The sequence below is a fragment of the Paramisgurnus dabryanus genome, chromosome 22 (assembly GCF_030506205.2).
Source record: "Paramisgurnus dabryanus chromosome 22, PD_genome_1.1, whole genome shotgun sequence".
In the NCBI taxonomy this organism is placed as follows: domain Eukaryota; kingdom Metazoa; phylum Chordata; class Actinopteri; order Cypriniformes; family Cobitidae; genus Paramisgurnus; species Paramisgurnus dabryanus.
In genome coordinates this window covers 19626940-19771118 of record NC_133358.1, presented here as the reverse complement: position 1 = coordinate 19771118, position 144179 = coordinate 19626940, and the positions used below count along the sequence as shown (strand labels likewise).

The 144179-nt window shown below is 38.2% G+C and overlaps 3 protein-coding genes across 6 annotated transcripts; 1 reads left to right on the top strand and 2 right to left on the bottom strand.

The window, feature by feature from the left end:
• Window positions 1-44407: 44407 nt before the first annotated feature.
• On the top strand, window positions 44408-56732 carry csrnp1b (cysteine-serine-rich nuclear protein 1b). Its single transcript, XM_065258105.2, has 5 exons — window positions 44408-44594; window positions 50735-50930; window positions 52864-53123; window positions 53208-53504; window positions 53608-56732. The coding sequence occupies exons 2-5, from the start codon at window positions 50753-50755 to the stop codon at window positions 54571-54573; spliced, it is 1701 nt and encodes a 566-aa protein (XP_065114177.1). The 5' UTR covers window positions 44408-44594; window positions 50735-50752; the 3' UTR covers window positions 54574-56732.
• Window positions 56733-59983: 3251 nt separating this feature from the next.
• Window positions 59984-101472, bottom strand: slco5a1 (solute carrier organic anion transporter family member 5A1). Its single transcript, XM_065258104.2, has 10 exons — window positions 101434-101472; window positions 99677-100979; window positions 74919-75051; window positions 74421-74629; window positions 71241-71405; window positions 66395-66593; window positions 63730-63889; window positions 62992-63233; window positions 62042-62106; window positions 59984-61449 (listed from the first exon to the last, which is right to left on the bottom strand). Exons 2-10 carry the CDS (start codon window positions 100611-100613, stop codon window positions 61001-61003), a joined length of 2559 nt encoding a protein of 852 aa, XP_065114176.1. The 5' UTR covers window positions 100614-100979; window positions 101434-101472; the 3' UTR covers window positions 59984-61000.
• A 2370-nt stretch (window positions 101473-103842) lies between these two features.
• Window positions 103843-142210, bottom strand: sulf1 (sulfatase 1). Of its 4 annotated transcripts, XM_065258102.2 has the most exons (21): window positions 141950-142210; window positions 128001-128229; window positions 126622-126861; window positions 125610-125761; window positions 123820-123989; window positions 121669-121819; window positions 121407-121582; window positions 121027-121155; window positions 120664-120720; window positions 119326-119461; window positions 115578-115788; window positions 114749-115004; window positions 114010-114106; window positions 113807-113901; window positions 113172-113249; window positions 110705-110877; window positions 110482-110624; window positions 110163-110286; window positions 106803-106836; window positions 106286-106339; window positions 105494-105665 (listed from the first exon to the last, which is right to left on the bottom strand). In XM_065258102.2, the coding sequence occupies exons 2-21, from the start codon at window positions 128164-128166 to the stop codon at window positions 105632-105634; spliced, it is 2676 nt and encodes an 891-aa protein (XP_065114174.1). In that variant the 5' UTR covers window positions 128167-128229; window positions 141950-142210; the 3' UTR covers window positions 105494-105631. The 4 variants fall into 4 exon arrangements, with proteins under 4 accessions (XP_065114172.1, XP_065114173.1, XP_065114174.1 ...); XM_065258103.2 differs by lacking the exon at window positions 106286-106339 and having other exon boundaries at window positions 141950-142206; XM_065258100.2 differs by lacking the exons at window positions 106286-106339; window positions 106803-106836 and having other exon boundaries at window positions 103843-105665; window positions 141950-142205.
• Window positions 142211-144179: the final 1969 nt, after the last annotated feature.

Here is a 144179-nt window from a genome sequence, read left to right as displayed (position 1 = left end):
GAGTTTCCTCCTCCCTGTTAATAACAATAAAACAGACTCCAAAAGAGCCTCCCTATCTACTCCTCACCTCCACGGGGATGGATGTGGCTTCCCGTTACACATGTCCTGATGTGACTCCTGCAGAGTCTCTGAAGTTTGGATGCCTATTCATTTATTAAGCTGAATAGTGACCACTATCATTAAGTTTTAAAAAGTCCTTATATGGAAAGATTTTTTTAATTAATAGATCCTGTAATGTTTCATGAACATATCCACCCCATCTCAAATTATCCATTTTGTTAGCATTCTGTGGTGGAAATTATATTTTGAAGGATTTTTGGAGTAAAATTACAAATTCTTATGTGTAATTTAATAGTCAGTTGGCATTATATCCTGAATATATAATATACAAATATATATTTAAAAAAAAGGCTGGGTTATTTTCCCAAAAGGGAAAATGTTTATAAATAACCCAACAATGGGTTGAAACAACCCAACATGTGTTAAATTACAACCCATGGGTTTGGGTTTGTCCCTTTTTGATCCAAAGCTGGGTTAAAAATAACCCAGCATTTTTTTGAGTATATGTAAGGCTAAGGATTTGTAAAGGTTTTCTCACTTTATTCTCCCCACAAGCAATTAAATATTCAAACATTTATATTATGTAAATATTTTGTGAATGTAATGAACATTTTCAGTGGCTCCCAGTAATCCCCCAGGGATGCTTTTGGGGAAACATCACACGTTTCCTAATGAAGCTATTTAACACAAACGGTGAATTTGGCAGCCTGTGATCTCGTAAAACTGCAACAAACACACTCTTCTCAGTCTTGTTTTAGGTTTTCATGGAGGAACAAGAGCGTATGGATGCTTTTGTTTCCTGGTCCCTTTTAACACCTGATAAGATCTATGGTTTAAAGCGTTTGATGGACTCTTCGAACCTCTCAGAACAAATGATGGCGATTCTGCTCATTTGCACAACACTTAATTCATTGTCCGACTTTTATGTGCTCCTTTTCTAAGACCTTTAAGCAGCTTTCTTTCTTTGATTGTTTCACTGTGGACATCAACTCTTTCAACAACATTATAGAGAAAGATTTCACCACAGTACATTGATTCTGTCAAATGATTTAGTTTGCAGGGATTTTTTTCTAATGGTGTATTATATTGTAAGATTAAAACCGGCTGAATTCTTTTTATATGATGTTTATATGTTGTAAAATGTGCTGTTTAAACCATGCATGAAACAGTTATTAGTGTTGTTAGTATGTAAGGAAGTGACTGTAGCACTGACCTGTTAGTAAAGATCAAAGACAGGAAGCAAAGAACAGGAAGAAAAAATATACCAATATAGAGAAAGAAAGTGTGTGTACGTTAAGAAAAGAAAATACAAGAAAAGAAGACATGCCTGTGTACTCGTATCCCTGGAAGTTGCTTTAGTCATTCAATCAGATTAAATCTTGCCAGATTAGTAAAGTACTTTCTAGTATTGTGAGAAACATACATAAGATGGTTGAAGGATGAATTGAGTGGTCCATCCATGTGCTGATTTAGGCTGAGACTAGTTCAGGTTTGGTCCTGATCTTTCTCTACTCTCTTAATGCCTCTGGCACTGAGGTCAATACTCAGATCTGTTTTGCTTTAATGGGCTCTTCCTGGATTTGTAACTACGCTTTGTTTTAAGAAGCTTAATTTCTCTTGCTAATCTGGAAACCCATGACCATGACTTAACCCCTGGCTTTGCTAGTAAGCCAAAGACTTACTCCTAGTCTAACTTACAATGTGAGCTTACCCTTCAGTAAGAGTTCATTTATATATAAAGAGTTTGATACCAAAACGCAATAAATCCATTTTGACAAATTTCGGTAAAAACTTGTTTTCTATAACAAGAAAGTGACAAGATGAAAACCACAATTTTCTGTTACAAACGGTCACGTAGTATAAAAACATAAAAAATTTAAATCCGTAATTAGATTTCCAAAGATTTATTATATAAACAGATTATTTTTTACGCAAAAATAATTTTTGAAGTGTTATTTTAAAAGTACGGATCCCCTAAGGCAGGGGTGTCCAAAGTTGGTCCTGGAGGGCCTGTGTCCTGCAGAGTTTAACTAAAACTTCCCTCAACACACATGCCTTAAAGTATCTAGTCTGCCTAGTAAGACCTTGATTAGCTGGATCAGATGTGTTTGATTAGGGTTGGAATAAAACTCTGCAGAGACACCGGCCCTCCAGGAGCAGGAGTGCCCTAAGGGGACATGGAGCAAAAATGAAATGAAGTTTAGTTTCGCATGGAGCCCCTAGGGGACATGGAGCAAAAATTAAATAAAGTTAAGTTTCGCTTGCGCACGTGAAACTATCGCGTGCAAACGTAAACAATCACGTGCTCCCGTGAAACTATTGCGTGCTCATGTGAAACTTTCACGTGCTTACGTGAAACTTTTGCGTGCGCCCATGAAATACCATGACTAAACTTTTAAAAAAAATCTGCACATGAAGGTTTCGCGTGAGCACATGAAAGTTTCACGGGAGCACATGAAACTAAACTTAAGGGGTTTTTTTCTCGAATGTCACCTTAGGGTCTCTGTAGTACGGTGCTATAAATCTATTGAAACAATATATCAAAACCAATTTTGTTGTTTTTTCCACATTTAAGGGGAAAATTTTCATTTCAAATTTTCAAAAATTTCAAAAATGTTCGCAACATGTCCATTTATTTGGGTTCTTTGACATGGAAATATTTATAATTAAAAAATCTAAAAAATAAAAAGCTTCAGTGCATGTTATACTATAAACATTTACAGTAAAAAAAACTTGGTATTTGGTTAACATTGGTAAATGTAGAGACAATAATAAGGAATACAAATGTGTCCAAGACCAATTTTCTTTGTTTAACCCCTCAATGAACTAACATTAAAAAAAAATTAGTTGGAAGGGACATAATTGACTGTGACACTCAAGATGGCTACCAGGTAAGCAGTTCTTATTTTTTTTAAATCTCCAGATAAAAGTAAAAATTTTGTTTGTCATAGTACCTAGACAACTTTTTAGTTGTAAAAATGAGTTTGTAAATGGGTGATTCTTACAAAATCCAGACTTAGAAAGTGTCCAGCATCAGATTTTTTTTTTTGCACACATATATGATTAAGGTCTAAACTAACTATAACCATTATTTTTAGAGGATTTAAAAATATTTCCTATAGAATTATTTAAATTTTTTAGATTATCATTATCAAAAATTACCATTACCGCAACATGATATTAAATTAAATATATGGATTTACGAAGTCATGTTTCGGTAATGAGAATCTTTGCCATGTTATATTTATTTAGTTGACTAGTGGTATACACTGATTAAAAACAAAACATTAATGACCTTAATCAAAATATTTACTTTGTCATATTAAGAACACTGTCATTGCTGCTGTTATACTTGGGATGTCGTTGCTGACCTTTTTTGACAGCGATCAGCTTGAAAAAAAATTGTCATGCTCAATTTTCGTTTAGATTTTTCATAAGATCCCCTGGGGTCAATGTGTTAGCATGAGAGAAGCTTGATGCTGTCGGGACTTTTGCGTAAAATTAAGAATTAACTTTTTAATACTGACCTGATACAAAACTGATTTTGGCGTAACTATTTTTTTAAATGGCGTTGGAACCAAAATCTTCATTTTGACTTAATTTTGGTAGCACAGAAAACTGAATGTTATATATCCAGCCAGCCAGATTAATACAGTAGGTATATAAATCTTTTTTTACTCACAGGAGAAATGTTTTCTTTGTGTTATCCTGGTAAGGCATGATGGGGGCTGGGCAAAAGGGAAGGAGAGAGCTTTTTTATCGGTGTAGGCAGACAGCCACACATAATCAGAGAAGATTTAGCTCAGTGGAGTTTGCTTGTGATTCCCAAAATCTGTTTCAAATGGATGCAACAGATCAGCAGTGTGCATCCGACAGCTGCATGGGTGGCATGAAAATTGGAATTTGTAATGGACATGAGGAATTTTGGATAAAGTTTATTAATAAAGTATTACTACTGGAGTGTTTCTCTGCACAGCAAATGTATGGATACATTTGTGGACACATTTGTGATTGTTTTAGCCTTAGGATCAGTGCATTACAGAGATTATAAAATCACCATCGCTCAGATCTAAAGACCCACAGTGTAACACCAAAAGCAGATCTGTACGTCCTGTACTTTGCATAGCAAGTCCATACCATTTGTCCTGCTGTCTGTTTCAATGAACACCACTCACTCCAATTCAAAGCCAATGATCAAAGCCGGAAGGAAAGATCAAAAAGGGATACATACCTTATCTGACTAGAGTACATAACTGTCTTAAACAGCTCCATGTACCTCTGTGCTGATATGAGCTGAGGTTCTTTGGGCCTCAAATGGCCCCTTTCTGACCTGATTACTGTCCTTTTCCTGGCTCTTTGAACCTTTGAAGAAGTGCTCTAAAAATGGCATATAATTCAGCAGCGCTTTCAGGGGTTCACCTTTGACCACAGCTGGGAATGAAACTGTGCTCCCTTTTTTCATTTTTAACATTGAGTGGTTTTATGTGTTGCTAAGAGATGATGATTGCTTTGTGTAATATGGCTGGCTTTATCTTGCCCTTTGTTATTTTTTGTCTTGTCTTGAAACACAGATGCACATGGAAGTGCTTATTATACAGATGGAATCATCAATGTCTCTTCCTTTTTCTAATGCATTTTAAATTGAGATGACATCATATTATATTTTAAATATGGAGTAATTCATAAAAGAGGATTTGTAAATTTTTTCTTTAATATACTGCAGACAGTAATGTTATCTATCCATCTGTAAACAACTAAAGTAATTGTATGCTGTTCTTTTATGTTGATCTTTCATAGCTCAAAGCAGGAGTTTTCAGCTGTGTTTCATTAAGTGTACTAACTGTAGTCTTACATAGTGATAGACTGGTTTATTGCAGTGGATGATTTCTTGGCCGATATTTGGCAATTTTATTGTCTGCATCAGACGATAAATTATTTGAATAGGCTAGTACATTTTTCTGTTACCTAAATTTGTTGTTTGTAATATATATACAGTCTTGTTCAAAATAATAGCAGTACAATGTGACTAACCAGAATAATCAAGGTTTTTAGTATATTTTTTTATTGCTACGTGGCAAACAAGTTATCAGTAGGTTCAGTAGATTCTCAGAAAACAAACAAGACCCAGCATTCATGATATGCACGCTCTTAAGGCTGTGCAATTGGGCAATTAGTTGAAAGGGGTGTGTTCAAAAAAATAGCAGTGTCTACCTTTGACTGTACAAACTCAAAACTATTTTGTACAAACATTTTTTTTCTGGGATTTAGCAATCTTGTGAATCACTAAACTAATATTTAGTTGTATGACCACAGTTTTTTAAAACTGCTTGACATCTGTGTGGCATGGAGTCAACCAACTTGTGGCACCTCTCAGTTGTTATTCCACTCCATGATTCTTTAACAACATTCCACAATTCATTCACATTTCTTGGTTTTGCTTCAAAAACAGCATTTTTGATATCACCCCACAAGTTCTCAATTGGATTAAGGTCTGGAGATTGGGCTGGCCACTCCATAACATTAATTTTGTTGGTTTGGAACCAAGACTTTGCCCGTTTACTAGTGTGTTTTGGGTCATTGTCTTGTTGAAACAACCATTTCAAGGGCATGTCCTCTTCAGCATAGGGCAACATGACCTCTTCAAGTATTTTAACATATGCAGACTGATCCATGATCCCTGGTATGCGATAAATAGGCCCAACACCATAGTAAGAGAAACATGCCCATATCATGCTCCATGCTTCACTGTCTTCACTGTGTACTGTGGCTTGAATTCAGAGTTTGGGGGTCGTCTCACAAACTGCCTGTGGCCCTTGGACCCAAAAAGAACAATTTTACTCTCATCAGTCCACAAAATGTTCCTCCATTTCTCTTTAGGCCAGTTGATGTGTTCTTTGGCAAATTGTAACCTCTTCTGCACATGCCTTTTTTTTAACAGAGGGACTTTGCGGGGGATTCTTGAAAATAGATTAGCTTCACACAGACGTCTTCTAACTGTCACAGTACTTACAGGTAACTCCAGACTGTCTTTGATCATCCTGGAGGTGATCATTGGCTGAGCCTTTGCCATTCTGGTTATTCTTCTATCCATTTTTATGGTTGTCTTCCGTTTTCTTCCACGTCTCTCTGGTTTTGCTCTCCATTTTAAGGCATTGGAGATTATTTTAGCTGAACAGCCTATAATTTTTTGCACCTCTTTATAGGTTTTCCCCTCTCCAATCAACTTTTTAATCAAAGTACGCTGTTCTTCTGAACAATGTCTTGAACGACCCATTTTCCTCAGCTTTCAAATGCATGTTCAACAAGTGTTGGCTTCATCCTTAAATAGGGGCCACCTGATTCACACCTGTTTCTTCACAAAATTGATGACCTCAGTGATTGAATGCCACACTGCTATTTTTTTTAACACACCCCTTTCAACTAATTCAACTAATTGCCCAATTGCACAGCCTTAAGAGCATGCATATCATGAATGCTGGGTCTCATTTGTTTTCGGAGAATCTACTGAACCTACTGGTAACTTGTTTGCCACGTAGCAATAAAAAAATATACTAAAAACCTTGATTATTCTGGTTAGTCACATTGTACTGCTATTATTTTAAACAAGACTGTATATAAGGATGGTATTTGACTCCAAGAAAAAAACCTTGTACACTCCTGCCAAAATGAGCAATCCAATGTAGGCTTGCAAGTCAGTCACATGCAAGTGTTCCCATACACCCTCCTCCCCTCTAAGTTTGTCATTTCAAGTATGTCCTTTTCAATTGATGGTGTAATGAAAAGCTTAAATGCTGATTTTCTCAACTTTATAAGCGAAGTCTCAGCGTAACACAAACTCAACAGGAGAGTATATCAGGCTCAACCTTTTTGTTATGATATGCGCAGAAGGCACAACGACTAAAACAACGGCAAGCCCTCAGGGACAATCTTAATGCACATTTTAATAGTATTAAATACACCACACTTTTTAACCTAAATTAATTTGTTAAAGACTACATTTTTTTTACTAAAATTGACTTAAACTTGACTAAAACCTTTTTGCGTTTTCATCGACTAAAACTGTCAAGTTTATAAGTGACTAAAATCTGACTAAAACTAAAAAGCAGTTTTGTCCAAAAGACTAAGACTAAAACTTAAAGGGCTGCCAAAAACAACACTGATATGAACCGCCCCTAAATGGCAGTAAAGTCTGTTTTTTACATGTACACAAACATACATCGAAAGCACAGCCTTGCAAAGTATAGCCTATTTAACTTACATATGTACATATAGACATTCATTGCATCTCTTGGGCTACATACTACATTCTTCTGTAGGCGCATGCGCGACCTACTCATACAATGTATGTAGAGTTTCAAACATCTCGTGGTGGATGTTCAGTACGTGCACACTCTTCTGATGACAAAAATTTTACCACCGGCACTGTACACGGACCCTCAAGTACATGTAAAAAAATGTTTTACCATATTTTGGCCTTCACTCTAAAAAAACAAACGGTGCTATATAGCACCAAAACTGTTGATTTGAATCGTAACCATAGAAGAACCGTTTTTAGTGCCATATAGCACCGGTGAAGAACCGGTGAAGCACCTGTGTAGAACCATATAGGGGCCATATAGCACCACATTTGGTTCTACATAGCACTATATGGTTCTACACAGGTGCTTCACCGGTGCTATATGGCACTAAAAACGGTTCTTCTATGATTACGAGCAAAGAACCACTTTTGGTGCTATATAGCACCGTTTGTTTTTAGAGTGTATCCTGTTGTTCAAGTAGGGTGTGGGACCATAATAACTTTCCATTTTTGGGAGGTAATGTGTCTGCTGGTGGTAAAGAAACAACAAGAAGGTCAACACTAGGAGTCTCATTCTCATTGCAGGAGAATTCCTCAAAATCAGGGCCCGTCTCAACATTATCATCTGTCTCAGACATTCTCCTCTTTGTCAGTTTTACTGTAAAAAAAATGTAATTGCTTAGAGGCCATTTTCAATTGAGAATGAACATATAGAGAGAACCCACAGAGCACAAAGAGAAATGGTGTGGTAGGCTTCTGTGCAGGCTTTTATATGTTTGCTCTGCCCATGTAAACCACAAGAATTATGTTTTCCCCTCCACAAGTTCTCATGAGAATAAGGATCATGTGAACTATCAGTGGTTCTTGCAGTATGGTTGTTAGGTTAGATCTCTAAACAGAGGGAAGACTTTTTTATATATTTACATATTGAATGTATACAATTTGTGAATATTATAAAATGATAGCATTTTATAGTGATCTCAACATCACACTAAAACAACCAAAACAAATGTATGTAAAATTTTGATATTTCATGTGTTTTATACAGCTTAAAGAGCCTGGGGTCAAATTGACCCTAAAGAACACTGATGCTACAAAATGTGTAGTGGACATTGAAAAAATGTCATCATGTTCATTTTTGGTTTACACAACTTGTCCTCATTAAATTAGGGAAAATTCATGAAAACTGAAGCAAAAATAAATAAATTTGATGTCAATCATGTCAAATTGAACCCAAAGGTAACAAGAGGGTTAAGTGCTTTTGAAAGAGCAAAATCTCATTGGTTCAAATTCCTGCTCCACATACCTTAAATTAATAAGAAAATCAAACTTTCTTATGTGTATGTATCCTGATAACCTGCTGGATGTAAAAGTGAAGAATGGTCATGGCATATTTGCATTATTAGTGCTTGAGTGCTTTGCAGATTCCTTATCCACATCAGTGTTGTGTAAAAAAGGGAGTATAATCCTATATCAACCCCAGAAATCCTCCTCTGAGACCTCATCTCCCAGGAATCAAGCAGCACAACACACAGGGGCCTGGTTCACGGTTTACTCTGCCAAGTACCGTCCTGGCGGCTGGCCAGCCCCGGTCTGGTTGCAGGTGAGAACTGCGGTTCACAGGAAACAAAGATGGCATTTGTCTTCGAAGCCAACTTGACTTGTGACATCAGCGTGATGCATCATAAAAAATCCACCGGGAGATGTATTGGAGAGATAAAACAGAAAACACGATTGTGTATGCACCCATGCAATGCGACCGTGAACAAGCACAACTATAAATGTCACTCATACCATATGTTGCACGGTGAGGAGCTCGTGCATGGTTAAGAAACTGCCTGATATGGACACCCGAACCCGTTGTCCTTATTTAAACTCCAGCTTTGGATTAACGCGCAGCTCTCGAAACAATGATATAACAGTGCTGATGCCAAACAAATGTGGTGAAATAAAATTGAATTCAACTCATTTCAGTCCAAAGACATAACGGATGGGCTGAACGGATGCAGACGGTTCATTCTTTGCTTTTAAAACTGGCTCCTATCGCATACTAACACCGTCTTAAATTACAGACTGTACATGTGTTATTTTAAGAGATCTCTGCACTGTCTCAGCCAAACTGACTCTAAATAAACAGAACTTAGGCAGACAGTTTGGCTCACAAATCATGTTCCAGAAATATTCGTAGTGGCAATGAATGAGTTATGCGGTTATGTGCCGAGACTAATGATCCGGCCTGCTTTATTTCTGGAATACTGAGTGTGGAGGAGTTTGTGTGCATTGAGAAAAGAACAGTCTGACCATACAGATGAATTCTCTACTGTCTTATTGTGTTGGATGTTGTCACCTATGGTTGCAAGTAATGGGATAATGTTTCTAGTGAATGCACAGGTGAGATTAAGGATTCCTCAGGTTGAAACGGGAAACCCGTGCCAAGTGTGACATGCTGAAGTTAATTTTAGCCAATGCACCTCTTTCTGGTAATTGTGTTTCCGTTTCTGAGTTTTGCTCCTCGCACAAGATGACAAAAGTCCAAGTTTGAGAGATTCAGAGTTAAAAGTCACACTGAATCCAAAACGTGATGAAATAGTTTCTCCACACAGCAGGATTTCTTAAGGTGCTCACATATATCATGAGGGAAAAGTCATTGTTTTAGATCACTTACAACACACTTGCTGGCCTAATTCCCATTTGTGCATTTATTAAGTATGATCCAATATTTTGTACTGTGTTAATAGTTTTTAAGTGGAATTGGAAAGCAAAAAAAAAAAAAACTAATATGATCTTTTTGAAAATTTCGATGTACTTACAGTAGGGGTGCGCGGGGAAAAAATTAACGCTGGGTTAATTGTAACATGGACTGTTTACATTGTTGCACAAGGTTGAGAGTTTAGTATTTCATTTTTTTTTCACGCTGCCAAAAGACGATCTCCAGCAAATTAATGTAAATGTGTAATGTTTTTCCAGAGAGTTATTGATGAACAAGTGTTTTGGTGGCATGTAAGTACATTTTTTCATCATATGTTTTTTTTCCGGTTTTTACGTTGGGTGTGTAAGATACCAAATCCAATGCTATGTCATATTAATCAGTGTCTTGTTGACTAAAACATAGCATTGTTTTGAAATATGTCTGCAGCTCTTAGCTACTTTTTTGGTGGGCTTGAAAATATTTTGACCTAGCGGCGTTAATTGTAACGCTGTGTTACAACTAACCCCTCAACACTTACGATGACAAAATAAATGTGCCTGTATTATCAAAAATCGTGTGTCAAATGTATTGTTGTTCATATCTTTAATAATGATTGAATAAGTTTACGTCAAATCATAATGAAATTAATGGCTAAAATCAGATTTTGATGTTCATGATCTCAGAATTTGATTTTGAAACTGTTGTTAGAAAAGGGCTGGATGAATGAATACAGTGTGGATATCTATTATAGACAGATATATAAACAATATCCACTTCATGTATATAGACAAAATAGTATTGAAATATTTCCCTGCAAACTTAATTTTTTAGCAAGTGTTACAACTTACCCCCTGCCTGTCACAATTAACCCCACCTATGGGGTAAGTTGTAACGTTTGCAATTCTGTCACGTTTGGTGTAATTGTCCAAGAATGGTAAGTAATAGAAACGAACTTCAAATGTTCATTTGTAGCAGAGATGTGTGTTGCTTGTGTAAAAATATAATTAATCAAACTCAAATATTTTTTGAATGATTGAGCCAAAACCAAAAAGCATTAGGTTGTGTCCCGCTCTCCCCTACCGTGCAAATAATATAAGTAAATATTTAATAATTTTTTGTAAAACATCTAAGACTTTTGCACAATACTTTACATGCAAAAGGCTTCACAGTATATCTCTGGTTTACCTGGCATCATGTGAAGTATGCATCCAAGGTTCAGACACACACGGCCGGTGACTTCTTTTCTGAGGGGCACGTATTAAAAAAAGTTTGGGGTGTTGTGTGAACCTGATCTAACCTGCTGCACACACATCGAAAGGGTTTATAATAAAAACGTTTACAAAAAACTTGCAAGACACTCACTTTTAACACTAAACTCTGATTACACATGAGATTAAAGGCGGGGTGCATGATCTCTGAAAGCCAATATTGACTTGTGTAATCACCTAAACAAACACGCCCCAACCCCAATTGAATCTGGACCTTCTTTTGATAGACCCCCACACATACGCAACCCAGGTAGCGGAAAACAAATTTATTGTTAAATGTTTGACTTAAGTACTCAAGAAAACATACTTAGGAGGAAACGTAAAAAATTTAATGTTATTAGTTATTTTAAACCCATCCACCCTCCCCGCCAGTAAATTTCTAACATTTCCAGCCATGGGCATAAACCATCTCCTATAATATTTAAAATATCTTTAATATGTTTGGGACGATTACAGTTGCTTGCCATAAACCACCCACACACAGACCCACAAAACCGGATCCAGTGTCTTTCTTTTTAATAGAGTTGAGAGCAAGCATACCATGAGCTGCTCTTTTCCATTTCTATATGAATTAGCATTTTTATTAATCCAGAATCACTCACATGAATGGGAATTATCATTCACAGATTAGTGTCGTGTTCTCAGAGGCTTTTTTCTGGCAATCTATCTTTGTGGCACAGAACATATAAATTCTCACTAAAGAGGGAACACAAACACATGCAGGAGGGGAATGTGGTTAGAGAGTCAGGCGTTTAATCCGCCATCATTATCTGGCTGCCCTGCAAACAGCCATCTGCCAGAGCTTGTAGCTTGTACAGAACTTGCTGGGCTATACGGTTATGAAGGGTGGGGACACACCCAACCCTCTGCTTTGACCACATTGCCTAAATTAGCACCTCTCGTATGTTCAGTGGAAAACTGCCCGTTGTTCTAATTTATTACCCCATGCTCATATCTCATCGTTTTGCGGCCTGAGAGAGAGAGAGAGAGAGAGAGAGAGAGAGAGAGAGAGAGAGAGAGAGAGAGAGAGAGAGAGAGAGAGAGAGAGAGAGAGAGAGAGAGGTCAAATAGAGCTCCGCTTCAGTGGAAAAATAAAACACCCCCTTCGTACAGCTGTGAGGTGCCAGTAAAAACACACAAGTCAGGGTTGTGCAACAAATACAAAAACCATGAGTCATCTTTTGAGATCAAACGTGTGGTTAAGGGAGAATAAAATGGCAGGTTTCCGTGTCTGCTGGAATGCAGCCAGCGTAACAATAATCAATGTGTCTCATTACTGAGATGAAAATACAGCATCAGCATTCACGCTGAGAGTGGGTCTGATGTGTACACTGCAACAAAATCATTTTCTTAAGAGTATTTTGTCTTGTTTCTCAGTGAAAATTTATAAACGTCTCTAAGATAATAAAATTGTTTAAAATATAGATAATACCTTTTATCTTTACAGTTTTATTTACAGTTTTTCTCAGTCGCTTCTCGAATCATTTTTAAAATGTGTAAAATAATAATTGCATTTCTCAGAATAATTCGTACAAATGCACAAAAAGTCTTTTTCAAAATCCTTAGTTGATCTCTCAAAAGTAAATTTTGAAAGCAGTGAACATGTCAATGCCAAGTCCATTGTCCATAAATGTTTATAAGTGTCAGTATTTTCTGATGCAAACTCTGGACCAGTGGTGGCTTGTGACTGCTCATCCGAGGGGCGCACATTCAAAATATGTGTTCGGAGTGTTATGTGTGTTGCTCATGGTTTCAGAATATGTGTTTGTTGCATCATGTGAACCATGTGCATCACGTGTTTTGTCAAAACAAGTCCCTGCTGCACACATGAGATTATGCGAGTACCTGGCAAACGTGAGCCTCTTTTTTTGTCATAAACCCTTTAGACGTGTCTGCAGCAGGCAATTATTTTGACAAGACACGTGATGCACACAGGTTCACTCGACACGCCGAACACATATTTTGAAATATAAACCACACACGACGAGCTACATACATGTTGTGACGAACTTAGCATCATGCGCCCTATAAAAAAGAAGTCACCGGCCACCACTGCTATGAACGAATTCACATGTTCACCTTTCTTTCTGTAAACAAATTACACACATTGTGATTTTGAAAAAAAGAAAAATTATATTTTACAGTACAAATAAAGATTACAAAATTAGAAAGGTTCACTGTACACTGAAATGTTGCATTTTCTGAAACTCAAAATTTCAAGATTCACCTGACAGCAATTTATCAATTCAGTTCACATGTACAAAAGATAAAAAAACGATTGAAAACATGCTTACAGTAAGAGATTAGACACAAGGGTCAACAATATTTCATGTCATGATTTATGTGATGAACGAATTTCTAAATGTTTTGAGGTGTAAGACCATTCAACAGAATTCAAATTAAAAATGTAGTAAACAGCAGACAATTGTTCGTAATCATCTGCATGAGTGTATCAAAGCATTTGCAGTTTGTCCAAAACAATTAGAAATTGCTTATTTGTTGTGCAAGGCTGACTTGATTATGTGCAGTTTGAACAAAGTGTTTTGAAAAATTAATTTCTGATCTGAGAAATGCTCCACACAAAGCAACTGAGAAAAGCTGTAATATACTCTATGGTTTATAATGGCACAAACCAGGATAGCATAAATACACTGTAAAAATATTTTTTTGCTTGATTAACTCAGATTTAGAAGTCATTTTAATTAACTATTATTTATCTTAACTAGTTGTTATAATTTATATAATATAGTTGAAAGAAGTCAACTTCATTTTAGAAGTTGTAGCAACAAACCATCTCTTGTCAAGATGAATAATAGTACAATAATACATTGTATGGGTCAAAATTATCACCCAAAATTATTAAGGTATTAAGTAAGTGAAGATCATGTTCCATGAAGATATTTTGTAAAAAAAATAATCAATAGTAATATGTCTTGTTATTGACTTCATTTGGACAACTTCAAAGGCAATTTTCTCAGTATTTTGATTTTTTTCACCCACAGATTCCAGATTTTTTAATGGTGTATATCTCAGACAAATATTGTCATAACAAACCATATTAACTCACCTATACGTTTATAAGCAACATTGATCTGGATGGATGGATGGATAGATGATAGATAGTTATTTGTGTTCTTGGACAAATTCTCAAACCATTTTGCTTAAGATCATGTATTTTTATTCTTAAGGATGTTTTGATATTTTTACTGAAAATTTTTGTGTAATTGTGTAAGACCAAACCTTTTATCTGAATATATGAAGAACTCAGATACAAGAGCCGCTAAACTTCATGAGATAATGATATTAACCAAATGCTTTCAACACACATTATACTTTTATCATCTACCTTTGCTTAATCCATTCAGAAATACTTGTTTGTTGGCAAAATCTGCAAAACACCACAAAATTTACCCTGCTGAAGGGGGGCTTATTGAATGTATTAGGATATTGACTGAATTTTTGTCCCTTTTACCTCTTTTCTGTAAAGATTTCAGTAAGGAAGAAATTTGAAATTTTAGCATGTACTTAGAGGGTTTTGCAGTGAAAGAAGTCACATTTGTTAAATGCTGAAAAAATATCTAATGTGATGTTTGTTAAAATAAGGCATTTTATTTACTGACTAATAACATTTACATTGACATTAAAGTGAAGTTATGAGCTGAAACATAAGAGCTAAATACTTATTCACAAGAAAATATGTCAGACGCACTTAGAGGGTTTTGCATCTGAGCTCTTTATCCTAACAGGGCGTCCTGTTGTGCTTCTGGTTAAGTGTATAAAAGAGGCAAGTCTGCTATAGATTTACATGCAAAACAGCAAATGGAGAAAAACAGACACAGAGGAACAGACTAATCGAGATAATCCGCTCTACATCTGCTGAGGATACATAATAAGATGAAAGCGAAGATTTGCTTACAACTTCAGGGAGATACATCATTTCTGCTAAAGAGCACAAAGCTTTTATTTTTATTGTCAAATGAAGCTTACTTACACTTGTGATGTTAATCATCTTAACATTTATACACAAATTAAGTATGTGAATACATCAATAAAAAGAACTTGATTAAACACTTCATGGAATGGATCATGTGATCTTGTTAACTCAGTGATTTGCACCTCTTTGGTTACACATTCTATCACTGAATATTAAATCACTTACCAATGAATGAACTTTTGAGTTTTATAAACCTGCGTAAAACAGTTTGTACATAGCGTTTGATTTTATATACCAAATAGTAGTTAATACCTAGCACTTTTCTGAACCCATGCAATGATATATAATACCCGATACGTAATTTGATTTACCATGAAAAATATATAAATACTGTAGTCTCAAAAACGATTTAAAAAGTATTTCCAACAAACAAACCAAACAAACACAAAGCTAATTATATGTTTTGATGATTTATTTTTGTAAAACTGAAAACAAATCACTGTCTGTTTGATGTTTTTATTGCTTGTTTATAAGATGTTATAGATGCATGTCTCTGTCTGTGATCCGTCTATTGTTTGCATGATGAACAGCCTCTGATGGCTTGATTAATCACCGCAGATGGATGGGAAGCTTGCAGAGGCTGTTTCATCAAGCTGACACAGCAATATATCCTCACACCCATTAGTGACCTCACATAGACACCCAGAATGCACACACGAAACCCACAGGCCTGCTTACAAAGTTATTCTCTACCAAAATCAAAACGCCCATATTTCATTGTCTATTATGTTTCTGATAGGACTAAGCAGACTATGATCGCTCCAAAGGAGTCGTTACAATGCAACAGCGACATAAAGCAGCATATATGCAAAGGTAAAAGGGCATGATTGTGTCAAACTGCAGAAAGGGGGCATACATGCAGTTGCACAGGAATTAAAAAGTAATGTAATGGATTTTAATAAATATAATGAAATGGATTTGCTAACATGCCATGTTTTTAAAACATAGTGTTCAAGGCTGAAAATATTAATATTACTAATGGATTATCATTCCAGTTCACATAATCTGGGTTTGCATGATGACTTCACTGATAAACATGTTTTTATACGCAGGAACAACAGAGCGGCATTAGCCTCTGCGTCTTGTTTATGTCATGTTTGTTTGTCTGAAAAGGATTTATTTCTTGACTACGTCACTGTGCTGAAGAAAGGGCGCAATTATAACAACTCTATGAATGCTTTACAATGTCTTTCTTTAGATTAGATTTCATTCAATACATCCAATAAAGTGTAACGATTTTATGGAATGTATATTAAATCAAAATAAATAATTTATGCAAACTGTGCTTCCAGTTTTTATTTTTATTTTGTCATTTTTAATCAAAGCACAAAACAGCCAACACAATCTCATGGCAATTCAAACATATTTTACGAGGTGGCTAATTCACATTAATTTGCATTACCACATTTTTGGACACAATTTACTTTCGACTCTGTGACATTGGGGTTAGGGACCGGTTTGGCCGGCGGCGGCTCATGACTGCTCATCCGAGGGGGCGCTAATTGAAAATATGTGTTCGAAGTGTCGTGGGTTGCTTGCGTTTTCAAAATATGTGTTTGTTGCGTCATGTGAAGCATGTGCATCAGGTGTTTTGTCAAAATAAGTGCCTGCTGCATACGCGTCAAAACCGTTTATGATAAAAGAGACGCTCACATTCACAAAATACATGCAAGACACTCCCTTAACACTAAACTCTGATTACGCATGAGATTATGCGAGTATCTGGCAAACACAAGTGTCTCTTTTATCATAAACCCTTTAGACGCATCTGCAGCAGGCACTTATTTTGGCATGACACGTGATGCACACACGATATCTCGATACGCAGAACACATATTTTGATAAAACCACACACATGACGGGCTACATACATGTTGTGACGAACTTCGCATCGAGCGCCCTCGAAAAAAGAAGTCACCGGCCACCACTGGGTTTGGGGTTGGATTTTATTGTTTTTTTTTTATTTTTTTATAAAAAATGTATGTTTTTGTACGATTAACTTCGTACAAATGCAAATGAATTAGCATAAGATACATACAAATCCTCGTGAAATTAGGCTGAAAAAGCTCAAACTATAATAATATAAAACAAAAGAATATGTCTGCTTATGTCTGATATATATGTGTCTTAAAGTCGCAATGAAATTGAAATGAAAAACTATATATGTATTTTTAATATTGTGGTATTATTAACAAATGACTTATCTGTGAGCTTCATTATTTTTTAAAAATTCGTGTGTGCTCATAATCTTTAATCAAAAATGCAAATCTCCTCCCCTCCTCAAAACGATCTCTCTTCATTTCCGGTCAAAAGTATGGCAGGTGGGCGGGGTCCGGGAGAAGATCGCAGTGATTAGCAATTAGCAACACGACCCAACTTCAAACGATCCAATCAGATCTCGATGGACAAATTCAAATCCAGCCCTGCCTTATTTCATCTCAAAAGCCGTTTCATTCGGATATACGTCACCACGGAGAAAATAAGGCAATCGCTACTTCCGTTTCATGGCGACTTTAAGTCATCTAATGTTTGCCCGTAGAAATAGCTGTTTGTAGAAAGCGACTGCAATACGAGATATGTACATACACGTTTACTCTCATAAAGTTTTGTTTTGTGTGCAGTGTAAGCACTGCAGGAATGTAAGAAGAGTAACTGTATAGACATTTGACACTGGACTAGAAAGAGACACCGTCACCTTGATACTTAACAAATATTGCTCATTACAGGAGGGTTATGTGCTGAAGAAAGCCATTGACCTAATTCCTTTCTCTCTCTCTCTCTCTCTCTCTCTCTCTCTCTCTCTCTCTCTCTCTCTCTCTCTCTCTCTCTCTCTCTCTCTCTCTCTCTCTCTCTGCTAGACATTGGTCTATAAATTCTCATTACAGAGCTGGATGAGATGGTGGTGTGGGGAGGTGAGTGACAGGAAGCTGGTTCCTCATCACGAGTTAATGCGTAATTGCTAAAACAAGATTTAATAGAAAATAGTAGGATCTTTGACATTTTATAGTAGTCTTACTGTTTTATAGGTGTTGTTATATAGTTTACTTTTTAAAATAATAAAAAAAATGATCTAAGCTGTGTCTGTGTACACAGATGGGTTGGCTTCCACAAAAGGAAACACCACAAATTTCTCCACCAAATGAGCCGGAAAACATTGGCAAAACTGCTGGTGATGTGATGCTGCGGTGCTTAAAGTCATGTTGCCTGTCTGTGTGCAGGTCTTACTGGCATCTAAAGAGCAGAAACATTTAACCTTCTGCAATATTCCACATTATAAATGACAATTTGACATGAAATACTTTTGGAAATATGGCACGCCCTGAGGTTATACATGTTATACTTCATCTAAAACTATTTTAAACTATTAATTCAGAGTCTATTAATTCAGAAACTTCATGCAATATTTATACTTTTAACAGATGTATTTGTCACCACAGGACCATTTAAAGTGACTAGACTAGGGAAGGCAAAAGCTAATTAAAATTAGTAAAATATATAGTGACAAAATCTGTGTAACACACTTTATAATATACATAATATAATATTATATATGATAAAAGCTCATGGGGGTGTATTACTGTAACAACCCAAATGATACAGTAAAATATGTATTAAATATAAAGGTTGTACTAACTATACAGTGATCTTAGCAGTGATGCCGTATAAAACCATTTTATGTTCCCTAAAGAACAATGTATGGCCATAAGATTTAACTATCCCCTAAAAATGCTTACAGTAAAAACAGCAAAAGTGTTTAGAAAATATACTGATGTAAATTGGTGTGAATTAGCTAACATTCAGTTGCTCTGAGACTGGGAGTCTGGATCTAGCTATAGCAGTTAAAAGTAAACAATCCTCATATGAAGTGGCCAACAATTCCAGTGCTCTCATCAGGTTGGCTTGCCAGCTATTTGACATTCTCCACCTCATTGCAAGAGGATTAAAAGAACATTGCAGCTTTTCTAAATAGTGATATTTACAGTACGTTTTTACTGCATTTGTGAAATGCTTTTACAAGCTGTTTACCCGCTCGGTAAATAAATGATATGTATGAATGATGATCTTTATGTTTGTGTTTTGTTAAAGTGTTTAAAGTGTATTTATGAATGAGAGGTATTCTGTGGAGGGAATAAACAAAAACTGAATTGCACCCGCTGGATTTTCAATTAATTTTTTGCACTGTCTGTAATGTTTTATTGCCGAATCACTAAAAGATTTTTCACAACAATGTTTATAACCCTGGGTTATTTTATTTCTAAACATTGCTTTTAAACCCTGGGTTTACTTCCATAGTATTATTTTTTCCTACTATGAAAGTGAATGGGGTCCACGAATGGTTCAGTTACAAACATTTCTCAAAATATCTTCCTTTGTGTTCATCAGAACAAATACATTTATGCGGGTTTGTAACAACATGAGAGTGAGTAAATGATGACAGAATTTTCATTTTTGGGTGAACTATCCCTTTAAGGTTAACCCAGGATATGGGAATGCAGTCAAATTATAAATACCTATAGGGTTATCCCTTGAGTTAGAGCAGTGTGAAACGGAAAACAGATAGGATTTTAGAATAACCTGGGTTTAATTATTTCATGTGTAAAGATTAAAGAAATTATGCAAATACACTGAAAAAAATTATTCATTAAATGTACTCAATTTTTTAAGGTAAGTGGTTGCAATCAATTTATTTAAGCTACATTTAAACAAAGAAGATTAGTAAAATAAAATAAAATAAAAAACTTTTGTTTAAATGTTCCTTAAATAAATTAATTGCAACCACTTACCTTAAAAATCAAGTACATTTAATGATTTTTTTTTCAGTGTAAGATAATTGTGCAAGCACCTCTACAAAATCTGAACAGGCGCAAATCCTGAAGAAAACTGGGATTGTAGTGCCTTCCTCCATCGTTGCCAACCATGTACGGAAATTACACTGAAAAAAAATTATTCATTCAATGTACTCATTTTTTGTAAGGTAAGTGGTTGCAATCAATTAATTTAGCTACATTTAAACAAAAGTTTGATTTTTTTTATGTAGCTTAAAAAAATGAGTAAATTAAATGAAATATTATTTTCAGTGAGGTATTTAAAGTGTTAAAAGAACACTAACCATGCCACAAGGATTTAATAATTATCAGGATTTGATAAACAACTAATGCCACGATTGCCGTTGATCGTTTTTAAAAGAAGTTTATTTAATTAAGTTCGGGAGGAGCATGGTCAATCCAACCAATCAGCGTGAAGTTTTTTGGAACATCCCTTCTCGCCTCACTCACTGCTGGTACATCTATCCCAGTTAAAGAGGGGGGAGTATTCTGGGTTTGTGCTAATATGCTTTATCTCATTACCCTATTGATTACATGTTAATGCGAACTTGTGAAAAGACAATCAAACATTTCAAAAAATGTAAACACAAATAATGCAACAGTAATTATGCTGGGCAAAAGAGAGGTTTAATATCAACATAGAATGATTAATTGGCCTAATTTTATATATAAAAAAAATGTGTTTAAAAATATAACTAGCTATTTAAAAAGTATTTATTGTACATATTCAGAGCACATCGCTATTTCAACAATGCAAAAATGGTGGAACTGTTTGGCAAATATGCTACTGTGTGTTAGCATTTTTTAAGTGTGCTAAATGTTAGCACACATGCCTCTACAGTGTGTGGGGTCCTGGATGTAGGTAGTAGCTTGCATAAGGGAGAGAGATAGAGAGAGAGAGAGAGAGAGAGAGAGAGAGAGAGAGAGAGAGAGAGAGAGACCTGCTCCAGTGATTAATGGAGGTCTTCTGTGAAACGCAACCAGGCGCCGAACACAATCAGGGCCCCAGACTGACGCTCAAACAGACTTGTCCTTCACATGGGAAAGAAAGGGGGCCGCTCCTCCCTCCTGCTCACCACCCAGCCTGGCTACTTCCTCTCTTGCACCTCCCTTCATATTGTTCACCAGGAAGGGAGAGAGAGAAAAAGAAAGTGTCAGCACAACAGCCAGTGTGTGTGTTGAGGCTGGCAGTGAAGCGGGCAGTGTGAAGCCTGCTGCTTCTAGTCTTAGTCAGGGCTATGCCTCCTTTTTGTGCTTTTACACAGGGTTCTTAAACAGACTTTAACCTGGGTGCACTCTCAATGGGTTCTTTGTGGAAACGGATGTGTGGACACTGGCCCTCTGCAAACAGGACAACTTGGTTCCTTTCTCAGGCTCCGAGGGCAAAGCTAGGTTTAGCTGTTTAGTGCGAGGATTAGTGGTTTTCTTTATTCACTTATTACACTTAAAAATTTATGTCTTCTTCCCCCTGGATGTATTTAATCTCATTGTGGTGTCAGTGTCCCGTTGAAAACTGTTAACCATCAGTGATAGATTTGCCACGTAGGGGGGCGACGTTATTTTCAATCGGCCCCCCTGAATTAAACCACGTCCTTTACTATGCAATATAAATGAGAGTGAGACATGGAGACAGGGGTGGGCGAGCACTTCTTTCGCAGGCCATTCAATGGCCTCCCGAGTCAGCCTTTTGTTAACTTTAAACGACTGTGGATTCATTTAGTTAACCCAGTGCAGCCCAGGGGCACTTTTCATTATTGGGCCTCTTTCAGGGTCCCTAATTGGGAAACACTGTTGTTGCCACCGCACCTGCGGTTGGCTTGCACGTTGTTGTAGCCTTGGTAACAACAGAGTGCTGAGGTCCTGCCAGTCGCAGCCCTCTTTTACTCTCTCTCTCTTTCACACACATTCCCCAGAGTCCCAGTGTAAAAGGTAGACGATTAGAGAATGAGGCAATTTAAAATAGCATGTAGAAGTCACAGTCTCGTGCTGAGGTCAGGTGTGTATGGTGTGAAATAGTGTTCCTGTAGCTTGAGAGCATTGCGTTAACAGCGCAAAAGGTCAAAGGTTCAATTCCCAGGGAACACACATACTAATAAAACGTATAGCTTGTAATGCACCGTAAGGCACTTTGATTTAAAGTGTCTGCCAAAGGCATAATGCATAATATGTTTCAGATAGTAATATTTGGGGAGGCACTGTGGGTAGCACTGATCACTCACACCAAGAAAGTCCCCGGTGGGTCGGACTCGGGAGTTCTTTCTTGTGATTGCATGTTTTCCCTGTGTCAACGTGGGTTTACTCCGGGTAGTTCGGTTTCCTTCTAAAGACATGCAGGTTTGGGGAATTGAGATGGCTTATTGTCCTATACAAGCTTGTGTAGATCAACATGTGTCTAGTTTAACTTGTGTGTAGATTAACAAATAAATAATAAATAAAAGAGAGTAATATTTGCAATTAAATCTTAATGTACTGAGCTAAATGCCCAATGTGATCTCATGAGAATACATATGTATATACGTTTCATTGTGGTTGTACCATACGTACATTTACTTACGTTTAAAACACACTGAAACGTATAATATTGCAGTTTTGACAGGACTAATATGTAAATTATTTACGTATTTATAGCTTTACAAACATACTAATTTGTACGTAAGTTATTCCTATTTATAAATATTAAAATCGCGGGCATTGGTGTTTCTTACTCATAATAATGTCATGTTTGATGTCTGATTTATTTATTTAAGACAATTTACCTATTTACCTAATGAAATTATATGATATTCAAAGAATTTCACAATATTGAACATTTTAAAACCTTAAAATGAATAGCATTTTTGTATTTATTTAACTTTTTTATATTTAGTTTTTTTGCCATGACACACAAAAACCCGTTTTCTCCTATATATATATATATATATATTCTATATTACTACTTAGCAATAATTACAGCAAACTACAACAAAAATTCACAAAAGACGTTACTTTTATTAATTTGCGTTAATCCACATCTTTAAAATTCATATGATTGCGATTAACAGATCCAAATTCAGCCCTTTATCCAGCGATCTTGATCCGAGTTTTCATCAGCAAGATATGAAGATCTCAAGCTTTACAACACATTGCTTTACGATAGTGATATCAAAAAATCATTGGCTCTTTGCGTGCCACGTGACACATTTGCGTCATTTCCGTTGGTGCACGTTTGAAATAAAAAAAAAAAAATGCGTTGTGACACAGAGAAGCCGGATCAACCTTCTCTTGGATTAATAACTTAATACTCTTTTTTACTACTTCATATACTCCAGAGAGAGTACCTTGGCTGCAGCACATCTTCATTTTAAGTACTTTTGGTACCGATTTTAATATTTGCAATAAATAAGTTGTTGTGATTACACTTGTCTGTCTGTTATGCTTTTTGTAACAGTAACGTTAAATGATTTTAATAAACTGTTTTGCGAAGGACTGTGTCTTTGAATATCTTTTGAATGCTATATTGTTACTATTGTTACTAAAATGTTCCTAAACATATCTGTCCATTACATTGCATAATATTAAAAGAATACATTGCGTATTTAAACATTTTGTATTAAAAGGGTTTGGGTTTAGGGTAAGGTAGGTTTGGGATTAGGGTAAGGTTTGGGGTAAGGTGGTAACACATCGCTAAAATGGAAGAAAGATACGTAAATGTTTAACGTTTTTTAGCTGTAAAAACAAAATAATGCTACGTTTAAATGCTGTAGATACGTCTACATTTAGCATCTATTTAAACATACAAAAAACATGTTTTTTTTTTGTTTTTAAAAGTTACCTGTAAATACTACGTATTAACAGTGAGACCAGGCTGAAATGCCTCATACTTCGGGTTCTTAGCTAGTAAAAAGGTGCTGGACAATACTGCTTTTTAAAAATAAATATTGATAAAGTTTGTGACAACATGCCCCAAAGGCATAATGCATTTTCATTAACATTCATGCATTTCGCTTATTTTATAGCACATTAAAGATATTAGATTATGTATTTTACTTGGGGATCGAACCCATAACTTTTGTGCTGATAAAGCAGTGATTTAGCTGCTTTTTTATTACTTTTTACTTGATATTGCTTGTTACCTAAGTTATATCTGTCTATTAAGATACAGGGAAACTTTAGTGTGTGACAGATAGTCCAGATATCCTCTACTTGCAAGATGTTTACTGGTAAGATGTATCCGTTTCTCATAAGCGATGGTAAGTGTGAAAGATTTCTGCACATTCAGTCAAACGTTTGAATGGTTTGATCTTATCAGCCTTACCTCAGTGCTTCACTGTATCTATAAAGAAGATCTACAGTATTTACAGTGTAGTACGGCTGGTAAATAATCAACTTTAAGTTTATTTATGAAGAGACACTATAAAACAATTAAACCTCAGGTGGTGTTGCTAACCCAAATTTGACTCTTAGGTGAAACTCTTTACAGACATGCAACTCTCTGTTCTCCTAATCTCTTCATCACAAAGGCTTTGGCACTGTTAGCCTTAAGGCTCACATCACTGAGTATCTGCTGAAATATATGATGTAATGTATACATATTATGTGGTTCTAAGTTGGTATTTAATATTAATGTTTAATATTATTTTAAAGGTCATGGTGCGATGAGTAAAAAGGTCTAATTTCTATAAATCTAAGATATGATGGATTAAGGTTTAAGAACTTTGGATAGAAGATGCATTTCTTGTAGAGGTGGGGTTTTGCCTTGATATTTCTGGCTAGTTTGACCAGTTGCCAAGATACTCCTGGCTAGTTTGACCAGGTGCTCTTTAGTATCACTTGGCACAGGTCAAACTGGATTTTGACCAGGTGTTCTTTAGTATCAATTGGTACAGGTCAAACCAGATTTTGGTAGTTTTCTCAAGCTGTGTATAAAAGGTGGCCTGGCAAAACATTCGGGGAGCCATTCTGTACTCAGAAGCTCCCACACTCTGTGTTTATTCAAACCTTATGGAGACATCCTGTAACCAGGAGCTCCCACACTTTGTGTGTAGCCTATACAAACCTTATGGAGGCATCCTGTAACCAGGAGCTCCCACACTTTGTGTGTGTACTAAAACATCATGGAAGAAATCTTTAACAAGAATCTTCCTACACCATTTTAGGTGTATTATATTCATGATAGAAGTACTCTGTAGCCAGAGTGTCTATTACCAGGTATGACTTTGTAACTTTTGCAACTGTTGATCATTTTAATTGAAATTGAATCATATTCTGTATTATGTGATATTCTTTAAGCTGGAACCTGCCTGGTATAATAAATTGTTATTCATTTTAATTCTTCATAAATTGTATTGATTTATTTTAATTCTTTCAGAAATTATTATGACTAGTAGATTAGAAGGAGTCTGGTATTACCGCAAGATTATTCTGTCAGGATATGATCACACTGGTGTTTTGATGTTCGAATGGAGCATGGGGCACATTCATTAAAACTCTAAGATTTATGTCTATCACCTGCCTTAGCAAGTTGCATGAGCGCTAAACTAAATTAATTATTTTTATGATCGGAGCAAGCATGGAGCGGCCCGACATAAAAATATTAGTTTTCCCGGCAACCTCTGACTAAGATCAGACTGACAATCTTGTGTCCGTGAGATATACACAACGGCCGGCGTATACTCTGTGCGATACCGGGTCCCTAATGAACGAATAACTAAGACTATGGGAATTTATAAATAATCAAACATATAAATTATGATCAACAGATAATTGGAATAATGCACTAAATTCTTACTATATTAAATTGGAGTCAGATTATAATTTAACCACAGAGGTCAAAGAAACAAATTAAATAAATGGAATTATTCTTCTAGAAGCGCTAAAGGAAAACGAGAACACGAGACCCCTTCACCACGCATTGGATACCTTCGTTGGGCCAAATGGGTGGCGTCTTACAGCTTGGTGACCCCGACGTGATGACGTATACCACAGGTGACGTAATTCTGGTGACGTAGTACACCCGAAAAAGTGACGTGGTACTCCAGGAAGCTTTCCAGCGCGACATTTCAACCATAACAAAGGATTCCATTCATCGCAAAATAGGAGGTTTAAACGTCTACTTTCTGTCTGCAGCTGTGTTGGTAAGTTGATTTTATTTGCCTTTTAGAAATGTTGAGGGTGAGCATAAACGCACCCGTATGTTGTAGAATGGGCGGTAATGGTAAACTCAGTGAAAGTCCGGAGAGATCCGGTTATGCATGTTTTTATCGCGGTACGTTACGAAAAGTCGTAAATTTGAGTCTAAAAGTGGAAACATTGCCGTGGCGATTATCTATTTGCTCGTCGAAATGATCTCGCAATTATATTGGAAACCCATAAAGTATTAGCGAATATCCGTGAATAAAAAAATTCCAGTCGGATGAGATGAGAAAACTCCGTGCCCAAGTCGATGCGTCCATGTATGTAAACAAACCTGCGCAAAACAGGCGATAATAACTCTGTTAATGGAAATACACAGCATGACAACAGCAGTGTAGATGAGGATAAATTCCCTTTGTTAGCAAATCAAATTTCTTTTGTTTGGTAAAGCAACAAAAGATAAACTTAAAATGGATTAACATCTTCCAAATTTTATGCTGGTTCTCAAATAAGGGTAAACATTGAATTACAGTAATTACTAAATGTATAGTTGTTTATGTTGTTCACAGCAAATGTGCAACATTTAAAAGAACAATCTTCTGAACAAGAATTAACTTAAATAAAGGGATGTTATATACATTTAAACTGCAGTGTAAGTTAATGTGTTTGCATATGATAAGTGAATTTTGGGTTTACATGATTGATATGACAAGAGCAAATGTTCATATTAGTCTTTTTAAGATCATTAAGTGCAGCAAACATCAGTGTATTAACTATACTTGATGAGTTAAGGAGGTAAGTATAATTATGGTGAATGAAAGATAGATGAAGGTTTATAAATGATTGAAGGCAGCATTGTTGATGTTAGAGGTTCAGTGCATGCAGAGTGGAGCTAAATGTTGGATATTAAGCAAGTAAGGATTTACTAATGATTGTGAGTGAATCTCCTAAAGAACACTCAGGATTGGATAAGTGTAGAATGGGAAAAGTAAATCTTAAAACTCTAATTAATGCAGAATTCTCATTGTGAAATAAGGTAAATTGAGCTAAAGCTTTAACTGATGCACAGAAAAATAATGATGAAACTGTTCTTACAATTGTCAATAAATCACATGTGATCTTTTCTCACTGAGAAAGATTCATCACTAAGATCAAAGGGCTTAACCCCCCTCTCAGAAAGTATGTGCTGTTTCTCCTTGTTTCAAGGGAAATATGTTTAGCTTTGTTGTAACAAATAAAATACATAATTATTTTCTGTGAATCAATCAAAGTGATTTAAGGCTATGATTAACATCATGATATACAGTACAGTGTATTCAGCACTGTTAAAAGTTCTAGGCTTAGTCCTTTCTTTAAGAGATTATGAGAATTGTCAAATAAACAATTTAGTCCAGTTGTCTAGAGATTGTTGAAGCTAAGTCTTTGTTTCTCTATGAGATTGTGGAAATTGTTAATGAGCAATTTGTTGTCTAATTGTCTAAAGATTGTGAAAGTCATAAAAATAGAGCTTATAGCTGAGTCCTGAAATCACAGCAGAAATACAGAATTCCTGTTTAAATTGAATCAGTCAGAGCTTAAAAGTTTGTGTTTTACACCCTATTCCTTGATTACGTTTTATATTCACAACAGGTAGCTGTTGTTGTTAGTGGAAATGTTAATGCACAGGAACATGTTCTCAATTTTGCAAATTTACTATCATCCTTGAAGCCCTTGAGACCAGTAATAAAATTATTTTAATGAATATTATTTTTAATTTAATGTAATTTATATTATAATCATATTATAATATACATTATATTATAATGGCCAGACAGGCCTAATATGGTGAAAAAATTATGCATTAGATGCATTTCAAACTTACACGATTAAGACTCAGCAAAAGGCCCGGGGAATATTTAGATTCAGATTTATTTGGTCCACTATCTCGTGCCAAAACGGGGGTATGTGTATGCTTTTGCTTGCTTGTTGCTTTTGTTTTTTGGCTTTGTTTTTTGCTTTGCAGGAACACAGAGAATACTATGGCACAAGATAGCAAACCAAACAACTCTTTTATAAGTTTAAAACATCAACTTAAATTGAATCTGATCAGTCAATGTACTTTTATTGTTGGTTAAAAATGTGGGAAATGTTAAATCATCAGAAATTACAGTCCTACAGGTCACAGAGATGTGAAAAGTTTAAAAGTATGTACCTTAAACAGACATCACAGCAGTTAAACATGTGAGCTGATGGTACTGAGAGCAACTCAGAGTAAAGTCATTTAAATTTAAGATTAATTTAAAGTTAATCCAGAAATTTTCCCAGCAAAACTGGGACTTCTTATGCTCACAGTTTAAATGCAAGTGCAGTTTATGGTGCTATACACTCAGACTGTACTGAAACAACATAGTCAAATATAACAGAAAATTCCCAATTTAATCTGGCCTCTGAAATTAATTTGTAAAAAGTAATGATAAAAATCTTCTTAACAGGAAGAATTTACAAACTAATGCTGTGTGATAGTGACATCAGTAGACACTAAAGATAATGCCATGTCTTAATGCTAATTGTCCAATGTTTAGAAATGTATGTTTCTTTGTCTGTTATCTTAACATCTTCCTTTTCAGGTGGATCTCTATGACTCCTTAAGAGTCCAGATACTAGAGATGTATCTGAGCCTAAATACAGGCATAAACCTGAAATGCAGGAGATGGGTGTGATAATTCTTTAAGGGGTCATACACATCTCACAGAAATAAACTATATTCATTATATGACCTCCCGATGTAGCATCGGAACTAAAATTGTGCAACACAGATTGTTTTAGGTTAGAATCCACCCACTCTCAGGCATGAACTTATAATGCACATATTTTCACCATTGAAACAACATAACACTGTTACCTGGTATAAGTTTTAAAACTATCCAGGCTGAAAACACCACACATATGTATGAGTAATGACTAAGAATCCAAACTAGAGTTTGTCATACATGCAAAACCATTTAGCATCTCACACATAGGAAATCAAAGAACTACTCATGATGCTAATTTTATTTTAATATAACTATGTTTGCATTTTTCTTTTGAACTACGTGACATTTTACAGTGTACGTACTAGGACATATGCATGGTTATAGTCACAAATTAAGGTTTTTGTCTCTGATTGTATAAATAAAAGGTAGAAACTCTACCTGAAACTCTAAATAAGACCTATTTGAGAATAAGATAAATGAAGAATTAAGCCATTTGATGTGGTTGCAAACATGTCTAATGACATTCCAAACTTTAGAAAATGGTTAGATCTGAAGTGCACTTCTATTGATCAACCAAATGATTCTCAATCAGACTTCTAACCATTGAATGTGACTTTGACAACGTATATGTATAGAATTTGTGAACAATGGTTAAATAAGAAATTCAGAATCTGTTTGTTTAAGTTTTTCTAGGTAAGTTTTAATTTGCTTTACTGAAGTTTTAGATCTACATGGTTAACTTGCATTTCAGTGTTCTGAACTAGTAATATGGTTATTAAAATATAGTCATATATCATATAGATATATCATATTATATATATACCTTAGTATAAATATCTGTATTTTATATACATATAATTACATGTATTTGTATTTTATTTGAATAGTATTGTTATTATATGCTTTAATGATGTATACCACTGGTAAATATGCCAGTTAAAAACTTTTGCCACTCTTCCTTTGAAATACACAGATTATATCAAAATTCCACTCTATACAAGAGATGCAGAATAGAGAAGAAATTGGTATTTAAATGGGATCAATTTATTTGTCACTTTATGGGATAAAATACTTTGAAAAAAGAAATAAGACCTTTTACAATTCGCACCTACTATTATGAAACTTTTAATAATGTCATTTGTTGGTGTCATCTTTCACAACCATTTTCGTCCAATGAAAGTCAAGTTCTTCAGTGTTCAGCCATTGCATGATCATGTGTTTGATGTTCTTCAGATGTCCCACATACAGTGGTGCATTGTCAGTATGAGGAATTCCTTCACCTATGGAGGTCTGACTATTCTACAAAAAATACCTTCTGCCAATAGGTAACAGAGGACTGTTCAAAAGGTCAGATAAATATCCTGGGGAGGACCCCGTTAGACACACGTCTCTCCGTGGTGGGGAGACACTTTCAACGAACACAGCACACAGTCATTGACTGACACCATGGATTTGATGATTCTACAGACTGAGTATCATCTCAACCAGGCTCAGGTAGAAACAAACCTGGCCAAAGGAACAGCAAAGATTTTGTCAAGTTAATCTATTCGCTCTGCACATTATGTGTACATGACTGGATTTTTCGTAGGTGTGATTGGCAGTGGACTTGTGTTTATGTTCTCTTTGCTTCAAAGCTGGTATTTCAGATCCACAATTCACTCCTTACGGACATCTGCCAACACTGCTTTCACCCTAAGTCCCCTACAAGTGCCCGCCATACAGAGACTGTTGCAATAACAAAAAACACACGAGGATTTGAATATGACCAGCAATGGCCCTTATGGACTATTTTTCAATTGCCCCAAAAGGGCCAGGGGAGGAATTGTAGTACGGCTGGTAAATAATCAACTTTAAGTTTATTTATGAAGAGACACTATAAAACAATTAAACCTCAGGTGGTGTTGCTAACCCAAATTTGACTCTTAGGTGAAACTCTTTACAGACATGCAACTCTCTGTTCTCCTAATCTCTTCATCACAAAGGCTTTGGCACTGTTAGCCTTAAGGCTCACATCACTGAGTATCTGCTGAAATATATGATGTAATGTATACATATTATGTGGTTCTAAGTTGGTATTTAATATTAATGTTTAATATTATTTTAAAGGTCATGGTGCGATGAGTAAAAAGGTCTAATTTCTATAAATCTAAGATATGATGGATTAAGGTTTAAGAACTTTGGATAGAAGATGCATTTCTTGTAGAGGTGGGGTTTTGCCTTGATATTTCTGGCTAGTTTGACCAGTTGCCAAGATACTCCTGGCTAGTTTGACCAGGTGCTCTTTAGTATCACTTGGCACAGGTCAAACTGGATTTTGACCAGGTGTTCTTTAGTATCAATTGGTACAGGTCAAACCAGATTTTGGTAGTTTTCTCAAGCTGTGTATAAAAGGTGGCCTGGCAAAACATTCGGGGAGCCATTCTGTACTCAGAAGCTCCCACACTCTGTGTTTATTCAAACCTTATGGAGACATCCTGTAACCAGGAGCTCCCACACTTTGTGTGTAGCCTATACAAACCTTATGGAGGCATCCTGTAACCAGGAGCTCCCACACTTTGTGTGTGTACTAAAACATCATGGAAGAAATCTTTAACAAGAATCTTCCTACACCATTTTAGGTGTATTATATTCATGATAGAAGTACTCTGTAGCCAGAGTGTCTATTACCAGGTATGACTTTGTAACTTTTGCAACTGTTGATCATTTTAATTGAAATTGAATCATATTCTGTATTATGTGATATTCTTTAAGCTGGAACCTGCCTGGTATAATAAATTGGTATTCATTTTAATTCTTCATAAATTGTATTGATTTATTTTAATTCTTTCAGAAATTATTATGACTAGTAGATTAGAAGGAGTCTGGTATTACCGCAAGATTATTCTGTCAGGATATGATCACACTGGTGTTTTGATGTTCGAATGGAGCATGGGGCACATTCATTAAAACTCTAAGATTTATGTCTATCACCTGCCTTAGCAAGTTGCATGAGCGCTAAACTAAATTAATTATTTTTATGATCGGAGCAAGCATGGAGCGGCCCGACATAAAAATATTAGTTTTCCCGGCAACCTCTGACTAAGATCAGACTGACAATCTTGTGTCCGTGAGATATACACAACGGCCGGCGTATACTCTGTGCGATACCGGGTCCCTAATGAACGAATAACTAAGACTATGGGAATTTATAAATAATCAAACATATAAATTATGATCAACAGATAATTGGAATAATGCACTAAATTCTTACTATATTAAATTGGAGTCAGATTATAATTTAACCACAGAGGTCAAAGAAACAAATTAAATAAATGGAATTATTCTTCTAGAAGCGCTAAAGGAAAACGAGAACACGAGACCCCTTCACCACGCATTGGATACCTTCGTTGGGCCAAATGGGTGGCGTCTTACAACAGTATGAAAAACTATGTCCTGGGACAATTTCTTCAGTTTATAGCATCTATGATACCCGTAATCTCATAAATTGTATGATAAACACACACGGGAACACATTTTATAAGAGTTTATATAAAATGTAGGTTCCAGATACTATAAAGAATAAGATGTTTTGTGTTACAAAAATCCGGGCTCATTTTTCTTAAAAGTGTGATTCATATAGTTTCAGTTAGTCACCCAGAGCTAGAAATATGTCTATCAGTGAGAAAATGAAACTAATAATCCTGTTCAACAGCTACTGTGTTGGATAGAATGGAGGCCACACTGTAAAAATGCAACCAAGAAACCAAGTCAATTAAGTTTTGACTTGTAATAAGATGACAACTTAATAGTTTAACTTAATTTGTTAAGTTAAATTAACATAAAATATATATTGATTTGACATCATTTTTTACAGTTCAGATGATCCAGCTATAATAAGTAGTTCAAACATAGCTTGTTATTCCAGTGTCTATTTAAAGGGACAAACATGCTGTGCAAGTGTGTCAGTAATAAGGAAGTACCCTGGTTTAAGGGAAACTTTACAGCGTGTTTGGTTTCCTTTTCTCAGAGCTAGAGTGTGACGTCTCAAACGGGTTTCCGTCACTGTCTGTTTTCTCTCCGCCTATTTAGGTGGAAACTGATATTTAGCCTTGGGAAAGTTACTTGGAAAAAACCTCTTGCTTATACTGAGGAAGCACAAATGTCCAGTTTTTGAGAAAGAGGAAAAAGAAAGCTAAGTAATACTTAAATAAAAGAGGATTTAAAGTAGGAGCTACATCAATATAACAGCTTTCGTAGGGTGTATACAAATTGAAAAAACTAATCACAGATGACAGTTGTATATAAAACAGATTATAAACAATATTTCGTTTTTAGATGTAAAGCCACAAAATGCACACTTATTACTTATGCGACGTGAGCACTTCCTTATTACTGACACAAAACAATGCCCAGCATTCTCCACTTGTTATTTTAAGAGCATTCATACACAAGTGTGCAACGCATAGTTATCAGCCTTGCAAAAAAACACGTCTGTCTAACTGACAAAAGACTTCTGCAGCAGCTCTCGGAAGAGACTGGGAAAGCACGTGTGCAGCATGTAAACACTGCAATGAGGAAGTTCTGCAGTCCTGCTGACTTGACCTGACAAACAAACACTCGACGGTGTATTGACTTCTGAGGGCTTATCTGAGTTGCGCTTGCAGCAGAGATGTTGTTTACACCTGGTGGGTATTCTAGAAAGCAGGGTTAACTTACCATCAGATAAACCCAGAGCTCTGGGTTGATTAACCCAAAGCTTGCTTACTCAGGGTATGTTGGTTCCATTACACAGTTTAAGAATTAGTTCAATCAACCTGCTTAAAGTAACCTGCTAAGACTTAACGCACGCTCATGGTTATAACATAAAGACATTGTCAATGGATCGCCGATTTCATGAGTCACCATGGAAACAAATTTTTCTGACGTTGGATCAACGTTGTATTCCTGATGTGGGATCAATGTCTGATTTCGACATCAGGCCAACGTTGGATTTTGATGTCAATTCCCAATTTTGAGCAGATGTCAAGGTGAATTAAGACTATTTAAGACCTGCAGAAACCCTTTAGGTTGCAAGCTAATATTTCATAATAAATGTCCACAGATTTAAACTAAAAAAGCATTTATGTTGTCAGATTGCTGTATCCACTTGTGTTGGATTTTGACGTCAGATCGACATTGGGTCTTGACATCGGACCAACGTCTGATTTTGACAGTGGCCAAATCAGGTCAACCTTTGATTTTCACGTCATTTTGAAAGGCGGTGGTTAACATGGTTTTAATAAAATATGATTATTATTATAGATTACTAGTAGCAACTAAGACAAGTGATTATAATATACTTAATAACAAGAATTAAAATGTGACAAACTGCTAAATATTCTTTATGATTTACCTGCAGGCTTTCTGGAGCATACCAGCAAGACCAGCATATGTTTTGTTTTGGTGTTGGTTTTCTGGTGACCACCACACTGTAAAAACTTTGCTGCCATAAAAATTGTTTGTTAAATCAACTCAGATTTACAAGTCATGTCAACAGACATGAGTTGTCACAACTTATAAAATTAAATTGACTTTTCTCAACTATATTTTATAAGTTATAACAACTCAAATGTAGTTATAACAACTCATCTCTACACTGTAAGCCCATACAGGTTGATTGAACCTAAAAAATTTATGGAAACTCGTTGCCCTAAAAAAGTTGATTTTGCCTGGTTGAAATAACAATTAATTTTAAGTTTAATGTACTTAATGTTTTAATTTCTTCCAATGCACTCTTAACCCAGATTAGATGACATTACTAGAAATGTGTGAGGAAACCTGTTGCATATAACTTTAGTTTTTATCACTTTATATTACTTTTGATGTTATAAATGGTATTATAACAAAAATTAATGACTGACTTTAAGTCAATCATTGAATAAACGTGATTCTCCACAGAAACACACAAAAAATGTGTTTTGACATACATTGTAAGTACAGTGGAGAGAAATACAATAAAATGTTTTGAACAGGGTTCATGTACGGAAACACTGATCACCTGAACGGTGACTTCACAAAATTATCATTTACAACAAAACAACATCAATAATATAAGAGCTTGAACCTATATGACATTTTATTAACAAATATTTGAATAGAGAAAGGTCTTATCAGTTTTTAATTTGTGAAAAAGCAAAAATAATCTAAATAGTCAGGCGCAAAGGATTATGGGTATTCCTCATAACGTGAACTAATAATTTTAAGTTCATTTTACTTGAATGTTTTAGTTTAATAGATTTTGTAAGGTTAACAGTTAAATCAACTAAAATTTTTAAGCTTTGGCTTCAAAACAGAAAATATTAATGATTTTGCTTTGATTGTTTGAGTAAAGACAATTTCTGGGTTAACAGTGTAGTCAAGATAAATAATAGTAAGTTGAAATGACTTCTAAATCCGAGTTGATTCAACAAAAAGTTTTTTTTACAGTGCAGCTAAACCAGCACCAAACCAGCACCAGCTCTCCCACCAGCTAAACCAGCACCGAACCAGCACCAGCATCCCATGCTGGTCATACCAGCAAGACCAGCATATGTTGTGTTTTGGTGTTGGTTTTCTGGTACGAAGTCTGCCAACTATCAAAAATTTGTTGATATTTATTGGGTATTTTAATTTGATAAGACAAGCATTGAAATTCTAAGAATGTGAATATTTTGTTTTTACTGATAGCACACATACATCTCAGAAATGTCTATTTGATGTCTGCATTTACATCTGCAAGATGTTGTTTTTTGATTGTTTGCTCATCTGCAATACGTCTCTGAGACGTTTCCTAAAAGATGTCATATAGACATATTGAAGAAGTCTTTGACTAGGAATGTATGTAAACCAGCTCTTTAGTAGACATCTTACAGACGTACATGTTTGCTTGCTAAGTAGTTAGCAATTATAGAAGACAGGGAGAAAATCATTACCGACCGAATACAAAAACAAACCACCAAATGACTAATTCACCTGATCAACAACTGAGGTAATGTAATGAATCTACCTGTGAATGCAACAAACTTAGGAAACTGTCGTCTCTAAAGACCAGACACAGATTGTGAGAGATGCACTGGAGCGGCCGGGAAAAGACGAAGTGGATTATCGGAATCAGTGGATCTTTAGCAGAGTAGTAACAGAACACTTTAAGGGTGGGTTGGGAAGGCAGAAAGGCAGTGGCCCCCTGTGCACGGCCCTGAGATCAGACTCCGTTGTGCAACTACAAAGATCTTTAACACGGGTTGGGTTGGGGGGGTCGGCCAGTCGCTGTCTGGCTCTACGGCCATTTTAATCCACTTGTCACTCATCATTAACCTTTGCAGCTCTAACTTCATGACCCTCCGTTCACTTTCTTCCGTGTTCCTGTGCGGAGGCGGGCGACTTTCATGTGGAAGATAGGAATATGCTTAAGAAATTAACTTGCTATTTGATCTTTAATCATTGAAATAGTTTTGATCTACTGTGTTTTTGTATGGCCAAACGTGTTACGCCTCAAATCTCAATATAATTTGGTAATGTGTTAAACAGAAATTCCTTTTTATAATATAATCTGACATCTTTTAGACTCTAATCAATAAATCAATATTGATATACTTAATCTATATCATCAACTGTAAAGCAATATTGAATAAATCCCTCAGGGACAGACCAACAAATGCATTAGCCTGACAGCCCTGCAATGTTTGCTGCATAAACAAAACCAGTTGTGTCTTTTCTCTTGCTTTCTTCTCTCTCAGCTGCCAAAGACATGCACAGAAACTCTGAGAGGAAAAACGCACATACACATGAGGGCAGGGTCAGCATAATGAGTGTTTGATGGGACTGAAAGGGACTATTGGAGACAATGAGTGTCTAGTCTTGTTGCAGATGTGACCGTGAAAATACCAGCACAGAAACTGTAAACACCTAATACAATATATTTAGAAGTTTACATCATCCCTGAACATGTAATCAAATACATTTTGTATGTTATATATAGCTTAGTTTAGAGGGGGAGTAATGGAGTGCATAGGTCAAATTGTAACAATGTACAACTTAAGACACTCAAAGTGCATTTAGGAACGAAACAGTTTCACATCATCAAATGTCAGAATCGAATAAAAATCTTTCGACTTTTCTCATACTGTAAGTGGTGTGAAGAAAGTTCCCATGTGAAAAAACAAAACAAACAGGTCTTTGTCTTTTAACCAATGACAAAGTTCTGGAGGGAAAATAGGCTTCACGTTTTTTTAGCTCTTCTTGAGAGCGAGTGAAACAGAAGTAAACTCCTTTAATGGGCATCTGATGATGTCATATATATATGGCTGGATCCGTCTGTCTGTTGTTCTGTGTGGTAATTGGTCGGGAGTCAGTCAGGGGGAAGGGTGTCTCTGCGCTGCCTGCAGATTAACCCCTGTATTGAACTCAGCTCTAGTTTCTCAAAGTATGCTGTCTTTTAACCCCGCCGTATGAGTTTAATTATAAAAACGACATGGTTTTTATGTGGGGACCTGTATCGTTGTATACATTTTGTGTTGTGTTCTTTAGGTGAGGCTACGTGTTTACAGACATGTGCTACCGCTGTGCAAACCCGTTTAATTACAGATCAGAGGTGAAACGTTTGCGACTGGAATTTTCAGTTTAGAAAATTCTGCAAAAAAGAGGCTATAAACTCTTAGGAGTAATATTCTGCTGACAGCATTTTTCATCCTTAAAAGTTATAGGTAGTTTATTGTACTTTATAATAAGTTGCAGTGAGAATACAATAATTAGCCTCATACAGAAGATCTGCAGGATCAGCACTTGTTTCAGCTACAGGTGACCAGCTGCCCAGCTTTGTTTCCCCCCCTTAGGGACAGCTGGGTCCATCAATCTGCTTCCAAAAACCTGCACTTCACCGTGACTCCGGTGACCACCGCTTTATTTCTCAACATTTACTGAGCAAGTCTTTGTTGTGGTTAGGACTTATCACTTATTCTGAGCCTTAAAAACAACTTTTGTTCAAACTTCAATGTAAACTTTTTTTAATGTATCCAGCTGCCTGGCTTAGTAATGTGTAATATGTTAGTTAATGTGAGGTGCAGCTATGAACATGTGCATGTTTTTTTTCTTCTTGCAGATGGTAAGCATTGAGGGCCATTATTGTTCTCGTAGTAGGACGTCCACCGCAGTAAAGTCTCTGGCACACTTTTAAAGACATAGCGGGTAATATATGCAGGACAGAGCAGTGGCCCTGGCTAAAGAATTCCCATCCCCCATTGAAACTTCTTTTCTTGGAAGAGAAGACAAACATTTGTGAGTAAGTGTTCCCTCTGCTTTATTAGAAGAGGCAATTCCCTCCCCCAGCCAGGAATTTGAGTAGGTCTTTTAGTGTGGCTTTATCAATATTATTGTTGTTTACAATATACAGTACTGTGCAAAAGTCTTAGGCCACCATGCCATGATTAGATTTGTTGTTTTTCATAGTGATCATATATTATTATTTTTCAGGTTCTTTATTAGAATACATTCAGAAAATACAGGAAACTTGTATTTAGTATTAAAAACAGTATAAAAGTATAAGCTGAAGTGTCAAGTATTTAGGATAAACTTCCCTTCCACTTGAGCACTGGCAGGCAACTGCAGGATCTCCTTAACCTACAGTACGGTGCAAAAGTCTTACTGTGGGTTCACACCACATGCGAGTTCAACGATTTGTGCGAGTAGATTACATACAAAGTCAATGCAAAGACGTGATCAGATGCGTCCTCACGTGGGGCATTGCCAATGATGTGATATGGATTTTCGCGATTGCCCCGAAAACACGCGCTATAGGCCTCAAATGCTTTTTCTCCCAAGTTTAAAATATTCAACTCGAGCAAAAAATGTGCATCACACAAAGTTAAATCCCGCGAGTAATCTAGAGCGAGTAACGTGATGCCCCGCGTTTGGTGTGTACGTAGCATTACTGTGCGGTCACACCAGATGAGAGTTCAACGATTTGCGCGAGTAGATTACATACAAAGTCAATGCAAAGATGCGATCAGACGCGTCCTCGTGTGGGGTGATGTGAATGATGCAATATGGACGGCGCGATTGCCGCGAAAACACACGCTATTTGTCTCAAACGCTTTTTCGCCCAAGTTTAAAATATTCAACTCGAGCGAAAAATTAGCATGTCACGAAGTTAAATCCTGTGAGTAATCTAGAGCGAGTAATGCGATGCCCCGCGTTTGGTATGTACGTAGCATTACTGTGGGGTCACACCAGATGCGAGTTCAACGATTTGCGCGAGTAGATTACATACAAAGTCAATGCAAAGATGCGATCAGATGCGTCCTCACATGGGACGATGCGAATGATACGATATGGACGGCGCTAATGCCGCGAAAACACGCGCTATTCGCCTCAAACGCTTTTTCGCCCAAGTTTAAAATATTCAACTCAAGCAAAAAATTCGCATGACACGAAGTTAAATCCCGTGAGTAATCTAGAGCGAGTAACGCGATGCCCCGCGTTTGGTGTGTACATAGCATTACTGTGGGGTCACACCAGATGCGAGTTTAACGATTTGCGCGAGTAGATTACATACAAAGTCAATGCAAAGACGCGATCAGATGCATCCTCACATGGGACGATGCAAATGATGCGATATGGACGGGGCAATTGCCGCGAAAACACGCGCTATTAGTCTCAAACGCTTTTTCGCCGAAGTTTAAAATATTCAACCTGAGTGAAAAATTAGCATGACACAAAGTTAAATCCCGCGAGTAATCTAGAGCAAGTAATCCGATGCCCCGCGTTTGGTGTGTACGTAGCATTACTGTGGGGTCACACCAGATATGAGTTCAACGATTTGCGCGAGTAGATTACATACAAAGTCAATGCAAAGACGCGATCAGACGCTTCATTGCATGGGCCGATGTGAATGATGCGATATGGACGCTGCGATTGCCGCGAAAACACGTACTATTCGCCTCAAACACTTTTTCGTCCAAGTTTAAAATATTCAACTTGAGCGAAAAATTTGCATGTCACGAAGTTAAATCCTGTGAGTAATCTAGAGCGAGTAACGCGATGCCCCGCGTTTGGTGTGTACATAGCATTACTGTGGGGTCACACCAGATGCGAGTTCAATGATTTGCGCGAGTAGATTACATACAAAGTCAATGCAAAGACGCGATCAGATGCGTCCTCACGTGGGACGATGCAAATGATGCGATATGGACGGCGCGATTGCCGCGAAAACACGCGCTATTCGCCTCAAGCGCTTTTTCGCCCAAGTTTAAAATATTCAACTTGAGCGAAAAATTAGCATGTCACGAAGTTAAATCCTGTGAGTAATCTAGAGCGAGTAATGCGATGCCCCGCGTTTGGTATGTATGTAGCATTACTGTGGGGTCACACCAGATGCGAGTTCAACGATTTGCGCGAGTAGATTACATACAAAGTCAATGCAAAGATGCGATCAGATGCGTCCTCACATGGGACGATGCGAATGATACGATATGGACGGCGCTAATGCCGCGAAAACACGCGCTATTCGCCTCAAACGCTTTTTCGCCCAAGTTTAAAATATTCAACTCAAGCAAAAAATTCGCATGACACGAAGTTAAATCCCGTGAGTAATCTAGAGCGAGTAACGCGATGCCCCGCGTTTGGTGTGTACATAGCATTACTGTGGGGTCACACCAGATGCGAGTTTAACGATTTGCGCGAGTAGATTACATACAAAGTCAATGCAAAGACGCGATCAGATGCGTCCTCACATGGGACGATGCAAATGATGCGATATGGACGGGGCAATTGCCGCGAAAACACGCGCTATTAGTCTCAAACGCTTTTTCGCCGAAGTTTAAAATATTCAACCTGAGCGAAAAATTAGCATGACACAAAGTTAAATCCCGCGAGTAATCTAGAGCAAGTAATCCGATGCCCCGCGTTTGGTGTGTACGTAGCATTACTGTGGGGTCACACCAGATATGAGTTCAACGATTTGCGCGAGTAGATTACATACAAAGTCAATGCAAAGATGCGATCAGACGCGTCCTCGTGTGGGGTGATGTGAATGATGCGATATGGACGGCGCGATTGCCGCGAAAACACACGCTATTTGCCTCAAACGCTTTTTCGCCCAAGTTTAAAATATTCAACTCGAGCGAAAAATTAGCATGTCACGAAGTTAAATCCTGTGAGTAATCTAGAGCGAGTAATGCGATGCCCCACGTTTGCTATGTACGTAGCATTACTGTGGGGTCACACCAGATGCGAGTTCAACGATTTGCGCGAGTAGATTACATACAAAGTCAATGCAAAGATGCGATCAGATGCGTCCTCACATGGGACGATGCAAATGATACGATATGAACGGCGCTAATGCCGCGAAAACACGCGCTATTCGCATCAAACGCTTTTTCGCCCAAGTTTAAAATATTCAACTCAAGCAAAAAATTCGCATGACACGAAGTTAAATCCCGTGAGTAATCTAGAGCGAGTAACGCGATGCCCCGTGTTTGGTGTGTACATAGCATTACTGTGGGGTCACACCAGATGCGAGTTTAACGATTTGCACGAGTAGATTACATACAAAGTCAATGCAAAGACGCGATCAGACGCTTCATTGCATGGGCCGATGCGAATGATGCGATATGGACGCCGCGATTGCCGCGAAAACACGTACTATTTGCCTCAAACACTTTTTCGCCCAAGTTTAAAATATTCAACTCGTGTGAAAAATTAGCATGTCACGAAGTTAAATCCTGTGAGTAATCTAGAGCGAGTAACGCGATGCCCCGTGTTTGGTGTGTACGTAGCATTACTGTGGGGTCACACCAGATGCGATTTGCGCGAGTAGATTACATACAAAGTCAATGCAAAGACGCGATCAGACACGTCATTGCAGCGAAAACATGCGCTATTCGCCTAAAAGTCGAGCGAAAAATTAGCATAAAACGAAGTTAAATCCCGCAAGTAACGCGATGCCCCACTTTTGGTGTGTACGTAGCATTAGGCCACCACCACCAGACTTGTTGTTATAGAAGATTTAATGTCCATGCATATTTTTTCAATCTATTTAAGATACAAACAAAAAATACAGGAAAAATTTACACATAATAAAAAAAACAATTTTAGAATCTAAATGTCTTCTTCAGGCATCAGTCGGTATTTAGTGTGACCTCTCTTGGTACGAAACACATCTTGAGTTTTTTTGAGGAGACTGAAGTCCTGAAGTCATTTGATTAGAATGAGAAATTTAATGAGGATTTAATTTCATAAGGAGATCCTGCCGTTGCCTGGAAGGGGAGTTTACCCAAAATACTTGACACTTCAGCTTATACTTTTATACTGTTATACTTTACATACAAGTTTTCTGTATTTTCTGGTTGTATTCTAATAAAGAACCCGAGAAATAATTATATATGATCACTATAACATTGCAAAAACACAACAAATCTAATTATTGCATGGTGGCCTAAGACTTTTGCACAGGACTGTATATGAAATTAAAGCTCAAGATGTGTTTTGTGTCAAGGGAGGTCACACTAAATACTTACCTGAAGAAGACATATAGTTTTGAAAATAGTTTTTATTTTGTGTACATATTTCCCATATTATCTGTTTGTATCTTAATAAAATAGATTGAAAAATAAATATGGATGGACATTAAAACTTCTAAAACTACAAATCTGGTTGTGTTGGCCTAAAAGTTGTGCACAGTACTGTACCTATACAATATATTACAATAATTCTGTTTCTCTTCTCAACAGATTGTTCAAAGTCATTCATTTGGCCAAGACCACAATAACATTAACTCAACCACTATGTTCTTCACAAAGACACCAGCTATCCTAAACAGATATTAGTGGTTTTGCTGGCAAGAGGTGAGTGAGGAAGTGCTCCTTTACTGTGGAGAAAACTACACGGTGAAGTATTGTGACTTCCAGACAGCGACAAAAAGCATGACATCAAAGTTCTCAGATACTTCATAACATGCTTTTTGTCTCAATAGATATACTTAATCTCTCACAAACATTGATGAATCACACTGACAATTACATTAAAACTGTAAACATCCCTGGGCAGTATCAACATAATAGCTGACGTAATTCCAGCATTTTGATTGGTGCACGGCTTTACCTATTATACGGCTCTGACTTGTTGCTAACAGTTTGGTTTGTGAATTACAACAACAGCAGAACTGTATAGTTCTCAGCATGACACTATACTTAGCAGACTGTAATTAGTTTGTGGATAAAGAAAGATAATTCCCTTTTTGAGTCCTCAAGAACCTAAGACTCTTAAAATGAGGAACATCTATGATCCTGTATTCAACTACTGTAAAACACTATGTACACAAACAAAACCAATCTTTTGGAGGCGCCGCCCAAACACCTTAGCTGTATTTTACACCTATGTTTACTTTAGCAGCACACCCTTTGTTGAAAAAATGACATTTTGATCTTTTAATACTGTAATAGTGGAATTATGTGTCATGCTGCTGGCTGTTAATGATGATACTGATGACGCCAGGGATGGTTTAGGTATGAGGAAACTTGATGTATATGCTATCTTATCTGTTTATAAATCATGCCTGAATTTGTAAATCAGTCACAGTAAGTGTGAAACCAAAGCTTAACTTTCATTTTAGCCCCAAGTCTAACTGTCTTATTAAATCTAAAAATTGCTATAATTTTTTTATTTATGTTTGATGGTTAAAGTCGATTCAAAATAGTTGCATCAGCTTAACCAGTAAATTATGCAACCGTTTTACAAGATTTACTACTAAATGATGCAGTAGATGTACAAGGTTTTTGACGCTTTAGTTCAGTGAATTTAGCATTTAAATGTTTTTGGCAAATTTGTTAACATTTGTATTATCAAAAAAAGTTGTGCTACAAATATCATTGTTAAATTTTATTGTTAAGCTATAGAGAATGGTTAATTTGTGGTTGTTATGTTTTTATTATGAAACTATGGTCACTGTAGTGAAACCATGATAAAGTGTTTATTTATGACAAGTAAAAGATTTAAGTTAAAATGGATATAAAAATAATTGTACTTTTTCTTTCTTTTTTTTCTTTGTTGTAAATGTATTGTATTAGGCACCACGGTCATAAAAAAAACAATGAAACGCAATAGCAGAAAGATTACTAAAACTGTTTTAAAAAATATACCATAATATTTACTGTGGTGACAATGATAACGGTTGTATATGTGGTATTTGGGCGGAAACTCTGGTTACCAGCGCGCTTTTTTCAATGTATTGAAAGACTCACGATTCCCATAACCTGCGTTTATTGTGTTCCGGCGCTTTCTCGATTATGTTACTATAGTGATTTTCTGTCAGGATACACGCGCGCCAGGAGGAGTGTCGCTCCGCGCGGAAGGCAGGAAGCGGCGCGTGGGCAGTCTCTCCCTCCGTGTCACCGCCTGCGTCACGCGCTAGGAGGGAGTTTTCCACTGACGAAAAGACTGCGCTGCTCCGCCGTCTGCTTCAGACAAGAGGAACAGCTTCAGCTGCTGTACAGCGAGCGCACAATAGACACACAAACAGCACACAGGGATCTCTGTACGGATACGATCGCGAACGTATCACTTGGATTATTACTGGTTTGGACTCATCGATACCGCGATATCACTAATGCTGATCGGAGCCGCTATTGGTGAGTAGCGGAGGTCGTTATTGTTTAACGCCGCACTTGTAATTTGTCTAATAGCCAAACCTGGGTGCTGGAGTCCAGCCAAATAGTTTGAATGTTCATTTCTGGTGTCAGTGTAAACAGATAAAATATGTCGATTTAAAGTAGTTAAGTTAAATGACATTGTTGTTATTGGCGTGAAATGAAAAACTAAAGTTTACGTTATGTGGCATTGTCTGGCTGTTGTGTTTAACGGTAGTGAATGTAACGTTATAGACATGCATTTTGTGATTTTAATTTCAGTAACAAGCTCTGTTTTTGATTTGAATTATATTTGGGTGAGTTAATTCTTGAAACCAGAATCATTAGTGAAGGCTATTATAAGTAACAATTAAAGGCGCGTGCGTTCTGATTCATTATAACGTTAACGCATCACAATCATAGATTATTTATATGTCAGTGGTGACAGAGTTTGTGTCGCTATAGACTTAATTAAAAGATCGTTCCCAATCCCAAAACAGCTGTTGATGGTTTTGCGTTGGACCCATTCGCGGAATTCCAGCATAGTGGACCTTATGTGTAGGCTATCCAATAAACCGTAATTGCTGGTTTGGATGCGCGCGTATATGTTGAGCTCGTTCACGTTTACAGTGCTGGTGGTGTGTCTTCTGAAGCGAGAGCGACTCCTTAAGGTTCCACGCCGTATCAGTTCATAGAGTTGACTGCAGACCTGTGCTTAGCCACATTTGCACTTTCAGTCCTGTGTGATGTCACGACTTGAATGCATGTGAGGTTGCGCGCACGTCCCTATCTATCATTTGATTGACATCAGTCAATCACGAGGAGAGATGATGATCAATCGCTAACACGCTGCGCGAGGCGTGATTGAAATAATTGGAGTGATAATGTAAACTAATGTTCGCATTTCACATTGGTTTGTCAGTTTGTCATTGTTTCATTGGACGCTGCTTAATAGGTCCCTTTTCTTTTTTTTGGAAATATGACGACAGTGTTTGAGACACTATTGAAGGGAATACTTCATAACAGTAAGCTGTGGTTAGAAACAAATGAAATGTTTAATGGGAAAGTTATTGCGTTTACTAATGAGCTTGTTTGTAAACTTTAGCTCAAATGGCCGAGTATGTTGTGAAGAAACGGCGTTTGTTATGATTCGTGCTGATGCCTCGCGCGCGACCTCACGAGGACTGTTTGCGAGAAAGATATCAGTTCAAACCAACACATCTGAATAAATAATGCGTTTTAAATGGCTTTTTATCTTGAATCAGTATCTAATTAGTTTGTAATTGCCATTTCATGTTGGTAGCACCACATACATTTACATAATTATGCTGCCTATGTAAATAGTAAATTGTTTGAATTGTAGTAATAAAGTTAAAGCGACCCATACAAAACAGACACGTGATATATATTTATACCCTTGATCGGGAATGTGTAAACCTGCACGTGTGTTGTGGGCAGTGCTGTCAGCTGCTTAAGCATTAACTAGTGAGTCAGTTAACTGATGTGAGTGTTTGATGTTGATGTCTAGAGAGTTTTCTTTGTTCCCTCTTCTTGTAATCTTTAAGATGATGCTTTGTATGTCTCATCTAAACCCGTCATACCTCTAATTGTGAGATCTGTATCATTGGTTGACCCATCAGGTTATCTTTTGTGTTAACCACCCAATAGACCAAGTAGGGATGCACCGATACCGATACGGGTATCGGCCTCGATACCACATTTTCTAAAGTACTCGTACTCGTTAAAAGTCCCCCGATACCTGGAATCGATACCATGGTCTGAGAAATGTCTATGTTTGAGCGGCGTGTAAGGGGTTAATGCCTCTTGTGTTGTCCAAAGAGGCAGAGTTTACAACAAACTGGAAAACTAGTCCTTTGTTTTTTTGTTAAATTATATGACTAAAGCTGTTACCTGTAAATTTAAATCATGTTTTTTATTAAGTACTCGGTATCGGTATCGGCAAGTACTGAAATGCAAGTACTCGTACTCGTATTCCAAAAAAGTGGTATCGGTGCATCCCTAAGACCAAGTGTCCTTATTCGAGGTATTTCAGTATAGTGCAGTCTGATTGGGGGAGGTGGTGGTCTTGATGTCTTTAAAACAGAGGGACCCCATCTGTTTTGTCACTCTAGCATTCTTCTAGCTTGTGAGGTACCAGCGAGTGCCCCAGACACGAGTTGACCCCTGAGCTCCCCCACCCTAGACACCCTCTCTTGGGAGTCTCTTAAGGGAGCTTCTATTTGTTTTGCCACTATTAGGTTAGTACAAAACCACCAGGCTGATGGCTTCTCAGGAAAGCTTCACTTTACGCACACTGCTGGAAGTTTGCATTTCGGATATTGATGCAAATTGTTCTTTCAGTTTGGGTATTTTCCTCAGTTGTCATGTTTTCCAGTCATTAACGACTTGTTTAAAACATCTGTCAGCTTACTTTAAGAGAGAGTCTGCTTTAAAGCATACTTAATAGTTATTCAATTGAACTGAAGCATTGGCACGTGATTGTAATTTTACACATTTGGGTGTGTTATTTTGTTTGTGCTGTCCAAACTCCCTTATATGGTTAACTGTAAATATGCACACTTGGAAATAGAGTAAGGAAAGTGACGCATCATTCACCTCCACCCTTATAACGTAATCTTTGATGATGCATGTTTTAAATATCATACACCCCATCAGGTGTTTTTATGGGCATTCCTGTCTGAGATAGGGGAATAGTGGTTTGGACCGTACAGACACATCTGGGATAGACAGACCATTTTCCTCCGTTACAGAATGTGTCACGGTGCCAGAGGAGAATTCCTGTGGGCTGGAGACATCACATTATTTATTTGTTTAAAGTTCTCGCCGGCTGCCCTCCTCCCACATCAGTACGCGTTCCTGTTTGGGATGGATGTGTACTCTGCACTGGTTGCAGCTCAAGAACAGAATGTCTCTGGCATAGTTGAGCATCCAGAGTTGTGAGGAAAAACACGACACGTTTCCCGCTCCTCCCCGTGGCTGCAGTTCTGTAGGCTTGTCCAGCAGGGGGAGTTCTCTTAATATTCCTTATCTAGTGGCTGTGTTTTGGCAGTGGTTCATTGCTGTATTATCAAGACATTTGATTTCAGCTATCTTTCAGATCTTTAACTAAGCCAATACAGAAGCTATACTATTAGGAGTAAGCAGGGTGCATGCTTTTTGTTTGAATATTTTCCTATGCTTAATAGGGACAATATATATACCTTCTGTTTTATAGGGCTAAAAAGTCTTTAGGATTGCAGGGTTTGGTTTTGGCATGACAGTAGCCCTCCAGAACCAAAGTTGTACACCCCTGAGCTTCATATGCTGCTTGCTTATTTATCTTCTTTGGTTGTGAGCTGAAGGGTCCAAAGTCAACCCGATCTTGCATAAGATCAGGTCAGGATTCCACTGCTTGGCTTGTTTTGCACTGCACTGCTTTACTAGTTCACACAGGTTGCTAGATGGTGTGGGCTGTTTATAAATCATGCATACAGACTTGGAGTCAGACTAGAGCTGGTGACTCAAACAACTGTTTGTAAAGTTTGTGGTTTCTGTGGATAAATGTGTGTGTGTGTTTAATACTAGCATGCATGGATGTATGCTACATTAAACTATGCATTGAGCATCACATACCTTTATTAACAAGGTTTAAAATCCAGCCTATTGCATTGCAGACGTTCTTCCTGTTTTGGACGGTACTAGATTTATACCATAGTGACAATAGCATTGAGAATACCTGCTGCAATTGGAATGGCAGCACTGCATAATTTATGGTCCAGGGCAAATATCTCACCTGCTCTGTCTCATCCGATTGTCTGGGATACTTAGCCGGCTGCACATATGCACCGTTGTGGATTTATATGTTGACTCAACTCACGTTATTTCTGAATTTTCACTAATATTTTCTAGTGTTTCTAGACACGCTTTGGATTGAGTTTTGTATGAGCTACCCACCCCCCTTGTATACCCCCCTTCCTGTTCCTGGGATTAGCTTGTCGCCATTGTTTCTGCCTGTTAAGCAAGATTAACAAATCAATGTGTCAGGTAGACTACAGTAAAGAGACACCCAGGTCCTGCTCTCTCCCCCGCTATCTCTCATCTGTCCCGTGCGGTTTCCCCCCTCTCCTTAATTAAAACTCTGCTGTGCATGAGTTCCTTAGGGAAGTGAGTTTTTTTTATCTAAATAAGAAATGATGGGAAATGTTAAGGTAAACCCACACCAGTCAAGCACTTTTGCAGGTGCTCCCGTCTCTTGAGCCACGCGAACGTCATGCTAGCAAAAGGCGAAAGGCAATTTCACAGTCAAATGAGTAGATTAGGATGAACTCTTTGTCGTCTTCACATGTGTGGTGAAAGTCTCCTCATTATTGAAAGCCTTGCCGTTTATATGAAAAGATTCCTTTCATGAAGAAATCTGATGGCCCAAAGGCTTGTCTGTGCAAATAGCCTGCTTGTTTTCAAGCAAGATGTAGCATGAAAAGGATTCGTGCTTTGCGCTGGCTCTGTTTACATGCAAATAAGGACTGATCTGGACACATACGGTTCGCAGTAAAAATAGATTATGTCTTCAGTCGCCAGTACTTTTTTTTCAGCTGTTTGCTGTCCTGTTTGTCAGCTGCATGTCCGAGTATTACGCGTGGCATCCATTGCATAATTTTTGTACAGTTCAAATGCGTTTGCAAGGTGCTTTTGGCAAGAGTTGCACGAGCAGATAAGTTTTATGCCTGTCATGGTTGGTCTCCTGTCAGGTTTAGAGACAGATAAGACCCACCTCGTGAGTTTTGGCAGTGACATTTGGCGGAGGAGACGCGGCTAAATGTGCAGACGGTACAGCCCTCATCGTCTGGCACGTTTACGATGACAGCACTAATGTGTGAAATGCAGAAACCTGTGCGAAAGGAAGGCTTTCTGTGCAATCTAGCCATTACAATATTGTATAATCCTGTGTATTAATAAGGGTGGTCAATATAAACGTATTAATGTACTTAAAAATGCACATTAAATACCAAATAGACAAATCGCAGACATGTTGTGAGTCATTATGTTAGTCACACTCTATACAGAAGAAATTAAGCTGTCATTGGTTCATAATATCTTTCGGATGACACATCCGAGTCTAAGATTGTGAGCTCTGTAATGTGCCATTTACAGCCGTCTGCCACCTTTTCAGAAGTGACTGTACTGTTTGTTATCACTTACCATCTAACTTCTGGGTGGAAATAACATGCTTGAGAGCTTGACACTGGTAGTATACGATTTAATTCTAGCAATGACTAAGTTCAGTTTTTCGTCAGTTTCCCCATACGGTGGTGAAACTCTTTTTATCTTTAAATCAAACCCTTTCCTTCCTTTCTTCCATTCTGCCTGTTTCAGCATGAGTATCTCTAGTGAAGTGCGGTGAGAGACCGAGCAGCCTGAGGTGAACAAACTGATGGGGGTTTATCTCAAAACAAGGAAACAACAGAGACCGCTGGTATCAAATGATGGTGTGAGTGATGCTCTGTTGTGCTGGTTCTGACAGATAAAGCAGGTGTGCACCGGGTAGACAATGCATTGAGATGCATTCTGGGCTTACAACAAATATGTTTACTCTGACACATTTATCAAATAAAATGCATTTAGCCGTTGTGCAATAGGCCCATGTGTGCATTTTTTTTTTTTTTTTAAGTTTGTGTGTTACAGAAATCCCCCACCTTTTGGTAAGGTGGCTATGTATTTAATCAATATACTTGTCTAGCTGATTGGATTGTGAAGTGGGTGAAGGGCTTGGTAATTGTTGACCGCACCGGAGAGGTCTGATTGATTGCTTCCTGTTTGTTTGCTGGTAATAGACGACATAAAGCGGTCAGCTGGTTGTTGAGGCCTGTATTAAAAACATCATGGATGTTTGGTTGCTATTAGGATCGAAGAGAGCGCTGCAGATATCATCTGCTCATGTGGATAAGCTCTGCTCGCAATATAGATACAATAATTTCCATAGCAAAACAAATTAGCTTCGCCGAAGGCTGGATCGCATGCACGTGTGTGTATTGCTTAGCCTATACAATGAACTTTCAAGATATCTCTTTGTGTACATGTAAATGATCTGAAAATCTGTTGATGGCCTGTAGTAATGCTTTTTCGTTTTTTCTTGTGTCTCGCAGATCATCGACAGTAGCGCCATGAGCGGGGTTCTCAAGAGGAAGTATGAGGAGGTGGAGGAGGACCCATGCTACTCTTCCTCCCCCTCCTCTCTTTCCTCATCCGCCTATTCCGAGTGGGATTCGGATGGGGAGAGCTGCTACTCGGACACTCTGGATTCAACACCCAGCAACCCCAGCTCTCCAAAACTCTTTAACAGTGAGTTTTACAACTATTTAATACAGTGGAGTCTGGGATGTGTGAACTTTTTTGAACTTGGAAGTTACTGTAAAAAAAGTTGGTTCAACTTACAATTTTAAGGCAACCAGGTATCTTTTGAGTTCATTCAACTTAAAAATATTAGTTTAGAATCAACTAATACTTTTTTATTTTAGTTAAACTAACTCAAAACTTTAAGGCAACCAGGTAACTTGCTATTTTATGTTGAACCAACAATTCTTTTTTTACAGTATATAAATTTAAATCAAGAAAAATTGTCAGATTTGTGATAATGCTGACCAGCTACATGCATTTTCATAAATGTTCCCAGACTTTTAAGTCCACTTTTTTCATAGCACACAATCTCTCCATGACTTTCTCTGCATGACTTATCTTAGTCCAATGCCACCCAATGTTCGTCCTACCTGATAAGACAGTATTGAGATACGGGAAAACGATTATTGCCTGGCAATCTGGATTCTGGATGAAACCAGTTACACAGATACATATGTTTTGATGCACAGCACATTTAGCCGGTCTGTCCAGGAGGCTGAAGGTACTTTGTGGTGTGTTAGGCAGCGGAGAAGAAGGGAAGGCAAACAGTTGTGAGTTTCCCAGGATGGCAGGGCAATGAGCCAGCGAGCGTGAACACCGCTTTGTCTGAGTACTGGGCATGAACCCAGCACAGGTGCTGAGAGAAAGACAAAGAGGGGGCACAGGAAGAGAAGAGGAAGTGAAATGATGCGCCTGTCTGGTTATGTTTACGAAACAGAGAAAGTGGCGGAAAAAGATCGTAGACATCCTATTAAATATGGCATGTTCAACAGGTTGTACGAGAATGGAAAGATTCCTCAAAAGCTTATTTTTATTATCGAAACATATGATGTGTACCCTGACACATCTCAAGGACTTTTGCACATAAACTCATACTTAGTGAAGATCTCCGAAGTTTAGGGCTGGTTGTTGTGTTTTCTTTTGTTTCTCTCTTTCAAAAGTCCTGTTAGATGAGCAAAGCATATTTGCACAAGCTTCTGATAGGGAAAATGTTCAGGGTTGGATTCCCTCCAAAATGCACATCTAATGTAAGCCAGCTGTGGGGACAGTAGGATCCATCTCGTTTGATAACAATCGGTGAGCTGGCGGCCCTGAGGGAGAAACTGCTCTGTGCTTACACAGAGGTTAGCAATTCGACTTGAAGTATAAAAAAATAGACAAACTGCTTGTTTCCACATGTGGTCTGTCCATATGGTTTTCCTGTATACTGTAGGAAAATTCCTCCTTTGGGCAGCGAAACTCTGACCTGTGACCGTTCACTAAAGTGTCTCTTAGATGTTCTAGGGCCATTTGCAGGGGTGATGGGAGCTGTTTTATATAAAGATGTGGGGAAAAGCAACTCCCTTTGCCACTTGTGAAAACCTTTTACAGACCATCTAGCCGATGGGTCGCGATTTGGAGGATAGACTTGCACACTTCAGCACCAAGGGGAAATTCCTGGCTGGATTGTTTGTCAGACACGAACGCTATGAGGAATGCAGTTGTCTTCACAACAGATACAGAAAAGTATGAAATGGTCCACAAATCAAACACACTAACGTCTAGGGTGATTTGCTATGTGTGGTCTACCATCTAGTGGCGATTTGGTGCTACGGCACACAACGTGTGATCTTGATGTTTACACAAGAGACTCAACCACTCTGTTTTTCCCATTAGGCCTGGCACACTTCCTACTCAAATACTTCCCATTGAGATGCTAGGAAAAGAATGCAGTTTTCCTCTCTCTTTCGGCACACTCTTTTTATTTTCCATTATGAAATTGTGAGCGGGAATGTCTGGCTGCTGTTTTCCACTTAATGTTTTCCCTTAGAGGATTTAAGCTTAGCTATACAGGAGTCATGTAATGAAAAACCACCTTACATTGATCCTCTTTCCTCAGCCACATCCATCCTGAAGAAAGTCAAGCGCGCGCGCCGAGGGAACGTGCAGTTCGACCAGGTCACGGTTTACTTCTTCCCGCGCTGCCAGGGCTTCACCAGCGTGCCCAGTCGTGGAGGCTGCACCCTCGGCATGTTGCAGAGACACAGCGCGCAGCGATGCTACACGCTAGCTGAATTTGCCATAGAACAGCGGCACCAACGGAAAGAAAAACTTAAAAACAGAATGAAGGAGGAGAAACTGGAAGCGCTCAAACTGAAGGTATCAAGTCAAAATTTACTTTAAATTAGATTCCATATTTTCAGTGTTCAATAAAACGCTAACCATTCTTCTTTTTCCTGACAGCTTACTAAAAACGGTACCCAGGAATCAGAAGAGGCCGACAAGTTGACTGTGGACGACATCCCCGAGGATGAAATCGACCTCAGCGGCGTTAACCTGGAGGACGGGTCCTTCCTGCACCCCTATCCCTCGAAGAGAAGGCACGCTATACTCAAAGCAGCCGGTGTGAAGAAAATCGATAAGGAAGAGAAGCGCCAATTGCACGAGTTGCGTACGTCAAGGGAGGACTGCGGTTGTGACTGCCAGGGCTTCTGTGAGCCAGAAACATGTAGCTGTAGTTTAGCCGGGATCAAGTGTCAGGTAAGGGCTTAACAGAAACATCCAATCCCAATTGAGGTTACGGCTAATATTTACAGGTATCGCTTACCGAAATGCTAACGTAATCTAATTATTGGTTTTACAGATGGACCACTCATCCTTCCCATGTGGCTGCACTAAAGACGGGTGCGGGAATACGGAGGGCCGTATCGAGTTCAACTCTAGCCGAGTTCAAACCCACTACATCCACACCATCATGAAGCTAGAGCTGGAGAAACGCCTGGAGGAGCACACGACCGAGGCTTCGGAAGAACAGCCTGACTGCACTTCCTCGGTTCGTCCAGTAGAGGGCAGCACCGTACCCGAGAGACCCTCATTTCATTTCAGCTCCGAGCTGGTGGCTGTGAACGAGAACAGCTGTAGCAGCGACATGACTGATTCATCCAGCTCGTCGGGTCAGAGCGAGGACACGGAAGTGGTCCGCGAGCAGTCGCCGCTGGATGTGGATGAAAACGGACTTGCGCGAATTCTAAGCTTTAGCGACACAGACAATGAGGATTGTTCGGGGAAGGACGGAGATGTCGAACGTAGCAACCAGCAGCAAAAAAACGAGTCTGCATCTATGGGTTACGGCATCTTTAGCGCAGCGGATGACAACAAACTCTGCACGTCCCAAACAGACTCTAACGTGAACAACAGTCGTACGGCCATATCCGAATTTTTGGACGAGAACGCTAATCAAGGAAACGGTTTATTCCACAGTGGGTCCGTACCCCACACCCCGTCACCCTCCATAGGTGATCATTCAGCCAGCTATATGGACCTAAGCCTGTCTTCGGAGTCAGACCTGGAGTTCTTCGATGAGTTTCCTTGTCTGGGACCAAGCTCGCTCTACAACTCCCTGAAGGAGTACGAGCACATGGACAACTTCTTTCAGTTCCAGTTGCCTAGTTACCCCAGCCTTCCTCAAGCTGCCGACCCAGGCACCTGTCTCCTGGAGTCCCTTATTGGCTTGTCCGATTCGGTCCCAGAACCTCCCGCCACCTTCACAGACAATCAGATGCTTGAGGACGCTATGAAACTTTCAGTGATGGAATCTGTCAAAGTTTAGAGGGATGTCGGTTATAAATGAACGCCATCCTCCGATGCTATCGATATTTGCATTATCTGCCTTTAAGATGTTAGCAAAGCATTAAGTTATTATAACAATCTTTATTATTATTATTATTATCATTATTTGTATTGCCATGCCAGTGGCAGCTAACATTTCAGTTCGGGAAAAAAAGTCTGGCCAACTGATTTTTGAATATTTTTGTACATATGGCCCGGAAGGTGAAGAATTTCTCACCCACTTTGTTGGTATTATCATCATTTACCATTATTATTATTATTGTTATTATTATTATTACTATTATTATTTTTATTGCTGAGGTTATTTATATGAATTCAAAAGGGGCACAGATAGGAGTCTTGAAATGATGCTGATTATGTATCTCAGGGACTTTTTCTAGCTTTTGGAAGCAATGCATTTCGACCATCGCTGTTATGGATCTTATTTGGCTTTTTCTGAGAATTTCCACCAAAACACAAACAGCATTTAATGGCCCCTTTGGAGGGCTTCAGTCTCTGTTGCTTTTGGACTTGAGATGTATGGTGGTCTGTACTTTATTGCAAAGCTAGAGGAATCTCCTGTTCTATAAACGGCTCCTTGGGATTTTTAATGGTACGCGAATCCCCCAGAGGCTCCTCAGTTAGCACTTTATCTGTGAACGAAAACGAAACCGATCAGACAGCAAATGGGTGATCAGTATGTTGTCTATGAGATGCTTTTCATACAAGCGTGTGGTGTTTAGTGTTTATCATCAGCACAAAAAGCGAGCATTTTTCTCTAATTTATTATACACACCGCGGATATCTCAGTTGTAAATCGTATTCATTTTGGAAAGCATAATATAACTGTGATATCTGTTGACCATTGCTTTTATTTATTCTTACCGAGTTATTTATTTTTGGTTTTTCTTTGAATATATCTGAGCCACACTGTGCTCCGGAGAAGTAGAAACAATGCAGCTTTTAAAAAACAAACAAACATTTTTTTGGGAGGGTTTTCACCTTAAATACATTAACCTGTGTGAAGCACATCTTTGTCCTGTAATAATGTTTCATTTGTAGCTGTGGAGGAAGGGGCACCAACAGCAAAGTATTTATCTATTCTATTACTATGAAGAAACACTTTGGTTAAATTATTTCACAGTTAGCATTTCAGTGGGACTTAATTTATTCATTGTTTGGGCAATAAAAGAAAATGGTGTGTGTTTAAAGAAAGAAAAGGTTTACTCTTTGTGCCTGTTAACACAAGGAGCCATGAACAAGATTGTTTTATAGCTGATGATGCTGTATAACCTACCTATTGATTAAATTGCCTATGATATAGAGAATTAACATTTTGTAACTATGTAGATTTGAGAGAATTCTAATCTGTATTATTGACAAATTATTTTATTAAGAAATGAAATCCACAATGGTCTTCAAATATGGAAATGTTTGTAATATATTAATATAGCTACGCAGGTATTTGCATATTTCTAATTTCTGTAACTACCTAAATGAATTAACCAAGTGAAATGACTCCGAATGGTTGGGCAGACACGACTTTGTGGGTATAAATTAGTAGTTTCAAAAACGTTAAAGCTGCATATATTATGCAAGATCTAAAATTATGCAAAGAAAATTCCCACTTCAAAATGAAGATGTTTAAAGGTTTACGTTTCTGAATCAATGTACATATCCGACCATCCAGAATTCAGCTGTTGGATCAGCCTAGAAGAATTTGCATGCAAGATTTGTTTATACATTCGTCTCCATATATGTTAATAGAGCAAAAATGCACAATCAGAAATGTATTTGCTTTTTTCGCCTTCATGTGCTGATCTTGAAATCGATTCATTTCCATGGCCGAGTGGACGTGGTTTCATTCGTTCAAGTCCAGTTGATTCCATTGTAAAGATGCATCACCTCATCACAATGGAAGTTATGGTATTTATTAGTCATGGCCGGTGTATGTTTTGATCTCTGATGCTTTGCAAAGTGTTTCTTACTTCTGCCTTTTGTTGTATATATTTTCTGCGTCAATGAAACTAAAGACAAAAACCATGCAGTTCTTTTATATTATATATATTTTCATGCTTAACAGTTTAAAGCTGTTCATTTCATTCAAGTCTTTTGACGGTAGTGTGTCCCTTCAAAATAAAAGTTCAGCTTTTTTCTTAAGTTTGTTGTTTGGCTTGTTTTTTTAAGCTTGATGTTATCATTTAAGTATGGAAGACAATTTCCGCCACATAAAAAAACCAAGCTCTGATAAATCATAATTATGAGATAAGAAGTCAAAATTATGACTTTTAAAGTCATTTTGACTTTTTATCTCGTAATTTTGACTTTTTATAACTTTTAAAGTCATAATTATGATTTATCAGAGCATGTTTTTTTCTTATGTGGCGGAAATGGGCTTCCATAGTATGGTGAGAGTTACTCATTTATATAAAAAAAAACACATTTTAACTTTTTTCACATTTTTAGAGTTTACACTGCAAAAATGACTTTCATAATTTTCACTTTTAAAGTCTTAATTTCGACTTTTTATCTCATAATTTCAACTTTTAAAGTTGTAATTTTTAATTTTTATCTCGTAATTCTGACTTTTTATCTCGTAATTTTGACTTTTAATGTCATAATTATGATTTATTAGACCATTATTTTTTTCTTATGTGGCAGAAATGGGCTTCCATAGTATATGAGAGTTACTCATTTATAAATTTATATAATATATTTATATAATATATTTTTTTTACACTGCAAAAAATGACTTTCTCTCATAATTTTCACTTTTAAAGTCATAATTTCGAATTTTTATCTCGTAATTATGACTTTTTATCTCGTAATTCTGACTTTTTATCTCGTAATTTTGACTTTTAATGTCATAATTATGATTTATTAGACCATTATTTTTTTCTTATGTGGCAGAAACGGGCTTCCATAGTATATGAGAGTTACTCATTTATAAATTTATATAATATATTTATATAATATATTTTTTTTACACTGCAAAAAATGACTTTCTCTCATAATGTTCACTTTTTAAGTCGTAATTTCGACTTTTAATGTCATTATTATGATTTATCAGAGCATGATTTTTTTCTAATGTGGCGGATATGGGCTTCCATAGTATGTGAGAGTTACTCATTTATAAAAAATAAAAAACACATTTTAACTTTTTTTTCAAATTTTTAGAGTTTACAAAAAATTTTCACTTTTAAAGTCGTAATTTAGACTTTTATCTCGTAATTTTGACTTTTAATGTCATAATTATGATTTATAATAATTCACTTATTGTATATTTTTTGTCTAAAAACTAGACTTATTTTCATAGGTCATTTTGCTCATCAAGAAAAAGCATCCTAATTTAAGAATTTGTTGATATTTCTACCAAAGAAAGACAAGACAAAAATACTAAGAACGTCATTTTTTTTTATAGTGTACTCTGTAAATAAAAGTATTCACAAATGTCACCTTTCCAAAAAAACAAGCTTAAAATCTCCACTGCTGCTTCTTAATTCTTTTATTTCAATAAATACATGTCAATAAAATATTGAAGAACCAAAAGGACAGTTTAGGACATTTCGTGCCTCATACCTGATCCCATGATTGATTGCACTGACAAACAGAGTTACAGCTGACCTTTACACTGATCTGAAATCAGTATTGACCCCAAAACGAATTTATCTTAACATGTGAGCATTCATTCAGCTTATAGATTCAGGCGCAACAGATATATCAGATTAATCAAATGTATAAACATACACCTTCAATAAACACCTACCAATCCAGTGATCACAGTTGTTGTAATTTTGCAAACGTATAAGTGTTGTGTAGGTCCTGCGTTTTGCCTTTGCATGGCAGTACAGTAACTTTCTCTCCTTTATAATCAGGCGTTATTAGATCCTCTTTATATGGCTCACACTGTTTAGACCGAAGTGATATTTCTATTTTACAGACTTTCACCACTGTGTATTTCACAAACACTTAAATGCTGAAAAGTTTCACATTTTTTCCTTAAATTTCGCTTTTTACACCCCAAGTTTAAATTTCACATTCAAATACTAGACTCAGCATTTTAAATACATATATTCAAGAAAAACATTTTGACAGTAAACAAATTCCATTGGTCTGAAAAATGAACTCAATGCGTTTCTTATAGTGTACAATTTTCTTTTTTTAAACATATATATGCACTCTTAGAAAACAGGCAGAAAAGCTGGAACGGCACCCTTTAAAAAGGTTCTTATGTACCATTGACATTTGGCATACATATGTACCTTTGAAGTACCAAAATGTTCCCGTGACGTACTAATATGCACTCTTTAGGTACAACATTGTATTTTTGGAAAGGGTAGCACCGCAGTGACAGCTTATGTACCTTTTCTCTAAGAGTGTGGAATTATTACAGCAGGGTCTCAAAAGATTTAGGATTTGTCGTTGGTATGTTAAGCAGTTATCTAAGTACAGTATTAACCCTGCATACATTTGGTGAATATATAAACGAACCAGACACTGATATAAATCAGCAGTGTTGATGGATATGTGTAATAATCTGTGGCTATTAAAATACTGAGTGTGTAACGATCGAAACTGATTCGAGTACATCTAATAACATACCCATCAAAAGCCCATGACATGGGTACTTTAAAATGTTGAGGTTTGCATATTAAGTAGAGGTTTAATTACATTACAGATGTGAATTATTACGCTGTAGCCAGCCAAAGCACATGCTTTTGCTGATAATAACCTCAGCTGATATACATTAATATCAAACTACTCAGATTTTGCTGTGGCATTGTGAATGTTATCATCAAAGCTGCTTAGACATGCTCAGGTACATAGAGGATGCTATGAGGGTTTGACTGAATCCTTTGTTCACATTGTGCACCTGCCTGACTTGGTTTCCAATGGAAATCTGATATTTGGGTCATTTTGCATTTCAGAGAGTTTGGTCAATGCAGTAGTAATGATGTCATGATTGTACCCTTTTCATACAACAATACAACATGTTGCATCCACGTTTGTTTCTCAAATTGCGAATCATCTACTTAAAACCTGATCTGATACACCAAGCTGGAACGCATTTCTAAAGATCGGCTAATTTGGATTTCTAACTTTTCCTAACTCCAGTGTTTTTTGCTGTTTTCTAATGTCGGCCTGACGTCGATCCGATGTCAGGTCCTGTTTTTTGCGGTTTTCTGACGTCGGGTTTTGACGTCGCTCAGATGTCGTTTTCTGACGTCGGAGCAACGTCAAAACCCGACGTCCGAAAAAGGACATCGGAGTGACGTCAAAACCCGATGTCAGAAAACAGCAAAAAAACACTGGAGTTTGGAAGAGTTAGAAATCGGATCAACGTCAGAACCCAACGTCCAGTTGACATCAAAACCCAACGTCGGCCTGACGTCAGAACCCAACGTTCAATCTTTGCTGAACAAATCTCAAGCATTTAGACCTGATGTTGGATCATCAAACTAGGTTGTGGCTAGAAGGGATACAGCTACAGCCAAAATCTTGTGAAATCTTGCAGAGTAAGCGCTGTTTTCATCCTAATCCTACCCTCCACAAACCTAACCTTAAACCCAACATTTCATGAAATTTAGGATGTGCTGTATCCCATTTAGCAAGAACCGCTATTTCCATCCTAATCCTACACCCAAACCTAATCCTAAACCCAACACCACATAGGATTTAGCTGTATTCCATCTAACCAGAACCATAAAACTACATACCATAAAAGTATGCATTGTTTGGCCTGTATTACAAACCAAACGAGAATGAGTCGATCGCTGCAGTTAACTTTGAATACAGCATTGATAACACTGCAGACAGACACAATTACTATAAAGATGATGAATAGGAACTTGAGGTCTGGGCCAGGTCTCCAAATCCAATGTTAGTCAGCAGACCTTACTGCTCACAAGGAGGCACTGTATATAAAGTATAGCACTATGTGATTAGTATAGAGACGGGGGCAGAAGTGCCAAAATAGCTCATTGAGTATCATTAAGTCGCATATTCGCAATGCTCAGCACCTCCAAACCAGCCAGAAGCGAGTCCAGTTTTACGTCCAGTGTAGATGGTTTTTCACAGATCTTGCAGCAACATTCAGAGAATGGTGGCATGAATAGCGTTTTGAATGTAGATAATACAGCTTTGCATAGAACTGATTTTCGTTTGTGCTTGTTGGAACGTCTTTGATATAATCATCAAGACTAAATAGAGAAAACATCATCCACCCAAATTAGCACCATAATTGTCATCCACACATCTCTACAGCATGTATGTTATTTTTACGAGATGCGTGTTTGCTGCGATGGTGTGTTTGCACAAGCGCAGCGAGCCCCTGAAGCTACGCGGGGACGAGCGGAGAAACAGGTGGAGGTTCGGTCGCATCGTGTCTTTGGGAAGGCACACAGAGGCAGATGAATCAGGGCGTGTCCTTAAATGTACAAGTGCATTTTCTGCAAGGAGCGAGCGGGCGGGGTTATTGCTTTCAGCGCGTTTCCGGGACAGCTCTGACTGCAGTGTCCGCGGTTGAGTGGGGGCTGGTCCGCGTGCTCGGGACGGGGTGTGAAAACGGGGCAGGAGCGGGTGCGAGCGTGGCTCTTTTGGCCTCCTGCGTGGCAGATGAGATCGCTTACTGTGCCCAGTGGGGGCAAATGCTGCTGCCAGCGCTTCAAGCGATCTTCTTTGTATTTAATCGAGTACCAGGTGAGGAAGATGAAAATGAAGCCCACAAACTTAAGGCTGGCTGACAGTCCAAAGTAGACAAAGCGGAAGGAAGTGACATCATACTCCCAGCATGAACCGTGGACGCCACAGTCTTGCTGCCAGAGCATGCAGGTGGTGTCAATCACGGCTCCGAAGTAGATGGGTGTGGGAATGTAAGCTGCAGATGAAAGGTGGAGAAATCATTAACTTAATTGTTTTTGTGTCTTGTGTTATGACTATACGGCTTCGTCTAACAATAAGGTTTATTTATTACATTATTCCGTCCCGTATTACGACTACTTTAAGTTTGTAATGCTTGAAGGGGCAGTTCACCCAAAAAGTAAAAAAATTTGTCACACCTGTACATTTCTTTGTTCTGATGAGCATAAAGGAAGATATTTTGAGCAATGTTTGTAACCAAACCGATCAGATCCCCCATTGACTTGCAATGTAAGTCAATGGTGCTTTCTTTTTCTGCTTTATTAAAAATCTTTCCTTGTGTTTAGTGCAATAAAGCAGTATACGGGTTTGTAATAACTTGAATGCGAGTAAATTTTATAATTTTCCTTTTTGGGTGAACTATCCCTTTAATTCCAGACGTAAGAGTGTAATTTATCAAGATGAACACCAGGTGGTGCTGTTTACAAAGATTTGTGATAAGCTGGCTGAAGATGTGCAGTTTGTCATCAGATTACAAATATTGATTTATCTTCAGTAGAGACATATTTGAGAATCACAAACTCCCTTTAATGTAAATTTCTCAAACTTACCCAGAGTTCTTAGCAGCACAAACTGCATTCCTAAAGCAAATGGTCGTTCTTGCTCCTCCACTGACCTACAAAAGAACAAAAGACTATTAGTTATATCCTTTTGAATATAATATATCCGATTACAAACCTGCAAATTTTCCAGTTAGTGCTGCTAATATACATTTAATAAAACTGGGTATGCATATTGCGCAATAGCACTATGAATTCAACGTTCATATTACAATCCCACAGAATATTATTTTCACAGTTCACAGTATTATTAATGTATATCTTATGAAAAAAGTTGTAATAAAACTAGAGCTGTCATAAAATTAAATCACGATTAATGGCATACAAAATAAAGGTATATATGTTTGTGTATTCTGTGTAATTGTTATGTGTAAATGTATATACACATACATGTATACATTTAAGATTTTTTTAAATATATTTTTAATTTATATATATATATATATATATATATAATATAAATGAAAGTTTCTAAAATACATACATGCATGTGTGTGTATTTATAAATACAAAATAATTACACACAGTGCACACACATATTTTTGCAAAAACAAACTTTTATTTTGTATGTGATTAATCGTGATTTGTCTTTTGACAGCCTTAAATAAAACCATGTATTCTACATATTTTCATTTTTAAAACTACTGTCTGAAATAATGTGTATTTACTGTAAACAGCTTTGCTGTTACAATGAAAATTGTAAAAGCAATACAGAAAAAAAAAAAACTTACTGATAAATGCTAACTCAAAATTAAAAAGTACTTTCGAAATGATATCTTCAACGCAATTAAATATAAAAAAAGAATAAAATAATATGACTAATTATTACTATTATATGTTTTATACAATATATTTCTATTACCGATTCTTCATGACATGCTATCTTACATGTAAAAGTGCTTAAATTAGATAAGCTTGGCTAGTCAGTGTGTTTGAGTTACCTGAGAGTGACAATAATGGCGGAGGGCTGCGCACAAGCAGTGATGAGCGTGACGATGAAGAGGAAGATGAGGAAGGGGATGAGTGTGTTGCATGTGCGGTCACACTTTCCTGACACAGCGAATCCGTTCTCGTTCAGGTAGGTTTTTACGATGACAAGCTGAAGCTGGTTGCCTTGGCCACTGGTGGGTGGAGTTATAACCTGTCTGCTTTGCACACATGCACAGTCGGTGTAGTTTCTGATCTGGAGAGAAACAATGAAAATACCATAATTACTGTATTACAAAAAAAAACGGGTAAAAGTGAAACATAATCACATTTAAAATTCTATATATTTGCATTCAATTTAATGATGCTGGAATTAAACGACAGATTTAAACCCAAATTAAATATTTCTTTAGACGTGATGCAAAATGCCAGCAAGGCATTTACAACAGTATTAATTGTGACACTGTCTTTGAAAACCAGACTAAAAAATCTCAAAATCAAATACTGAAATTAGGAGCACAAATTTTTATTTCAACCATTAATTTCACTATGTTTTCAATCTTTGACATGACCTTACTCAGTCAATATTAAAGATATCATGGTTTATTTCACAAAATATTTTTTATATAGGATGACTTGCAGTGAATCTAAAAAAAAAAAGACTTTAGTTGGGTTTTCATAGGCATGGTCACAATTAAAATGATTTGTGATTATGAAACTTGAATATGGATCAGAAAGGCATCCAGTCTCACCCCGGTGCTGTCATTGCCAACTGTGCTGCATCCCGCCAGACAGGGATTGAAATATGTGATTCCATCGGAGCCACAAACAGGAGCGTACTCGTTGATCCGGCAGCCGCAGTTCACATTACAGCCTCCTGTTAAGTTTCTGTGAGTCAGCGTCAGTGTCGGCCTAAACAAACCAGAGACACAAAACGACAGTTAAACAATAAAATATATTACATTAAAGCTGCTACACCGTAAAAACTGTTGTGTAAAAAAACAACACAATCAATGTTATTTTAGGGACAACACACTAACATTTTTGGAAAGACCACATATTGGACTGTATGCATCTTAAAGAGATATATAAGCCTGTGGTGTCAAATTGAACATCTGTAATTGTAAATCTTATATAAAACGGTAATAAAGTTTTGCTGTTTGGAAAAAAAACTATTATTTCATAATATTTACATTCTTCCTTCTACTGAGGCACACATCTGGGATAGCATGAAGTATGATTTTTCTTCCAATTATATTTGCACTCAAAGTCTGTAAATGAATATAGATGTTTGTACCTCACTGTATATGAAAAATGCTAAACCAAATTAATATAAACATTACTGTATACTTTTTTCTACAGTGGTCGCTTATAAACTAGATTACTTTTATATGCACAGTCAACCTCTAGTCTCATCTCTGGGAACAAGAGAGAGACAAAAGAGATAGACAGTGAAAGAAAAAAGAGAGAGAGACACTGAATAAACAGTTATGTTAAGGTTGTGGGAACCTCTGACAAATTCAAACAGGACTCTTTTCCAAATTCAACATACAGCTACCAGCAACCGTTCAGCCTGACTTTGCGTTATCCTCACAGATGTACAGCAGGAAGAGAAGATAAATCACAAAATAACACAGCCAGCAGAATAGACAGACACAACGATCTGAATTTGAGCTCCTCTCTGTGTGTCCTTTATACAGAATGAAACAAAACTCACAGATCTTGAAAAGATGTGTATATATAATGTATTTATATAAACAAAATCATTTCATACAGTGCACACACATATATTATGCAAAAACAAACTTTTATTTTGTATGCGATTAATCGTGATTAATCTTTTGACAGCACTAATTATTACCTGTTATTGGACCTTCATCTAGTAATTTTTTCTTAATCTTCTTAATCGATTAATCATGAACCCCCGCCAGTTCCCCTGTAAACCACTAGGGGTTCGTGGACCTTAAGTTTTCAAAAAAACATTTTTTGCGTCATGTGAACCATGTGCATCACGTGTTTGTCAAAATAAGTGCTTGCTACACACGCGTCAAACCGTTTATGATAAAAGAGACGCTCACAAAATACACGCAAGACACTCCCTTATAGGGCTGTGCCGATACATCGCGTTCCCCATTAAAAAGACCTGCTTGAAATCGATACTGAATCGCAAGGGTCCGATTCTGTGTTTCATGCACAGCTTGTACGTGTACTACGGCTCTGTGATCAGTAGGAAGTCCTTATCAATCTAAAATCACTATGAGTTTGAGTCGTTTATAACGTGCATTTAAAAAAGCAACACTCGTCAAACACAATCATTCAAAATATTTTTATTATCATGAAAATACCTGAAACAATCTGAAAAACAGCGATATAAATATTCCTTTAGACATTTCCTGGAATAGTGTTTTGTATACTACTTCTTCTGTGGCACAAATGGCGTTTCTACACGAGAGCGCCCCTTGGCTTTTGGATGTGGCGGCATTTCACCGTAATTCATTCAAATTAATTCATTGAGAAAACGCGCATTTTCACGATTAATCAGCACAGCCCTACTCCCTTAACAATAAACTGTGATTACGCAAGAGATTATGCGAGTTTCTGGCAAACGCGAGCGTCTCTTTTATCATAAAACCTTTAGATGCATCTGCAGCAGGCACTTATTTTGACAAGACACGTGATGCACATAGGTTCACTCGAAACGCCGAACACATATTTTGAAATTACGAACAACACACGACGGCTTACATACTGGCCTACATACCCTCGAAAAAAGAAGTCACCGGCCGTCATTGCTTGTACCTAAAGGGTGCATATAGGAAGGCTACCTCAATGGTACATATTACCAAGTGACATCTATGTAGACTTTTTTGAAAGGAAGTAAAACGGCACAATATACAATGGCCACTACTGCACATTAAATCCAGTATACAGGAAAATAAATGCTTATAACTTTTCTTTGCATAGGACGTGAAATGTCATCGTTGACTCATTACTCGTAGCAAACACTTTTAATGCCACGTCTTTGTTTTGCAGGGCAACTCTGTCTGTACAGACCTCACACCTCTCTGCCATGTCTTCCACAAACACGCCGTATCGCTGGTCAGACCATGAGACTCAATGGTCGCCTTGTAAGGTGCAAGACAGGAAACAGACACTGGTGCCCATAGAGCTAAAACAGGGGAGGGGGATTTGGGTGGTTATGATGCAGAGTCATCATAAACTTTAGGCAGATTTTCAAACCATACGTGTACGTGTATGTGTATGTACAGACGTTAAAATGTGCCAAGACACATCATCACCATTTGCTGAAGAACATATGCTTACTATATTGAGTTTGGTGTTTCATATAACCATACAACATAAACAGGATCCCTGTAGCAGACAATGAAAGGTTTAATGGATAAGTAATTTACTCACCCTGTGGTATAAGGGATATTGATGCCGCCAAGGTTTATGCTCTCACAGCCCACAATGAAGAGAGTAGAGAAACATAACAGAGACACGCCGCTGCAGATCATGGCCAGCTTGGCGGATTCACGAGCTCCCAGCTTTAGCTTCTTTATGATGTAGCCACCCAGTACGATGCCGACCCCTGCACTGGGCACGATAATAACCCCTAAAGACAACAGAGAAAGAATAGATAAACATCACATATGTGCAAGTCAACATGGATTGGCATTTACAGACCATTTTTAAAAATCCAGTGAAAGTTTTTTTTTTACATAAATCATCCTACATAATGTAAAGAACATAACCTTGATATCTTTAATATTTACTCAAGTTATAAAACATTATTATAAGCAAACTGTTGTGAATTTGAGTAAGGCAAGAAATGCACATTGTTATGTACAAGTAACGATTATTGTTCATTTGAACCAAAAATAAAGTTACGAACTCGAGCTTTAACTTCTTGTTGACTTTAAACTTGACACCGCCAGGAATGTCCACAAATTTCTATAGCTGGAAGTCAGCACAAAGACTTAAAAGAATGTGAACATCCTGAAATGGGTTCAAAGGATCATCTTAGACAAATCTTCACAGGATAAAACCGTGACTGCAGACACACAGGCTGGCAGTACAACAGTGAGACTAAATAAATGTGATTTGTAAGGACATCAGTGCAGAGCCGCCTCCATCAGGGATGCACATGTGCTGGCAACACAGCCTGGGATTTGAAAGTCAAAGCTGACCGCTGGCATTCATAGGTCAAATAAATCCATCGAGGGGGGCAAGGAAAACACATGCCTGCCCTCAACATGGTCAAAACAAGCATACATTTTAACTTGTAGGAAAAATAAAGGATATAATTTTAATTTGAGTTTTGAATAAAATAAATCAAACAGAGTAAACACCAGTAGCAACATCAGTCTAAAGGAGGTCGCACTCCGGACGAAAAGCGCGCGTCGTGCCATGTATCTAAAAATCAAACTCATTATTTTCTATGAATGTACACACACTGGCGGCGTCTGACGACGGCTGTCCGCTGCGCAAATCCCTGCCATGTCACAGAGCTCCACACACATAGTTAACATTAAACAACATCATATTTGTCCAAAATAGTTAACGATTAACATGGGCTGCTAACGCATATTTTGCATCTTGAAGTAGACTCTTGCTTGCGCTATTGTGTGTGATACCTATGAGTTGTCCTACACGCGACATGGCGTTTTTCGCCGGGGTGCGACCCGCCTTAAGATAGCACTGATCTGTGAATGAATGCATGTTTTGTTTAAGAGCAACTATCGTCCGATTCATGATTTTACATTTTCTTTGGTGTGTATGTATGTATTAGTACATGTTAATGATATGCAAAAGGTTCAAATTCCAAGGTAAACGATGACGCAAGTGATCGTTTCCAATGTAAATCTCTTTTCTTGGACTACAACAAGCACACGGATTGTAGGCAACAGTTTACTTCCTGAGTCTGTTGACATGGACAAGACCGACATTATCATAAATCCTCCCACTTGTAAGTTAACTCCTGTTAGCATCGCATTGTGAGCGAATCTTTCAAACATGGTAAGGAGCTTCAAATTTCTGGCTGACATTGGTATTCAGGCCAGTCACAATGTACAGATTAGCTGGCCAATCAGGGACACAGAGCTTTCCAAATCCGTGCGTTTTAGGAAGAAATCTGGGGCTACAAAAATGTACGGTATGGGGAAAATAATGTGTTTTTAAACATAAACCACACAAACACATTGTATTACAACAAATACACAAAATAACAATGTTTTTTTTAGCAATGAATTAGGTGCTCTTTAATGATCATGGTTATTGGTTAAACTCAGTCAAACTGTCCAAATGGTGCTAAAATGAATCAGACTTCAGAAAGTGGAAAACAAAAAGTTTGTGGAGACAGCCTGCTTCACTAACCTCAACTACGCCTCGACAAATGTTAATTCACCCACACACAGATAAACACACACAGCCTTCCGACCTGACAAGGTGATATGAACGCCCATTTATGAGACAACCAAAAACAGTATGAAGCCAATAGTGAATTTCTCCTGGCTATATTTAGCCACTGGTGCGTCAGGAACACCTCCCCGCCATGGGACGAGAAGGAGAAAGAAGAAATATTCAAAAAGCCCCTCTGTGTATCTAAGACAGGAGGGGAGTTATTTAATGAAAGTCTCCCCATGAGGTCGCCCTGAGAGATTCAGTGTGCACAGCTGGCTTATAACTGTAGCTGTGTGTGTGTGTGTGTGTGTGTATTTGCTAGGGAAGTGCGGGTCTCCAAGAGGCAAAGTACAAAGATTCCTCAAGGCCACCAGACAAAGCAGAGCAGGGTGTTAATGACCATAACGCACCACTGCACGCTCTGTCTCATAACACTGTCAGGGGTGTACTTGAAAACACAGTGTGATGCAAAAATAAGAAAACCCTGAAATGATAAAAAATATTTGGTGACGTAACCCAGCCACTCTTTAAACATATTAGATGTACAGCACAAACTTTGTTATTATAAAACAAGAAGACTCTCAGCTCCTATTGGATGAGCCACATTCAAAGTTCTTATCAGTAAACTACCAACTATAAAATGTAAAACCTACTGATATAAGAACATTTAAATTGGTAACCCTTTACAATACGGTTGTATTTGTTTAAGGAAAACACCACAGTTTTTCAATATTTTACTATGTTCTTACCTCAACTTAGACTAATTAATACATCCCTATCTTTTTTCAATGCGTACACTTATTCTTTGTACAGCGCGTCCTGAATGTGTTAGCATTTAGCCTAGCCCCATTCATTCCTTAAGCCACCAAACACTTCCACGTTTTTCCTATTTAAAGACTGTTACATGAGTAGTTACACGAGTAAGTATGGTGGCACAAAAAAAAAACATGGCAATTTTTAGGCAGATAAAAAAAGAGAACTATATTGTATGTCGGAAGAGCACTTAAGTTTGCAGCACTTCGACCTTGGCGCACAGTAACATCATCACTCCTGACTCCTCCTCTCGCTCAAACTTCAATATTACTGCGCCCGAGGACGACTTGGTGGCCCTTCCGCAACTTTTTAAACCCAGAAGTATTGATCTATGGCAAGCGGGTGCATGTCCGTGTCTGTTTTAAAGATCGCTCTGAATGGGATCTCTATGAAAAGTCCGTCACAAAAATTGAATTATCTCTGCTTTTTGCTCAAAATGTGGTGTTTTTGCAGAAACCTACCCATATTCAAAAGCTGATTATAAAAGAACCACTGAAGGTAGGATGAAACGTTTTTTTTTTGTTTGAAAGCAGAGGGTCTGTTCTTTCATTTGATGAATGAATCTAAGGCACTATTATGAACTCTTTAGATACAAATGTGTACTTTTTGAAAGGGTAAAGCCCCAGTGATATCTAGGAAACATATCATGCCTAATAAAGTCAATGGTACAAATACATGCAGTGCAAGCCCTGCTATTGCAAACATTTTATTTCATATTCACATTTATATAGGTGATCTGTAAACATTGCATACTTATAAATTCAAGTATAGTAAATGAAGCAAGGGTGTAAAGTTACATTCAAGCTGTTAAACTGATAAAATTCTTGACTACATTGAGACTACTATTCCTACAGTGCTGATTTGTGTTGTGATTTCGAGCACCCTCAATTCCTCAGATTCATTTGTATAAAAGCTGCGGAGGAAATGCAAATCTGGCTTTAGTTCAGTGTTTTATGGTCCACGATCAGTCTTCTGTAGCTCTCTAGTTTAATGCAGCTGCACATCTTACAACTCGACTTTTGGCAGCCGTAACTGAGGAAACAGCACAAAAACGACCAAGTGCATCTGCATCTATTGATGTGTAAAGCATTCAGGCCTGTTTGTGTGAATGCACTGACTTCAGCAGGGATATCAATCTGCTGTTATCACAGCAGCGTACAACGTGTTTTATGCGCTCGGGCTTGGAAGCGGAGACTTCGTGTACGAGGAACGAGATGTGCTATGAGGATACATTCTGAAGGCTTTAGTTAAGAAGTTGTTTTTCTGTAAGAGAACAGATGAGCATAGTTAAGAGTCGACCATACGGCTAATTTTCTCTCTTCCTGTATCCTGGCAACAAGCTTAGGGGCAAGAATAATGACTCTGAACCAAAACCCGGCTGATATAGACGGAAAGTAGATAATATTGGTGTTTGTCAAGATATGCATCACTGGTATTTTAAATAACACCTACAATCTCATATTGTTTGTGCTTCGTACACTCTTGGAAAAAAGATACAAAAGCTGTACCCATTTAAAACTTTAGCCAGGATTTCACAGACAAGCTCGCATTTATATACTGGATTAAACTCAGTGCTCTCAGTTCTACCGGACAGAAGTGGATCGGCCTCTCTCTACAAAAATCTGGCCAGCCTCCCATTACCTTATGAGAGAGCATCTGTGCTGAAAATGAGACATATTGGACTTAAGCATGGCTTTATAACAACCCACAGTATGAGACTGGGGAACGGTGTTTTAGATGTTATTCAGATCATCAGCAAAGGCATAAACAAGCAACAGAGCATCTTTATGCTTTCCTGACATATGCTCTCAAGAGGGTATATTTCACTATATAGGCAATATTTTCAGCATAGCAACTTTATATAACAGCAATCAAATATGCCTCCAGAAATAGAAGAGAGCGCAGATGTAAGAAAAAAAAAAAACTATATTGTGCGTGTCTTCGCACATCTTTTCTAACACATGTTCATAAGGCGATGAATATAAGTGTGAATGTGTGATTTGACAGGCGTGTCAAGATTTAATTATTAAACATTATGTTTGTGTACCTGTGTAAATGCTGGCGCTAGAGGCGGGGATACCAAACTGCGACTCGATGAATTTGGGAATGAAGGTGATGAAGGCTGTGACGATGGCGCTCTCGGCCGTGTAAGACAGACTCACGAACAGGAACGTCATGTTGCTGAGGATCCGTATGGCTGCCTTTGGGAGATCTGCTCACAAAAGCACAAAAACAACATGTTGACAATGAATGTCAAACAGAAAAAGCCAATTTCATGCTAATATCCGTAACGAACTTGAATTTTTTTCATTAACTGTTTCATTACCAATGTGACCTGCTTGTTCCCCTATTACCTTTCAAAACATAATCCATATAATCCACACTAACAGATGTTTCCAACTAAACCTCTACATGGTGTCTCCATGGTTCCTCTTGGTTTAGCGGATAATCTGTTTAAACCCCAGAGCTTTCGGGTGAATGCTTCATCACGACCAATGCAGGCAATTTTAAATTAGCTGGTTAGTGACATTGCAGGTTTCTATGGTAACCAGCTATTTCATTTGCTCCTGCATGTTGACCTCTGACCCCTCGCAGCATCCAACACTCTTAAAAATAAAGGTGCATTGCCATAGAAGAACAATATTTGGTTACCAATTCAGTAAAAAGTCATTTTTTTTCCCCATTTGTGCAACATAAAGGCTCTGTGGATGTAAAAAAAAATACAGCCTGACAAAGAAACTTTAAGAACCTTTATTTTGGAAGTATAGGGGAGAATGGAAGTAGGTTATAGTGGGTTTATAAAAGAAGGACTTCTCCATTCTAGTCACTCGTGTAAATTTGTCAAAGCAGGACAAACGCCTCTCCAGGCTAATAATAATAATAATTAGTATTAATCTAGTTGCAAAATCAGTGAGAAGATAAAATAAATTAATTACTTAGTTTGATCTAGTTAAAAATGTGTCAAAGCCATGATTTCTGATTTCACTATTGTGAAACTGAGCTATATTGTGTGACAGTGATGGTATCCATCAATACAAATATTAAGTGTACATAGAATACTAATACCAGTTCTGCTAACTACAGAAAACACTACTTTATAAATGTATAATTTAGAGAAATAATAAACCAGTTCATTACTGCTTTAGTCTTTACTTCTTTTTCAGTTGTTAAAGGGATAGTTCACCCAAAAATGAAAATTATGTCATCATTTAATCTCATGTTGTTACAAACCCACATAAATTTCATTGTTCTGATAAACACAAAGGAAGATATTTGAGAAATGTTCATAATCAAACCGTTCGTGGACCCCATTCACTTCCATAGTAGGAAAAACAAATACTATGGATGTAAATGGGGTCCACGAATGGTTTTATTACGAATATTTCTCAAAATATCTTCCTTTGTGTTTATCAGAACAAAGAAATGTATACGGGTTTGTAACAACATGAGGGTAAGTAAATGATGACAAAATTTTCATTTTTGGGTGAACTATCCCTTTAAGAAAGCAATCTCACCTATATCTCTATTTTCTTTAAAATGTCAAATGGTTCAAACCTAAAATTCCCAGCAGAATATAAAACTAAATTATATTAGTGATCAGAATTGTTTATAATGCTTATCTCATGTGATTTGCTTATGCAGTCTTTAAGATAATAAATCTATTACATTGCATAAGCACCATTCAAAAATCTACTGACACTATACATATGAAGAGTTTGGTTCCAAAACACGATAAACACCATTAAAAAAAAAAAGAGTTACCACCAAAATCGGTATTGTATCAGGTCAGTATTAAAAAGTAAATTCTTAATTTTATGGAAAATCCGATATTCATCGTGTTATTTTGAAATCTTTTCTCCCTTTTTTCCCAAAACGCGATAAACGCCAGTCCTCCTTCTCTGCAGAATGCAATAAATCCGCTCAACCAATCACAACGCACCATTCCACGCATTGTAAACAATAATTGCGGCGGCGCGAATCACACCGAATCCTAGTTTTTCTCATCTACTTTGTACTTCGTGATCAACAAACACACAAATACAAAAAAAAAATACTTTTGATGGCACTGATAAACCTGTGGTGTTTTTCTGTGGCGACTGGCGAGGAAAAAATGTAAGTCACTCGGGCGACGGAAAAATGCTGGCTGTTGCTTGTTTTCACACGATAGCATCAAGCTTCTGTCATTTTAACACATTGACCCCAGGGAATCTTATGAAAAACGTTCTATTATTTTACTCAAATTCACGAAAAAAATCGAGCAGGACCAAAACATTTTACAGCTGATCGCTGTCAAAAAAGTTCAGTGATGACGTCCCAAGTAAGTGTTTTGAATAATGACATATTAATGTTTATTTTTTTAATCAGTATATACCACTAGTCAACTAAATGAATATAACATGGCAAAGATGAATGTACATTTATATTTTATTTCAATAGATTTATAGCATTTTGAAAAAAAAAACTTGTCATGGATTTATTGCATTTTGTGGAAAAAATGATCAGTTTTTATAATAAATATTTGGATCAAGTTATGGATTTGAATTTTTTATGTTATTATAACCTAAAGATGCTATGTGAAAGTTTGTAACAGAAAATAGTGGTTTTCATTTTGTCCCTTTTTTTTGTATAGAAAAAATATTTTTACCGAAATTTGTCAAAATGGATTTATTGCGTTTTGGAACCAAACTCTTCATATATTCAGAAGAGTGAGGGAAGACTATAGGATGTTCATATATCAAAAAATGTAATCCTATACTAACAAATCTTACCCACATACTGTATGTAGAGCTAGTAAGTTGGTAAAGTATTTTTTTATAAGTTTGCTACAAAATAAATAGCTGCTGCGCATTCCTGTCCCTTAGTCATTGAGCATTGCATTAGCAGCGCAAAAATAATTTATTTGAATCCCAGGCAACACACAAACTGAAATAAATAAGTTACTATTGGAAAATTTTAATGCATAAAATAAACAAACAATCACCCCTAAATTAAAGGGTGTCTTTATATCAACTACTTTAAGGTACATTAGCTGAATGCATCGCTTTATAATGACTAAATAGCATTATTTCCTCATGCTCATAAATAATCATTGATTACAGCGACAAATGATTTGGTTTAGTTGTATTTAGTTGTGTATAGTAAATGTATTATGTTTATACACTATTGCTTCCCGTAGTGTTAATTACCAGATGACCTTTAGAGTATCCATTCTTTACAAGAGACGCACCTTTGATGTCTTTTCCAAAGCCCATGGAGGATGCGACCGTCTGGCCTTTGCTGTTGGATTTCTCTTTCAGGACGTCGTCGTCATTAGAGACATTGTCCACTCCATGTTTTTTCTTCTTTTTGTGGCGAGGGGGCAGTTTCTTTGGGAAGGTGAACATGGGAAAGATGACCAACAGCATGGCAAAGGCACAGAGCAGGAAACCACTCCACCTGAAAACATAACAATATGGATGAATGGCTCAACTGGTAGAGCATTGCATGAGTAGCACCAAGCTCATATGTTTGATTCCTATGGGAACACGCATAGTGATATAAAATAGTTTTTATTTATTAAAAACGATATAAACGCATATAAAGACCATAAGCCATAAGCACTGGATCAAAGTTTCTCTGTTAAAATGGAGGACTACCATTGCTAAAGTGTGACAGGTCAGTAACATTACTAAAACAGGTCATAGCCAAGGATCGAAAGACCACACATGTATTCAACAGATCTTACCAGTTGCCTACAAAGCGTGGGTCACTTTGCTCAATGTTGATGATGGTTGTGGGATCCACATAGAAACCGATCAGAACTCCTCCCAGTAGATATCCTGCAGCTGGTCCCAGTGCCCCCATCACATACATAATAGCTGTGAAACACAAACAATCACACATTACAAAACAAGCTGTGCGTCGCCCACATTATACCTGATGTTCATAACACAGAGAGAGTATGATTAAGGCTGCTAATGTTCTTTCCACTTAAAGTGCCCAACAAGCTCTTGACTCATTGGTTGACTGAGTCATCCACATTGAAATTATGAAAAATATGCAGGACTACACATTCAGTGCGTCATGATTTGATTCAATTGGGAAACAGCATGAACTAATGGCAATGAACTTCAAGTACTGCTTATACCACAGGTCACAATAGAAAAAAATATCAGAAAAAAGGAAGACAGAGCCAATGTAGCAATGTAGTGAAACAATGTAGCAGTATGGCTGCCCAAAGAACAGATTCGCTATGCCAATCAAAAGGTATAAGTACTTCCAGCTTGTGGTGTTGCTTTTTTGTTCATATACACAGACTAATATGTTAGTACGTATATTATTACTGAGTTTGCTAAACAGATATATGTTTGATCCAGTTCAGAGAAAGCATCAGTGGACATCCACGTACCCAGTGTAAGCCAAGCTGGTTCTGATCCAGACAGAATGTCACAGCATTAAGTCAGGTGCATGAACAGCCTAATCTCTAATCTCAGTCTCTGTATGCGAGAAGGCTTGGCCGACAGCCTGCCAGGTTACATAACACCAGCACAAACATTTTGGGGTGGACAGATAAGTCACATTTTTGATGTAAACAAGACTATACTTGTCCTTATGCGAGACCTTTATTCTCTGCATTTTCCGAGAGGATAAGCCACATATGGTACACCAACACTAACACAATCTAGTACAAAAACATTGGGAGATGTTTCAAAGTTTGAGCCAAATTTAGTGATGGTGACACTCTCAGAAAAAACAACAATAATTGTCACTGGGGTGGTACCTTCTAAAAAGATCTAAATATGTAACATTTTGGTGCTGATATGTTCCTTTGAGGTACCAGTATGTACCCTTTAAGGTACCAATGTGTAACTTTGAGGTACCATTATACACCTTATAGATACAAAAGAAGGTTTTTGAAAAGGTACCACCCCAGTAATATATTTTGTACCTTCTTGTACCTTTGTTTCTGAGAGTGTGATGATGATGGCACTGGGAAATGGGATATGCTGGTGTTTTCTTAATGATTTCATTTTTTGTTGCCTCCAACTCCTGAGAATTTACATAATTATGATATAAGTTTGATTATAATAAAATAGTTTTGTTTGGCCATTTCCTATTTTTTCACTTCTTAAAAAAGAAAGCTTTAATAGGGCGATCATTTTCCCCACATTGTGAATTTCACTTATTCACATGGGCGGCTTTCTTCACAAATACTGGTACACCAGGGTATCAACTAGTTTGTACTCCTCAAATATTCAATCACCCGTACCTGGGTCAGTGAAAAACGGTTTTACAAGATGAGAAATTAAAAAATCTTAAAAAAAACTTGTTTTAAAAGCATGCATCAGGTATATTTCAATGCACATACAGTATTCATGTTGATTTTATTACATTTGGCCCATTATTATGAGAGTTAAGACTGAATGGACCTGAAAATGTCAAATGGTGTAACCGCCAATTGCACCAAAGATTAAGAAATATTGCATATTTTATCCACCTTGATGGCATGTAAGCATAATCTTCAAAAAATAAAATAAAAATAATAATAATAATTTTTAAATATCACACATTAAGCGTTTTTAAAATTTGTCCGGACATATGCTGAAAACAGCTCTGTTTTCTAAATAATCTTTGACAAATTACGTAAAAATTTATGTAAAAAAATCATATTACACTAAACTGGATGTTTATATTTTATTCCACATTTTTTATGAAAACATTAATATTTTCAGTTAAAAATACTAGTACACCAATTGACACAGACCGGTTACACCACATAGACATTTTTGCAATTATCCCGCAAATAATTTTTCAAAATGAAATAAAACCAGAAATTTTAGACTTGGTCCTCAAAAAAGATAATGTATGCAAGTAATCTGCACATTTATTTTGAAATTTTAACCCTTTTACATTTAATTGAACCATACGGACACAAAATAATTAACGTCATGTCATTGACCCATCTACATTCATAACAAAATAACAAGTTCCTCCTACAAGAGCTATGGATGAGCTATTGTTCCTAAAAGCTCAAAAGCCTCTGAGAAATCTTCTTATCAGCCCAAAACAGAAATGCCCATTGCACAGGACTCTCTGTGCCTTGCAAACAGAAAAAAAAGAGTGCACTGCCATTAACAGACAGACAGTCTTTCATACAGCAAAGAATAAACTGCCCTGGAGAATTCAATGGCTATGAGAAGCTGCTTGCTTGTAATATTAGTCATCACAAAAACTCAAGTCTCAAGTGTTACCAGACGCTACAAGCAAAATGTGTGCATGATGAGAAATAGGCAAATAATTTTTTTTTTATGAATGACTAAATGACATGCAAGGACTGTGCATGTACAGTAGACTTACACTTATACTTCAATGCTAATCCACTTTAGCAAGCATTTAGTAGAAAATGAGTATTGGTAACGACTAGAAGAGTCATTTAAAGAGCTCCTTAATGAACTTCAGTCTTTATTAAATCTTCACTGAAAAATCAGCAAATTATGCATCATTTTTATTTCTTTAAAAACTGTGCAAACAGCACCGAACTCCAGAGAGGTGAAACAGAAGTTACGTACCCGCATGAACCCTCACTGAGTCGACTTCAGCAAATGCAGATCACATTAAATCATTCCAACAATAATCTTACCAAACATTTATGCGTCACAACTACACTGTGGTTGTGAAATGCCAGATATTGTCTTGACATAAGAAGGGAAATATGTGCTGGCTGAATACGCAGAATAGCAGCTAATCACTTATCAGTGAATGTGTTGTCTAAGCTTTAAGATAAGCGAGTTTTGAATTCTTTCATATGGCCAAAAAAGAGCCACCCTCATTAATTGAAAGTAAAGTTAAGACACTGGGTCTTATTCACAAAAAATGCATTATGCACATATGAATATGGGTATGTGGATACAAAAAGCGTTTATATGATAATGTATAGGCTGCGTATTAGCTAAATTATATAGGTAAATAACTGTTGGCACATACTCCCAGATTAAAGGAGGTACTTCATCTAAATTCATTACAATGAAGTGCATCCAGCTGAAAGTTTGTACACAATGTTCATAAATGAGATCATTATTTAAAATGGTCACAAACACACGCGCACACACATATAGGTTTTGACCAAACAAAGCCAATCAATAATCATTAATGTGTGTTGTTTACCTAAAACAACACAGCGGTGACTATATACATATTTCATTTTCCTCAAGTGCTGTGTTCGGCTCAATTTATCATGTTAATACCGTTATGCATGAATGGAAGGTGAAGGAGGGTCATTTAATTGGACAGCATTCAAAATTCCCTGTTGCCAAGCAGAAATTCAGTCTAGATTCCACCTCTACCCAGCTTGCATTGTGCTTTCCCCAGTAAAGGACAGAGAAGTTACTTGCTAAGGTTAAAAACATGCTGGCTATGCGAAACAGTATTGCCGTTATTATCAGCGTCAACAATGACGTCAAATCAACTGTTGAATTACAACTTGCATAGCAGACCTTCTCATCCGAAAATCAGTCAACACAAACGTGGTCCTTGCAAAAAAATCCAAAGGATCCAATCAGGTTTCTCTACCGAAGGACATTTGCACCGCAACCACACAATACTGCATCACGCCTAAATGTCACTCAAGGACATTGCTGTGGAGGTGTGAATGAGTCCATGCTTTCTTCTCCCACATGTAATAGATGCAGATACGATTTAGTCCCAGGGTCACCCTCTCATCATGCTGCTCACAATAATGAGTAAAATGCTCTGATCCCTGATGTTTGGCTTGATGATCAGTTATCTTTATAAAAGACAGTAAAAAGTGACACAAGCACCTTTCATGCTACATGAATCCAATCCACATTGTCAAAAATAATTAAGGATGATGATCATGATGATAAACACAGAAAAGAAAAGTCAGCAAATATGCATCGATCCATTGTAAAGGCTGCACAAGGTGAAGTCCACATAAATAATTAATGGCCCGTAGTAGCCTTAAAACACACCTGAGCGTGAAGCAGATGATGAAATAAAACATTGTTGCATCCCTGAATGTCACCGATTGTACCTTGTGGGGGTTCAGTGCAAGACTTATTGCGAGCATGAAGCCGATTAAATATGGCCATGAGTTGTGTAATCTTTCACTGTGCTTTAATGGCACTTTGTACCCCAGGAGAATTGCCCCAGGAGCCTTAAGCACAACAGCAGCACAACATGGTGCAATTCATCATGCGACTAATAACAGCAGGCTAATGCCAAAATATATAACCAAAGTGCAAAGTGTCCCTGAGTGGAGATGAACACTAGAAAAAAAAAACATTTTCAGATAAAACTCCTTGTTGTTAAGGAAGGAAGGGATGTAACCAATGAAATGTGGCATACTGGCATTCAGTGTGAATAATAGCCCTACCTAAAACTGGCTGATGGGTTAGTTTAAAATGTACAACACTGTGACCTTGCCAAGAGACAGGGGTAAAAGACAATAAAATGGTGAATGACATTGTCATGGCAACTTGCTGACAAAGCAGTGTCTTCTTACACGTTTAAACTTTATATATTTCACACAGACAGCCCCCATCAGAATAGCCTGACACAGCTGTCCGCTTACCAGCCTATGTTGCCAGTTCAATCCAAACAGGGCTTTGATTCAAACCTGACAACAAATATTTAAAAACTGTGAGTGTCCTGAATGACACCAAACCAGCAAAAGGACTTTGCTGGTCTTAGCCAGTCTGGTGTTTAGCTTGTCTCCTAGTCTAAACAAATATCAAGTTCCCAAACCCAGCATAACCAGTATAGCTGGGAAAAAGTCTAACTCTCTTATCATAATGTTCTTATAGCAGGACTGTACAACACACAAGAAAAACATGCAACGTAATTTCCGGACTATGGGCTCTATTTTAACGATCTGAAACGCAAGTGCGAAGCGCAAAGCGCAAGTGACTTTGTGGGCGGATCTTGGGCGCTGTAGCTATTGTCCCGGCAGGAGAAATAACTCTTGCGCCAGGCGCAAATCAATAAGGGGTTGGTCTGAAGTAGGTTCATTATTCATAGGTGTGGTTTGGGCGTAACGTCAAATAAACCAATCAGAACGCTATCCAACATTCCCTTTAAACGCAAGGACGCAAGTTCCATGGCGGGTTGCTATTATTATGACGGATTTACCAGGCGCACGCCAGGAGCGGTTCACAGCCGAGGAGACCGACGTTCTTGTAAGAGCAGTCAAAGACAGAGAAGTTGTTTTGTATGGGGATATGAGAAACCCACCCAAATCAGCGTCGGTTAAACGGGCGTGAGAGGAAATAGCCACAATTGTCTCATCAGCTGGCATCCCCATCGTTGCGCCAAGCGCTACAATGATGTCAGGAGACGGGGAAATCCCAAGCTTGCCAGCATAAATCGGGCACGCCGTGTAACGGGAGGTGGATCTGCCTCTACAGAGGACCTGACGCCAACAGAGGACATCGCTGCGGTCAGTGGCGCAATTGTTTTTTGAAACTGCAAAATAGCATCAGGGATGGTTTGCGGCGGAACACGCCTCCTTTTTTGCGCTGAACCGCCCAGGGAGCACAAGTTCATTTCCTAGTTTTCCGACGTGCGTCTGTGGAGGGAAAAACCTGCTGTGCGCCGGTGCATAATACGAATGATACATGCGTCACTGACAAAGTCAATTGCGCTGGATGCAAGATAGGGCCCTATAACTCAAACTTTTTTCATAGTTTGGCGGGTACTGGAACTTATAATCAGGTGCGACTTATATGTCCAAATTATTTCATATGAACAAAGAGAAACCATTACCGTCTACAGCCGCAAAAGTCCGCTCTATGCTGCTCCTGTATTTATGTAATCCAATAGATTCAGTGATGCGGAATGACTTTGGGACTTTTTTGAACTTGATTTGGCTTGTCGTGTTAATTTAGCCTATTTAGCCTCCCATGTATGTTCTGTATGCTATTGTGTATCATGTTAATAACTGTTTATGTTACTTTAGCATGTACGGACACCTATTCAGCCTGCTGTTCTGTGCTATTGTTTAGTTGAATAACTTGCCTTTCCATATTAAATGTCTGTTCTTTGGCATGGATTTGTGAAATCATTTTCTAAATAAACGCGACATACAGTCCAGTGCAACTTATATGTTTTTTTCTCTTCAAAACACATTTTTGACTGATGCGACATACTCTGGAATACCGTTAAATACGGTAGGATCTTTACAGATATAGTAATCTATGAATTAAAATAAATCAAAGTGAAAAGGCAGTCGTAATGGCTTGTACTTGTGTAGTAATGCTATAAAAATCCAATAGGCTCTTTAAAGTTATGGTGAGAAACTTTTTCTGAAACAACTAAGCACAGCAGCTGTAACTCACATCAAGGGCATATACCTCAAACACAAATCTGTGGATGGAAAGCGTCTTTTCAAAGGGTGTTTGTTGTTTCCCTGGGGCAGGTGTAACTTTGAGGCTAATGAGGTGCAGAAGGCCCTCAAGAGGCCACAGGGCTGCAATAATCCATCAAACAAAAAGAGCAATGTAGCTGACAGAAAGAAAAAAACTAAAGAGAACGAGAGGTAAATTCTGTGCTTCAGACTCAGCATTCACACCAAACAAGCAAGCACTTCTGATTAATCTAGAAATTTCTTAACTTGCTCCACTACCAATACAATAATCACGTTTCATTGACAGAATAACTGCAAGTTCAGGAAACATCTTTCAATGTTTTTTTTAACAAATTCAAGTTTCAGAACATCATAAGTGTGCTTTTAAGGAGCTTATAGCAAGTTAAGACTTCCTAATATCACATGTATTCATAAGTATTTTACAAGGAGGCGAATGGCCTTTTACATGGAATGTGGCTCGCGAGTCTCTAGCTCATTTTCAGTATGTGGAAGGGGTCTGAACACGGTGCTTGTGCACACAAAATCCTCCCCTTTCCACAGCTCTTCACAGCATCTACACTGTAAAAAAATTCCGTAGAAATTACAATGTTATTGCAGCTGAGTTGCCGGTAATTTACCGTAGATTTAAAGTTATGCTATTTACTGGCAAGAGTTTGTTCAAAGTTAAATACATTTTTAATATTAACAAGTCTTTATCTTTACAGAATAAAACTATACAATAACAGGCTCATGCAAAGCATTCTGGGAACCAGAAATCATCATCAACCTTTTTCTGTTTTTTGCTTCAGATTTTGTTTCCCAGAATGTTTTGCTTGATGCTGTTTTTTAGTTTTACTCTGTAAAGACAAAGACTTGTAAATGTTTAATGTTCATTTAACTTTGAACAAAATGTTGCCAGTAAACAAAATAAATTTAAATCTACGGTAATTTACCGGCAACCCAGCTGCAATTTCTACGGAATTTTTTTACAGTGTAGTGTTTCTATATGACGCATGCTTTGGGAAGGCAGCTATGATAAATCAGTGCCATTTCTTGGATGTGCCTTTACTGCTGCTTTCCATGTGATACCTCAGAGGCAGATGAGCACCAACAGAGGATGAAGTTTTCTCCAGAGACATGCTCCAGGAGCACTGTCACCTCAAATCAACATCTAGTGTCTGATCCAGTGGCTATCTGACATTCAGTATGTTCTGATGTTGTGACTCCCATCTAAAGCAATAATAGCAGAGATAATAAGTCAGCTCCTGTCTGTCTGTCTCTCTTTATTCATTTAATTCTTAGTTTATGTCAAATGAGTTGGCAGCAGTACCACCAACAATTATTATGTACCTGGAAAGTTGGCAAACGGTCTACAGTTATCGTAAAGAAGCATCAGGCTGTGCAGAAAAAAAAAACGTTTGTGGTAACATTTTATTTTACAGTGCCATTGTTACACGTTACATGTACTTACTATAGTAATAACAGTTAATGATGTATAATTACATCATGCAACTAACCTTAAACCAAACATCTAATCCTAACCCCAATCCTACAGCAAGAACATGTTTATTAATATTATAGAGGACTTAATTATCAAATTACTTTGTAAAAAGGACACTTAAAATAAAATTTTCTTAGTATTTAAAATAGTATTTAAAGAAGGAGTGGGGTACCCTGGGTCCTGGAGGGCCACTGTCCTGCAGAGTTTAGTTCCAACCCTAACCAATCACAGCTGAATTTCATTTCCAAGTAATCCTAAAACTTGAATTAGATTTTTCAGGTGTGTTTGATTAGGGTTGGAACTTAACTCTGCAGGATGGCCCTCCTGTTCCCCACCCCGGATTTAAAGGGACACTGCACTTTTGTTGAAAATAGGCTTATTTTCCAGCTCTCCTAAATTAAAACATTTGATTTTTACAGTTTTGGAATCCATTCAGCCGATCCCCAGGTTTGGAGGTATAAGTTTTAGCTTAGCATAATCCATTGAATCTGATTAGACCATTAGCATCGCGCTAAAAATAACCAGAGTTTGATGTTTTTTCTATTTAAAATTAAGACTCTTCTGTAGTTACATCGTGTACTAAGACCGACATTACGCTCTGCCCGAAGTTAACAAGGGGCCTATTTTCGGGTGATGTGTAATATCATTGCGCCTGCTGCAGCCATATTACAACAGCAAATTTCTTGATTATTACGCCAGAATGAGAGTATAGTTCCTAGCCATATATCTGCCTAGAAAATCGCAACTTTTAATTTCCTGTTGGTCAAGTTTACCGAAGAGTCAAGTTTTAAATCCTTAGTCATTTTTGAGAGCGATGCTAATGGTCTAATCAGATTCAATGGATTATGCTAAGCTATGCTAAAAGTAGTACAGCTAAACCCAGTGATCGGCCTGAATGGATTCCAAAATGGTAAAAAGCAAATGTTAAACGCTGGAGCTATGAGCCTATTTTCAAAAAAGTGGAGTGTCCCTTAAATCAAGTTTAAAATAAATTGGAAAAATGGAAAAATATTGTTTTCTGGACAAAACAAGATTCCTCCCATATAAGCAAAATACATTTGCTTTGTAATTAACAAACTAAAATCACCAAATATGTCCGTGAAACACAAATTTACTTAACCACAAGGGAAAAAGAGTCCCATCTGATTACAGTTTATGAAAAATTGTGTTGCAGTGATTTTACAGCATATGTACCATAATTTAACACGATCATAAAAACTGCTCTTCTCTAGCATATGCAGAATGAACTAGGTCATGTGTTACTACACTAGACACATCCAGGCCAACATCTTAATAACACCAGATCCTATTTCTGAAGTTGTCACCTTCAAGGCTCTGCCTGAAGACCTGTGAAAAATATGCCCTTTCTTCTAACCTTTTCAAAGCAAGCTGGTAAATGTGTCTACCTGTTCACATTACAGCTGACAGCCCCTCTGGCCATGTCTCCAGATGCACCGCTAAACTTACTTTCTAGTCAATCAAAGTGCTTTTTCATTCTGAGCTTATCAACAACCCTAATAAAGGGATCGCTCAACCAAAAAACTAATTCTGTCATTAAAGTATAATGTAATTATTATTTACTCATACTAACAATGTTCCAAACTTATGTTCTGTTCATCAGAACAAAGACATTTATACAGGTTCATTTTTGGGGCAAATGATCCCTTTAGGTACAAACATTCTACATTGTAGATCCTTTGACAAATGAGTGAACCACTAAGGATATATAGTAGAGCAAACTATCGTCCCACAATATTAAATTCTACGTCCCACAAAATCCCAAAAAATAAAATTATAAAAGCCATTCTTGCATTGCAGTTTCTAAACGTAATGCAAACTAATAGATAAGGTAGATGATAAAGTATAACTTTATTGCACTGGACGTCAATTTGGATAAAATGCGTCTGGCAAATGCATACATAGATATGCAATCACATAAGAACCCTCTTTAAAAGCAGTCTCATTCAACAAGTAGCTTGCTAAAGAAAACAGGGCACACAGCCACCAACAATTCCCTCTTATAAAGCGAATGAGCACTTAATTTGCTGAAGCAGTGGTTCTCCTCTGGGCTTCTGAGGCTCATGATGCTGACTGCCTTTTACGCATTTTGCTGATCTTGATGGGAGCGTGAGGAACTCCGATTGGTGCTGACAACAACACTCACTACAAATCGCCATCACGAATGCTGATTATGTCCGAGTTTTACCCTAAAGTGAAAACCGATGCAGGAATCGCCTTCATTAAAAATGCTTTGGATGGGAAAATTACGTCAAAGACTTTACGTTTTCTGCTGTCTCAAACTTAATTTGCACTGCGCTAATACAATAAAAAAAAACTTTTAACAGAAACAATAGAATTGTCTTATTTAGTGATAGATTGATGTATGGGACATATTTGAAAGCATCACCCGAAAAATGTAAATTCTACGAATCCATTTGCAGATTCACACAGATTCCGAAAATGAACAAATAATATGTCTGGGATTTGTCCCAGGATTGATTGATTTTGGTTTATTCACAATGTCAATGATTTTCTGGAATCTCTGCGTGTGTTCACACACATCCCAGATCCTGTAAAGATGTGACGTGTAATGGAAGTATAATTGTGAACGTGGTGGAATTTGTGTGTTTGCGTAAACACACAAAGCAATTTACTGGCAATTTTCTTAGATCTGCTACAAATCCATTTGCTAACATCAAAATGGATGTCCATGTTGTGTTGGACCTCAAAATGAATTAAAAACACAGCAGATCACAATTTAACTGTCAGTTTTTTTATAGGGACATTTACCAAACAACCACACATGTAGGCAATATGTTATCACTACACTGTGTTCTTATGGCAAGTAGATAACGTAAAGCAGATTTCTAAGCCAACTTCCTAATAGAAAGATGTTTTTGGGAGCAGAGATTGCTGTCAACTGTGTTTTTCTCCAGCTAGAAATATCATAGATAAGCTCTCAGGGTCCTCCAACATCCTGAGGTGGCACTAAAACTGCTGATGTGCTCCTCATGGACCTGCCCTCATCTTCCACACACTAATTGCCCCCTTAATGCTACTTGTTTTTGTTTTATTGGCCATTAAAGAGTGCACTGGGGACTCATTTCCTGTAGAGTAGGACATATTATGCAAAAAACTTCCAATAAATGTGTTTACTTGGTAACATCTAATAAATAGAACAACATTATTAAGTAAAATAAAACATGTTTATTTGTTAAATGCTATCAGTGAATACAATCTTTGATAGTTCGCAGTAATTTTTCGAACTTACCGTAAATTATATACAGTTATGCTAGTTGCTTAAATAATTGTCAGTGTTGCATTAAAGGGACACTCCACTTTTTAAAAAAATATGCTCATTTTCCAGCTCCCCTAGAGTTAAACATTTGATTTTTACAGTTTTGGAAACCGTTCAGCTGATCTCCGGGTCTGGCCGTACCACTTTTAGCATAGCTTAGCATAATCCATTGAATCTGATTAGACCATTAGAATCGCGCTTTAAAAATAACCAAAGAGTTTCGATATTTTCCCCATTTAAAAACTTGACTCTTCTGTAGTTACATCGTGTACTAAGACAGACGGAAAATTAAAAGTTGCGATTTTCTAGGCTGATATGGCTAGAAACTATAGGCTAGGACTATTTTCAGGCGCTGCGTAATATCACTATGCCTGCTGCAGGCATGTTACAGCAGCAAAGTCTTTAGGGCTGGAACGACGCGTCGACGTAGTCGATTACGTCGATTACGTAATTACGTCGATTTGCCGGAAATGCGTCGATGCGTCGCACTGTTTACATTTTGAAATGAAGGCGGCTTCAGCTCCGACCGGGTGATACAAGTGTTATACCAAACAGACAGAACGCGATCAAAAGTGTGGGAATACTTTAAGCAGAGACCAAATAAAACACATACTGTGTAAAACTGAAATGGCATACCACAGCAGCGCAACACCTGTGTATGATCATCTTAAAAGAAGAAAACCTGGAGCTCTCCGACCTCAAAATGACGAGACGTCAGCGTAAGAATTTGAACTATTACAGTAAGTTTTTATACTTACTCTATAAACAATAGAATCAATACATATTGTGCCTAATACAGCTGCGTTTACATCTTCGTTTAATACGAGCTGCGAGACGCCTGACAGACGTGACATTGCATCGCTTCTGGGCAGTATGTTGAAACAGTAAATAAAGAGCAGGACATGTTTTTATATTAAGAAGTTATGAAATAATAAGTTACTGTCACATTGAGAACTGATAGGCATGTGCCCGCGTGCACTGAAAGCCAGCTGGCAGTGCGGAGTTCCCAATGAACGTCTTTTTTGCGAATATGTGCGCAGATATTACAGAAGCTCGTCTTGTAAGGTATTCCTGACATGCGTTTAAAGTAACAGCGGCGTAAATGCTGTTTATAAAATATTAGAAGATCATACTAACTGAACTTGTTTTTTACCCGGAACTTAAGAAAAGTTAAATGTTAAAGTTAAATGAGAATGCAGTACTACTAATAGTAATAATATTAACAGTAATAATATAACCATTACATCTTATATAAGGGTTCATGAATCACAATGAACTTATTTTTACTTCAGTCTGAACTAATGCTGAGTTAATGCATGTACTAATCATAAACTAATGTTTAAAATATTAATATATGCCTATTTTATTGTTTAAGGTGAATAATGCCTCTTTTAAAGTGGCACTGCCACTTTATTTTTCATGTTGAAAATTTTGGTTTGTGTGTTTGTTTAATTAAGAAAATGCTTAAATAAAATGTTGGCGTTAATGGCAGATGTTACATTTATTATTTGTTGGGGAATTATATGTATAAAAAAATCATTAGACTATTCGATTAATCGAAAAAATAATCGATAGATTAATCGGTTGAAAAAATAGTCGATAGTTGCAGCTCTAAAAGTCTTTGATTATTACGCCAGAATGAGAGTATAGTTCCTAGTCATATCGGCTTAGAAAATCGCAACTTTTAATTTTCCATCGCTCTTATTACACAATGTAACTACATTGGTTATTTTTTTTAGCAAAATGCTAATGGTCTAATCAGATTCAATGGATTATGCTAAGCTATGCTAAAAGTGGTACCGCCAGACCCGGAGATCGGCTAAATGGATTCCAAAACTGTAAAAATCAAATGGAAAAGAGCATATTTTCAAAAAAGTGGAGTGTCACTTTAAAGAGATGAAATTAGTCAATGATGATGTGAATCTTATTGTAGTGTTCGCAAATACAGTTATGTCAAAATGACAACGTCTGTTAAACCCCGATGATACTTTTATTTGTGTGTTCTTGTAGCTCGACTATAGAGCATTAGGTCAATAATGCAAAGGTGTGGATTTGATTACCAGATGACAAACATACTGATAAAAATGTGTGGCTTGAATAAACTGCAAGTCATTTGGATAAAAGAGTCTGCCAAGTGCATACTTTTTTGGGTCCTTTTAAATTAGTCCACACATCTTGCTGGACATATTATATACAGTAGTCTAACAATAAGTCTATAAGACAAACGGACTTTAGCATTATTTACAGTCTTTGTATGGATACAGCTTCATGAGGACTCCTATCTAATTTGTAATATAAATAACATTATTTATTTTGTGAAATATTCCATTTATTTCCCCCTAACATAGTAGGACTATAAATTAAACAAAGCTTTATGACAGTGATGTCTGAAGAAACAGAGCCGGCTAATGAATCTTCACGCACGTCTGTCACACTGCTCCGGTTTCAAACTCACACTGGGAAAAGCCTTTCCAACCCTGACAAAACCAATGTCTTTATGAAGACTTTCAGATCTGTCTTTAATTTGTGAGTTGTGTCTCAATTAAATAAATTTAAATAGCCTGTGGTAAAATTGCACACATGAGAGCGCTACATTCTTATAGGTAGCTGAAATTAAATGAATAATCAGCGGGAAGTGGAAAGCTGAATGCCAAGCACTGGAATTCTATGAACCTCAGCCTTAGCAGACCTTTAATGAAATCTAACTTTGGGCACAGACTACAGTTTCACTACTTATTGCATTGACAAAGCTGATTGTTACATCACATTTGGCTCCGCTGGTGCCAAACTTGCTCCTCTCAAACACTGGCAAGCACTACATCCATGTGACCCGCCGATCAAAGACGCTCCGCTCATTAAAGAGCTTTAGTGCAGGAATGTTATTACGAGGAACCGCCCAATGAAAAAGTTGCTAATCCTATTGTACCTCTGTTCTCGCCAGCACACCGTGAGGTCAGATGTTCACTCTGGTCTCCTAATCCTATTCACTTTCTTTCTCATCTCCTTGCTGCTCTCTGCTACAGTTATTATTTCTATATCACCTGTCCATAGACAAAAAACAGAAATAATGGATTAGCTAAAAGAAAACTGATGTCATAGTCAAAGAACAGCTGAAACTAAATCCAAGAGATTCCAGAAAATCATTGGCAAATTATTTTTTTGGCATTGCCAAAATCAATCAATCCTGAGACAAATCCTAGACATATTATCCGTGTATTTTCCGGAATGTGTGAAAAAAGCTTGAACACAAGTTTCACATACTTTCCTTACTTTCACTAATATCACTTTATCATGTTACATATTATGTTACATTTTAAAACGTCACTTGCAAAACTAACATTCTCATGCTTTTTGCAATTTCGTTTGCACAGAAATCACACACATTACCTTTAAACTGCAATATTGTTACCTAATTATGGTTAGATACAAATGAAAACCTGTAATATTTCACACTGCAGTTACTGTACACACATATACAAATTAAACAATTTACATCAACTGCCAGCATGACACGCTTTTCATTACCTTAATAATAATCTCATAAAACCTGACAATATCAATTTACAAATACTGTACATTGAAATTAATAGTGTGCTGAGTAAACTAAATCTCAGAAAGACTCAGCCCTGGAGAAACATTATGAGAAAATCAGTCACCGTGTGTCATAAATGATGTCATCTCTTGTAATACTCTAATAAAATGACAAAACATTTTCTTGATGAGTTATTAGACTGCATCAGGAATCAAAGTGCATATCTGTGTTTTCATCCTCACGCTGGATTACAAAATGATTGCGTGAGCTTTAGAAATGCTTTTGCCATGACCCAGTATTCTGGATGAGTGACAGATGATCCCTCTGCACATTCTTTTTGAAAGGGCCATCTGGGCCGAGCACACTGTATTTATCTACAGAGTGGCCACAGACAATGAAGACCCAATAGGGGAAGAGAGCAGCGAGATGGGCACCCATTTCTTTTGTGCGTGTGCATGGACAGCTTTTCAGATTGTCCCCGGTGCCTGTGCGGCATCACCCGAGAAACTGACCACAAAGCATACAAATTTTCTGCTGATTGTCTGCAGGACATGCTGAATAACACTGCAAAAAATTATGTGATCAGCAATTCACATCTATTCGTTTTTAATGTTACTTTAACTTATCAAAATAAAGCTGAAATCTGTAAAATTATTGTGAAAGACAAACAAAAATCCACAATTGACCAAGTACATAATCAATCAATGTTGAAAACTGTCTCTTTAGTTTACCACAATTCATAACAGTAAGCTTACAGCAATGATTAAAAGTTGAGCTGTCAGGTCGGATATCGCAGGAAGTCCATACTCTTTAATACACGTAAAGTAGTGGTTATGGGGATAGAAAAGCAACAGTTATGCATTGCAGCTTTAAATAAAAAAAAAATAAAAAGTTTTATACGTTACAGCAACTTGTCACTAGTCAAAATTTGAAAAAGTAAATAAAAAACTAGGGGTGGCACGGTCCATGAATAAAATCCTAACCGTTCGGTTCGCTTGTCTCGGTTCGGAGCGCGTGTGTGCCGCACGGTTCAACGGTTCATGGCATGCGCAATGTAGTCTCATGCACTGTATGTGACCTCATATAGCGTGTTTCCCTTTCGAGCGAAAGAAGAGGTGACTGGTTTGGAGTATAAGTACTGCAGGTTATGTTACGTGTAGAAATGGCAAGTGGGAGAGAAAAGGAAGTCTGCCCGCAGTTGGAGGATGCGCCAGCGTCGTATAAGTTTGGTGTGTGGAAACATTTTTATTTCATGTTACCTATGATGACAGCGGAAATTAAACAATAGATAGAACTGCAGTCTATGGGTTGAATCATGTGCTCGAACAGCCACAGGAGATCGCCTTCTCTCCGACCATTTATCTAATCTGAGGTACTGAAAGTTTTACGTCTTTTCGTATTCAGCGCTATTTTTAGCCTTTCATTGATAAAATTAAAGCGGCTGATTTCCGCGTAGTTTCATTTTGCTAGCGTGTGAAATTTCCCCTCAAAGTAATCAGGACAGAAGTGGTCAAAAGTGGACAAAAGAGACTTAAAGAGATTTAAATATTACAGGTGCAAAGGTTATGTTTCTCTCTCGTCCACATAAACTCTCTGCAGTATTAAAGCAGCCTCTCAGTGATAAACGTAAGAGCTACACTGAAGTTGGCATTTTAATAAATGCAAGTTATCTTTGTGTGCTAAAAATGCACATAAAGTTCATGTTGATGGCAATACACATTCTCTTTTTTTGCCAAATAAATGAAAAGCATGTTGAAATCATCAATGTCTTCCCTCTTGCTCTATCAAAATCTCATCTGGCTTTCCTCAGAGATGGTCCCAATAATGTGCTTAAAGTCAAATTCAGTTTGTGCATGATTACATGATATAATTTTTTTTAATACTGTATCCTAAATTATGGATAATTAATACATTAATAAGATAATACATTTCTGGAGTGTTAAAAATTGATAGAAAAAATAACAACAAGAACCGTACTGAACCGTGAACCGTGACCATAGAACCGTGATACGAACCGAACCGAGGGTTTTGTGAACCGTGCCACCCCTATTAAAAACCTAAAAATTTAAAGTTGCATTGTGTAACTTTTAGTAGGATCTCCAGACAAAAATGCAATATAATATACATAACTATATTATCAGTGGTGTATAAAGACCTTATATAATGAACTGTATTGTTTTTATTACCTTAGAATGAGACGTTTTTATAGATACACCAAGCCTCTCCTTACATAAAAGTTGCAGTCAAGTTTCTACAGTAGACGTAAATGGACGAACTTTTGAGGGAGTTTCGTCCCTACGTTGTCTCAAAAGGCGCACTTCATGTGGACTTTTGGTCTGGTGGCCTTAAATTGCGCGTGCTCGCTTAGTGTACGAGTCCGTAGGGTGTCCCGTCTGTCATTTTTACGCTTCGAAGTGTGCTCATCAGTGCCCCCTTTGAACCCTTGATGCGGGCTTCCCCTGCAGCAGGCTTCGCGCACTCTACCAACCCAGAAGCCCTTGCGAAAGAGAAATCAGACCAATCAGATGACGAAAGGGAGGAGTTCCTAGGGTCTCCACTGCAGGGCCAATCCTGTGGCATCTACCGTAGCTTCTCTTTGTGTTTCGAAATTGAGGTTGGTTGCAAATCTCACGACTAGATGACCCTAAAAACCAATATTACACCTTTAAGGTAGCAACAATTTTTAAAGTGCTTGAGCATACACACAAAAAACTATATATGCGCCAGACTTGATGCCGTTTTTTGTGTGTATGCTATTGCAAGAAGTCAAATGACTTGCAAGACCTCAGACTTCAATAAAGAGCATCAATAAAGCTACAGTAAATGTGTCAATATGTCAATATAAAAATATATATTGACAGAAATGAGCAAGTATAAAAACTTTGTGGTAAAGACAAGAACAAAAAGATTTAAAAAGTTTTACTAAACATTTGGTGCTTACCATCCGATGCCCATAATTTCCCAAGAACTATGCACCAAATGTTTGGCAACTGAAGGTTTTTGGCTGAAAACAGGAATCAAAAACAATAATTTTCGTTGTTCAGCTGAATAAATGAAAAGACCGAAATTTAATAGCAACCAATGTAGAGTGAGAGGCGTGCACACTATATAAATGCAGCAAACATGCTGGCAGTGTGGAAGCATTTTAAAGAGTTCGAGAAAGATGCTTTTTTACTTCTTTTTTTTACATTGCAAACCAGCCCTCCAAATTTACCCTAAACTTCAAATTTAGGTTGTGAGGAGCATTACAGAGTAGTATTACCGTGGGTTCACACCAGCCGCGTTTGAGGGGTCAAATTCGCGTCTACCGTGTTGCCGCTTGAACATTTTGCGTTTACTCGTTTCATTCGCGCGTGAAATTCTAGTCATCGAGACACTCACGCGGAAATTCGAGTCATGGGAGGGGCTTCTGCGACTCCGCTCACATCCTATAATCACGTCACTACTAGAGCAAGCTCCTGATTGGTTAACGTGGCGTGTTTTTCCGCCAAAGTTCAAAAATTTCAACTTAGGCGTTTGCCGCGGCAACGCTCAATTCGCGCCATTCACGCAAACTAGACGTGCAAATAAGGCGGAATCACGTCTACCGGGCCGTGCTAAATGCCTCATTCGCGCCACAAGACCTCCAGACACGCGTCTTCACATTGACTTAACATTGAAATCACTCGCGTTTGACGCCTCTACCGTGGCTGGTGTGAACGCACTACTCAAGGTTTACTCAAGCAAATTATTGAGTGTTTCCTGGTGTTCGTGCATGTCTGAGCTCTTAAAACCTTGATATTGATCACAAATAGCAGGAAAAAAAATTCATATAAAATATCTTCCCCTGCTCTTGAGCAAGACAAAGACTAAGCCCTATTATAAATCAATACTCTAGACCCCTCACGAAAGCACATCCTGACCTCCTCAGCAGCTAATATATTATCTGCTATATGCATTACTGAAGGTCTTCAAATGAGTGTGATAAATAAACCAACACAATCTGTTCTAATTTCTAAAAAACCTGACTATCCCAATTGCAAAAAAACTTTTGACTTTTCATGCAACATTTTTGACACCGAGTTTTCTAAATACCAAATAATTGGCTTTTATAGCTAGAATTCCCAAACAGGTATATTTAACAGATGCATAATTTATTTTGCAAAGTACCTGAAAAGGTTTTTTCCATAGCCCCCGGGCTGGGATTGAAACCTAGTAAACATTTTTCAGCTCAGCAAGAGTTATATCCTGAGGGAAGGTCATATGATAACACAAAGTCATGTCTAAAACCTTGGCAAATGCACGAGGAGGGTGAAATTGATCACCTTTCAATGTATTTGTAGCAAAACAGCTGCTGAAGATGTGCTTTAAGACAGTTTCACAAATCCTTCAGTGTCAACAAGATGTCTTTGGAGAGGAGATCAAAGACAGTAGGTGTCTTTCAAATAAAAATTAAATAAAGGTGTCCAAAAACCACACAAAGCTAAGAGTGAATTTTCAGAAACAAAATGTTAGAAACAGCAAACCAAACGAAACAAAACTTAAATAAAATAAAAAGCACCCTTTGATCTGTGTGTTACATTATAAGTCTTCTACAGACATAAAGTCTGATTTGTATGAGCAAAACATAAAATTAAAGTCGATCAACAAAAACACAACAAAAACCTTTATGATAAATGACAAGATCATATTTAATTCCTCACCCTATTCTTTTGTAGTGTCAACAACAACTACTTAAAATTGTAAAGACTGAGGGCATCTCTAAAAGGTTTAACACAATAAATACAGTGATACAAAATAATCTGGCTCATCGTTTGGCTTATCATTCAGACAATCCTGGGATCTGTAATTGGGGTTAATTTGCTGAATAATATCATTTAATCTGACTTGTGCAAAGTGACACACATTGTTCACAACCCCTTACGGACAGCCACTAATTATGATTAATGTCATAAGGGTTCTGATCCCATTCAAACTCAATGTGACATCTGTCAGAGCCAATCTGTCTGCTCACACGCACGTAGGTGTAATGGCCCCATTACATTTAGGAAGGCTCAAGTCATATAAAACGACAATAAAATAAAATCATTCCACGTCATTTAAGATACACACAAAAAAGATACAATTATAAACTATTCAAATAACCTAACTATTTTAACTAGGTTATGTTGGTTTAACAAAAAACACTATCAAATGCAAGCCACTTGAATAGGATATTATAATAGGGCGTACACATTAAATGCAAATTCAACATTTTGCGCAAGCAGATTACATACAAAATCAATGCAAAAGCGCGACAAGACGTGAAATCGCCGGGGGCGATGCGACTGATGCAAATATGGCTTTACGACTATTTGCCTGAACTGTGTCTTTGCGCAAGTTAAAAATATTTAATTCAAGTGAAAAATTTACATGACACGAAGTTAAACCCTGTGAGTAATCTAGACCGAGGAATGGGATGCTTCGCGTTTGGTGTGTACACAGTATGAGATTTTATACAATAGGCCATGCACACCAGAACCGAATTTGAGCGCAATTGCAGTTGAAAACGCGGCATTTTTTCTCAAAAGCAATCTGAATAATAAAAAATAAAAAAATAAAAAAAAAATATATATATATATATATATATATATATATATATATATATATATATATATATATATATATATATATATATATATATATATATATATATATATATATATATATATATATTTTTTTTTTTTTTTTTTTTTTTTTTTTTTTTTGAAAATGTGCATGACATAAAGTTCAATTCACACAAACAGAATCCTCACATAAAGTATTGCTGCTGCAAATCAATTAGTGTTTTGTTTTGAAACAGAAGACAGACGTCTAATAATAGACAGCGTTCATGTCAGGTGACGTAGAGCATAAATCTCTTCTGACGGTCATCATCTGCTGAAAGTGTGAGTCAAGGACAAGCTGTGTTTACATTCTGAGCAGTACAGTTGAGCAGTGACGGAGGATAGTGAATAGCTTACCAACTACTTGCTTATGGTCTGGTGAGTTTCCCTAATGTGTAACCAAAGTGGTCTAGCTAGAAATGGGCGTTACAAGGTAGACCACACCATTAATGCCGTGACATGGGTGCAAATGTTTCTGCTGGAATACACAAAAACAAACTGGCAGTTCTGGGAACGTGATCGTACATAATAGTTGGATCGTGGTGGGAAAATATTAAAACCAGGTGTAGGGGAGGGCTGTGTGTGTGTACGTCATACGGATAACTTGAGCACCAATGTAACTCAAAGTGGCAATGCTATAAACTTCACAGCAGCATGTTTTCAGTAGTGTGACAGTAGCTTAGCTGTTTTTAACCCATATAAAAATTATGTTTTTCTAGTATTACTGGTGGTGTGTAATACAAATTTTAATCTGTTTAAAGCTGTAACCAGCCGAGATCCTCTACTTCTATGCTAGCTAAATACTGATCTGACTGAAAAATAAAAACAAGCATTAGATTTAGTCAAAATCTCTGTACTTTACACACGCACACACACACACATATGTAGCAGCTGTTATCCACTTCTAAATTTAAGAAAGGCAGTAAGAAAGAGCTGATGTTTTCGCACCAGGCGGCCTGATACTGTGAAGACCAATATAACACAAACTCCATCAATTTCGCAGTATTCCTCAATTACACCCGCAAATAAAACTACTTCCCCACCAGGGACTCATGAGAGCTTTATGATCAACTATCTCTGATACAGAAAGCACTACAGGCTATAAAGAAATGATGCAGAAGTTTAGTTATTACAGTGTCAGAATTTAAAGTCAAAAGGCATTATTACTTCATTTTGCATTTGGCAACAGACTAAAATACAAACACATAAGCAGACACTTTTTGACATCACTATTACCCCTCAGCTGATTTCAATCTATAAGTCATGATGACAATGCTACGAAAATCATTGGCCTATAAATCAATCAGAGGAACAAGCCCCTCTTCATTAATTAATTGCTACTTAAGTAATTGCATGGTACTGATGATGGGGGGGTCCTGTCTGTCATTCAAGTGTATAATGTATACCACATCTGCACAATACACCAAAATTATTGAAACATTGCTAATGTGCATATGGCAATAATCATATCAAAATTGTTGAATCATCTTAATTCTTCTAAGTGTGGTGTGCACAGTCAAAGTTTTGTCATACATTTAGTCTGGCATACAAATGTACGAGTGCATGCGTGTGCTCTCCTGAAGTGTGTGGAAGATGATCAACAATCAAAAATGTGAAACATGTGTTTTTATATGATTTTCAGTATTCATAATTTTTACAAACTTAAAGCATTTTCGTTTTGCATGTCACTTAACCGCATCCTTTATCAATTTATAGGGATGATCACATCTGATTACAGTAGGACTGGACACATTCACCGGCATGCGTGTCTGTGTGTACAGAAAACTGCTCACTTTAGCGGCTTTTTGTGGTTCAACTGTTTAAAATCACTTGAGCGTGCTATTGAAACACGTGCAATTATAAACTTTCCCTATTTAAGTTTGCGTAATTATCTGCAAGACGCATTTGAGCCGAACCGTGGGTCGTGATCCAACTGCAATCCGGTACACCCCTAGTGTGTGCAGGTAGGGTTGCAAAAGGACGGAAATTTCTGGTAAATTTCTGGAAACTTCATCTAGGGAATTTTGGAAATATAATGGGAAACTTAACAGGAATTTATAGGAATTATTTGGAAATATGAATGATTTCTGATCAAATAAATGCAGGCTTGATGCACATAAGAGACTTCAAAAACATTAAAGAGGACCTATTTCATTAATAAAAACCAACATTATTTTTTGTATTTGGTACAATACAATGTGTTCGCGTGGTTTATGGTTAAAACAGTACATTTTTGTAGCTCCAGATTTCAATCTCTTTTTGAAACGTACAGATTTGAAAACTGATTGGCCAGCTAATCTGTACGTTGTAATTGGCTTGAATACCTCTGATGTCAACAGGAAACGTGACGCTCATTACCATGTTTGAAAGATTCGTTTGCTAACAGGAGTTAACTTACAGGCTGTGAGTCCAAGCAGGAGAAATTATGATAATGTCGGTCTTGTCTACATCACCAATCCCAGGAAGTAACTTGTTGCCTACAATCTGTGTGTTTGTTGTAGTCCAAGAAAAGAGATTAACGTTGGAGCCGATAACTCGCGTCATTGTTTACTTTGGGGTATGTACCTTTTGCATTTCGTTAACATGTACTAATACACACCTACACACCAAAGTAAATGTAATATCGTAAATCGGACCATTGGTGCTCTTTAAAAATAGTTATGTGTGACCTAAATGTTTTCTCAGTCAGTGTATTTGTCTTTACTATGGTATAATATTGTTGCGCACTACACAGCACAGTTTTAAACTAATGTATGTAATTTACATGAATACATGCAAAGATAGACATTTTGACATTATTTTGTGTGCAGGATTAAAAAAAATATCTGTGCATGGTATGGAAGAATGCAAGTACATGCAGGGGGTTTGGCCTCAATCGCCCTTCTGTAAGCTGTGTGCTGTATGCATGTGACTGAAAAATGTGCAGGGTAAAAATTCAACTGAAATGGCATTAAATTATGCTACAATTTTTTTACTACATTTAAGTTCCCTGTTATAGGCAACTCTGCATTTTTTGTCAAATTCCTGAATTCCCATTAATTCCTGTTAATATTCCCATTAATTCCAATGGAAAGTTTCCAGCCTTAAAAATTCCTGGAATTTTGCAACCCTATGTGCAGCTCAAATAAATATTGAGGAAGTAAATATTACACTTGACCTCACATCATCACAAGAAATTTCAAACCATTTGCTCTTCACAAAGTGCTTTTTATAAATTGGAATGACAGCATAAGATACCAGAAATTTTATCTATTTCTGGACTAATTTAGAGGATTTAGATTCTTTATGTTAGCACATAAAGGAACAATTAAAGAAAGTGGAATTCAATTCACTTATAATTCACTTAATCAACCCATTTCATCTTATAAAAAGACAGAAAAAGACGCTCTCAAGCAATGCACTCAAGCAAGTCAGCTTTATCTCACTCACTGCACTGAATTTAGGTGATGTAAGCAGTGATCAATAAATTGACTTTAAGGCTTTTGCTTATATACCGTAATGGCTGCCTCTTTACTCCAACAAGTGTTTTTGTGTAGATGTTCACTGGTGCAGTCTCACCCATCATAACAGACTCACCCTATTTCTGTATCAGCCCCAGGCTGGTCTTAAATAAACTGGGAGTGTGTACAGCTGGGGGTAACAACCAGTCGGGTGGTGCCATAGACCGAGGGTCCATCATTGCCTCACTTACTCACCAAGCAGTAGACACAAAAGGACTTCCAACAAATAAATTGTGTCAAAGTCAGTGGCCTGTTTAAATCAATCATAAAGCAAAGCAGCTTTGCTTTGTAAAAGCCACTATCCCAGCATGCTTTACACTTTCATGGTTGCCATGGATATGAATTAACACTTTGGTAATAGAGTGATGCTGAACATAATCAAAACCAGATTATCTAATAACAGCTGTCACCATAAGTGGTTTAAGCAATGAACAGTTTCTGCTTCACAAATCACTCATAAACACAAAAGTGACCTATAATGGTGTCAATTCACATGACAGAAAAAATTTAATCGGAATAAGATTGAAGACTAAAGAAAACAGAGCAGATCATGACATCATGGGTCATGTGATTATGTATTATTTGCCTTATATATATAAATATATATCCTAGCATAATTTATACATGTATCAAATCTTGTAGCACAATAGAAGCACACATAACACACAAATACAAAGAATTTTCTTACCAAGGTAAAGCGATGCATTCTCCTTTTTCACATTATCATCTAGGTACGTTGGCCCGAGTGTGTAGATAGGTGTTGAACCCATGCCCACCAGAATCTGGGCGCAGACAAACAGTGCGACGTATACAGAGTGATCGTTGCCCTCCTGGTCCCTTGGACAGGACGCCACATCCCTTCTGCTCCCATTGCCATTCATGCACAGGCCCTCATTCCCTGTTGAGGAGTTGACCTCCTGGATTTGATAGGGTGGGGAGATGAAGTGCGGAAGGGAGAACAGAGCTGCTCCTACGGCGATGAACACTCCACCGACCGCCAACCAGCGGGGTCTCTGTCCCCTACCTCCGAAATAACTGATGAAGACCACCACCAGCAAACTTCCGATGTCAAAACAGCTAACAAGGAGTCCAGACTCGGAGCTTCTAAGACTGTATCTCTTCTCTATTGTGGTAATGACACTACTAAGATACCCCGAGACCATCAACGACTGGATAAATGTCAAATAACACATACAGAATAGGAAACACCTAGAGTCTGACAAAATCACTCTAATGTATTTCCTAGCAGGAAAACGAATACATCTAGCCAACGAAAAGCCAATTTTTTTGCTGCCCTTCTCGGTTCTCATAGAGCTACTAAGCCCCATCATGCTGGACATGGAGGGCGAGAAATCAGTCTTGGTAGGTGAATCCAATTCACTAAAGTCTCTTTTCTGCTGCAAATCACTAAATACAGAACAGTGGTCAGTGTGTAATGAAGTCTGAGCCGTGCTGACCAACCGGGGCTCCAGCGTTTCATTTATTGTCGGACGTGTCCCGTTAAGGGTTGGCAAACTTCTTGTTTTGTAGTAACCCCCTGAATCTCTATAGTGACCCTGAAATTCACAGACTTCAGGGGATTCTGATATATCGCTCCTGGTTTCATCATTATAAGATGAAGTCATTTTGGCCCTATGTGTTGCTTATGGAAAATGCAAGAACAACTAGGTATTAATTTACAAATTTACAGCAATGCTAGAGATGGCGATGAGACCTCCAAACATGATCTAGCAATAAATAAACACCTATCTTACTGTACATTAGACTTCATAATCATTTTAAATGTTTACATTGTGATCACATCAATCAGATAAAAGTGTTATAGCTGCCTATTCTTTATGTTACACCTCGCTTGTAAGTGCTGGGGAAAAAGTGCTGTATTTTTTATGATACAAGCATGTGAGTCATATTAGACAGGATGAACTGAACTCTGGTCATAGTGCTGAAATGACTCTTTGTTGCTGAATGTTTCAGATCCTGAATCCTGAAATCTGACAAACAAAACAATGACAACATAAAAACATATATTACTAAAGGAGCTTTGTTTAACAACTCTTCATAAACCAATATTAGCAGCGTTACAAACACTGTGATTTGTCCTGAAGTCACTGTATGTATGTACATCGGTGGTGATCCAGTTAGACAAAGAATACCGACAGACTTCTGATAAATCACTTATAAAAACAGTGTAAAAAGGTGGCAATAGTTTGTTTATCTAATACAAATGATTTCTGACATATCTTTAACGAAGTCACGACTTTATTCATGAGGGTAATTCGGAAAATCCAGTACAATATAATGTAAGTCCAAACATTGATCTGTTCATTTAAAATAACTCATACAGCTCGATTCTTACTGCTACTTTAAATATCGACACATGTAAATTATTTAACATTTAAAATGATTTTAGGTGATAGTGAATAAAATGATGAATAGTGTACTTACACGGGCAGACAGAGAGAGAGGTAGTGAGTTGTTTTCCTCAGCACGGACTGCGAGTGAATGAGATTGCGGATTTGATGTAGTGGTTGACGGAGCCCGCCCCCGCTGCATTCTGGGATATGCAGTTCTCAACAAAATACCCCTTAAAAAAATAAAAAATACAAGATCTCAAAAGGAAATTCAACACAGAAAGATTTACTTGTGGTCCCACCCAAATAAAATACTATCGTATACTCAAGTGTTTACGGTACTACGGTGTACTGTATTAACTATAGTAAATTGTAAACTCAAGTAAATGCTGTTGCTGTCATCATTAGACTCACTCAGTCATCATGAATATAATCCAAAATAATAAAAATTCTGAGGTTTTATTATAAATGGCCAAACATTTACACACATACAAGTACGATGACAAGTCTCTTAAAATATGTTTTTCTCATTTTATACAATTTTTTTTATTGGATGTATGCGATTTTGGTATGTTCCAGACCATGCTCAGCTAACGTTAGTGAGTGTAAAACGTGAATAAATTACATACAATTTAAAAACTTTTAGCTTTTTCTTATTTTCCTCAACAAGTTATTTGGTAAAAAAAAGTAATTTTTATAATTAATATTCATTTATAATTTTCATAATAATATTAAGCATTTTGTACATTTTGCCCTTGAAATTGCTGTCCATTTTGGGGTAAACGCCCCTCTAAGAAATTGATGTAGTCAATGACATTCCGTCCCCCATTTGGTCTCTCTTCACTGGAGGTTAAAACATAATGCACAGAAGTATTTACACATTTTTTTATTGTTGTCAAGCCTAAAATGTCCACCCTGTCATTGTGAAATATTAAGTAACATAAAACTTAGCAGAAAAACTAAATATGTATTTTAAACAGGCCACAGTCAGTTTCAACAGTAAACCACTTAGCAGCTACATCATGTGTATATTAAATGCTATTTAGCTAAAAATGTTCACCCTGTCTTGAAAATTTACATTGACAGTGTGGACGTATTTTATAGGTTTGTTTGTATAGTGTCTGCTTGCAGTTAATTTATAAAAAGTGCTGGAGCTTGACCAATATGCATTTCTAACAGCTTAAGGTCTCCTTAATACAAAACATATGAAGTTAAATGGAAAATCTCAGATTTTGGGGGGATATTTTGCAGTCTCAAAGGCGCTTTATAGTGATATTGCCCCATTTAGGTCTAAGATAACCATCTAAATTTACTATAGCGAGTATAACAAATTTACTTAAGTGAATACTAAAGTATAACTACTTCTGAATTTGTTGATATGGGCAGACATTTTGTGTGTATGTATAAATAGAAAGAATGGTTGTCTAAATCCAACATTGGCTCGAGGTTTAAATCAGACGTTGATCCGTTGTCAAAGTGGATACAGCAAACTGACAATATGTTTATCAAGTATAAGTCTGTGGACATTTATCATGAAATATTAACTTACAACCTAAAGGGTTTCTGCAGGTCTTAAATAGTCTTGCAGCCTACACATGCGACCTCCGAAGGATTCAGTCTTATGTTTGAGAAACGGCCTGTGTAGACAAAAGAAAGGAGTATAGTGGCACCATCTGGAGGACAGACCGGTGCACTGCAGCCAAAATTATCCCACCGAAACAGCAATTATAAAAACACATTTAATCATAATATTGTGTTTTTGTATTATAACCACATTTACATTTATGAAGATCAAGCATTTTATGTCCTTAATTTTTTTTTATCTAGACCTTATAGTATTAATCTAGACATTCTTTTTCAACAGATAAATAACTCATTTTAGATTTACAATGTAGAATGTCAGATACACACATTGGAAATATCATTAAGGCATCCTCAGAAAATGACTCCAAGGTCAGTGTGCCCTCTAGTGACCTTTTAAAGAAACCAAAGATACTGAAATAGACTGAAGAAACTTAGTGTCCTGTCATGTTACTGAAGATGGTCTTTCACAGAGTTAATGATCATTTCCAATATCGCAAGTTTATTCTACACTCCAAGAAATGCTGGGTTTACCTATGGGATTAAGATTACAACTTCTAACCACAGCTTTCCCTCACAACAAACGACTCTCATATCCCACTGTCAGTTAAAGGGGCTCAAAATCACAATGTTTATAGTAAGAGTTTATATTAAATCATATTTTAGCAAGGACTAGTTTACTTGCATTACAACAAATCTGGTTCTATCTTTCTGTATTGCAGATATATTTAGAGAAAACTTTTGACCCCGTTATAGCACTAGTTTATGGTATCATCAGATATTTTTAAAAAGCTTTACAACTTTGCAGATGACTAAAACAATGTAAACGCATTTAATACAAAAGTGCAAATTTACTTTGTGTTTTGAAATTCCATTTAAAAACTTGTTTAATCGTTCAGGCGCACAAGGAATGCAAAACAAATAGTTGGCAGATTTTTATTTCAAAACCGCTTCGTGGCTTTCCAGAAGCCAGAATTGTTCCAACACCATTGGTTAAAAAGTATGAAATGTTTGTAAAATTGGCAGGTCACATTGTATTTCAACCACTGTACTTCAGAAAAGTCACACAGTGAAAATGGTCAGGCACAAAGTGATGTTGAAACTCATTTGGATCATATGAACAAATGCCCAACTAAATAAGCTCCTTTATAAATGATATTCTTCTGGGTTAGTATTAGTAAAATGTTAAAGGCAGTCTTTCCATCTTAAGTCTTATGATAAAAGCACTTACGGTGAACACCCTTCTTTCATTTTATGGATCGAATGCTGCTGAACTATCAAACGTGATGCAAGGAAACCAACCAGTTTAACCATTGAACCCACAATCCAAAGTGTATAGAAAGCATTGTTTAAGTAGTGTTTATAGCGTAAACAGTGTACTGAACCTAATAAGCAGTAAACGAGAACATCAACTGCATAGTCAATAACAAATACAAAATGCAGCTTTTACACCAGAAATAACATTGTGATATTTTAAAGACCTAAAATGTCTCCGGTCAAGCCAGGAGCCAAGTCCATATAAAATAGTTTTTATGTAAATGAAACCGCAAGATACACCGAAGTTGAGAAACATGTAAAAGTGCATCAAATACCTTGGGAAACACTCTGCATGTAGTTAATTCAAGACTGAATGCAATGGTCTCACCATTTAAACCAGTTTCTTAATAAAAAAATATATATATTAAAACCCTACTTCAATGGTGTTTTCCCACTCAACCAATTAAAACAAACCCAACAACATTTAAGATGAATCCGATACTTTACCTATAAATTTTTATATATATATATAATTTTTTTACAAAATACATAACACTGTTTTCTAATAAATGGAAACACCTGTATAAAATAAAATTATTCATTAGATGATTTATACAGAAGAGCAGTCCATGATCTGTGGTGTTAGTGTCTCTGAATTATTATTATTTCGCTTCACAGTGCATGGCAGCGGTCCTTTCTCAAAGGTTGGGCCCAAGGCACTACCCTCCTGAAGGTCCCCGGGCTTATGGGTAAATGGCTCGATGCTTTCATTCCACCCCTCCTGTGGGGTGTCAGGTTGGGGTGGAGCGGTCACCCCAGCTTGCTCAGTGGGTTTGGCCGGCTGTGGGGAGAGAGGAAGGTACACCTGGGCCTGAAAAATATCCTCCTCTTCCTCCTCCTGCTGCTGGTGATCTTGGAGATCCAGCGAATCTTGAAGGATTTTAGAGCTGCGCAACAGGAGGTCGTGGTGGGTCTCCAGCTCAGTGACACCATTGCCACTAAATGTCATACCGTCGTTGTCCAGCTCATTTTCCAGCTGTTGAACCCAGGTTGCTCCTCTGAGAAGATCTTTGAGTTTGGCTGGGTGCCCCTCGGGAAAATCATTGAGAGACTTTAGACTCTCCTTAAGTGTTTTGGGAGTCACGCTTTGGGGACCTGTAGTGACGGGGCTCGGAGAGACCGCAGAGGGCCATTCCTCTCTGAAAGGGGGTCCAGCGCCGCTGGCCTCTTCCAGGACCCCGGAGCCCAGCTCAGCCAGGGGGTCGAGCTTATTGGTTTGGTTGAGTTTCTTTAAATTTCTCAGCAGTGCAAAAATACTATCTACATCCTTCCAAAAGTTCATCCAGTCATCCAGGCTAGGACTGTAGTTGTGTCTGTAATCATACAGACATTCCTGTACGCTGTACAAATCTTCTAGTCCTTGCCAGTCGACATCCTCCGTGAAATTGGTCAGCTTAAGCTTTGCGTTCATCCCAGGTTGGTTGTGTTCTGAAGAAGAGAGAAGAGGGAAAAATGAGTTCGGTCTGAAAAAAGCATTTGCTTTGAAAGACATCTACATCATGCATTACACCTGGCTTAAACTATGAGTGCCCCACACACCATTGCACACATTTATAAGCCTTAGACCAACAGTAAGCTCTAAATAGTACCATAGCAGCAAAGTGTGAATGGCAAGAAAAACAAATGCATCCGTGCATCCAAACAATACCCAGATTCAACGCATCACAAATAGGGGGTGCATGAAGAAACTGAAAATCTAAGCAATGAGGATTAAAAAAAAAAAAAAAAACTTTCAAAAATGTTTAGAAAGTAACTGAAAGGATGGAAAACCTGGAACCAAGAAATGAGCAACCCAAAAACAATGAGTGCACAAGCGGTGAAAATGAAAATCTGCAAAGCAAAAGCGTGTTTAAAGGAGGGTGAGAGACAGAAGCGTGGATGAAATGAGTTTTCCCGGAGCAGTAGATGATGGCTTGTGCATTCCTGCTGCACTGAACCAGAACTGCCATTCAGCTCAGGTTTAACAGAGATGTGCACTGTGTGGTGTGGAGAGCTACTTAAGAGTGGAATGAGGACAGAAATGGTTTCATATAGTCTTAAAGACTCACAGGAACGAAAGGCTTGGCCTCCTCAACTTTGACCATTTTCGATGATGCTGTTGCCTGGTAAGCAGGTAAAGCCAAACACAGAAACGTCAACACAAGAGTGCACGAGACAAACTTCAATATAAAGTCTGATGTTGTGAAGCAGTGGGAAATAAGATATTCTGTGGACTGATGCTGTTTAAAAATACACATTTGATCTGATGGGGACATGAATAAAAGTGGATCAGGGATTTCAATTATTGGACTATTGGAAAACGTATTTCGATTTTGTTTTCCATTATTTTAAATAACTGAATTAAAAATTACCCACTGTATGAAACAAACAAACAATGTAGAGTAACAATATATTTTTCTAAATGCGTCGTTCTGTGATTTAAAAATGCACTTGAATTCGTGTTAGCCCAACCCAGCATGCAACCACACACTTAGCTCAATGAAACAATGGCGTATATTAGTGGATACAAGCTGCCCATGCAGTTATTTCAAAAGCCACAGTGAGGGATTTAAAAAGTGTGGATACCTGTGTTGATCAAAGCTTCCTCCATCCTTACTCCCTGATCAGAAAAATAAAAGCAATTCAATGTTATATATGACTATTGTGATAAAACAGAAACAATCACATTGCAGTTCTTCATGCATAACCCATAGCTCCTAAGAAGAACTGATAGATTTGAGATATGATGAAAATGTGGTGAAAGATTTGAGGAGCTCAGATGCAAAAGCCGCTAAGTGCCGAAATGAATGATACGAACCGAATGCTCTCGGCATGTACTACACGTTCATCAAATACCTTCACTTCAAATCCCAGGATATATGGGAGTCTATATACTTTAAACTCCAATTCGTGTAAATAAATGGGTAAATAAAGTTTTTAGGCTACAAAATCAATCGTTTAATTAAAAAGGCATCACAATGCAAGAAAATAGCATCTACTCCAGTTAAAAGGCGGGGTGCATGATTTTTTATAAAAAGGGAGTCGGGCCGAGTACAAAAACACTTGTAGCCAATCATTGCCTGGGTTGCGCATGTGTGGGGCGGGTCTATCAAAAGAAGGTCCAGATTCTATTGGGGTAGGGGTGTCTTTGTTCAGGTGATTTCAAATATCAACATTGGCTTTCAGAGATCATGCACCCCGCCTTTAATGTTTCCGACCCACCCACATTTTTTGGCTCCTGACGCCCATGGTTAAAATCCACATAATTTTTATTAGCACAAAAGATGAACGACTGCGTGCAAAACGACGGTGGACCAAACTCAAACTTTGGTCCCCTGTGAGTACATGGGCCTGAAAACAACCTGGCAGTCACGTGGATTTACAGCGCCCCTTCAGTGGTACAGTTCCCTCATTCTTACATTCTGAATTTCATTGTTTGCAATTTTTCAAGTTGCATTTTTACTGTTTTCGCACTTGTTTGTTTACCATGTCTTATCCAAAGATGTGGAAATTTCAAATTTGTGTCAAAATCAGTTAATGAATAATACCCTTTTCATTGCAATTAATGTGAAATTACTGAACCCAAATATAATGCTACGTTCACACCAGCCGCGGTAAAGGCGTCAAGCGAGTGATATCAATGTTAAGTCAATGTAAAGACACGTTTGTCCGCGTTCACACCAGGCGCAAGTTCAACGATTTGCATGAGTAAATTACACTGTAAAAAAAATCCGTAGAAATTGCAGCTGGGTTGCCAGTAATTTACCGTAGATTTAAATGTATGTTATTTACTGGCAACATTTTGTTCAAAGTTAAATGAACATTTAACATTTACAAGTCTTTGTCTTTATAGAGTAAAACTAAAAAAACAGCATCAAGCAAAACATTCTGGGATACAAAATCTGAAGCAAAAAACAGAAAAAGTTTGATGATGATTTCTGGTTCCCAGAATGCTTTGCATGAGGCTGTTATTGTATAGTTTTATTCTGTAAAGATAAAGACTTGTTAATATTTAAAATTTATTTAACTTTGAACAAACTCTTGCCATTAAATAACATAAATTTAAATCTACGGTAAATTAACGGCAACCCAGCTGCAACAACATTGTAATTTCTACGGAATTTTTTTACAGTGTACCTACAAAGTTAATGCAAAGACACGATCAGACGCGTCCTCGCGTGAGGCGATGTGAATGATGTGAATTGGGTGGCGCTATTGCCACGAAAGCATGCGCTATTCGCCTAAAACGCGCCTTTGCGCAAATTGAAAATATTCAACTCAAGCGAAAGTAAAAATCCTGTGAGTTAGTTTAGCGCGGTAGACGCAAATCCGCCTCATTCGAAATTGACGCGCGACAAACGCGAACTGAGCATTGCTGCGGGAAACGCCCGAGTTGAAAACTTTGGCGAAAAATCGCGCGTGTTACCCTATCAGGAGCTTGCTCTAGTAGTGACGTGATTACAGGAAGTGAGCGGAGTCGCAGAAGCCCCTCCCATGACACGTATTTTCACGTGAATTTCTCGAATGACTAGAATTTCACACGCAAATGAAGCAAGTAAACTCAAAATGTTCAGGCGTCCAACTACATGTGAATAGCGCATTTTTGCTGCCTCTACAACATTTGGTGTGAATCCAGCAAGACTCTGATAAAAATGCTAATTTACAAGATAACATGTCAGACACACTTAGAGGGTTTTGCATCTGAACTCCACATTTAGAGACTGAGGTGAATGAGTTTCTGATGGACAGTCCTGATGGTCCGGTTTTAATTAAGAAAAAGATGTATGTGTCAGATAGTAAGGAAGTTAAGGAATGAATGTGACATGATGGCATTTGTTATACGGTCTTGAATGAAGTCAGGAATAACACAAGAATGTTACTCATGCATGCACACTAACATGTACAACATGCATATTGTGTTTCACTACTAAGTGCTTAAGATGGATGTGTGTGTGCACAAAAAAACAAACTCAAAAACTAAAAACTGTCAGACTCGCCCAAACTTCTATGACTGATTTTCTTGAATAAAATGATTCAGGAGGACATTTAGGAGGAAAGTTGACACCATACTTATTTGTTTTACTAAAAGCACCATATCTGTCTGTTTGTGTCCATTGTAAGAAAGAAAAAAAAGACACCAGGATGAATAAACAATGACCCAATTGCCATTTTTGCTTTTGCTTATTTTTTAGTTCCTAAACACTGATTTAGTCATTGAACACAGTCATGACAACCTAAATCAAAATCAAAATATACAATGAGACACAGCAGCTGTCACTGCTGGTTCCTACAATTACTCTTCTTGCTATTGTGATGTCATCTGGATGAGTCAATCTCTCCAAAAAGAAAATTATGTACAGATTTCAGAGGATTGAAAACCCCAATGATTTACACTGCCAACATCCAATGTTACAGACACATCCTCTTCCAGTATTGCGTCTGCCCAGAAAAGGCCAAAAATCAAGTTAAGCAACACTCCCATTTTAAACCCTATAATAAATGACACCAAAGAGTAATGTGTCGGTATATCTTAATCATTTTAGTTGTTGAAAATACCATAGATTTTCACATCATCAAATATAACAGAATACATATTTCTGAATTTTTACTGAAGTGCTAATACAAAAGTATGAGATATCACTGCTGGAATCAGAGAAAACACCTTGGAAACAGATGAAAATGAAAAGATTGAGACTAAATCTGTCATCCACCATTAAAGATCACACCATAAAGCACAACATGATTTACTCCATTCATGCATTATGCCAAGGTCGGACCATAAAACATGCTAGACAATACGATGCCGATTACACAGCACTTCTCACATTCAAATTAATTTTTGGAGATTTGATCCCCAAACAACTAGAAAAATAAAATCTAAAAGACGACACACAACTGACTCTGGCATGTTTCATTTCCCGTTTTACACAGAAAGAAGAGCGTTACCTGTATCTTGACTCTTAGGTTTGGGGTTACACTGCTTGTGACCCTGACAGCTTCTCATTTCCATTAGCTGTTGATGCAGTTGACTCAGGACATCTCTCTCCACAGTATACACAGCATTTGTTAACTGCAAAAACATACGATGCACTTGTGAGTCGAGTAAAAAGAGCATAAATAACCTTGATGACTGGTGAACTTTCTATGCCCTTTTTATTAAGAGAAAAAGACACACGACTCGATCATTTCTCACAGCTTCTAACCTCTGACTCCCCGATCATGTTTACCAAAGTAGAAGCCAACTAAAAACATACGGCATCCTCACCTGGTAAGGATCATTGTTGAGGTCGAAGTACTCCAGGAATCCAGTGGCAAATTCACAGAAGAGCGTGTTGTGAGTGTCATTGATGGTTCGCAGGCACCAGTAAGTGTTGTTGTTGGAGCTTGTGCAGGCACAGAAGCCGCCCACTGTGAAGAACAATAAATTGTTGCTTTATATTTAGATGGACAGGTTAATGTGACTCATTTATCATTCACCATTTCCTTACAGTTCCAGAAGGGGGCGGTCTGCCAGTGGTCATTATTATGCGTGAAGCAGGTGAGGCCAGGAAGACTGCAGTCATCGCCTTTCTTCTGCCTCTTCCTCACCTTCCTCTCTTTCTTCCGACGGCGGATCTCATTGTAGAGTTGAGCCTTGTTGTCGACTTCCTGCATGGTCTCTCTGTGGCATAAATGAGAGAAACATTAGATCCAGAGTGAAAGAAAACTCAATCCCAGGTGGATTACACAATGAGATGGGGGAAGCAGACCAGCCAATCTACACACAGATGGGGTCAAAAGTCATGAGAAGATGGAAATGATCCCTTAAAGTCCCCCCTTGTGGTGAAAATCAAGCTTTTATTCTTGTTTATATGTCTGTGTGATGTTTTTAATACGCAAACCATGTGCAAATTCATCATTCAACACCACTGCAGACTATTTCCAAAAAATTTTTGCTCCATAAAATTAGAGTTTTTTTAAAGAGTCTCAAAACCGCTGTTTAAAATTATTTTGGTTACCAACCGGACTTAGCAGTTATGTGTCTGAAACTACATACATATGAAGAGCTCAGATGCAAAACCAGACCAGCCGCGGTAGGTCAATCGAGAGTGATTTCAATGTTAAGTCAATGTAAAATGAGGTCTCGCCACGCCAATTGAGGCTTTTAGCGTGGGGCGATAGACCCGATTCCATTTAGTTCGCACGAATAGCGCGAAATGAGTGTTGCCGCGGCAAACGCGCAAGTTGAAACATTTGAACTTTGGCGGAAAAACGTGCCACGTTAACCAGTCAGGAGCTTGCTCTAGTGGTGACGTGATTACAGGAAGCGAGCGGAGTTGCAGAAGCCCCTCCCATGACACGAATTTACGCGTGAATGTCTTGATGACTAGAATTTCACGCGCAAATGAAGCGAGTAAACTTAAAATGTTTAAGCGGCAAACTAGACGCGAATTTGATCCCTCAAACGCGGCTGGTGTGAACCCATGGTATAACTGCTACTGGAAAGTTTTCTTGAAAATTAGCATTTTTTTTCTCAGACTCGTTCTGAATGGCCCGTGGCCAGAATTAAGTGGATTCCAAGCGAATGTATTTGAGGAACGTATAATATGTGCCGAGAGCATGCAGTCAATGTCATTATCTCATTTTTGACCGAGAAGGCGTTTAGCGGATTTTGCATGAGAGCTCCTGATATACATGGTCTTGATATGCTTACATGTATGGTCCAAGCTGGTGGGATTGGGACTAATTTGCATATTCATGAATTTGCGTAAACTAATGAGGAAAGGGTGTACAGTTACATACAAGCTATTTTATGTAAATTATTATCATAAAAACTTGTAAATGTGCTATTATGATGCTCATAGATGAGTTTTAAAGGGATAGTTCATCCAAAAATGTAAATTGTCATTTTCTTACTCTCATGTTGTTACAAACCAGTATAAATGTCTTTGTTCTGATGAACACAAAGGAAGATATTTTGAGAAATGTTGTTAACCAAACCATTAGTGGACCCCATTCATTTCCATAATGGGGAAAAATAATTCTGTCTGAAGTAAATTGGGTCAATGAATGGTTTGGTTACAAACATTTCCCAAAATGTCTTCCTGTGTGTTCATCAAAAAGAAATTTGTACAGGGTTGTAACATCATGAGGGTGAGTAAATTACAATGTTTATATTTGGGTGATCTATCCCTTTAAGTGATAAAATTTACTATTACCACTTTCACATTTTCACGTCATTGCAGCAGTTCAGCATTATTATTTAAAAAAAAAAACTCTGGAATTGTTTGTACATCAAAATCAAGATCATAAATGGTCTATGGATTGAGTAAAATCAACACACTGACACATGCATGTACAACAGGACCCAACATGACCTTGGACACAAAACCAGTCTTAAGTCGAACAGGTGTATTTGTAGCAGTAGCCAACAATACATTACATGGGTCAAAATTTGTATTTTAATTTAATGCCAAAAAAATCATTAGGATGTTATGTAAAGACCATGTTCCATGAAGATATGTACTACCAAAAATATAACAATTTTTGTTAGTAGATGCAGTCGCTAAGGACTTCATTTGGACAACTTTAAATGCGATTCTCAATTTTTTGGATCCTCAGATTCCAGATTTAGTTGTATATAAGCCAAGTATTGTCCTATCCTAACAAACCATACATCAATGAAAAGCTTATTTATTCAACTTTGAGATGTATACATCAATTTATAAAAAAATACACTTATGACTGGTTTTGTGTACCTGGGAATCTTAAAATCAAAATGTCTCCAACATTTCTCCAATGAACTCCCAAACTCACTACATCACACACCATACATAATTCTTGAACAAAATGGTCACTGATAAACGTACAGTATGTTAGAGAGATCAAACGCATATGCAGGAATATGTTAAATCCAGCGAGAAGACACTACTGAGGAGACAGACAAGATTCAGGACACACACACGAATCACTCACTTAAAGGGATGGAGGTGGTCATTCTTATTCTTCAATCGCTCGGGATTGTTTTTCTGCTCTCTCACTTTGTTATAATAGCTGGTTATAATAAGGAGACAACAGCACTAAATTTAACGAAATATCTGAAATATCTTCATGTAGGCCTTTGATATCAGTTCAAATTAAAAACAAATCAAATGGAGCATTCAATTTGGATTCACCGTTAAGATGTTGACTACTAGCAGTACCATAATACAAATGACTGTAGGATGCTAAAATAGCTCATTTTAACATCAAATGCACCCCGACGTTTTTAAACGGGTCACTTTTTACATCCTATATAATTTCCTGTTAATTCCTAAAATGTGTTAGGATTTCAAACTATACTTAGACTTCCAGACATGTGTCACCCTCAAACCAACAAAATATTAAAGTTTCATTTTCTACCATAACTTTATTTTATACCAAATTGTTAGTGCTAGAAGCATAAAAATGATTTAAGTACCCAAAAAATATTCATCACATCTTTTCCAAGACTAAAAGAAAACAAGATGTTCATGGAATGTGTTTGATCTATCATGTTCCCCAAAGAAATTCAAGTCACATTACACAGGGGATCAATTAACATCATCTATAATTTTAGGACAGTCACTGACCTCTTCTTTCCGCAGTCGCACTCATCTGGTTTCCTCCTTTTCAGATGACCTCTGACCTCCCGCAGTTTCTTCATTTTATCCTGAAGAAGTTCAATCTGGGCGGCAAGCATATCAAACATCGTTTTATGTTGTTTATATAACAGTCCGTGAATGACAGTCAAACAGGCTTTCAAACAAACACCAGACATTGTTATAGTCTTTACCTCCTGGTCCACAAAGTTCTTGTGGTCTTTCCAAGCTCTGGAGGATTGGTAAATCTCTCTTTCACAGCGTACAGTGTCGTTTGTTAATATGAAACACCTGTTAGTATAGAAAAACAGGAATAACACATTTTGACAAGACCACAAAAATGGGAAAACTAAGCTTATGGAACATTTTATTCAATCTTTCTTCTCCGATGATGAAGTCATACATTTATCAAACATTTTCAAACCATGTCCTGTACTCAGTGGCGGCCGGTGACTTCTTTTTTCGAAGTTTGTAACATGCATGTAGCCCGCCATGTGTGTGGTTCGTAATTTCAAAAAATGTGTTCTGCGCCTCAAGTGATCTTATGTGCATTACGTGTCTTGTCAAAATAAGTGCCTGCTGCAGACACGTCTAAAGGGTTTATGATAAAAGAGACGCTCGCGTTTGCCAGATACTCGCATAATCTCATGCGTAATCACAGTTTAGTGTTAAGGGAGTGTCTTGCGTGTATATTGTGAACGTGAGCATCTCTTTTATCATAAACAGTTTTGACGCATGTGCAGCAGGCACTTATTTTGACAAAAACGTGATGCACATGGTTTACATGACGCAACAAACATACATTTTGAAAACACAAGCAACACACGACACTCCGAACACATATTTTGAATTAGCGCCCCTCGGATGAGCAGTCACGAGCCGCCACTTCCTGTACTGCTAAGTGCATACATTTAGGAAAGCTAAAGTTCTTACTTATGTGTGACTTTAAGAGAACTGGGGTATCCCACAGCATTTGTGTCATCTGACTGCATCTCCTCTGAGCCATCATTAGACTCAAGCCCCAAGTCTGAATCCAAGTCACCCTCTGGCTCGAAGTGCCGTTTGCTGATTGGTCGAGGCTCAAGGGGGGTTTTATCGTCAGCTTGCAGGTCCACGTCATAGATCTCGCCCTCAAACTCCACTGACAGAGACCTGGCAGGTCGTGTGTGCACAAAGCGAGGTCTGTAGCCTGAAGAAGGGCATCAGCACAAGCCAGTATGAATACACATTACTTCTGCACATTTTTTTACATGTCCCTGTCGCTTTAAAGTGGGAAATTATATTTTATTGAATGGATTTAAAAGATTCACTGGAAAGAGTAGTTCAGATTTATTTACCGTATCCGTACAGTGAAATACACTGGTACACCAGTAGGTGGAGCCCAGTATGCAATTTTGTAAACTGTTCATATTGAAAAATTGCATATATTGACACGAATAAGGTACGAACTTGATGTTCTTCTCATTTTTTAAACATTAAAAAAAATTACATTTGATTTCTACCTTTAATTAACTAGATGTTACGTAATCATAGTATAAAATGCACCCCAATTACAACTCTAAATACCAAATTACTTATGAGAAAGTTTTACTTGCTTTTGAAATTTTCTAATTGTTAAGCACTTCATTTCACAGACCTATTTCACACCCCATATTGTACCCAATTTATAGCAAGTGGCCCTATTCATAGCACCGCCTTAAACAGCCAACAGACTCACTGCACATTAACTGAATGTGGTGGCCTTGTATAAAAGTGTGCTTACGTGGACCACCGCTCTGGCCGAACTGTCTGTGTGCCCGTCGCTCCGCCTTGGCCGTTTTGTAAGATCGGTCTCCACAGCGGCAGTCTCTCTCCCTGTTGTCATAGCGTCGTGGGCGAACACTTCTCGCCCTCTTTTTGGACCCCTCCTTTAGCGACCCCTTACACTTCTGCAAGCGCCACTTCCCACTGACTTCCTCAACGCAGTGCCATTTCTATAAAGAGAAAAGAGTAAAATAAACTAGTGTGAAGTCAGGCTTGTAATGAGGAATTCAGCACGAGAGACATTTTTTGTCTGGCAAACCATTTAGCGTGCAACCTCATTTGCATAACCGGGGCTGTCTTTATGAATGAAATTAATCCTTTGTCTGTGAATGGTGAAAATGAAAGGCTCAGCGGTCAAACATTTGAATCCGGGGAGTAATCCCATTAATTCACAATCAACGGTGGAATAGGCCCACCACCTCACATATCTTTCCCATAAAGCAGAAATGTACTGTAAACCTAATAGACAAATTAAAGGATTAGTCCATTTTCTTTAAAAAAATCCAGATAATTTACTCACCACCATGTCATCCAAAATGTTGTCTTTCTTTGTTCACTCGAGAAGAAATTATATTTTTTGAGGAAAACATTCCAGGATTTTTCTAATTTTTAATGGACTTTAATGGACCCCAACACCTAACAGTTAAAATGCAGTTTAAAATCACAGTTTCAAAGGACTCTAAATGATCTCAAACGAGGCATAAGGGTCTTATCTGCCGAAACAATTGTCATTTTTGGCAAGAAAAATAAAAGAATATGCACTTTTAAACCACACCTTCTCATCTTCCTCCCCGGCTGAGTGATGAGCGTAATGACGTCAAAAGGTCACGTGTTACATATATAAAACGCACATTTGTGAACCACATTAAACAATAAACTGACACAAAGACATTAATTTAATTAGTATCATTTGACATACAACAACAACAACATTGGAACGGTCCTCTTTCTCCACACTTGTAAACACTGGGGCGTAGTTTCGCGTACGTAATCCGTGACCTGATGCGTCACACGACCGGAGGAAGACAAGTTTGGATGATATGGTGGCGAGTAAATTATCTGGACTTTTTTTTAAGAAAATTGACTAATCCTTTAAATGGCTACAGCCTTGCTTCGTGTCCCTGTGAAGCTCACAGAGTTCACGTATCTGCGAGCTGGCAGATTTCTGTCTGCAGGCTCTCAAGAAAAATGGACAGCAGACCAACGCTTGTTTGCAAGGTAATAAACCAAAAAACGAGCCAGCCAAAGCTAGCATGAGCATTTCTACTCGTGTAGTTCATCCAGACAGACATACAGCAGGGCAAACGCACACAAACATTGATTGAGCTTGCCTGACTCTCACATCCACACACACACACAGGCTGGCTCCAAAAAGCCACTAGTCAAACAGACATAAGCAAACAGAGTTACAGCCAACTATGCAAAGCCTCGCTACTTTACTACTTGAATGACAGAGACACAACTCAAACTCGGGAAGAAACAGAGAAACGTACACAGGCATAAACTTTCAATCACACATACTGGCCTCGTTGACCTTACTGCAAGCTGTGGAGGACAGCAGTATTGCACTAAAACATCACTGCGAGACTTTGTGCTTTATCAGACGAAAGCAGAAACTTAGAAAGATGCACTGATACGCATCACATGCCGAGACTTGACCTGGAAGTGGCAGACCTGTGTTTAACACCTAAAGCATGACAATCTTTTCACAGAGTGCATTTCATGCAAATACTACGTGTCTTGTATGCATTCAGGGGTTGAAAGAGATAAGTGAATTTGTTAACTAGATGAAAATAAACAGAGCTATGCAAGAGTTTACGCCATCTGACGGTAATATTTTTGAATAAATCTCAAATCAAAAGTCTCAAAGTCAAATCTCAACTGAATTTGCAACCCATTTTACTTCAAGCTAAACTTCAGCCAAATATAAAAATTTTCCCATGATTTATTCACTCTCGTGTAATTCGAGATACACATGTCCATCATTTTTCAGACAAACACATTTGGAGTTTTCTTTGGTAATGTCTTTGCTTTTCCAAGCTTATAACAGTGGAAAACTGGGATCAGGAAACAACTACTGACTTTAAAGCCTAAAAAAGTGCATCCATCCTTCACAAAGGCAATCCACACAGCTCCAAGTGGTAAATAAAGGTCTTTTGTGGGTTATCGATACAATTTAGTAAGAAACTTTACTGGAAGCTATTTGTTTTAGTTTATAATGACACAATCTTGGACTCACATGAGTCACTGCGTAACGTACCAATGGCAACCAAAGCTCACAACGCTAAAACTCTTGCGTGAGTCCAAGATGGTGCTGTTCCTGGAAGCTAGTTATTATATAGTTTATAAAGTAAAAAATATGGATATTTTTCTTACAAAATTGCATCGATTACCCGCAGAAGACCTTTAAGGAGCGGTGTGGATTACCTTTGTGAAGGCCGAATGCACTTTTTTGGGGTTTCAAGTCAGAAGTTGTTACCTGATCCCCGATTTCTTCCATTATAAAGCTTGGAAGAGCAAGGACATTTACTAAAATACCTCCAAATGTGTTCGTCTGAAAGACGATGGACATGTGTATCTTGGATTGCTTGGGGGTTAGTAAATCAGGGGATGGATATGATATTTGTCTGGAGTATCCCTTTAATACTGTGCAGTACCTGCTATACACCTTATTTCTGAATACATGCTATTCGATGAGAAAAACTGTAGGACCTTATGTAATGTTATCAATTGAAATCAATTGCAAAGTGGACACGCAGAATGAAACCAGGCAATATAATGCAATATGCAAAAGCCTTTAACTGGCAAAAATTAGGTAAAGATATTAACCGAATGCTCTCGACATGTATTACAAACCTAATCAGGCCATTCAGAAATACCAGATTGTTGGCAGAATCCATTAAGAGTCTGCTAAAATTTGCCAATTTACAAGAAAACATGCAAGACACTTTTCATCTTTTAAGAGGACCTTCTTATATTTCAATGAAAGACTTTACTTAAATAACATGCATTATAAGATCAGGAATGTATGTATTAAAGTAAACACGGTCAATTTTGTCTTCTTGTTGACTTTAATGACGCATTAAGACTTCTTTCACTGGATGCATTCATAAAATATGGAAGGCGTCTTTCTCGAACACTTCACCTTTGTTCTGGCAGGTGACTGGACTAAGATGAAAAGACGAAAACCTATGTGTTATTCCAAGCCCGCGCAAAAGACTTTTTCTGTATTCAATCAACTTCCCAGACAAAGTGTTGCAGGCGAACACTTAACCTGACCATAAAAAGAATCTGGTTTGCATTAGTTCGGTCCTTGAAATACCGTCTGCATTTACGCTACCTAAAATTGTACCAATTTGTAATGTTCAGCTCTAAGATTCATTGCCACAACACAGAAGGTCTGGTAGACCAGGCGCACCGCTTGTAGCTTTCTTTCATCAGCGCACTGCATACAATCTCCACTTATTCCTAATTTGTTGTAAATTTCAGTTTAAATTGCAGTGGCACCATTCGCAAGACTTCAGCTTTTGGCTAAAATCCCCAATCTCCGGTTTCACTTAAAAGAGCAAATGAATGTGTTCAATCATAAGGTTGAGATATTAGGAAGAAAAGCTTCCTTAAAGAAGCACAGACGAATAATTAATAGGACCAAGGCTGTGGTACTACACCACAGGCAGCTGCAAAGATGTGTGCATTTGATACGATACCTGTCCCGGCTGTTCGCAGGGCGTCTGAAACTCTGCTTGCTGACACACCTCCTTCACCTTCTTGTACTTGGGCAGATTGTTATTATGTGGGGTGTTCACGCTGCTTACGGTGTCTTCTTTCTTGCGCAGGATTTTGCTGCAATGACAAAAGTGTGCAAAAAGGTTGCTTTGGGTGGTATAAACGCACTTACTGTAGGTTAGGATCACCCGACCGGTTAGAAGCGAGTCATTTGACGATATGCCATTGAATTGACCCCAGTTTCTACATTTACAGGACACAAACATAACTGCGTTTTCCCATGATTTTTTCACTTTTGACTCATAAATGTAGGGTTGTTGCAAACAGCCTGTCATAAAATAAACAAAGAATTGAGAATAATTTTGGTAGTGTAAATGAACTATCTACATGATTTCACCAGAGCTGATAAATGAAGTGGTAAATCTGACTTCCCTTAAATTTGGTTGTCGTGACTGTGCAAAACAGGTTGAATTAATGACATTTTGGTGTAAACACATTTAGAGCCAGTGGTCTGGTTTTACGCACAACACTCACTTAGTCACGGCAGCAACAGCCGGTACTGATCAATTACGATTGCACCATTCAGAGAAAAATCTTCTTTATTTAGCCCACGCTTTGTTTTTCGCTTAAGGCTTTTCAGCATTAAACAAACTGACAGTCTTTTCTCAGCGACATGGGGAATGTTAGGGCGCCACAATGCACAATAGCCTTCAAATCCACGCATTTCAAAATTAACCTTGTCTGTCTAATAGATAAAAGGGCCTTGGAAATACCTATAGCATATTTTTGGATACGTGTCATGAGAAACTATCTACAGACACGATGGATATCCAGAAGCAATGACTCTCAGGGAAGGAGTTTATTCTCAAAGCCATACCTACATACCAAACACTTTGCACGAATATCAAGTTCGGCAATGTCATAATTTTCCTAGGGGGAGGATTTGTTTCTGTCTTCAGCATTTTGTTTTACTGACACTTATCTGACAACGACAGCATCAGATCTGAGGAGCTGAGCTTCAGAGGACACGTTTGATAAAAGAATAACTAAAAATTAAAGGATTAAAATTTTGCAACGAAAAAAATTGCATTTAAACGTAAAATATGCTTTAAAATAACTTACAACCTAGAATGACTTTCACAGTGGAATCTAAAATACATAACATTTTATCTTTTGGCAGTCTCTTGTCAAAATACTGGAACACAACGATTCGCATTGTACGCGGTGAACCTCGCATACTAAATAAATCAATTCAAATTTATTTATTTCACACATTCTGCATTGATTTTACAGTATGATTGATAAGATGTTTGCTTTACCCCCGCTCCACGAGGAATGTGTCCCTCCAGACCTTAGGTTTCCGGTTGGGTTTGAATCTGAAAAACGAAAATGCAAATATTTAATTTCTTTCCCAGTATTCTGCTTATTTGCGTGCCATAAGCAGATGTTTAGTTTAGCCTGACTAATGACATCATAATCTGCTTGACATTTCTTGCCATCAGGGGTGGCAGGAACCCCAACGCATTAACAGCATACTTATACCATTTTGTAAATGAACCCCAAATGTTCACGAATCATTCAACTTGGGTAAATTACTTAAATACACAAATGACATACTTCACAATCATCTGTTTCTCTTCAGACTACAGGAATACATTTTCTAAGGAAGAGATTCATCTCACCTGTTTCCAGTCTTTTCCTGCTCCAGAAGTTTCATGATAGATTTTCCATCCATATCTGATGGAGTGTCCAGGCCTGCAATATCCAGGATTGTGGGTGCAAGATCTATGTTCAGCACAAGATGTTTGTTCCTTGAAAACAAACAAAGACTTTAAAATAATGATGATAAACCTGCAAATAAATTAAGTAGCTTGCATGGAAAAGCAGTTATCAAGAGGTGAAAACCAGAAGGGCTTAGTGACATTTGACAAATGGAGATTTACCCAAAAGAGCTGGCCCTCCTTTAAAGTTGGTGAATGGTCACTTACTTCCCTTAAGTTCTCACCCCTTGTTATGTCATGCATAGTGCATTTAACAAATTTCAGGCATAACTTGAATTTACCTGGCCCCTGATTCCACATTAGGACCTCTAACAAAGAAAGGTACTCTGATGTCAAAATCATATGGCATGGACTTCCCCTTTACCAGACCAAACTGTCCTATGTGGTAACCATGGTCGGCTGTGTAAATGATATAGGTATTGTCGAGTTCTCCAGTCTCCACTAGAGTATTATATATCTGAAAGACACAACAAACACAAATTTTGATTTCTGGTCACCTTTTGAATATTTGAGGTCTAAAGCAAGAAAGACAAAACCACTGACCTTTTCCACAGAGTCATCTACAGACATCAATGTCTGGAGCCTCTTCCTGTGCAAAAAGTTGGTGAACTCCATGTGAATTGGCTTCATCGGGCCCGTGTACTGCATGATCCAGTGCTTGTCCATGTTTGGTGCGTAGTTATAGCTGGGTGTTCTGCGCAGAAGAGCACAACATGCCACTGTGAGCAAAACATGCACCTGTCTGCCATTTCGTAAGCACTTGTGGTTGTTGGAGCTATCTGTTGTATAACACACTTGACAAGCATCAATAATGGAGCGGTCACCCCCTCCGCCCCACACGCCCTCCACGGAAATGTACTAATTCTTGTTGCGAGATGTTTTTCTTGGGTTTCAGCTCCATCTCTTCTCACACCAAGCTGAGAGTCTTGGAGTTTCTTGGCAGCATTTAATCGTTTGAGGGTTGGCACATGCAAAAGAAAAATAATAGTTTCCCCAGCCTTCAGCCCAAAATAAAGTTTGTAATAAGTCCAGCAATGACAGAGCTATAAGTCATTTGCATTTGAAGTGGAGAATAAAAAGCTGGGCAAACAGGAGGTTGTGGACTTGTTTGTTGAGCTAAGGCTAGAGATGGCCACCTGTTGATTGCATCTGGGCTCCTTCCACAGCTGAAGGATTGTGCAGAAGAGACCCTTCACCAAAGGTTTCCAGGCAGTGCGTTCTCGTGCTTGGGGTCAATGAATGATGGCAACAGGAAAACTCCATTTGGAGTTGATGTGTTCTACCCTTTTCTCTTCAGTCTGTCTTTGACTGGGTGAAGAGGTCATTGAGCACACCGTAAGGCAAACTAATATACTAAACATAAGTAGGGTATCGGCATAATGATGTATTTATGGCAAATTGTGGTGGTGCAGGAACAACATATCACATTAACTTTACAACAAAACTGCCATTGACTCAATGTGATTCCTAAAACACAACAAGCGAATTTGTAGAGTGTCAGGGTAATGAGGATTAACACCACGTGCCTGCCAAATGCATTTCATGATCGGGCTTATTTTATGCAGCCCTCAAGCATTTTAGATCATTTGTATCACTTACACCACCACAAACCTCCAGACTGGCACCAAAATGATTTTTTACATAATCACTGTGGCGGGTCCAGAAATAAACCATAATTATGTCGAAGCGTATGCTTGGCTGTTAGTGTAACCAATACAAATTTCACTTGCTCACTTTGGCTTCAAAATGGCCCAACAGTAACGCCTAAAACCCTGCAGTAACATCCCTTAATGCAACCTACATCTGCCATCTGTTTTATTAACTTGGCAAAACCTGCCAGGCAACCCTTTTGGCTTCAGAGCAACTCGTTGGTCAACGTGAATCTTAGAGTATCCAAGTGTGAGCTGTTCAGAATTCGAAGCATGTGCTAAAAAAAGATACGAATAACAAAGGGTCTTCGAAGACAATGCATTCCTCACATCACAAAACCTGAAGGGTGAATGGCATGATTGATGGGTAAAGGGGCAAGAATTTGTGTAGGAAGACAAACTGAAAACTGTATAAGGAGCGAGAAACAGATAGGGTAGAGGGACAAAAGTGGGATCTTGTCCTTAACATGACTGTGAAATGCCTGGGATGCTAAAGACTTGGAGTTAGCTGGCTTATTGCCATAACACCATGTGCAGAATACGAGTCTGACTGATGATAGTGCAATGAAACCAACAAGGTCTTGGCACCAAAGTGAGGTCCATAAAAATCTCTCCTCTCCATCATCCTGCTTGGCATGTGCCTGAACTTCAAGGATAAATCATTTGGGCTTCACGGTGGCAGTGTCATGTGAGAACTGGATTTCACCAGTAGGACAAAAATCTTAATGGAGTATCCAAAAATATGACACCGCAAAAATTCCTAAAACCATAAACTTATATTTACCTGCGAGCCAAATTATAAATGGTGTAAAATGTATGGGGAAAATAATCTGCTAGGAATACCAGTGTTATTCTGAAACATGGGGCCTTGTCTGTCCCTTGGATAACCTATTTTAACTACATACAGAACAATAAAAAAAATCTAGACTCAACAATTCCAATTCCAAATTCCAGTTATAGGAGGCTTGGCTCTTGTGCAGGATATAATGGGTTTAGTGAAGCTCACGGTTGTTGCTCTAGCAGAATGTAGCGCAAAGTCACTCACATGTGCTGGGAAGCATTTGGGAAGAGTTCGGAAAACTGCGGAGCTGAATCTTCCGGACCATGCGGTGCTGCGTGGCTGATCACCATCATCACCGGTCGATGCGGGTACAAGCGCTTGGACATTCGGAAATAGTTGATGCTGTCGTTGGTGATCAAATCAGTGAAGTAGTCCTGGAATGAGCAGAAGACAAAAAATTTAATGAAGACAACTTGTCTATGAGGAAGTTTTCCACAGCCTGACACGATAAACACTGCAGCACCAGACTCCCCAGCAGACCATGTTTGCTTACAGAACCAAGCCATGATGCTGTAACTTGGTATTATGCATGACAAGGGCACTGACACCTTCAATCAATGTTAGGAGAGGGTTATAGCCCTCTATACAGCTGCTGTTATGACAATGGCAAGGTCTTAATCTTATTGCTATGAGGCTCAGCAGGAATGTGCATGAGGGCTTGGGGGTAAAAATCACGTGTAACCCTTGATGGCTGCGCTTCTGGTCTGCTATGGTTGTGGGAAAGCCTCAACCGCCCCCCATCTATCACATTGCTTAAACAAGCAGTTACTGGCATTCGTTGGAGAAAATGTCTTGTTTAGAGACTGTTAAGTGGATTTTGCTCTGACTGTTATCCAAAATAAAAGATTTCCGGGTAAGCGAAAAGGCAAAAAGGGAATTTAACAACACTGTTCCAAAGATATGAATGTGCCTTACCTGACCAATACATTTGAGAAGGGATCTTAAAAAAAAAAACTATGTTTTGCCTGGACTGGCTCAAAGCACAAACTGTTCTGAAACCACTGAGGCACAACAAGTCAAGCTCTCATTGATTTACATGTTGACTAAAGTAAACAAACTACAGCTAATTTAAAGCGTGTGGCATTCTTCTATAATGAGACACATCGTAGGGTCATTTTGGTACACAAAGTTTGAGGAACATTCCTATCCAAGATGTTTTAAGCACTCAATTTTCTCTACGCCTAAGACATACCTATATAATCCCTATAAGCCTCAGGTCTCAATCTTTTAAGAGCAACGTAGTGTCGCAGAGGGTTTCCAGGAACCACTTGAGCACACAGCCACAAAATATCTCCAGCCCTCAGTGGACGAAAACCTAGCCTCTTGCGGCTCTCCACTTCAGGGTAACTTAACACCTTCAACCGATTCAACAAGCAGGTTATTGACAATTGAGTAACAGTCCAAAACATTTATTTGCTCATCCCTTAAAAACTACTCTGTAAAAATTAATCCAGGTCAGTTTGTGCCCAAACCATGAAACCTCTGCACAAATTCCACATTACCCAAAAATGTGTTACTTATAAGACTGCAGTAAGACAAGCAGAAAACGTTTAACAGCAGCTCCAAAACATATTGTGGAGATGTAAGGTGGCCATGCCAAAATAAACTGTTTAAACACAGCTAATAAAAGGTTATGTTAATCTTTCTTTATCAAGTGTATTGTATAGGTATTATTTAGGTATTATATACATTTGCATACTTTCCTTGCATATTTTTAGAAAAGAAACTTTGCCCCAAGGGCATCCTCTCTTTATTGTTTATGGAGTATAATTCAGTGTAGTTATCTGAAGATACCAGTGTCTTTATTCTGTGTCTTTAGCTCCCCGTTCCCCCTTTAATCTATTCACATTCCATGTGGAGTCAACCAGATCCTTTTTTATATGCAATTAGAGGTCTGAAATTAGTGGGGAACAGACCTTACAATTGAGCATAAACTAAAGAAGCCTTTGGCACTGTGACAAAGCCGTGAACTTATGTGACCAAAAAGCACATACCTTGGCATAATCCGCTCCGTGCTTCTCCTTGTTTCCATTTCGACAGACGGTATAATTATAGAAACGGGAATTTTTGATCAGACCCACCCATTCGCGCCACCCAGGTGGGATGTAACTGCCGTTGTACTCATTGAGGTACTTCCCAAAGAAAGCTGTTGGGCAATAAGACAACATATAAACATGTCCAGTGAGGTACAAACAATGGTCTGAAAACATTTCAATAGTTCCCATGAATGGGAGTTTAATTGCATTCATGTCTTCTATTTAATCCCTCTAAATTAAGCTAATACATATTTCAGAAGAGATGAAGCAATGTCTGCCTCAGCCTAGTGGACTCAGAATGGCCACGCGTGTGGGTGTCTGTAAATCCACAAGACCGCATGATGTACCATTTGTCAGTTAAGGTTTGAAAAGGGTGCTCATGGGTGCCCCTTTTCGGTCAATATGTGCCCTTTATGCAGGCTTTTCCTGAGCCCGTGCAAGCTTCGCAGCAGACTTCTTCCGGACAGTCAAAGTTCCTCTCCCAAATGGCGCACTTCATGTGGACTTTCGGTCTTGTGGCCTTAAATTTTGTGTGCTCGCTTAGTCTACAAGTCCGTAGGGTGTCCCATCTGTTATTTTTATACAAAGCCTCCCCCTCAGCGCCCCCTTTGCACCCTTGATGCAGGCTTCACGCAGTTTACCAAACCAGAAGACCTTGCGAAAGAGCAATCAGATGACTCCGACAACGAATGGGAGGAGTTCACACTGATGGGCAACTTTGCTTCCTATTTCCGTGCACCCTCGTGGACTTGCGTCAAGGGTCCCTAAGGTCTGCACTACATGTCAAAGTGTGGACTCTGAGGAAGTCCACAAGTCTGGAGTATGCCATTTGGGACAGTGCCAAAGCTGCATTACGTCATAAAAATTAGAGTGTTTAAGGTGCCATTTGGGATAGGGCCCAAGTTGAATGCTGAGGTTATGTATCTATTGTTGTAGATTTAGTCTTTAATTTTATACAAAGTTTACTTACCAGTTCTATATCCAGTGTTGTTAAGATAAACCGCAAAGGACCGTGGCTCATGCTGAGCTTGCCAGGAAGGCGAGGAACAGTTTTCGTTGTTGGTGTACGTGTTGTGGTTGTGAACGTACTTTCCAGTCAGCATAGAGGAGCGTGACGGACAGCACATGGGCGTGGTCACGAAGGCATTTGTGAACGACGTACCCCCGTCCTCCATAATTTTACGGGTTTTGTTCATCACCTGCAACGAACCTGCCACACCAAACGAGACACATGAAAGTTTAGTACCAAGCTCTTTTTGAGGAAACTTAACTTAACCCAAACCTCAAATGGATCTTAATATACGTCATGCTGTCAGAAGAATCCATTTAAAAAAAATCTGTGGAGAAGGTTCCCTGCAGGTTCTGTGGCAATGCAATGATTGGTTGTGGTTGGTGGACTATGGCCCCTGGCCTCTCAAATGTCTGAGCGAAGCCGTTAAATATTAAAGAGGAAATAAGTCAAATGTGTGATGACAGTCTGAGATTGAGACCTATTGAATGTTAGACTCTGAGGAAGGAACCTGATCCAGTGATAACAGTTAGGCTTACCATACATGTCTGACATAGCTTCAATGGGACAGAAACTAAACAAAGGTCTTGGGTGGCAGATCAAGAGGGCTAGTAGGAGCAAGCAAGCTAATGCTTCCAAGACATTGCATCAAAGTCTAAGCAGGCTAAATCATTTCCCTTAGGTTCAAATAAATGGGCTTTAAGTGTTTTTTTAAGGAACGGTACTCCGAATAAAAAATCCCCAATGCCTGACTGACGCTAGTGTTTAATTCATTGGAAAAGTCTGGCTAAACGCTTAATTCCAGAATGTCTAAAATTACTTTACATTAACATGTATGCATTAAGCAGACACTTGGCAACCAAAAAAGTCAGTGCATTTAAGCCACTTTTTTAAATACAGTAAGTGTGTTTCCTGGATCCACAACGTCTGCACTGCTAATGCTCCACCTAAAATGTTCAGTGTTCCTGTAGCTCAGCTGGTAAAGTAAGAAGCTATAGAGCAAAGTGATAACATGCAAATCTTATTACTTTAAATCACAAAAAAATGTAAACCCAACTACCCCAAAAACCATATCTCCAAATATTTATGTGACGAGTACAAATGCGGACTGTTTGGTGATAATAACGTTTATTTTCGATCTACAATTCCAAACTCATGTTTTCTGAGCAGCATTATCACATGTATTAATCTCTACAGCAACTTTCCAGACTACTTGCTGATTCATAACCATTGCGTGCCGAGCACTGACAGAGCCCTCATGAGCGGTGAATGAGGTCTTCACCTCATTTGTCTGCAGAACAGATGGGCCATTAATGATAAAATGCATCTGGTATGCTCACCCAGCTCCACGTCCTGGTCATCTGTCATAATGAGTATGATGTTGGGTCTGATGTTTCGTCGGTCGCCTTGAACCCTGCCACGCAGGGCCTGACCGCGTGTGGTAAAGCCATAGCAGACCAGTGGGGCGGCCAGGGACATCACCCAGGCCAGGCTCACCAGCTGCATGATGGGATGGCAAACAGGGGCACACAAACACTCAGAAGACTGGAACTGTGAAAGGTAGCCGGTCTGGAAAATAGACAGAGGGATAGAAAGTTTAATAAATGTATTTAATGCACTGTGAAAAATGTGCGGGTAGAGGTTCTGAAGAGGTCAAAACAAATATTATTTATTTTGGGTAACAAAAACTGGATGGACTAAAAAAAAAACCCACATTTACATCTTCTGCAAAGCAAATAAATGCCAATTCCAGGTCTCTGTACAAAAACTTTATTCATTCAAATTATTTGCATCAGTTTTAAAAACTTCACGTCATCCATTTTCGCATCCACCCACAATAAAGAGGAACAGACCATAGTACATCAACCTCACCATTAAAAACCCCACCTTAAAAAGCATGCAGCTGAATCTGCTCTCACAATAAGCACATGCAAAAACGCACTTTTATAAGAAGCCAGAAAGTTATTCCATACACAAAATGTAACTTAAATAATCATTTGACCACAAAAAAATTTAAATACTCCAAACCCTACCTGAACCACACTCAGCAATGCAGTTTTGTACGTCCAACAGACCCATCTACATTTCAAGACACTTTCTTGAAGGCCTCACGGCAAACTCTCCCTTCATGTGTGTGCACACAAGCCACTTCTCTAACTTCAATCAGTCACACTCCTTCAGTGCTACTGAGACTTTGCCATTGGCTATTAAAGGCTGCACCAGCCTACGCCCAGCCAATCACATTTTATGGCAAGGTTGTCACTCAGAGCTTGTGACCCCTAGCGGACACCCGATGGCAAAAACGGAGGCAGCAAAGGGGGGAGACCGTTCCGCTACATTAACCCCTGTGCTGCGGTTGCCAGTCACAGATTTACCCTGACCTGCACCACCGCAGTTGCTCTTGCATGTCAAAGGAAGAAAAACACATGGGTCGACAGGCCAAACGTGTCTGAGTGAGATCTTGTGTAGTTGCTTAAACACTTTATATATCTTTGACATGACTAAAAGCCATGTTTTGAGCACAAGTGTTGAACTATTGCAAAGTGAGTTTACACATTGCACACACCTGACGACTAGCAGCACGTGTGAAAGTGGGTTTGATTGATTCTCCCGTCCAATTTCTCACCGAACTTTATGGTTCTCTGTAATGTTAGCACAATAGCGCCTCCGGCACCCATGCCAATCTGTTTCGGATCAATGAGCTGTTAAACAACATGGTCATTCGCGCACCTGAGCCATGTCATTTGTCTTGATACTTGTCTTTGGCAAAACAACCACACTAAAAATGTTGTGTGCCAGTAAGATCAGTAAAATTCAAATGAAAAAAAATAAATTATTACATGGGTTTCATACGGTGTGAACTCATTGTGGCATTGTGAATGTGTGGACGCATAACTTCACAGGTGGGAAAATCACATTAACACCAGTTACTACAATCAAAATTGTCAGGTCGACCTACGTAAATCTTTTGAGATGTGCGATAAGATAAACTCAAACATTCTGTTGAATGGAAAAGCATGTGTGCTTGTCTTTCATCATTGTGAAGATGATGGGCTGCCTCTCACATGGGGCTCTAAGTGCTTTTTTGGACTGGCTGGATTTTAGACAGGCACTATGAAGGCTAGCCAGTCCAGTCAACCTGACAGCACTGTGCAAACACTGGGAGGGGTGTAGAAAAAGCCCTGGCACAGAGGACTATAGGGTCCATACACACACAGACACACGCGCACACACACAGCTTACAAAAAGCTCAATTTTAAAGGAGACACAGACGTGTCCAAAACAAAATAGACATATGCCTTCTGTAGCTCAATTGGTAGAGCATTGCGTTAGGGCCGCAAAAATGTCATGGCATTGATTTCCAGGGAACACACGGATAAAATGCATAAAGTATATACATTAAATTGTAACTCACTTTGGATAAAGGGGCAAAAACTGTCAAAAATGTAAATTTAAATGTTTGCCGTTTTTTGGGCAATGAAGCCTAAATAGTAGGGGTGCATCAATAAAGGCCGATATACACTAATAATACATGGCTGATAACTATTCTAAAAATCGCACAGGCGATATTATTCACATCTACAGTATTTCATGTACTATGGCTTTTGATCAGTAAGTCTTATCGATCTGAAATCAACTGTTAGTTTGAGTCGTTTATAACATGCATTTGAAAAAAGCAACACTCGTCAAACATAATCATTATACATGTTCTTTATTATCATGAAAATAACTGAAAAACGTTTGAAGAACAGCAATATAAATATCCTTAAGCCATTTCCTGGAGTTGTGCCATAGACTGTAAAAAAAGATTGATGACGCGACATCGCCTCCCTTCATTGTAATGAACTGAAGCCAAAAATGTCTGACCATGGTCGCCGCCATGTTATGTAAAAATGCAGTTTGGAGCCAATAAATGCACAGAAGGAATCGTCCCTGGAGCCAGAGGCGGAGCGGTGGTATCAAACTTCCTCAAAAAACGCTTGCATGCCCAATTCAACCATACTAATCATAACGACATGCCCCATTTCTATAACATTAAATTACTAGCTAAAATGAAACTTATCACAAAAATGAACACTTGCACATATATCAGCATGATAACAACTACCTGAAAGGACCAAGACCATCTTTCGGAAACTTTTATTGGAAGTGTAAATAATTTGATTTAGAGTAGAGTCCCATTCGTTTGAATAGGGAGGGCAGGGTTTATGGTTCTTTTTCTACAGCGCATATTGAATTTCTGCACAAAAGAGCGCCCTCTGGCTTTTGGATGTAGCGACATTTCACCGCAATTCATTGAGAAGCATAGCAAGCATCATCGGCTGATATATCGATGCACACCTACTAAATAGGCCAGAATAGATTTCTATGCTCGTCTAGACTGGTGCTAAGTTAACAAGTAAAGCATATCAACCAATATGGTGACACTCATTTATCAAGGATCTCTTACTGCTCAAGTTAGTTAGGGAGATCCTGGTGCAAACCCTAGCAAAGCAAAACACTAAATGTACTGGTGTTAGGCCAATGCTGGACCTTTCAGTAAGGAAATTAGATTAACATTTCAGCATCATTATTCAATTTAAAGTGCTAAATGGATCCTTGCATCGAACATCCCACGTGACACTACAATGAACACTTGTGTGTGATGTGCCTCCAGCAACTCCAAGCTAACGTTATTAACCCTGCCCAAAATGCCAGATATAAAACAAAGAGCCAATAGCGGCCAATTCAGCGCAATCATGTGTTCCTCAAGCAACCCAAAATTAAACTGCCTCTGCTCTCAACGATGACACGTTAACCCCCATTCCAGCACTGTAATTTTAGAATACAGTCGCCTCAAAATAGCTCTTCTGTTTTTCTTCCCTAGAGGGAAATGGGGTCGTGAATTATAATTTCAGTTTAATTACCCTCATTACCCTGAAAGTGCACTTCAGTCTGTAGCGCTGGCAGGAACATAAACCGCTGCTTCGCTTCTCTCTGATGCGAGAGTCCTCTGATGACCCTTTGCCTAAGAAAAACAGGCTTGCTATCCTCTATTCACAGTTTCCATGAGTAATGGGAAACAAAAGCTTCAACACCACACGCACTGAATCAGCACTGGGCTGGTATGCAAAGATTATATTGTGATTTTTGTGTCTGAACACTTCCACTAAAAAACCTCTGGCTGCAGACAAACGGTTATGCAGACTAATGTGCGTAAAACTCATGCTGTTATATTGAAGTATTGCGGTTTTATCTGCAGATCTCTGTGAAGTGTTAAGACATTAGGCTGAGAAAAGATATTAAAGAGTGCGCCAAATCCTGCATTGTCAATCAACTACAAAATAAACGCAATAACTTACATGATCTGCAATGAAGTTTGCATTGGAATAACAGTTTCAGGTTGCATTACCTCCTTGCAAAGAATGATGAATACTCAAGTTTGGTCTTTAACACGACAGCCTGTGCGCATCTGCAGAGTCTCAGATTTGTAGAATTACATTACTGAAGAAACCAAGAAGGGCTCTCATAAGGCACCAGTGAAGCATTGTCTCTCAGCCCTTATTGTTTTTAGGGATTAGAACAAATGACCCAGTAAATTAGCCTCTACTGTACTAAGCTGGGCAAATAATATTTGGGATTTATTAAGAAAAAAGGTCTTGGAAGTTCAAAGGAGCAAAACAAAAAGGCTACTATTGGGCTTTCGGCCTGACGCACAGCTGCCAAAAAAGCCCCTGTGAAAGAGGGGCAATTTTCAGATTAATGGAAGGGAACAGGGTCCTTCAGTGCGATCCAGAATCTGTGCTTTTATGATTTGGCAATGCTTTTCTCCTCCCTCCATATACCCACATGAATATCCATGTATACTTAAGGCATCTAGCCCTCCCTCCTTCCGAACTATATCGCCGTGTTTTCTAGCATGTAGTGCTATCAGAGACAGCAGCGGAGAAGTTCTTGGCAAGCAAAAAGCCACCACTGCTACTTGTGGTCTACTCCCAGACCACACTCTCATGCGCCCTGAACCCCCTTTGACCCACGTGGTAATGTGGGGTGGTTAACCCAAACCTCAAGCACCTGGACTCTTAGAAGGGTCTCTAAAACACAAGCCACTGAAATCAGACTTCACAGGTACGGATGAGTACTGAGAGTTCCTGAGAAAGGACACATGAATGAGATCAGATTGTCATGACCCAGCACTTTTCAACCACATTGGGTTTATAATATCAAGAGTCAAGACTCAATCGGGACTAGTCTGGTTTGTGTCAGTCTTTGGTCCAAAATCCAAGGCAGATGATGGCTGGACTTTTAACGTGAACTAGCCGGCTTATAAATCACTGCTTGTCAGCTTGAGGTAGTTCCTTTAAAAACAAAGCATCAAGCACACTCCTACAACGCGTTTCCCACCATGGTGAGTTTGATTTCATGTGCATCTTCATTGCAAATGAGGGTCCCTAGTTATGTAGCCAAGATCAAGCATAAATCAAACCAGATGGCACAGCTAAATAGTGAGTCAACCATTCATAAATGTGAGGTTTCCATAGACAAAGATCGTCTCGTGGGCTAATCCCCCTTTCCATTCCCTCACTATTGAGAAGTCTCCACTGTTCACAGGATGAGCCAAGAATAATCAGCAATAAGAACACGTCAAAGTTTATTAGTCAGGATGGTTTCATTTTAATTATCAAAGGCTTCAAAAGCATGATTTGCTTTAACTCATTATTGTATAGATCAATGGATATGTTGTGCAATAAAAGCAAAGGTCTTGTAGAGTATGCTGACTATTTCAGCAGAAGCTGTTTGCATATTTTTGAAAGGTAATTATTTCCATTGGGGAAGAAATGAATACCCAGTCGCAGAAGCGTTGTGGTTTGGATTTTGCAAACATCTCTTTTTTTTAAACTATCCAGGACTTGCGGTTACAGCCGTGTGTTACTCCGTCCACACAAAGCAGCCATGGCGTCAAATGCAAACATGCTGCGGCCAGGGCACGCAGCATGCCACACGAAGCCCGTGTCAGCAAGCATCTGGTCCACCCACAAAAGGACAGGGACTCTACCACAATGTGACCAGTTTTAGAATGTGCATATTTGGACAACACATACCCCAAACGTAGCTCTTTTCTCAATTTAGCTCCTTTTTTTGGAGCATAGTTTTCTGTCATTCATTCTCTGTAATGGAAGTGACTTGAGATTATGTGGGGAAAAGAAGAATGTGGAATCCGACTGAAGTGGTTTCACTTTGTTCTCGCGCCACTGGACCGTTCTTGCTTAATCACTGCAATGAGAACGGATACGCTGCAGTCCCACAACTAACCGGAATGCCAATGCACAAACTCGCACGCAAACACCTTTTCCAAATGCGAAAACCACATGCAGTTTTGAGCATTCAGGCATTTACAAGCAAAGTAGAGGAAACTTTCTAAACATTTTATAGTCAGGGAAATGAACATGTGTGAACTGATTGGTGGTTATCTGGTCATCCACCCTGGCCAAACTGGTTTGGTTTGTTGGCGTTCATGGGTTTTGGGTGGTCAGGCCAGTTTGGTCAAGCTTAGGAGACCTGTTAAACGTTTCTTTGACAGATAAGTAATGATGAATTTGAAAGTAATGACTTTAATAAACCACTGAACGACAGCTTTAGTCATAAAAGCTGTTTGAAAGACCACACCAACTCCAAGACAAAGGTCATCTAAGACAAGTCTGATAACATCTTTACCATGGAAATTAAACAAGCAAACTGGGTGGAGATCTCTCCTTAAAATGCTCTTTCAAATGCGAGCTTAAATCCTTCCATTGATGTTCCTGGTTTGATTTTACTCCTGGCACTTGCTATGTTTGTGTGGTTATCTAGTGGCTTTGAGTCATGCTGAAAGAACAGAAGCTTTCTATCTGCAAAAACAGCCTCCAAAATCAAATTAAGAGCAGCGGCCGCTAGTCAACAGCATGATGCCAGCCAGCATAAAAACGCCACTGTCCAAATATGAGCACATACTGCAGCATGCAATGTTTGTAAAAGGCTGTTTTGGCTGTTATCTAGTGGTTTTTGAAGAAATGTACTAAAACAACCAGTGGTGAGACGGTATTTTCAATTCAAATTACCTTTACAAGAAGGGCTTTGCAAGATACACATGAACTAACATGAACTATTACTTCATCTCATCTCTGCCTTTTCGTTGTTTACAGCTTCTATTAAACTTATTTTAACAGGACCATATTTAGCACAGAACTTTGTGTTTAAGCAGTCATGAGAGGCATTGACAGATTCAAGTTCTGGTTTCAGAGCACAGTGACTTTGGGAAAACGATGGAAAATAGTCTTATGCTAATCTCCTTTAAATGAAGAGGGGCTTTTGATCTCTTAGCTCCCAGGGTCCACCGCATTCATTATGAATGTATGTAAATATCACTATTATAATCTGGCTCCCGCCAACTTCAAAGTCATGTTTCATTGTGTCACCATGTACCCTGACGGCAAATGAGGCTGGAGAAGCTAAGAGGAAAATGATTAAAAAAAGGCTGCCCTTTTTCCTTTGTTGGCATGCACATAAAAATGCTGTGTGATGGTGACCCAGTCTGTGAAAACCCAGCTAAAAAGTCATTTTCTGTATTTACAGTCTAAAATCATTCTGTATAATGTAAAGAGCATTATGTAAAAATATAACATTGACATCTTTAATATTGACTGAGAAGGTCATGTTAAAGATTGAAATCCATGTGAAATCTCCTTTGATGCTCCTATAATTAGATTATGAAACTTTTTGGACTTCACAGACAGTCTCACATATTTAATATTTAATGTTTAATATACAGTTACCGAGCAGGATTTTATACACAAGATTTTACTGTATGGCTGCCATAAAGCAGTACATAAAAATTCAGGTACAGGTAATTTATCACTTGTCACAGTATCACTTGCCTGGTTAAGAAGGTAAAATAACAAAGAAAAACTAATACAAAAATTTCTCTGAGAACATGTATAGACAGAGGAAGACCACCGCTGAGCCCCTTCAGTTCCCCCCGGCTGCCAAGCCGCATTGCAATGCCAGCTCACATTAACAGCAGGTTCTCCAGTGACACTAAAGCATGCAAGAAAAGCCATGTGCAGCTCGAGACCTCACTAGCACCTTAAAGCAAACTCAAAACACCATTCTGATCACCACATTGCGAACTTGTATTTCTAAGAGCGGAGGGAGTTGTGGTAACCATGAAGAGTATTATGATTTTTTCCATAATCCGAAAATCTAGCAGCACCCCTATATGTTACGCTGTCTGGGACTGATGATGACAGTGCGAGAGATGTATAGTGGCATTTATCTGCATGTCAAGTCTTTGGTTAAGGAGCACTGATGGGCAATGTGTAGCATCTCAGTCACTGTGGGAGAGTGGCTTAAATACACAAGGCACAGAATTCAGTGCTAAGCAAATTCCATTCAGCTCCTCATCGGCTTTGCTTTTGGAGAGATTAGCTCCCTCATATGAAGGCCCAGTTCATTAGCCACCTGCAAAGTCGGCACAGCCTAACCAGTCAAAGCTTCATGCCTTCTCAATATTTTCCGGCTATTTAAAGTATGAGATTGCGAGGTAAGGTTTGAAATCAAGTCTGACCGAATCTGGCATCAATCTAGTAAACCCAATGGGAGACCCATTGAAGTTAAAACAGACGAGGCAAGGGATCTTTGCCTCTTTCGGTCATCTGGGAGGTCTTGCAATATAGGCTTAGTGATTTCCAGGCCATTCCTTCAAGTGTGTGGTTAATGAAAGAAGCAAGGAGCAGATCTATAAAGACAACAAGACTGAGGAGAATAAATTAAGGTCATGTCAAAAGTGTGGCCTTTGATCAACTCTGTATATGAGACAAATAACAGAAGCAGACACAGTTAAAGCATTTTAAGCAGCTTTGAGGAAAAAAATACAGCTGCAACCAGCCATACCATAATAAACGCGCTTCTTAAAAATGCTCATTTCAGAGCCTTGAATCTTGTTTTAAATGCGCATCAATATGGGAGCAAAAAAGCAAGCCAAAAAAAAACTCCCGAATAAAAAATTTAATATTTTACTTTCATTAAGAAAGCTTTCTTTTATCACAATGGCAAATGCACAAAATACATTAAAACGCCACAAAGAAAATATTCAAATCTCTTCAGTGTATTTCTATTGACGTAACAGCGCAGAATAAATAAATCAATGTCGTTTTCATTAAATCAGCAGCTAGCTCCCACACGAAAAAATGAAGGGAGCCAAGCAAATCTGTTTGAGCTGGAGCATCCTCGCTGCTTAAATTATCCTAATATTACGTGTGCCGTTCCCCAACTGAAGACACGTGGCACTGTTACAAACTTCGAGGCATAAATCCCTCAGCTTTCTTTCAGTGGAACACTGGGAGAAAAAAACACGAAGCCATCGGGCCACACTGGAGCTGCCATTGAGTCATCTGTAATATGGGGTTTACGTGTCTGGATGGATATTTATTGACACGGGTGGGTGAAAAGACCTGGCTACAGAGGTACGCTGATGTAACTCATGAAAATCTGCTGATGATTAATGAATGCTCCCACCGGAAATCTTGTCAAAACAACAGAGCAACTTGTGAAAACAAATTAGGCAATTCCAAGACATTGTGCACTAATTTAATCCACCTCTTGAATGCTTTTCCAAACGCTATGCAATACTTTAGAAGTCACACAAGGGCACAGGTTAAAAAAATCGTAAAGCCAAATTAGGCTGTGATTCCACTGACTCCCTATTGCTACGTTAATAAGCCAAACTGAATTGCGTTCAAACCTCTAATATAAATACTTGGTCTGCCGGCAAGCATGCAAAGCAGGCTTCACCACTGGAACATATGGCCTGTCTGAAAGAGGAGAGAGTGAGATGGTGTTACTCCATTTAACGCAAGGATCAGCTTACGACTCGCACTTGTTTCATCAGGAAGGGCAAAGTATTGGCTGCACCAATCCCAGACGTGAACATCAGTGACCCGTTTACCAAGCCTGAGACATTACTTGACGTTTGTCCACATCACGTTCATTTGAGACTTTATTTCAACAATCTGAAAGTTTCAAATGGTACTCCGGAGCGCTTAGGAACAAAATTCCACACAGCTGTTTTTTAGGAAGGGTGGGGTTGGAAAGAGGGTTCTGTCAGCAGGCCCCAGTCGGAGCATTTCTACCCCTGGCGTGAAATGGTACACTTCCAGAATGTGGGGCATGTACGGACAGAATCACTGCAGGGAGATGCAGACTAGAAGACAACCCATCCGTGACCCCATCAGTCTTTCATTGCCGCTATAGATACTGTTGGGATGTCACTCATAAAAAGAAAAAACTATTTGTTACCCATTCAACTACACAGACATGGAGAAATGCAACCTGTAATTTGTACACCGATGCTTCCCTCACCAGCGCTTGGGGCGTGAACGCGTGTGGCTTTTTTGTTTAAAGCGTGCGATCACATCATTTGTAACATCATTAACTGAGTGCTCTGGCATTTTTCTGACACCTGTACTTACGGTTTACAGACTGTATGATCTTTACAATTGCAGGATTCATTTACGAACACATAGCAAGCAGATCAAACCATATAACACATGCAATTGCACAAACAAACCTGAATTCAACTATTTAAAGCACCTCAGCGGTGTGTCTGTGCAATCCTGAAATGGTCACGAAAACATTAATTGCTAAGAAGAGAAAACAGATGCAATTTTGTTTCCCTCCAGTTCAATTTCTTTACTGCCACATCGATCACACAACAGCATCAAACAGGAAACCCGCACAACCGCTGCATTTGGATGGCACTGGTCTCCAGCGGCTTGCGTGTCAAGCTTTGGCGAGAGAAGCCTGATGCAATGAAAGGTTTATGGACATTCCACTCTGGAGAAAGCCACAGTAGAGGTCAAATTCATTTTCACATAGTAAAGGCAAGAGTCACATGTGATGCAGCAACAAAATGCATTTGAAACTGCAATACTAATGCTGGTGTAAGTTTGGACTTCACAGCTCAATGCATTTTTAGCAGCAGTTTAACAAAAAAGAAAGCGAAAGGGTAGGGGGGTTATGGTTTCAAAAGCATCGCATGCTGTCTTTTATTAGGCAAGCTGTCGGCAGGGCATGCCTATTATCTCTCTCCAAATTGTTCTCCATTTTCTACTCTACATTAGCGGGCGATGAAAGCGCCACCTTTTCAGTGCCTCTCTCTCAGTTTGGTGCATCCTGATGTTTAATTGCACATGATTGCCTTTTTCTTTCAACCCTAAATTGGATTGCTTGTTCTTTACATAATTTTACCAAAGTGACATTGTACGAAGTGCAATTCTAAGGCAGGTAAGAACAGGTTTGCTTGTGCAGGATTGTACGTGATGCGAAATGTAATTTCAAATTCATTAATAAAATAAGGATAGGGTTTACAATAATGGTCGGTCCTTATGACCTTCAACAATGAGGAGGAAACCCTCAGAAGAACCTCCTTGTGAAGGCACATCAAATATTGTGGACTCAAGGAACTGGAAGACCGCCTAGACTAGTTTGTAGCAGTCAGCCAAAGGTTCTCCAAAAGGTTTACTGGACAATTTCTCAATATTTTACATTGCCTACTATGGCCTCTGAAGTAACAATCTGTAGTTTTTCAAACACTTGGGGGTGCTATTGAGAGCTTCCTCTGAGTGAACCATGAACAAATGTGATCTGGCTTTCCTAAACTTGGAGACTCATAAAATAACATGCCATGAAAGGACCTCATTGAGTGAAATTATAAACTCCCCACCATAGTGAAGGACTACAAGTCAAAGATTAAACAACTTAACACGGTCAAATCTCAATTACAGCCATGATGCCATCAACCCTCCCCTTTTAAATTACCACCTTGACTACACTATTATTAAGCAGAGATAAACAGCTACTGCAGACTGTGGCCCAATTTCCTCTATAAATGGATCTATCTAGCTTTCTTTCTATCCATTATCTTTTACTATTGTCCGTGTGGTGGCACAGTGGAACTCAGGCCGGTACCTCAAAGGATCCTGAGAGCAGCTGGTACCGGTGACCACCTCCATATGCTGTCGTTTTTCCAGCACTTGACAGAAATGACTGTACCTACTAGTTGTTAAATGTCCAGCGCACGGGCAACTGTGATTTGTTTGACAGACCGGCAGCAAATGCATGCAACTAGTTAAAGGCAAGGAGGCATTTTATAAACAGGGCTAGTGGCATGCGGGGCTGCGGCACAGAACCCCCCGCTGCTTTTGATTTGAGTCGGTAAGTGAATACGAATGGCAGGGGTGAAATACTTAACACATGTCCGAAGCTTCAGGGAAAAAGAAGCTGCACAGGATATTAAATCATGTGTACGAAATAGAAATGCTCATTGACAGGGAGTCACATTGATATCTAAATTAAAAAAATAAATCACAACCTGTTCTTTACCTTATGAAGGTTGTTTTTAAAAAAATAAATTAATTTAACCACTAATCTTTTCACACACACATAGATTTGAGTTTATGTTGCCCTTTCTCCTGTGGTCTCATTCTCACAGTACAGCTGATCCCCGGTCAAACACCCGAAAAGGCCAAACAGCTACTGAAACAATATTAGTGTTGGCAGATCTAAACCTGGAACTGCAAATTATTCGCAACAGCTGCTTTTACCGTTTATACTTTGACACAAAACTGCTCCGGTATCTCAAAGATGCAGGGATAAGGATCGGGTGTCTTTTATATGTGAGGCAAGCCTGCGTTCTTTAACCTTAACACACAGCACAGAAAAATGAAAAGCGGTCACGTCCATTTAAATGTGTGATGAAAAATTTAATTAAAAAGGTTATGGTTTTCAAAGCAAAAGGGGGTATTGTCTTTTCCACTTATGGCTTTGAGACCATAAACAGCATTCAGAGATCATCAAGTTCATCTAAAACAGGCAATTACATTCAACCTTTACCGTTACTTTAGGTTTAACTTTAATCAAATCCAGTGGTGCGTTAAATTGAGTTAATAAAAATTTAATTTTGCTTTCAATTGCTAATAAAAAAATCTGTTAAAGGCATAACTGTACATCTACGGTAATGAAAACATTTAATTAAAAAAATTCACTTTCCTTCATAATCATGTATTTGCCGCTGGTAATGACTGCCCTCATTGTAATCTCTCAACACTGGTGCTGATGCATTTGTGGTTTGCTTAAATGAATTTCAGCGTGTGAGTGAGAGTGTGAGTGACTGATGTTGACACGGCTGATTAATGTGTGTAAATAAACATCATTCACACAACTCTGTCTTTGTGTCATTCCTGGCATCATTTTTTGCCCCTCACCCTTACAGTCGTTCAGCAAACACATTGCACCGTATTCGAGCCCAGCAGCAACCTATTAAAACTATCTAATTTCTGCTTGCTTCTTCATTGGCAGGTCTCCCTGTTTTTGGTTGACTGGAGTTGAGTGAAACTCATGGCATGACTTCTTCAAAGTTGCCCCTTCACTCGCAAGCAAGTCACAACTCAGACAGCCAGTGCGCAGAGGTCTTAAACACCACATTAGCTCAGTGTGCAAGACAGCGTTGGCTTAATGCAGGAAATAAATTGTTTGAGTGACTCGTGTGCATTTAATGCATCAAGCCTACATGTCAGCAAACTCAAGTTAGATTTGATATGATTTATGCATTTAGCAGACTCTTAACCGAAGCAACTTGAAGTGCATTTGCACTATACATTTTATCAATGTGTGATTCCTGGGATCAATACCATGATCTTTGGGTTGCTAATGCAGTGCTTGAGCTACAGGAACGCATTTACTCTCAAATCAGAGTTATTCGTAGTGATAAACTAATTTGCAATTTACTACTTGCAAAAGTTGGTAAAGCAACGTAATAGCAGCACAAAAAGTTATGGGTTTGATTCCCAGAAAATACTTGATCACAAGTTGTTTCGCATAAGTGTCTCCCAAATGCATAAATCAGAGAGAATGTTGCATTGGCACAGTTTAAAGGTCAGTGCATGAGAACCACATTGGCATGGTCTTCAGTGTAAACTTTTTATCATGTCAGAAAGAGAAACTGAATTAACTTTTAAGAGTGAGAATAATGTCATCATGTATTACAATCCAATTCCATGGTTGACTGAGAATCGGCACAACTTCCAAAAAGCAAAAAAAAATCCTGTCACTCACAGCAAGTTGACAACCACACAGTCACAGCGCAGGACCGACTACAGTACAACCACAGTGTCTCATTCAGAAAGCCTCCTCTTTGACTACCGAACCTGACAGCATGGTTTGGTTAACATAAGAGACAGCCAGAAACACGCAAACCAGAAGAAAAAGTTACTACCTGAATAGCAGGGTGTCAGTCTTGTTCATAAAGTTGATCTATCTCTGCGTGTTGTTCTCTCCTGTGCTCATGAAGTCAACCTGGTGTTTGTGAGGACCACACTGCTCCTGGAAGACAACCTTCCTCCTCTAATCCTTTCTCCGATGTGATGACACACACTAACCCCAACCATCTGTTGAAACACGTCTTCCAGCACTCAGCACAGTGGTGTGTCAAGACAAACTACTCAGTCCAATCAGAGGGGGCACTGGGTGGCTCTTCCCAGGCTGGAGGCAGGGATCAGGACATAAGGGAAACACTAGCAGGGATGTCTAAAAACTCCAGTCACAGTAACCTGAGATTTAGGAGAGAGTGGGAAAGGGAGGAGATGAGGAGAGGGGAGGGAGGGGACAGAGAATGCGAGCCGGTATGCATTTGCAAGTTTAGAGGAGGGTAGGAGGTGCCTGTGTCTCTGAACAGTTATGTTACCACTTGTAGCTCCTGCAGGAATCCCATACAAGCAAGCACTGGGGTTCTTTAGAAATCTCAGCGGTTTAGTTACACACAGTTAGTGTCGTAGCTCCTGAAACCTCCTCGTTTTTAAAAGCGGGCAAATAAAAGGAACATAATTAACTGCTGTTTGCACTATATTGTTACATCTGTACAACTCGCACCTTCCTATTATAAATCTTCAGCTGTCTCAGCAACATTCCTGTCCTTCATAATCTATTGCCTTAAGTAAAGCAAAACAGAGATTTTCCAGAGATAAGGATCTGGAACCAAGATTATTAGCGCCAGTTGCATTCATTTTCAGTATTTATTCCATCCATGACCCTGCAGTGATTTTAAAGAGTTCACCATGCTAGACTAAATAATTCAACATTAATAACATTTTCCTTACAGAGTTTTACTCTGAAACATTTGCTTAAGCCATCAAAACTTTGGGAAAAGCATGTTCATGTTTTGACACACTGACAATGGAAACGATTAATCATTTCATCTTCGTGTTAGTTGAACGTCAACAGAAAGTTGACTGGGTCTTTTATTAAACCCGTGGCTCAATAAACATTCGAACCCTGGCTCTGTGCTATCTTAGCAGCTAAGTTCATCAGTAGAGGAAACGAAAACAAAGGCAGCTAAGTGACCTATTAGCATTCTTTAAAGCTGCTTTCACACCTGGTAAAAGTTTCTGTTAGGGCAGACCAAACTCAAACACTGATCAATCTTCACCCATGACAAACCCCTCAGCGGTCTAAAAATTAAACAAACATGGCGAGTTTGCCATCGCTCACCCTATACTCTGGTAGCTGTGGTGAAGTAGATTAGACACCCTTTTGGCCATTAATGCCGCAGACCAAATCCGTTCCTCCTTTCCGTTGTCACGTATGTCAATTTTGGAGCCGTACCACATGCATGACAGTTTCAGGGAAAGGCTGATAAGAATCAGCAGATGGCAAAACATTTTTACATGAGGTTTAACATGATTTACCTAATAGTCATGATGGAAAGAACAGGGTGACTCAGCTTTGATAGCACTCAACACATCTGCAAGACAGGTTTTTCCTTTTACCCATCCAGCAAGTAATCATGGCAAGTCTTTTTTTAAATGGTGTGTGCCTGTGCAACAAGGCTCAAACTTCCAGTAAATTCATTCATCGTGTCTTAACGCTATTTGCACGCTCCCGTTCAGCGCACTCAGATTCGTTCTCCAGCCGGCACATTCAATGGAACTGCAGGCTGAAAAAAGATACTTCCACTTTTTGAGCAGGTTATTCATTTTCACTGCCGTTTAAATGCACAGGATATTAGATTAAAATCAACAAAGGCCATTTTCATCAGGGGAACGTCAAACCCTGGTCTTGGTTCAAATGAAGTTTAGAGAAGGGGAACAGGGACGAGGGCTTCAGAGGAAGAGATCAAATTAGATTGAGTGAATTCACAAAGTGCGACCCCACCCCCTCGCAACTTAGTACGGGCCGCACCTCAAACCCAAAACCCAGCACCCCAACCCCCATACACAGATATTTCTAAAAGCCTTTGAGGGTGGACATGAATAAACAAACCTATTCTTTAGTGGACTTCAATGAATACTAATAAAATCCTTACGGGACAAGGAGGTATGGTATTCAAATAATATGTAGATACTTTGTCTTAGTTAATATTTTTTGTCATAAGGGGTTAGCTGAAGTTTAGTAACTTGTCAGTTATCAGACAGTAAACAGTGTTGTGCTCAATATAACTAAACCAGATA

Excerpts from the sequence above, each read along its gene's own strand:
- csrnp1b (XM_065258105.2), top strand. The coding sequence starts at position 50,753 with ATGAGCGGGGTTCTCAAGAGGAAGTATGAGGAGGTGGAGGAGGACCCA. Across the intron at positions 50,931-52,863 it reads CTCTCCAAAACTCTTTAACA|CCACATCCATCCTGAAGAAA; the intron begins GTGAGTTTTACA and ends CTCTTTCCTCAG. Across the intron at positions 53,124-53,207 it reads TGGAAGCGCTCAAACTGAAG|CTTACTAAAAACGGTACCCA; the intron begins GTATCAAGTCAA and ends TTTTCCTGACAG.
- sulf1 (XM_065258100.2), bottom strand. The coding sequence starts at position 128,166 with ATGCAGCTGGTGAGCCTGGCCTGGGTGATGTCCCTGGCCGCCCCACTG. Across the intron at positions 120,721-121,026 it reads CAGGAAAAGACTGGAAACAG|ATTCAAACCCAACCGGAAAC; the intron begins GTGAGATGAATC and ends TTCGTTTTTCAG. Across the intron at positions 110,287-110,481 it reads TCAACAATGATCCTTACCAG|TTAACAAATGCTGTGTATAC; the intron begins GTGAGGATGCCG and ends ATGTTTTTGCAG.
- slco5a1 (XM_065258104.2), bottom strand. The coding sequence starts at position 100,613 with ATGACTTCATCTTATAATGATGAAACCAGGAGCGATATATCAGAATCC. Across the intron at positions 62,107-62,991 it reads GCCATTATTGTCACTCTCAG|GTCAGTGGAGGAGCAAGAAC; the intron begins GTAACTCAAACA and ends GTTCTTTTGTAG. Across the intron at positions 61,450-62,041 it reads TGTGCTGCTAAGAACTCTGG|CTTACATTCCCACACCCATC; the intron begins GTAAGTTTGAGA and ends TTTCATCTGCAG.